The following is a 141,403-nucleotide window of genomic DNA, read 5'->3' as shown; positions in this document are numbered from 1 at the left end:
ACAACGGGAAGTTCTTTGCTTATGATGGTAGCATCGTTCCTTGGTAGACTGGGATATAAATCACAAGCAATCCATGTCAGAGCTGTCTATATTAGTGTCGTTATTCATTCAGCAATAAAAAGGCCGTATTAGCAATAGATCAATTACGCACATTCCTGGCGTTTTGACTTCATTTCAGATGATGATGATGATGATGATAACGGCATCGGGTTTGCGCCGCGGCGAAAAACACAGGGACTCGAAATATTACTGCGAGCAGCCACTGTTCAACTGAAAGGAAAGTCGTATCATGATGATGTAGTAGCTTTTATTTGAAACTAGATTCCAAATTTTTGCTCACACCACTCAAAGCTTAACCATCAACTTGCCCACATTCTTCCCCTTGAACAACATATCCAACCCAGCTGGCGCCTGGTCGAGCCCATTCAAAACAGTGTCTCGGGACACAATCTTGCCTTCTTTCAACCATTTGATGAGTTCGGCACGAGCAGCATCAAACTCTGGGGTATAGTCAGTTAAAATAAACCCTTCAGCTCGACCTCGTTGAATGATTAGATTCATGTGGTTTTTGAGGCCATATGGGACAGCTCCTCCTCCACCACCGTACCCTGAAGATATTCCACCGCATAGGACGATGGTTGCGTTTTGGGCGAGGTGGCCCAAGACTGTGTCGAGGATTTCACCTGATTGGAGAGGTTGAGGCTTCGTTACTGGGATTCGAAGGAGGCATTCAACAGCGACAAAACAAATACCTCCAACATTGTCAAAGTATTCATCGATATACTGGGGTGCAGCTTTAACCAACTGCTCCTTCCAGTTTGAGTCCTTGTAGTTAATTCCTACGTCAGCTCCAATAGATTTACACCAGTCTAGTTTGTCCTTGTCACCGGCTATAGCAATGACTCTGCAACCCTTCAGTTTGTATATTTGAAGAGCTACGCTGCCGGTGGCTCCTGCAGCTCCAGAAACTAGTTTTGCAAAAGAGTTGATGAATAAGGGTCGGTTGAGTTCTCCATGTTTGCAGATTTTCACGTTCATACCAACGACAGTCTTTCCAGCTTTTGCTCGTCCAATTCGCAAGACTCCAAAATATGCTGTTAGGCCAGTGATTCCAAGGAGACCCAGAGCATCTTGTAAGCTTACGCCGTCTCTAAATTCATACATTGTCTCGTCAATCTCTTATTTTCTGTTGCTTTCAGGCCTCTCTACGTATTCCATATCATAAACTCACGCGATCTTGGACAGTTGGTTTGCTAAGTCAAAGTATCGTAAGCCAAGGTGACTTTTATCAGGCTTTTGGTCTGTAATGGATTGTACCTGGGCCAGCCCAGAAGGTCGTCCAACCGAAGAACCCAAAAACACGGTCTCCTTTAGTGAATCCTGCAGCTTTGGATTCAACGACGACACCAGCAGCAGCTCCACGCATAACTTCACCGATGGCGACAGGGGGCATGTAGCTTCGTTCTGAAAAGGAATGCCGTATGAGTACAGAAAGCAATAGTTTCCATATATGGTAAGCAGTATAGTACCATCGTTAATCCATCCTCGAGCAGCAGGATCAAGTCCCAAGTAAGTGACTTGAATTACAACTCCACCGGCAGGACATGATGGTTTTGGGACCTTTTCGATCTTGAATGTTTCGTATGGTTTTGGGAGGCCTGCGACTGGACCTATGATGTACAAAAGAAGGTGAACTTGGGCGTGAGGAGAAACAACATCGTGTCACGACAAATTACAAGAGGAGAGCAACAAGTGAGAGAATGCATACCTGGTCTCTTGGCTAGTACTACTTGAGTGTTCATTCTTGCTTGTTCTGATAAGTTCGGCTTGCCTTGCTTAGAAATGCGTGTTGCGTTTGTGAGGTATCACGACAACACGGGATAATGCTATACATTGGCGCACTGTTATCTGTTGAAACTGGTCTGCAGAACGAATTTAAATATTGTAGTGATGTCTGTCGCGACTTCTACAGCTTTTTAAGCGTGTAGCGGGCCACTTTCCAAATGGCCGCAAATTGTGCTCTTGTCGAATTACACGCGATCTGGTCATGTAGTCATATCATCCATCAATCAACGACGCATAAAGCAACGCAATCTGATACTAGAAATGGTTGGGAACGGCCATCATCCTGCTCTCATCGCCAACAGTCACACCAAATTTGTGCAACAATTTTTGACCTCATTATAGCAGAACTGCCCTGAATCCCGTAATACATCTCGACTATTCTGTTACTGAAGCATCTCAATCTCTGACACAATGCCAGACCTCTTCTCTCCCATACTCTTGGGCGACTTGCAGCTTTCAAACAGAATAATCATGGCCCCTCTAACTCGAATGAGAGCTAAAGGCGGCCTGGCTGGTCCTCTCCACGTCCTACACTATGCTCAAAGATCGTCACCGGGCTCGCTACTGATTCAAGAAGCCACGGTAGTTAATGAAACTGGTGAACCATACAGATTCGTGCCGAAAATGTATACGCAGGAGCACTGTGACTCTTGGAAACCTGTTTGCCAGGCTGTTCATGAGAAGGGATCTTTCATATATCTGCAGCTGTGGCATGCTGGGAGGGTTTCGAGGAAACGGTTGCAGGTATATTCGAGTGCATTGTGTTTGGACTTGTTAGTTGGAGATTACGCTTTCTCAAATGACCGATTCACTCTTTTGTTAGCCCAATGGGCAAGCTCCGGTTAGTGCATCTGCTACAAGGGTCGGCGCTGGAGGTGATTTGGGTAAAGCTGGTGATGTCGCGAGAGCGCTTACAACACAAGAGGTCAAGCAGTATATACAGGATTACAGGCGGGCTGCTCGACTTGCTCGAGAAGCCGGCTTCGATGGTGTGAGTTTTACAACATTTGGAGTTGCAGTTTTTCCCGTGTCTTTGCTTTTGCGTAGTACCTGACACTTTGACATTCGCTAGGTTGAAATACATGGTGCTAATGGCTATTTACCTCGTATGTGGCTCGTTATTCGCCAAATGTGATTTAATACATTAACAATCCCATTGCTCATCTAGATCAATTCACTGAGTCATCAACAAACAAGCGAGATGACGAGTATGGAGGCTCTATAGAGAAGCGTGCTCGTTTCTTATTTGAAATCGTAGCTGAATGCAGTAAAGAGTTCCCACCTAGTCGTATTGGTGTGAGATTGTCGCCATTCGGATTCTTTAACGACATGTTTGATGAGAGTCCTATTGAGACGTATACATACATACTGAAGGAGATGAACAAGTACAAGATCGGGTTTGTTCACTTTAGTATGTTTGCTATTTGTGTCGACTTTCACTTCATCAACCAACGCCTTTGGTCACGTCATAAATAGTCGAGCCGAGGCTTGCCGGTGACGATTCGGAGGAAGCCAGAGCCGGATTCAGCGAAGGAGAAACCTCTAAAAGATACAACAAGGACATTGTATCTTTAAAATGCTTCCAAGGCCTTTACACGGCTGGAAAAACAATGATTGCTGGTGGCTATACACCAGCTTCTGGCAACCAAGTCATCAAGGACGGCACGTATGACATGGTTGCATATGGAAGGTGTGTCTTTCGAGCCTGAAATGTCGAATTGACTCATGAGCCAATAGAATAACAATCCCAACACCACTTTTCTAGACACTATATCAGCAACCCGGATATAGTATCACGTATGCAACGTGGACTGCCTCTAGCACATTACAACCGCAAGACATTTTACGGACCAAATGTACCGAATGACTTTAGTGTTGGATATGTTGATTATCCAACGTGGGAGGAAGATCAGGCTGCTCAAAAAGCCAAACTGTAAAACATTCGACTCTGAAATGCTCTGAATCCTGGCACACTGGTGCAAGTTGAATAAATATGATGGTCTTGCAAGACCCGTGCTGTGTTTTTATCACCTTCTTAGTTGGTCGGTTTCAATGTGGTTGACTTTGAAGGCACCGTACCGGTTTGATGCGAATTTCACAAATCAGGAAACGCGTAAAACACGTATAAAAATGCTTTCGTCGGTCCCTGCCGTGCGTTCCATGCCTGATGATGTCACTCTGCGTGCAAAACTACAGAACCACTTTGTTGAACAGTTTGCACTAACTCGACAAAACAAACAACACAAGATGCCGCCCAAGATGACCTTATTTTATGACTGCGTGTCTCCATGGAGCTGGATTCAGATGGAAGGTTGGACAACGCGTGCTTACAATCTCTGCCACTTTCACTAATGTGAATTGATGATTATTGGCTAACCCCACACTTGTTTGCACCACATCTTTTCTAGTATTGCTTCGATATGAGAAATTCTGGAATGTCGAACTTGTCTTGGAGCCCTTCTTCCTTGGCGGTGTAAACAACAAGACTGGAAATGTGCGTGACTAAAAAATGCTCACTCAGCAAACATTTGTTGATTTTGTTTTGACGATTTCGATAGTCCAGAGGCTCAATAATATTACCATCATTTAGGTACCTCCAGGCACAAATCCATTCAAGGGTGCTTACATGAACAAGGTGTGTTGCCGACTCTCTAAATATGTGCTTACATGAGACTGATGAAGACGCGCCTCTCCAGATCTTGGATGTTGCAAGAGGAATGTACGAGATGAAGCTCAAGGGACCAGCTTTCTTCCCTGCTGTTACTATGAAAGGTGAGATGTACTAAACATATCGTTCAAACCCAGACGCTGATCTATCATTAATGTAGAAATGAGAGCCCTACGAGTAATCAAGCATCGCTACACGCGTGATACTTTGGTTGAATGCTCACGAGAATGCTGGAGATGCTATTGGGAGGAGGGTCGTAACCCAGAGAAGGACGAAGATTTGATTATTCATGTAGGACTGCTTTTCGATGATTATGTATAAGTATTCGTAAATCTTATGGATTTTTCTTAGCTGGGTCGTGTTCTTGGCCAAGACACTGTGAAAAAGATATTGGCAGAAGATATCACAAAGGAAATCAAGGATGAGCTGATTGCCATCACCAACGAGGTAAAAAAAAAACCTATATTCGGACTCCGGATAACCATCGTCTAACACCACCGTCACTCACCAGGCTGTAGACACATATGGAGCCTTTGGTGCTCCTTGGACCGCCGCAGTGAACGATGAAGGAAAAACAATGTCCTTCTTTGGGTCTGACGTGATGGAACGACTTGCATTCCATATGAAGAAGGAGTACTTGGGTCCATTCCCTGAACGAGAAGCTGCAAGACGTAAAGCAGCTTCACCTCGATTATAAAACTCATAGTGATATATACTCAATAAAAACGATTTATATCTATAAATTAGAGAAGTTGTTTCTATACATCACCTCTTCTTGCCACCCCTTCCTCTGCCAGAAGACGAACCTCTTCCGGCACGCGAGCCACCTCGTCCACCTCCCCTGCTGCTACCAGACCCTCTACTACTGCCACCACCACGAATATCCCTCTCATTCAAATGCAGCACGCCATCCTTGAACTTCCCAATGGTAGGTTTCAGCCCCTTTTCAATCTTTCGTAACGGACGATGTCGTTTCGTCTTGCCCAACAATTCTAAATCATTAGAAAAGACATTCTTGATTGATTTGTGATACATGGATGTTTCTTTGGCGTCCTTAATACGTTTCTCGGCACGGTCTGTTGATGCTTTGTGCATGCCGAGACGGATATTTAGGGGGTGTCTGTCTTGTTTCTCGCCCTATTCATCAATCGAACGTGAGCTTTTTCTTGTTTCTTGCTGGTACGATCTTGAAAGGGCGAAGAGTACCTTGGCACCAAGTTCTAGCAGCTTCTTCTTCATATAATCTCGACGATCGCGACCTGTAAGTTCTCCAGAAGCTAGTTTACGGAAACGTGTCAGCAAAAAAAAATATCGTCACAGTCTCCAAAGATCAACTACTAACTGTATTGCTCCACAAGTTTTGTAGTCTTGAGCAAATCCATCAGTTCAGTGTCATGTAAATCGTCTTGACGATCTTGATCAGCCTCTTCTTTAGTTACAGGTTTCGCCTGTTTATCAGCTTTGCTTAATTTTGAGACGTCCGATGACTAGTAAAATGACTGTCAGCATCATTTCCAAACATGAAAATAATCGATCTTTACCATAAACTGCTTCCAAGCAGCCCTCGAATGTGGTGTTGATTTCGTACTTGATGCTTGTTGAAAAACAATCGTTTCTACTTCTGGGCGAGTATCTACTACCACATCGTCGTCTATCTCATCATCATAAGTGTCTTCCAGACTTGAATCTATGTCTTGATCTACGTCTTCTGTCTCCTCATTGTCGTCTTCACGTTTTCTTTTCTTGAGTGTTGGTGCAGCTGTCGGTATGGAATCAAAGTCAAACTGCGAGGAGAGAAGCTGTTCTAGTCGCTTTGTAGCCCAGTCATCGTCTGCAGATGGCATCTCCTTATAGGCGATTGCTAGTGAAGAAGTGGTTGGGGTGCTTTGTGTGTTGCGGAAAGACGCCTGTCGCAACTTGCAGCAACGTAATTCACAAAAAAACTCTACTGATTCTTTCAGAAGACCTGTAAACTGTAAACGCGAACAATTTCTAGGTCTTGTTATTGATCTATTATTAATGTATTTCTCGTCCAAATGAGTAGTTAAATAAATCCGGTATCCTAGGTGCTCTCATCAAAATCAGTCCTACTCAAACGACTACATTTCGTAACAGTCCTTTTCAAAGCTACATGCTTCAGGTCGGGTGCCATCATCACTTTTACTACAGGAGACGCTATAGGCGACATTGAACCAATAGACGACGATATAGAGGAAGATAGTGGTGAAGCGACAGGCACTATTGCCTCGTCACTTGATAGCAGTGAGTGAGGTCGAGATGATTCTGGAGTAGGTGTTTCATCAGTAGGTTGGAGGGTTGCTACAGGTCGATATCCAGCGGGAGTTGTGCTATACGAGGAGGGAGTAATGGGAGTAATTCGTGTCTCCGGTTGTCGTGATGGCTGGTGTGGTTGCTCATCATTGGGTTTAACTTTCAAACTTTCCTGACTAACTGCCTGCTGTGATAAACCCTTCAAGACAATATTTCCACGAGGGGTACGTGCAGCTGAATTTGGAGACACTGGCGACGACGGTGCAGACAGCGATGATGGTGTGGGCAGTGGCATAGCTGGAGGTGCTCCAATATCTGCATTTAAATCCACAGGAGCACACTTGCTTGCTTTACTCAGCGAGCGACTCGTATGGCGTTTTAGGATTATACGCGGACGTTCTTCAGGAACAGACGCTTTGGCTGGTGGTGTGGGTGGTGCATATGTCGGTGGAGATCCCGTTACGAGTGACAATCGGAACTTCTCATCCATAGTGATAGGCTTGTTGTTGGCATCCACGCCATTCATAGATTCCTTCAATGATGGATCAACAGCAGTTGTAGGAGTCATCTCATCTTGTTGTAGCGTGATACTAGCATTCGAGTCCTTGCTGTGGAATCCCTTGAATTCTTCGGTGACATTAGTTAACTTTGGGGGCAGTGTAGCCATTGATGGACGGTTGGATATTACAGGCATAGTATATATAGCATTCGAAAGTGCTGAAAGTTCTGCAATCCAAGATTCACGGATTTTCGTGCGAGTGGGTTCATCCTTGTCTGATAATACAGAAGCTGCGTTGAGTTGACCGTTGGGTTGAGGAAGCTGATGAGAGAGTAGCGATGCGCTCACACGACGAAGCTGATCTGCTGTCGGGGGGTTAAATAGGATGTCGTCGTTGGTGTCATCGGATTCTTCAGGTTTCCTATAATAAAGAAAAATACGTTAACAAAACTCTCATACGATAAATGACACATCGACCCAGTTGTCCTGCACTACTTCCAAACTCACTTTGCAAACAACGACAGAATCCTCCACGCCTTATCTATATTACTCCTCTTGGTCTTCTTGGTTGCATCAACAGCAATTCCATTAGCAGCCTTTTGCAGCACAGCATCCGGCACACTACCAAGCAAAGACGCCAATTTGTGAGCCGTAGCAACATTATGACGTGTTGCTGCAGGCATAGTAAGACTTGAACGTCTGCGGGCCATGATATCAACACGACGTTCGATTTCGTTGATGATGGACGCGTTCCGTGATTGTGCTGAAGCGATATGGATGACGGAGGGAGTCTGAAGTTGCTCAGTGGGTGATGATACTGTAAATTCAAGTGAGAGTGCAGGTTGGTTTTGGTGCGGGGATTCAGGAGTCTCCAAAATGGTTGTTGCACCACTTGACGTGTTGGTGTCTTGTGCTTCGGCAAGTGCAGACTGCTCCACATCATCTGCAATTTCATCGTACGTGGAGAGTATCCATATCGTTGCTGATATATCTTCTAACAAGAGGTCGAACGGATTGCTCTCTTGTGGTTGTTGTGATCCACTCATGGTGAAAACTAGAAGGTTTTGGTCAGATTGAAATTCAATGGTGAAATTAATATGGATAACGAATAAAGAACGCGTGTCCCACGTGTGGAATGTACGGAAGAACTCCATTGTTGACGAAAGCGTCAACCCACATTTTAAAGTTGCGTCCAAACCTTTTTGGACGTACAAATCGGAAGTCATGTTCGAGCTTGGTGAATAAAGCGTAATCGAGGCTGAGACGGAAGTATAACGTGTCTTCTGACATATACTAATATATGGAATGGTGAAGCCCAAAAAAAGCAGTTACACTGTTTGCTCAAATTGCGAAACAACTTTTGTTTGTGAGGCACTGAAATCAAATTCTATAGATGTGAATATTTACAAAAGATGAATGACAAACAGAAAAATACCATGACTAAGAGCGATTTAAAAAGAATCCAGAGATATCAATGTCTCAGCCAAACTCAGCGCCGTTGTGAAGAAGCCTCATTCAGGTACAAAACCACCTTCTTATCGCCTCCCATTTCCGTCAAAGCGATATTCCAGTCCTCTTCATCCTTAACAAGCACTCTATGCTGATCAGAATCCACCCATGACAGGTTTCCAGAATGTTTGAGAGGCAGTCTTCCCAGCGTCTCCAGCTTTTTATCAGCCCGCTTATAGACATCAGCTAATGTAGCATCTTCAGGGACCCGGACAACCACGATATCATGAGGCCCTAGTACGATTTTAACTCCAATGCTAGATCGATTGTGTTGGTAGTGTTGGCTGCTATCTGATTCAGTACGGTTCACTGATACAGCGTTTTGTAGTAATCGGGGTGGAGATGTCGGTGGTGATCTATTACTATTGCTGGGTAGATTCGGTAATTGCTTTTCACGTGGTCGTCCACGACGTCCATTGTCGGTATCTACTCCTGGTGTAGTCGTCGACACTATAAACATTTCATCCCGAGTTTCATCAAATGAGAATTTACCAGTAGGGGATGATTCTCGTGGTCGTGAATCTGCTGATGCTTGACGTCGTCCTAATGAATTATTATTATTAAGACCAGAAGATACTGGATTCCACGGTGGATGAGGCAAACCACCCTCCTTCTTGTCTCGGCGAGACAAACTGCGTAATAGTGTAGGTCGTTTCTTTGTAGATGAGGCGACAGTCTGAGGGAGATCGTCTGGTTCAGCAGCTAGTGAGACTGGTGCTTGATTTAGCAGTAGTTCTGAATTATTATTCTTATATTCTGATTGGCGTGGTGGTCGTTGACTGTCACCGCCAGCGGGACTTGAAAACGACTTCTGAAGGGATGGTGGTGATAGGTCCCGTCTTCGTGACAAACTACCCATGTTTGTTGGTTTGGCACTTGCACCAGCACTACTAATACTATTATTACCCATCATGAATCGTAGCAAAGTGTTTACAGCTTGATTTTTCTGTGTTGCTGCCACAGTTTTGGTTTCTGCTTGAGGCGGTATTGATGTCGATCTGGGGTTTGCATAGTAGGATAACAAATCCTCATCACTATAATTGTCCCGTCTCAATTGCTGCATTTCGCCAGCTGATCGTGACCGTGCCAACGATACACTAGACATACGACGAGTCGACTGAGTATCAGATTGCAAGTATGATCCTGTATCAGCATCCATATATTTCGTGGGTGTGCTTCGATCCGGGAAATTTCCAGAGACTTCAGAAGTTGATGCTGATAAGGGTAGATCGTCATCTATAAACTCGTCATATCGTCCTCTGTCAACGTCTACGGCCAGATTATGATGTGCTCGTTGGTTTCTCTCAATGGTAGACCTCAATCGTTCGTTCAGTGGAGGTTTCGGATACCTCTCCAGAGTTTGAGGTCTTCGAGCAACATCTTGTCGATTTGCTACATTGTATTTGTCTGGTACTGGTTCGTTTCTAGTTCGTGCTCTTTCAAGCGTGTTGGTATCGAACTTGGCTCTAGCTGCTGACGTGTTGCGATCCAGACTTTTCGTTTGGCCTCGACTAATGTTGTTTAGTCCCAGAGAATTTGCTAGAGATTCCTGTTGCAGGAATGAGAGTGACCTAAAAACAGGGAGCAATCAGCAAAACAACCGTTGCAGATATCGAGTCACACTCACCCAGAGTCAATTCCTTTCTGTCTATCATACGATGGCGGGACCGTCCTCGGAAACGTACTGACACCTCGATGCACACTATCATCAATATTTCTCGTTGTAGCTGGTTGTTTACTCGATGCAGATCGTTTAGGCCTTGACTCACTAGGTGGCATAGGCGGTAATTTACGTCTAGGGGTAGAAGACGGAGTAACATTTCTAGATACATTCTTTGATTCAGGAGGTGTTGTCGTCCCCTGACTTGTCTCTACTTCTTCTACAGAACCCAACAAAGGATCCGAGTTACTGCCAGATCCGCTACCAGATCCGGAACCACTATTACCGTCTCTGACAAACGTGCTTAGAAATGCTTTGGCGGTTGACGATGGGGAAGAGATATCATCTGCTGAGCGTGTTGGTGATGGCGTGGCACGACGTCCAGATCTGGATCGGGTTCCTGACCTTCCAGGAGATCTATTTTCGTTTGCAGGTTTTATTTCATTAGTTTTCATAGTAGGATGCCTTGCCATCAACTGTTCAGCCATCTGACTTGGCAGTGGGCCTGAAATATTCCATATGGTAGGTCCCGTAGGACTCTGTTGTCTCGGTTGCTGCTCAACTGGTCTGGATCTATGAGGTCTTGATGCCGAATTATGGTATTCTACAGCCTCATATGGAGGTGGAGGCGGTCGTGGCATCGAAGTGCTTGATGCTTGTTTATTATTAGGCATGGATTGTTTTATGCCATGTTGATCCACCTCGAAAAAGTTCTGTATGATTTGGGGTGATCGTAATTGATTTGATAATCTGACTAGAGCCTGACAATAGTCTGATAAGACCTGAATGCGTTCTTCTGCAACAGCTTTCGTTACAAAGAGCTGATAATTAGGTTAGATATTGGTGAGACTCGGGACATTCATGCATAGGGAAAGCAATATCTATATCAATAGCAGCAAAACGCACTTTTCTTTTCGGTAGGATTGGCACCAAATCAAGTTCGCTGGGTTGTTGATGCCTGACCACATCGATGATATCCGAGTGCGTATCAACAAAATCTTCATATTTGCGTAATACATTGTAGTTGGCACCCTTTGACATAGGAATAAACGCCATATCGTTCCTGCCATCATCACTCCTGAGCTGCACTTGAATAACATACCTACATTCCAAATGTTTGGCTGTGAGTTCTCTGACCAACGAAAAGAAAGTTCCAGAGTAGATCTCAACTTCAACGAAAAACATGCGGTTTACATACCAGTATCTACCGTCATCTCTCTTTTCTACATCAACAACTCTTGCAGAATGGAGCATTGAATAGCTCGTCGTTTGCGAGGCCCAGGTCTGTTGAGTACGAGGCAAACTTAGCATGGTATGAGGCGGTGAATATATCCGTTGTAATGGTTCAAATGGATCCCTTGCGGTTCCCGAAACGCATTTGACATGAGTGTGCAACAATTTGCTTGTTTATCGAGAGTGCCAAGGCATTGACCGCACCTGCCAAAAATTCCGAAACAATTGGCCCTTTTGAAACTGTTTGCATCTAATGCGTTCTTATCAATAAAATTCTTATCTACAAAATCTCTCGCTGGTGGTTTAGTTTGAAACACTTTCAAAGTCGTTTTGGATTTCAGTTTGACCATCAACAATAGTACCGTGAGGCGCTGACTAGATCAATAATGCACGAATATAGAAGGAATATCCTCTAAATTGTACAAAACTATCAGGAACTGTGAGAACGCTTTCCAAACAGGCGCTTTGTTCGTGTCCTTGACATATTTTACACAAACTTTCCAGAAGCCCATTGTCATCATAAAACCCCAGCGATCGCTCTATGCAAGGAGCAGACTATAGCTCTACCTGAAGATTGAAGAACTCTAATTTGCTAGGTGGAAACCGGCAGTTTCATCCAAGGTCACAACCCACATCCTGATAACTTTCCAGATAAGAATAGACTCAAGACCACAAGATCTCGAAATCTTTTCCTCTCAAATCTTCACGACTACAGTTGGGTGCTTTAAGGTTACATTCCGCTTACGACGAAAGCTCCCCAACTATAGTCAAACACCAGGTGCTAAATATCGAGTAAACCGAGAGAAATGTCACAACTACAACATTCAAGATCAGACGCCTCTCTCAACAAAAGAAAGATGTCATACTCCTCCTCAGCACCCGACTTGACTAACTACGACGACGACATGGACGTATCTACATCCACCACATCTTCATATCAAAACAGATCACCTAGCAAACGAATCCAATCCGACACCCACAACCCGATAATGAATGAGCTCACCCACGTATTCCAAGTAGCCCAGCAACAGTCCAACCAGATGAACGTGCTCAACGAACTTACCGAACGACTAGGTGGAATCGTAATAGATACCAAACCGGCTTCGTCTAAATCCATCTTCCAGGCTATATCCATCCAGAATAGCACCACCGTTAATGATAGTATGATGGTAGATGTAGCAGCACAGAGATTCGAACAGGCGTGTTTGGCATTCCAAGCTGGGAAAAGTCATTCTCAAGTCAACTTGTATAATGAGGCCGTGCCGAGGTTTGAGAAGAGCAGGCTTGATAAATATCCGTTTAGTGCTTCAGCTTCAAACCTTATGATTGTTAAACCGATGGCTGTCGCCTATTGGGTTGGGCTTGAGAACTTGCCGTCACCAGCTGAGAGTGTTTGTCCCCAAATGATGGATGTCTGTTAACCGTATGATAGTAAACCAAGTCTTTAGGTATCTAGAGGTGTTAAAACTGCCTGCTAAATTCGTAAGAAACCATATCACATAAACCCCGTAAATAAAAATGTGTCCAGAAATGCTTTGAAAGGGTTTTTGTTGTTGATGTGATGGAATATATTTAACTATGAGACATTGTGTGGGTGTTTTAGTGTCGTGAAAGTGTACAGTATGGTACAAGAATGATTGGCCTCCATAGAAACAACTAGGCATTGGCGAGTACGGCCTTATTCAAACTTGAATTGTTCTTCCAAGAGAGATACGAGTTCCAGCCCGTAGATACTACACTGACTGCCATAGAACGATACAATGGCGGCACGACGTAAAAGTTGAACTAGTGAAATTAACGTGTTTAGCTTAACCATGTCTGTAACGCGTACGACACCAGAGCACCACAAGAATTTACCGCTTGGAAAGCAGGCCAAGTCTGCCAGTTTGCAAGTAGAGCATCCTTGTAACCAAACTTTAGCTTGCTTTTGATTTCTTCGAATGATCGTTGCTCCAAGATGCCCGTTCCGGTAAAAAAGACAGCAATGAATGGAGGAGCAAATAGAAGCTGATCGGCAGCGACACGAGTTAAGGTGGCTGTTGACAATATGTGTTTAGGTTCAGAGTGGCAAAAATCCTAACATCTTAAACTGACAGGTCATATACCTTGAATGGCACTCTGAATGTGACTAGTTCTAGCAAACAAATATCGATACCAAACGGCAACGGCAGGTCCCTACATGATCAACTTGTCGTACTGAGCTTCCCAACCCAAAAAGACGCGAACTTAGATACATGAGATCTTACAGCAATAACAGAACCGTAAAAGGTCATTCTGGCCGTACGACCGAAATCATGTTTACTTTGATGCTCTACTAGATGTTGAGCAACTACGTCACCGAGAGCAAAGAAGCCACCTAGTTTTGCAAGTTGTTGAGTGTGGTGATTTTGACAATTTGATCGGCATGACACGCTACAGACCAGTAGTTAAAGATTGCACCAGGATGGGGTATTTGTTCAAGATCAAATCGTACTGCTTCATAAACCTGGCCATAGCTCTGTACTTGATTCTGTCTCTCTGATTGTAAAGTTTGGATGTCGAAAGTTTCGATGAACTTTAGTTTTACTCCACCACGTGAAGGTGTGATTTACGTGAATTTCTGGCTTTGGATTTGATTCTGCTTCTCGTTATACGCGTGGCGAAATTGTTGGAGTCGTCCAATTGAGACTGTTCCTCGATTCGCCAAGTCACTTACAGGACCCAACCATTTTCACGTGAATGATAGCAATTATGATAACGGCGCATCTTTATGATGGGTTTCACCAAGTTTCATCACGTTAGTTCGTCTTGAAGCTTCATCTGTCATCGCCAGATCAAAATCATCATCGCAGAGCACTTTAGCCAAATTACGAGGCGAGTAGAGGAAGAACTATTATTGTAAAAATGGAAGAAGCTTTGGATCTACGTAATTATAACGATGACGACGCCGCTCGTATGTTATCATTGCCTGTTCATTCGCAATCACGTACAGCGACCTGACTTTGCTTCTACTTTTAGCACAAGAACCACCCAATGACGATCTCGCTATGGAAGGCAAATGATTACATCCATTTCCAAGCATTATCAATGCCTTAACTTTTGTCCTTTTCCACGTTATAGAGCTTCTGCATCACAATTTACAGAAACATCATTCCCAAATGAAACATTCCAGCGAAGCAGATGGACAAGCTTCAGACGACTTGTTTGATCAATACTATTCTGCATCTGCTGTGAAATTGGGCAAACGGGGACTAGACAATTGCGATCGTCATGATGACAATGAGGAGCAACAAGCTACTGTTGAAAGTCGCAGTAAACGTGTCAGAACATCCAGTCACCCAGATCAACCCACTCCACCATTGTCTACAAGTGGCGATGATATAATAGATCGAAATAATGAAACTCGGGAACTCGCTGATGATGATTTGGAATCGACTATACGAAACGAAACACATCATATGAACGTAGATGATAGACAGGAGGAGTTACCGACTGCATCGAGACCAAGACTACAGTTCAATGATGATGATATGCAGGAGGAGCTACCAACTGCATCGAAACCTAGACTTCAGTTTACCGATGATGATGAAGAGGATGATGTAAAGATGCAAGTACAGTTCGATCAGAAGATACCGAAACAAGGAGCATTGATACACAATAGCAGCAGACTACAATATCATGAAGACGAAGATGAAGAGCCCATACCTCGGCGTCAGAATATAAGAAGTATAGTGCCAGAAGATGAACCACCAGACTTTGATATGGACGGATTCAATGAAGAAGATCTCGACGAACCTGCTCCTCCTCCTCCTCCAAAACGCCCACGGGTCATCCAAGAGGAATATGACGATGAGCTACTCGGTATCCCCGATGAACCAACTGCTCAAAAACCTGCAGCACTACAACGACTCCCAACCAGACTCACGAAATCAAAATATAAACCAAAGACAACTACACTACCTGTCGCTTCTACAAAGTCGAATACTATTAATACGATATTACGTAAAGACTATACATATTTACCAGCTAATATTGTATCATATGTGGGTGGTAACGCTACATCAGGACGACGATTATACTTTCCACGAAAGACGATGTCTGAAGCCTTGGCGTATTCGACCACAACAACTACTACAGCACACAATGTTGGTCCTAGTAAAACAGGCGGTCGTGTGGGACCATTACTGTCATCCAATATATATCGTCTTATGGATGAGATTGAGGCAGAACAAAAGGCTCAAGCTTTGGAAGAATCGTTGCAACTGCCTGTGGTTGTAAAGAAGCCTCCACTCAAACCGGATGCGGGAACGTTGTGGGTGGATAAGTATGCACCAAAGAAGTATATAGACCTTGTTGGTGACGAGGTAAGCACTATTGCAAAGACAATACACTGTTTCAATAGGGCCTATTTTGTGGATTCTCATCATCCGTGTTTTCAAATTAGCGTGCTAATCGAGAAGTGTTGATGTGGGTCAAGGATTGGGAGTTTTGTGTGTTTGGTAAACCTGTACGAAATCGAGATGCAGCAAAGGATGGCAACAAGTTTGGTGGACGCTCTGCTGCTCAGTTTCAAAAGTTTGAGGAAGTGAGTGCTTTGTGCTGAAGTCAGACGTTTATCAAATGCTTTAAGAATATCTATTCTTACTTTTGCCATAGCCTCCAGATCGACTCAAACGACCACGTAAAAAGGTACTGGGTCTTCGCGCTTGCGTATCGTTTGCATGGTTAAACAACTTCTCCCCGCTGATAGATTTTGCTGTTATCGGGACCTCCTGGTCTAGGCAAAACCACATTGGCTCATGTGGTTGCAGAGCATTGTGGGTATCGATGTGTGGAGATCAATGCCAGGTAAAATAGAAGATACATTTCTTCTCGAATATGGAGACTTCTGTGCTTCTTCGAAGATCCGAGAAGGTGCTCACGATCTATATAATAGTGATACTCGAACTGAAGGTGCTTTGAGAAATAAACTGCTACATTCGATTGACTCACAATCTGTTATGGGAGACCGCAGACCTAATTTGGTTGTTATTGATGAGATTGATGGAGCTAGTCAAGCTAGTGCTGGCGATGCGGTACGTTGTTATTGCATTTGACTCTTTTTTTTGTCCATGTCATAGAGTCAGAAGGCATAACATCGATATTAAATTAGACTTTCATGTCGTTCCTGACTGATCTGGTTACTTCGACGGAAGGTCCCAAAAAGCAAGGTACCCGCAGCTGTAAACGAAATTTGGTTGGGTTTTCTGTCGTTGATCAAATTTTCGTCTTAGCATTCAAGAAGAAGAAGAGTGCGAAGCCCTGGGTACTGCAGCGACCAATAATTTGTATCTGCAATGATATGTACGCGGAATAGGGGTTAGAATCAGTCCATTTTTGCAGTTTGTTGACGCTAGAATTTGCTAGGTTTTCGGCAGTCTTGAGACCATTACGAATGATTGCTCATATGGTTATGCTACCTGTACCACCAGTCAAACCCATCGCACGTCGATTGACAGATATCTGTCGGTGGGAAATCATCAAGATTGATACACGAGCCCTGAATTTACTCGTTGATACATCAGAAGGAGATATTAGATCATGTCTTCATACTCTACAATTCTTGCAATATCAAAAACTAGCTCAGCAAGAACAACATAACAAAGACAAGATTACTGTTATGGATATTCAAGGATTAGATGTCGGTCATAAAGATATTCGGAAGGGACTCTTCCAAGTCTGGGATGAAGTCTTTTGCAAGAATGTTGGTAAACAAAAGCTTGGAGGAGGACGTTCTAAAACTACTGGGCATGATTTGGGAATGACAATGAGGGAAGAAGGAGTTGGTGCTGAGGGTGTGTCGAATACTGCCAGTAAGTCACGCATTGTTTTGTAAATTAGGAGGGCCTTTTCGCTGACTCTGTTAATGTGCATTAGATTTGATTGACAGTCAGCAGACACATCATCTCATCGCAAATATTCGGTCTAACGGCGATTATGACAAGATAATGGAGGGTAAATAAAATCATTTCATTTTCAAGTTCAAAAGCAGCGTGCAGAGTTGCTGACTATTTCCTTCACACAATTTTAGGAATCTTTGAGAATTATTTACGAACACGTATTCTCGATACCACATCATCAGCAGATACTGTTGGAGCTCCGCGATCCAAGATTGAAGAAGCTCTCGAATGGATGTCCTTTTACGATACAATGGAGCACCGTGTTAATAGAAGGCAACAATGGGAATTATCTGCATATCTACCGTATCCAGCTGTGATGTTTCATCGACTGTTTGCAAATGCACGAGGATTGGAACTCACGTTTCCCAAACGTGATTATGATGTGAGTTACTATGAGAAAGTGTTGAATGGCTATGGTCGAGGCTATGGTTTGGTTTTTGCTAACACTCGCTTTGATATAGAACTATATCGCACGCAGAACCCATACAGACATTATCAGAGCGTTTGAAGGTGCTCTACCTCCAAATTTTAGACAAATGTGGCACTCTACACATGATATTGCACTATTGCTGCGACCAATGCTCACGTCCATCTTAAATATTGGTGACAAGAATGGTATTCCTCGTGTGGCTGATATTTGTGCTTCATTTGGGTTGAGGTTTGCTGCCGAGAAACTGGATGATCATGGTGGTCTCGTGAATCGATTGGAACCGTAAGTTTGTCATAATCTCGAAAGAAGTTGCATTTTTGGTGTGTTGCTAAATATGGGCTACCTTTTGTTTTTAGGCCTATAGACATTTTGGCTTTACCCTCACATGACTCACAAAGAGCTGTTGCTAATGACTCTAGCAAACGATTGCTAACTGGATCTTCGGCTATGCGTACCCTTGCAAATATTGAGGTAGTGGCTTTTGGCAAACATCCTTAAAATTTCCTGAATAATTTTTGTTTCCCCCATCACTTAGATTGAAAAGGCACTTGTGAGGTTACGAGCTCCTCAACCTGGATTCTCTCCTCAAGCGGGCTTGCCACCTGTGCTTCCAAAGACATATTCCAGGCAGAGGAAGGAAGCCACTTTGGCTGCTGCCGCAGCTATTGCGCCGGTAAGTAACGAGCTTGGGTTGGTTCAAATCGGAAATTCTTCAGTACATTGAACGGCTTTTTTTGGTCGTTTGGCAGACCACAGACTTTTTCGGTCGTGTACTTATCTCGTTACCAATGGATCGTAAGTTGGCAGAGTTCTTTAGAATAACAACAATATCAAGTTCTAATTCTCATCATTCATATAGTGGACAACATGATGGATGATGCACCTATGGAAGTGATGAAAGTTCGATTCAGATATAATGAGGGTGTCTCGAATGCTGTACGTAAAGTGGTGAAGGTCAGGGACTTTCATTGAAGTAGATATGTTTATTGAATAAAGATACGTGGAGATCATTATTGTACCAATGCAGCCTGGTTTATTCGATATTTGCAATTATATCGTGGTTTAAGGGAGTTCTGGAAAAATTAAAAGTGTAGTGACTCCCAGATACATTCCGATACATATGAAGCCTATGTTGGACCTGTATTTGCGTCACCTAGACCTCCAACCAATGCCGACCGCAACAGAACTCACAAAAGCACGCAAACTCGGGCAACCGAAAGGGAGGGGTTTGCAGCATACATGAAGTCAAGATAAAATGAATTTATTGACAAGTAAGCATCTGCTTGAATACACCGACTGGGGAAGAAACTTTCGAGCTGCTGGCAGCAGTGATAGCAAAACTCACTCATACTGTTAAAAGACGATTGGCATAGTCGTTTCTCATGGTCTATACATCAGCGCCCATCAAGAACAGGATTTGTTCCTTCTTCCCTTGCTTGAAAGCAGAGAATCAAAGTCGCAAAAACTCGCTTGATGCTGGAACGGATTCAATAGAATCGGCTGGTCGTCCTTCGGTTGTTGGTACGAGCTTGGCTATTGGTTCTGTCGGAATACATATTGAGGGAACCACTCGCAGAGAATCCATCGGCATAGCTTGTAGAGAAATGGTTGTTGTGACAGAAGAGGTGAACACAGATGTGTAGATATTCATAATTCGCAATAATAATGCTTGCGCAGGTCGAATGCTCTTACTGCAAATCTTGAACATCTATACTCTTGTTTGTCTATACATATAATGTTTTACTCTACAAGATAAATATAATTACAAAGTGTCCCTTCAATCTTCTGCCCACTCTGATCCAGCAGATGCGTTTTCTTCTTCTTCTCCTTCAGTGTCATCGTCATCACGACCAGTGGTATCTTCTTGTACGGACACATCCAAAGGTTGATGAGTTTGTCCGTCGTTTTCCTCACTATTATAGTTCCTTCCAAAGTCCCACAACTCTTTAACATTACGAGCATATTGCTCTGGTGCAGCACGTTTAGCAGCTTCGAGTTCTGTTGCGATTCTCTTGCATAAGCCTTGCACGGGGACGTTTGACGTATCGTTCAAGTGACGGACACTAACATCGACCTGAACACAAGTATAGTATAAGCTACGAGTAGGACACCAGTACACTTAAACAAATAAACTTTACCAATGAAGCGACAAATGAGATTGATGGTATTGAATACGTGTCCATCCTCCATCGTATTGGTATATCGTCTGAAAAGACAATTGCGAGAGCTCGTCCGAGAACTTGAGAAGAAAACCTCTGCATTGAGAAAACCAGAGGAATGTTGGTTATGCATCGCACTCAGACAGCTTTTTTTAGCAACAAGAAAAATATGTGTCCAAATTTTGCACTCACTTGGTCGTCTGAATGATGCAGATGTCTATCATTTACCACAAGTTGCCTACAGGTCTCCTCCAGAGAATGGCCAGCGGGTAAGTTGACAATCTCGGCGATATTGGCGTGAACAAACTTTCGAAGAAAGTGTCTATAGCCTTTGACATGTTGCTTCACCTGAGGAATCCACGGGAAAAGATCATAGGAATGAGGAAATGACTTTTTCTGATAACGACTTATTCATTAAACTCACAGTAGAAAGAGAAAAGAGCTTCTTGTATTGTTGTCTGTTCCCAAACGCTTCAAGCGAAGCTTCTTCATACGTGACAATGTCCTGGAGATAAGATTTTATTCAAGATGAGCGTCAGGGGGCCGGAATCAATGATGCTATTCGAGATGCTTCCCATAGAGCATATCTATAATCAAATCACTCACCGTCTCTAAATAATAACCATGTGTAGCCATTTGTTTCCACAATGCTTCTCGCCACTTCAAACTTTCAGTGTTTGTTCTAGTCAAAGTCACGCTTCTTGGCGATTGTTGTATTGCGTCCGATTCGATGTAGTGATCAGTAATCTCATCGGAAGTTTCCATGCGTTGACGTCGCTTCCTCTTCCTCTTGCCAGGACGTTCTGTCAATGAAAATGGTGATTCTTCTCTTTTAATCATTGCATGCTGAGGTATATTGGGTCCTTGTTGTCGTTCTTCTTCTTGTTGTTGCTGCTGTCGCTCTTGTTGCAGTAGTTGTTGTTCCTTCAGTTGTTGAATTTGCTGCTCATCCATAAAGAGTGGACCATTTTCAGATATTGCAGTCTGCAATGAATGGACTCGACGTCTCAGATCGTCTATTTGCTTGAACCTTTGATGGGATGGTTAAAAAGAAGGAAGTTGTGACCTGTCACCCAGCAGTCACTTACGAATTGTTTGCATACAGATCGACTTTGGTAGATAGGAGGTTCAACGCATTAAGTAATGGATCGTCGGGATCCTTCTTGTTGGTTGTTGTTGTTTCGACTAGTTCGGTGCTTGTATCCGTTGTTGAGGGTGTTGATGTGATTTGTGCCTCAGGCTCTTCAGCACTAACAAGAGTCTAAAGGAACGAGACGAATTAGTGATTTTTATATCAATTCACTTGGTTGAATTAATAAAACGACTTGTTTTTTGCTCACATCTGTCTGAGTTCCTGTAGTCGATAACTTCAGTTTTTTCAACCAGCGTCGACCAAGAGCAGGTTTAGACGATGAGGAAGGCTTGCTATCTGTTTCAGATGTTTCAATCCTATCCTCTGCCGTCAACATTGTAAAATTCAAATTTTCTCAAGAGCCGTACACCCACAACCAGCAACACAGCAACCTCGAAATATGCTACAGTGCTTTCGTCGACGATGCTAGTTTCTATATTTTTAAAGCTTTTTATACAAGATATGCTAGAATTCCTCCGTCCTCCTACGTCCTATCTCCTTATTCACCAAAGCTATCAAAGACTACCCTACAAGTCCAGCACCAAGTCAAGCCGATTCAACACTTATATGCTTTCTACTTCTCGTTGCCCGATGATGGAAGGTCGTCTGCAGCTGCTCGTAAGACGCTCCAAAGTCAAACAACCAGTGCATTGCCTGATTGAACTGTTCAGGATTGGAAACCTGGTAGTTCTCAAGCTCCGTTTTAGCTGTTTGGTAACGTTCTTGGGCTTCATTGTCCTCGATGTCTTTCGAATCTGGCTTCTCCATACAAAAGTCGAGCTAACAAACCAATGGGAACCATATACAGTTAGTATGTCAATTTTCGTGCTAAAGTCAGTATTTCAAGTTTCGTGCTAAAGGTGGTTGGAACCATCGAAAGCAGAGCTTACCACACCAATCACAAAAGAAACAACGGCGAGGCCGTAACTTGTCATATTCCAAGAAGTTGCAAGTCCACCCACACCACGGAAAAGAAGAGACAGCGCTCGTTCAAGGACTGGAGACTGATACTTCTACAGAATAAATTGTTTGTTATAATCACTTTGTTCGTTTTCGTTTGTCGCTCTCTCGCACTCTTTTTCTTGGCATACCTTTCCGTCATCGTCGAGATGAAATCGATTTGCTCTCAATTGTTTGCACACCAACTCCAAGGAGCCCTTGAGAGCTATTCCCAAAATCTGACGGAAGTTGTCTATTACAAAACGGGCAATATGTGTTCGTAATTTGATGATCGTCTTTTCGAGCTATTGCACGAAGAGAGAAGAAGGATGGTTTAGTTTGAAATCCAAGCCTTTTGTGAACTTTCTCCACGTCAAAACTCTGCGATATTCTTACATTTAAAGTCTTGTATGATTTCCAATATCTCTCTGCATTTCCAAACACAGTCACAGAAGCTTGCTCATACAATGTATTTGTGTTTGGGTATAGTTCAGTCTCACAAGCCAGCTTCAGCAAGGCATCTGAGAAGCATAGATAATTTGACGGGTCGGGGGTAACTGAGTCCTGATCGTCATGGATGAGATGTTTATCTTCATTCTCGTCAACCAACGTTGGTTCATCATCGTCGATTATTATCGTGGTGATTTGTTTTGGTGATATCTCGATAGTATCGTACACATCATCGTCTGAAGCACTGCTCGAAGACTCTTCATCTCGTATAGGAGCAAAAGCTACACATATACGATTCAGCTTTGCCTCCCTACAGAGAACCGTTCAGTGTAAGTAAGTTGATTGGAAGCACTCTGAGAATGTCACTCTACATGTCTGAACACCACTGGCCCACTTCCTTTTGCATGCCTTTGACTCTCTTTAAGCTTTCAAGTAGCTTGTCGTTGTCCTGGTTTCTGGGGATGTTGATCTTGCGCTATAGCGACGTGTAGAAGAAGATAACTCGGACATCAGAAATATATGAATACTTTAAATTAAATACGAGGAATGGAAATTTAGTATGATCCTACCCGGTCTCTATTGGTATTGAATTTGTTCGATCGAGTCGGTGATGGAGTAAGAGCTCCTGGCAACCTGGCATCGGGTGTGGCAAATGGTGGAGTACGTTCTACTATACGCACTGTCTGCACGTCGTCATCATCGTCATCCAGCTGGTGCTTGCTCTCGTTCATTTTGCTTTGCAAGATATTTCTTGTTTGGAGTCGATGATGTTAACAACTGAAGGTAACTAAGGGTAACTGTCAGTATGGACAGACTGAATTTTTCTATTCGGCTTATTTTTAGTCTCTACCGTTCTGATACGTTTGACATCCGTCAATTCACAACGTTTTGTCACCAAACATGCACAATGTAAACAATGAACGGTTAAAAGTTTCAAATGAAGAGAATTAACAATTCGTTCCTCCGTTTATACCATTAGACACGAAATTGTTGACAGATGTATCGTCCAAATGTGACTACAATCTTCGCTGATCAAGAAATGGACTCAATTGAAGAGATCGCCTCCTGGCGAGGGAAATAAGAGCTGAAATCACGCTGAATGTCTCTTTATAAGCGCTTCGAAACTTCGGACAGAAGGACGAGGAGCGACCGTGTAAGTGAACTTGGTGTTATGTGCAGAATGAACATTAATCCACGGGGTTTCTTATTTCTTACCACCCTGTCTATGCGTCAAGAACTCATGACAGGCTGTCCAATGCAGTCGCCTACGATAAAAAGTCTAATTGAATTCCATATGACTACGGTGGTATTGCGTATTAAGTGTGGCGGCCATGTCAAAGTCATTTCACACAAGTGATAGTGTCGATTTTCCATCAGGACCGGTATACGTCAGGCTGTTCTCATAGCAGTAAATCATCTAAATCTATCGAGTGTCTAGCCAAAAGCACGTTGTAAGACTCGAAACAGGCACCTTTCTTCTATGTTTCAAACAGTTGACATTTTTTACAATATTCAAGCAAAACACGAATCACGATGGCAAAACCTCATTTTCCTGTGTTAAATTTAGAGACACAATGTCGGAGCCGCCGCCTTGCTACCGTCGTCCAAGCGAACTGAGTGACGACACTCTACCTCCGTTCAGTCCATCACATGCATCGCTATCACGCCGTTGGATTTTACGACAAGATTCCGCCGCTGATTCATCATCAGAGCCAGCACCAAGCTACCATCCACCGCTAGCAACTGATCTAGTTGCAGATCGAGTGCCATCTGTGACAAAACCCAGTGCACATGTCAACTGGTCGGCTGAACCAGATTTGATTGAAGAGAATCCTCCTATTCCTGTGGGGTTTATATCTCTACGCGTTAAAACAGGTGATTTTGAAAAGGCAGGTAGTGGTGGTGGTGGGTCTGGAGCTAGTGCTTGGGATGTAGAAGATGACAATTCTGAGGATCCAAACACCTTGAAACCAACCATGGGATGGCTGTCAGGCGCCAATCAATGTATTGGGCTGATGGTTGGATCGGGCATCTTTGCAACGTAAGTACACTTTTAGTACTTTGAGACCTTTCAACATTATGGATTTGGTGGGTGTTTTAATAGTTTATTTACGATTTCAGCCTCGTCGTAGACCAGGAAAAGTAGTTCGATATACTGGAAGCCCTGCTATGGCTCTCGTCGTCTGGGCGTTTGGTGGCATAGTTAGCCTGTTTGGAGCTATGTACGAACAGTTGTCTTTTACTTGCAAGCTGAATAATACAGAGAATAGATTTAACTTCATACTCTAGGTTGTATATTGAACTCGGTTGCATGCTTCCACAATCAGGTGGTGAACAAGCGTATCTGGATGTTCAATACAGGAAGCCAAGAGCTTTGGTGTCTTTCATTTTCTGGTATATGCGTCAATTTATCCTTCCCAATTTTAGCAAGTTGAGTCAAATACTTTCCAATCACATCAGTTGGGGCATGATCTTACTGAATCGACCTGGTGGAGAATCTCTTGACTGTATGATGTTTGGTCAATACTTGCTGTTCCCAGCCTACGGTTCCATGGAACTTGTTCCTCGATTGCTAAAATTGGCATTGGCTATCACTGTTATTACAATTATCACCGTTTTGAATATCCTTTCAGCAAAATGGGCTATTCGAATTCACGATTGTTTGACTTTTGTCAAGGTATTGCTGAGATTCGGTTTTGTCTCTCGAAGGCTTGTAATTCTCATTTTGTAATTCCTGATAGATTGGAATGTTGTTGGCTGTAATATTTGCCGGTATTGTTGTCGCTACTGGATTGACCTCAGTTCCAGTAGCTAAAGATAATTGGGAAAGGTTTTTCACTCCTGGTGACTTCATAACGCCCCAGTCTCTTGCTCTTGCACTCTTCAAAACTCTTTGGACATTTGATGGCTGTACATCCGTTCGTTCATCCAGCATTGTAGCTGAATGCATGCTAACGTAACTCGTCACGCAGGGAACAATCTCAACTATTCATTGGGCGAGTTGAAAGATCCAGTCAAGAATCTGCCCAGAGCTACAACTTTTGGAGTGTCAATGGTAGTCATTCTCTACATGTGTAAGGGCTTTCGAAATTTCGGCTGATCGAACGGTTTCATTCTCAATTGACGCACTATGTCATTCTCTAGTTGCAAACACATCGTATTTGCTTGTCTTGCCACAGGCGGACATGATTGCAGCCGAAGAGCTCGTAGGTGGTGTCTTCTTCAAACGCATAGCCGGTAACATGTAAGAGTCAAAGAGTACAAACCTGATGTTCAAAGCAGCGAGACCGTATAATACTAATCTCAACATCAAACTCGTAGTGCTGGGGGTATAGTGTTTCCAATTCTAGTGGCTTTCTCTGCCTTTGGAGGCGTCTGTGCCATGGTAACCTCGTGACCGATTGCAAAGAGGAACTTTGACAGCCAACACCAACATTTTCTTCAGGTGTACTCTGCATCCCGAGTTATACAGGCTGCTGGTGTTGCTGGAGTTCTCCCGTTTTCTCGGTTCTTGAAACGAGTACATCCAGTGACCAAGACACCCGTCAATGCCTTGATATTCAATTGGTTTGTGGTGTGTATTGTATCCTTCAATTTTCGAATATGCTGTCCGTTGGCACTGACGTTTTCGTTGTTAAAATATCGTTAGACTTGTATCATGATCTTAGCTCCACCACCTGGAGCAGCGTACAAGTAATGAGTAGTACACGAGTTTTACCTTTCAATCCAATCCTGACCGGGGATCATATTTGTAGCTTTGTGGTTGATGCTGTCAGCTACCCGACTTGGGTAAACGAAAGCACAGCCGCTTCTTTCATTTGTATTCATCGAAAGACAAGCTTTGAATTTCTCTCACACGTATACTTGTCACATCCACCATGTAGATATTTTATGGTCTTACCGTACTGGGATTGCTAATATTGAGAAAACGCGGAACTTTTCCTCGTCCGTTTAAAGCATCGACCATTATGGCTTATATCTTCCTTGCAGGTAACAAAGTGTTATCTCGAAACAAGTATTGTAACCCCTTCTTTCCGAAATGACGAACTTAACTTGATTCCGTCAACCCCCATAGTGTGCATTTTCTTGGTAAAAACATCAACATTCCTCCAAAATCAACTTGACATACAATTGTTCAAAAAAGAAAACTGACCAGGCTTTCAAATCTTGCAGACCGTCTTTCCTTGGTTGCCAGCAGAAGAGCCGTATCCCTACTGGCTTCCACCATTTCTTGGCGTAATACTGACGTAAGATTATTCCATTTAAGCGTGCAGTAAGTTTGCTGTTCTGATATGCTTTTGTCTGTGATTCCTCTTCAGTCTGTCAGGAGTACCTGTTTGGTGGATGATTCGCAAAAATCTTTCTCCAACTGGACTAGACTTTGAGATGCGTTGAGCATCTGCCCTCGTCATCTCACTCATCGTAACATGTAACTTATAAAAGAGGATATAACATAATCGTTTGAGTGACTCCAGAAACTTCGGACTCCATAAGCAGTAGTGTTTGCGACGATATTTTCATATCGCATTTCGCAAGCCAACCTTAAAGGTATCTAAAAAGCGCAAAGGGAATATTGCTTCTTCGATGGCGGTTCACCTTGAACGATTTTCTGTTCGTCGTCACTTTCAAAGGTTCTTGAGGACAGGAAACTTTCAAATTGAGACAAGGTCTCTGTTTAATCTGACTGAGTTTTTCGTGGCAGATTACAAATATTCGACCAAGAGATCGGTGGAATGTGACGACACTGTTGTCTGATCTCAAAATGGACTCAACTGTGTAAATGGCTCCTCTATGGCACTTTTACAAGGCAAAAGGAGATCAAACCCTCTATTCAACGATGAAAAGCTATTTTCAACAAGAATTTTGAGCGACCGCATAAGCAAAATCGTGTGATAAATTCATTTGTGTCGCGTTGATTGCCACCATATTATGACATATTTGAGCTATCTTCTTACCTGTCAGAACTGGCCAGAGGCCTCTCGAAGCGACATATGGTCGATCTTTTTGTAAGTGAGGGATTTTCGCGCTATCGTGGATCGCGCCTGTCAAAGTCAAACAACCTGTCAAGATAACAGGAGTCAAGGTTGAATCCCCCGTGTCGCATCTCTTGCTCTTATATATCATCACGTCTTCAAAACATTTTATCTATTGAAATCACGGCGCATCACTCTGAAACACCTCTTAAAAACTTGGAACAGGTGTGTGTGCCTACCAGATTAGGTTTGAAACACGTCCTGCGTTTCCAAAACACGTGCACAGCAACCTCTGATACAAATTAATATCAATTTAAAGCTATTTTTTTGATTAGCACTATGTCAGAACTACCGCCCCGCTATCGTCGTCCAAGTGAAATGAGTGATGACACTCTGCCTCCATTCAGCCCAACAAATTCATCCCTGTCACGACGCTGGCTGTTACGACAAGATTCTGCTACGTCTGATGCTTCAGAAGCTCCAAGCTACCATCCAGCATCTCCATCGCATCCAGTTGCAGAGAGAGAGTCCTCGGTCTCGAAACCCAAGGGACATGTCAACTGGTCTGCTGAACCAGATTTGATTGAGGAGCATCCTCCTACTCCTGCTGAATTCATTCCTTTACGAGTTAAAACTGGTGATTTCGAAAAGGCGGGTAGGGGTGGCGGTGATGTTTCGGGAGGTAGTGATTGTGAAGTCGAGAATGACAATGCTGAAGACTCGAACACTTTGAAACCAACTATGGGATGGTTGTCAGGCGCCAATCAATGTATAGGATTGATGGTTGGATCAGGTATCTTTGCAACGTAAGTAGTCTCAGATGAGCGTGCCCCATAATGTAAAACTTGTGCTGATAAATTGCAAATCATCCTTTCAGACCAGGAAAAGTGGTAAAATATGCTGGAAGTCCTGCGATGGCTCTTCTCGTCTGGGCGTTTGGTGGAATGATCAGTTTGTTTGGTGCAATGTAAGCGTTTGCATTTTACTTTGCCTGTTTCTAGAACGAAGCCACTGAGTTTCAATCTATCTTGCTGTTTCCAGGTTATATATTGAGCTTGGTTGCATGCTGCCACAGTCAGGTGGTGAACAAGCATATTTAGATGTCCAATTCAGGAAGCCAAGAGCTTTGGTGTCTTTTCTTTTTTGGTAAATATTCCTCGATGTGTCCAGTCTACAAGGCAAATCAGATGACTCATCTCTTCCTTTTCAACTTTCTCATTAGTTGGTCAATGATCTTTCTGATTCGGCCTGCTGGAGAAGCTCTTGATTCTACCATCTTTGGTCAATATCTACTCTACCCAATTTATGGCTCTGTTGACCTTGTCCCACGATGGCCAAAAGCTGCTTTGGCAGTGAGTTGTATTAGTAGCATCACCATTTTAAATATCTTTTCAGCAAAATGGGCAGTCAGGATGCACGATGTTTTGTGCATGGTAAAGGTAGTGCATTTTGTTGGTGTGGTATTTTTTGTCCTCTGTGCCTTTTGACCATAAACTCTCAAATCATGACTTTCTAGGTTGGAATGCTTTTGGCTGTAGGAATATCAGGTATTGTGGTCGCTACTGGAGTGACTTCAGTTCCTTTAGCCAAAGAGAATTGGCAAAGCTTTTTCAGTACTACTGGTGATTCAATTACACCTGGATCTCTTGCTCTTGCACTCTTCAAAATCTTTTGGGCTTTCGATGGCTGTAAGTAAAGAGAGAAGTGGTTCAATATAGCTGGATCCTGAAAATCTTGATTTTTTGGCATTCTGATCTGAACCCATCTTTTTGACACTAGGGAACAATCTCAACTATTCGTTGGGTGAACTGAAGGATCCAGTAAAGACTCTTCCGAGAGCGACCTCTTTTGGTGTATCAACAGTGGTCATCCTCTATATGCGTGAGTGCCTTGCGAAATTTGAAATAGAAGCGAAAGATCCTGTTAACGTTTATCATGTCGAATCTAGTGGCGAATACGTCGTACCTGCTTGTACTTCCACAGGCTGAAATGATTGCCGCTGAAGAGCTCGTAGCTGGTGTATTCTTCAAACGGATTGCTGGTGACCTGTGAGTTGTCAAGCTGCTCAATATTTATGGCAATAAGATCTTCATTTTCAAAACTCATCTGTACCTCAAAAATCTAGTGCTGGTGGAATAGTCTTTCCCATTTTGGTCGCCTTTTCTGGATTTGGAGCTGTCTGTGCTATGGTAAACGTCGTGACAGATTAGTTTGAAAGGTTGACACTTCCGATAAATCGTAAGTTAAACTGAATGTTGCTTTCTTCAGGTCTATTCTGTATCACGGGTTATACAGGCTGGTGCTGTTGCTGGAATTCTACCCTTTTCTTTCCTCTTCAAACGAGTCCATCCAGTTACGAAAACACCCGTCAATGCCTTGATTTTGAACTGGGTTATGGTATGCCGTTTGACTTCTCGTAGGAGTTTATTCATTCTGTTAACGTTTCTCGTAACATAGGCTTGTATCTTGATCTTGGCACCACCTCCGGGAGCAGCTTACAACTTTTTGGTCGATGCATTAGGCTATCCAACTTGGGTAAGAAGAAGGCCCAACTCACCAGAAATCAAACTTGAATCGTCTAACGTCTTCTTGTCACATCCACTACTTAGGCATTTTATGGTCTTTCGGTAGTTGGTTTGTTAATGTTGAGGAAACGGGGAACGTATTCTCGTCCTTTCAAAGCTTGGACCATCATGGCCTGGATTTTCATTTTAGGTAAAGAGTTGAATATCAAAGAGTCAAAAAAAGAAACGTTCGTTCATACTTCAAAAAAACGATGCTAACTCTGTTCCATCAATCGCTTAGTTTCTATCTTCTTGGTAAAGAAACACCTCAAAATTCAAGTATTCGTTAAGCACTGAAAACTGACTTTCTCAACCCTTTCAAAACGTATAGTGTGTCTTCCCTTGGGTTCCAGCAGTCGAGCCGTACCCATACTGGCTCCCACCCTTCGTTGGTGTGATACTGACGTAAGTCTTGTCATTCCAATTTCAAAACACATTTCACTGCTCCAACATTCATCTCTCCTCTGCTAGTCTGTCGGGTTTACCCGTTTGGTGGTTCGTTCGAAAGAACCTCCCTCCGGCAGGATTGGATTTCGCGATGCATTGATGCATCGCAACCACATCAGCTGATAAAGCCATTGTACATTTCTAAAGAAGGTAAACGAGGAAAGCACAAAAAGAAGTAGAATTGTGATATACATGCACGTAGAGCGAAATTATATTTGGATTCATTTTCATAACATACATTTTTTCAAAAGTTTCCTGCGAGGATTCCTGGTAATATGGCCTTGGCATACACTGATATTGACCTACAATCACGAAAGAGCTTTTGATCAGCTCATATGCGTCTCGTATAAAATGAAATTAACGAGTTCGTACCTGTACACGGTCAACATATCCAAAGTGGACGAGAAACTGTCTGCCAATGCAAATCCTAACGTTGAAGGTATAACTCCTCTCGCATACTCAACCATGTATGTACCAGGTGTCCATTGCACGGCTGTTGCTTCCCATTTGGCATGAAAGACTGTAGTTCCAGGTTTATGAATAGTGGATTCAAAACCACCCTCACTCCATTGTCGAAACTCGCCGGTCAAGATTGTGTCCCATATATCTGCCTTCAAAATTGAGTTCAAATGAGTCATCTTGGTATTGTTGAGCAGGAGAAAAGTTGGTTGAGTTACCCAGTAACGACCAGAGTGGCCAGATGTGTTGATGGCCGTCCTGTTGATAAACGGAACCATAAGCCTTGGCATTTCAAGGCAAACTTTGAAAAATGCGTAGGAGTACCCAAAAATTAGCACGTATTCAGTTAGAGAAGCATGCAGCAACAAGAAAGCTCCCTAACGGAAAGTCAAGATTCAAAAATCCTGATTTAATGCAGCTCAGCAACATAGAAAGCCCACCATCCAAGAGCCAGCAGTAATAAAAACAAAATCCTTGTCAAAGTCAACCTCCAAAATCTTGCCAGGATGTCTGACCCTCAATTCCTCCGTCACATTGGTAAACATTGCTTTCAGATCCTTTGGATGTGCCACTGATTGTTGCAAGACATTAAATTACAAATTATAAAATACAAATGAATCCTCTTACATCTTGCATTGTTTGTAACGAATTCAATCTCTTCAGGTGTAAAGACATATTTCTTGTTAGCAATGTACGATTGCAAGCCGTAGAAGGCTAGCGTCGACAAGGCGAGCCCGAATAAGAGTAGTTTTAGTACATTCAACGACGATGATACCTTAAACCTGTCTCCTATCGGCATGTCTCGTTTGACGATTTTCCGAAGTGCAAAGGATTTCAAAAGAGTGGAAGGAGGTTTTGGACGCAAGTTTAAGAAACGAAGGAAAGAGGAAAACCTCGAATATGGCAACATGTAGTTTTTATATATGAGTGGCTTCTACAGCTTTACATGTGGGTCACATACAAGAGACCAATGACTATTTGTTTGACCTCTTGGTCCTCCTCAACATTTCAACCAAATCCTCGTCACCATCCTCATAATCCAACACCTCGTCTTGCCTCTTCTTGCCATGTGTTGGCATGGGAGCAGAATAATCCACGTTAACTCTTCCTTTTCCTTTCGCCTTCCCTCGCTCCTCACCATCATCTTCATCATTTGTATCATACTCCACATATACTACCTCCTTTCCCACCTCGTCTGCACCAGAATGTGGTGGCTTCTTGTCAAATCGAGTATTTCCATTCGACAAGTTGATGGCGGCTGTTGATAACCCTACTAAGCCATTGCCATTTAAAGTACTATATACTTCCTCCACAAACTCTCTCTGCGCCAACATACTTTTCTGGGCATTCATAAGAACTCCCAGAATCGTATGAGCTCGAGGAGGTCTTTGTGGCGGCAATCGGCCCTGTCGTTCATTTGAACTCATATACATATATTCTTGGTAGATACTTTCCTTGTGGTACCAAAAACCAACCATGGAAGTGAGCCGGTTGAAGGCACGGAAAAATTCCGCACGTACCATCCGATATGCGAATGCCGATTTTGCAATGTCGTTCTCCGAATCCTGAGGATCAACGACTGATATGCTTTCATTCCTATCATTCGTCCACTTCTGGCCTCGTTCGCGACGATTGAAGAGCCAGGCGCCATATTCAACATGGACACCAACTCCAACCTCGCTACTGACCAAGAAGCGACCGTAAAATTCAAAGAATTCAATCAGCAGCGCTCCAAGATTGTCCTCCGCCTTGATGGCTCGGGACGACACCTTTGGATGAAGCTAGACAAGAGAGTAAAGGGAGGGTGGTCAGCGAAATGTTCGATGAATTTTCAGAAATCATAGAATACAAACAGCAAAAAATGCGAAAACGTACGAATTCACATACCTTCAAGAATGCTGCAACCATAGTGATGAGAGCATAACTACCCAATCCGCCCATAAAGGGTTCATTGAGGTTTCTCTGCACCAAGAATTGCTTCAATATCAAGACCAGGGACTTTAAGGCACTGCCAATCTCTGGATCGTTGACAAATTCCTTCACTATTTCTGCACTAGCAAGTCCATTGGTACCATTGAAGGAGACGTCGACACTGAATCTGGTCAATTCGTCAACCACTTTGATAATGGGAACCTAGAAGCGAGAGTGTAATTGAGTACGATTCGGTTTCTGGAAATGATTAAACATGAAATTGAACAAACCTTGGCTTTGGCGACAACTGTAATCTTATTTGTGCCAGAGCGTCTGAGCTCGTCAGCCAACATGTGCAGACAACGTGGAGGGTTCGCATCTCTACACAACACTACCAAGTCCAAGTCACTAAAACACATTGAAGGTTACATTGGTATATATCATTTATAGCAAGCGTGGCAAAACGATGCAGAACATTGACAGGATATGGCACAGGACTGACTAAACTTACCTTGATGGCAGGTACAATTGAGTTTCATATGAGCCAAAAGCATGGACTTCAGCTTTAGGCCAAACCTTGACCACACACTCTCGAATACGTTCTATACATATTCGTCGCATTTCATGTTCTGCTCGTGAGGGTGACATGAATGCTGTAAAATCTTTGATTTCTTCCTTGAGAGCTTCCATAGGATGACGATGATAGACCTTTCCAGGAGGCACCCAAGCTGGAATTGCAACTGGCATCAATGGATCTTCAGACCGAACACTGTTATTATGAGAGCTTCGAGCTGGAGGCGCACTCCTTGATACAGGAATCAGAGGTTTAGCGCGAGGTGTATGGCCATTGCCTACGTGTTGGACGGCCTCGTCTTTGATAAGCCAGGGGTCGCGGCCCAAATCAAATGGTATGAAATCAACGTCTTCGGGACTTTGTTCTGGAAGCGGTGTCACATTTTCATTTGATTCTTGCATTCGACTCTTGCCACGAGATGTTTCATCTTCTCCCATATCTATCACAATTACAGCATCCAGATCGATTGGCTGTGGTTTCTTAAGATCGACTGGTAGTGGTTTCTTGAGATCGATTGGTTGTGGTTTCTTATGATTTGGACCCGAGACTACAGGCTCAGCATCGCCCATGTCATCGTCAGATTCGTAGTCAGAGTCATCACTATCCGAGTCTATGGGCCGGGCAACATTTACAACGTGACCTGCGGTTGCTGTTTGTGTAGGAGTAGGGTGTTCCTGTGTACTTTCCTTGATATTTTGTCGAGCTTCGCTAGCTGCAAACCGAGGAATTGCAGTTCGCGGTATACGTTGGGTTCTCGGACGTTCAAGCGAGTCATCAACGCTTACAGTCGGTTGTGGAGGGCTTCCTTGAGTATGTGTTGATCGAGTCGACAGTCCAGGTGCTGGCGCGAATGGCAAGAATCCTCCATGAGTAGTAGGGCCAATGTGACCTGTTGCTCCTTGTTGTTGCTGTTGCTGTTCTAGAGCTAGAGCCTCTCGCTTTAACCTTCGAGACGTTCTTTTTTGTAATCTAGCTAATCGTTTCCTAGCCCTCTTTGCCAATTCAGCTTCAGAGACTTGTCTGGAAGGCTGTGGTGGTTGTTTGAGCTTTTTCGATGATTGAAGTGATTTTTGTTGCTGCTGTTGTGTTTGTTTCGGTTGCTTCTTTTGCTGTCCCATCACCTGCTTCCTCAGCGCCGCCTTTGATAATCTAGGGGACTGAGGCCCACCACTGCCAAATTGCCTTGCGTCGACACTTCTCCCTTCTGAAGCCATATCTGAGCCTCCCTCGTCATCACTATATTTCCGTTTCCTATCTATGTTGTTGGGCTGAGCAGTAGATTGCCTTGCTGGAGGATGATAGCGGTCATGATCAAAGAGCATTTGCCTTTGATGAGGAGGCGGGTTTTGGATTGGTGGTGGCTGTATAAATGCATCATTATTTAATGACGGAGGAGGTGGCTGCTGGAAGGCAGGATGAAATCCAGGAACTGGTGGAGGAGGATACATATAGGGTTGATTCATCTGAGGCATATGAGGGACTGATGGAGGTTGGAATTGATATCCAGGAGGGGGTGGAAATTGATAGTTATTATACGGAGCAGATGGCGGTGGTGGCAATGATAAATTGTATTCTGGCGGAGGCCTGTTATGGTTGTTGTTATTTGTGTTTGAATACGACATTTTTGAGCAAAAAAACCAGAAGCACTCCTACAAATCGATATAGTAGTGAGATTGTACGGGTCAATGGCACAGAAAACAAATGAATTTTCATATCGTCATCAAAAGATACCCTGATAGGCTGTAATCAAAGTCTCGGGGTTGAAAAGAAATGGTCGAGTAAAACCGATCTTGACGATGAAACAACAAATAATTATAACTTACGACAAAGAAAAAATGAGATTCAAATGTGCCTTGTGAGATGTAGAGGATCTCCTAAACAATAGACGAGGCCGGGGAGGAAAGTTACCTAAACTCAGTTGGGTGTTCGCAAAGATGGAAATGCTTTCCTGGCAGAAGGATGGAAGGGGAAGCTTGTGTAGACGACCAGGGTAGACGAAAAGCTAGAGAATTCACCGGCCACCATATCGCTTCTAATATAACATCGCGATGACTTCATTGGGCTGAACTGCCGTTCTCGGTATCGTTGTTCATAGCTCCAACGCAACAAGGAGGCGTGAGTTCGTAAAAGACGAGTTCCAAATGTCCGAGTCGATTGTATACGTGCTTTCGAGTCGATATTACACGCTCAATTCAGCAGTAAGTAGCAGATTCCATATATACTTTGGAATAAACAGCGAAAAACACGTGGGCACAGGTTACCATGTTTCTACAAAAACCCAGGTATGAAGCAGGGCCTCAATAGACAGAATGTAGATATTAGACAATTTTATTGGTGTTCATCATTCCTTAATATATCATAAGTTTGAATTTCACACTCTTCACACACGTATATTAATGACATACCTTCCGCAACATTAATCAAGAATCTCTTGTTGCTTCTTGATTCCAATTTCAATTATGGTTGTTGGAATTTGCTGGAATTTTGGCTGTCGTAGGGCTGTCGTTGAAGTCAACCTTTGTTGACATTCGACTCAACTGTTTGCAAACGAACCCACAAGACTTCAAAAGGCCGATCAAGTAGATTTTTGAAGTCAGAACTATTGATATCTTCCTGAACTCTGGTAAACTTTCATAAAGTTCAAACGCCAAAGGAAAACAAACGTTCGTGTATCAACCAAGATCGAGAAGAGGGAAACGCAGGAGGCCACCCCGGAAGACTGGAATATAGATCATCCAAGTCATGATCTAACTGTGTGATATACTCCACTCGAGGATCTAACTTGGAACGACGAATTGTCTTCCCAACATTAACATTTGTTGTCACAATCACAACATTAGTCGTCCCAACAGTAAGACTTGTCACAAATGGCTTCACCTTCACCCACACAGTACTTCGAAGTGGGCGATTCTAGTGCGGACGGGGTCTGGCTGTGGTTTGGTGTGGCTGTGGGTATAGCTTTCGCAGTGGTGCTAGGTTTCGAGCTAATCAGAACGAGAAAATTCGCCCGTCGAGTACTATACACCAGATGCGAAACCGACACTCAAGCAGCGCCGGATATTCCAACTGGCTTTTTTGGATGGGTCGGTGTTGTTCTTTCAACGGACGAGAAATACATAATAGAGAACGTCGGTCTCGATGGAACCATGTAATTGTGGAGATCATCTCTTAAAATCGTCTGAAAGAGTCTAACGTTTTCACGCCATAGGCTCTTGAGATTTCTAAGAATGGCATTTATCGTATCAGCGATATTGACATTAACGATGGTGCCAATACTGGTGCCGTTATCATTCTACTCAGACCCTCAAGACATATCAAGCAACTCCACAACAGTCAACTCCTCAACCACTCAAATCAGCTTTCAGCCGTTGGTCATGGCTCAATTTTCGATATCCAATGTGCCGAATACTTCCAACGTATTGTTTGCATTTGCCGTGTATTGTTGGATTATGACGGGATTGACTTGCTTCCTGCTTTACAAGCAATATCAACAATACGCCATCCTTACCTGTGATGCTCTACGTGACGGAGGCGCACCAGATGCTGTGTATCGGTTACCACGATCTGAAGCGTTGAGATATAGGACCATTCTGGTGCAGCATGTTCCCAAGAGGTAGTATTTTGTTAACATAGTCATTACAGTAGTACTGACACCTTTCACTATATCATAGTTTGCGCTCTGATGAAGGATTAAGAGCCTACTTTACATCACTACATATCGGAGAAGTAGAAACTGCAATCATGGACAGAATCGCTGGTGCAAAACTAGCTAAGTTAGCCACTGAAAGAAGAACCTTGGTTCGGAAACTTGAATCGGCATATATGGAGTGGGTCATTGCAGTAGATAGTGAACGCTGGCGAAGAATGGGAAAACGGTCAAAGGCTGTCTTCCATACTCGCCGTGATTTGATTGATTTGCATACAGCACCAGCCGATTGGGATGAAAGCGGAATCGCGCCAGAAGTTCTGGAACGATTAAGACCTCGTATCCTGGATAACAAGCAGTTTCCTCCTAAATATGTTGATTCAATTGATCACTGGACGCAAAAGCTGGTATCGGCAACGTCTCAAATTCGACAACAACGGCTGTTGGTCAAATATCCAGGTACGCTTGAATCAAAAATTGTCTTGAGAAAGTCTTTTGCCGACGTAATACTTGATGCTTAGAAACCTCGATTTGTACATCATCTGGTTTCGTTACATTCAAGACACAGAGAGCTGCTCATATAGTATCACAAGTGCTTGTGCATGGCTCAGAAAATCCGTTCTCGTTGTCGGTAGCGCTGGCCCCTTCACCTCCGGACGTAGATTGGCACTCTGTTTCGATTCCTTGGTACCGACAGAGGGTACAATACTGGATTGTACAGGCTGCAGCATTTGCCATGTAAGAAATAAGCTGGACTGATTGGAAATTCCATTTTTGATTTCATATGTACCTCATCACAGGACCTTCTTTTTCTTCATTCCTTCGGCTGCTGTATCTTCGCTAAAAGACATTTCAACACTTGCAAAACTTCCTGGGTTTGCTGATTTGGCAGCATCTCTATCCCAAAGGCCCGAAACGCTTTTTCTTGTGCAGAACGTATTGCCACCTCTGCTCACCAAGATGCTAGGGTCGATGGTTCCTTACATTTTAGAGTGCAAGTTCTTGGACATTGCGATTATATTTAATTTTTGTTGCTTGTATAACTTTAATTGCTACTCTAGATCTGACTTCATATGAAGGTCTGCCATCGTACTCTGATCAGGAAACCAGTGTCTTAGCGAAATACTTCACACATTTGATGCTCAATGTGTTGTTCGTGTTTACGTTGACCACGGCTGTGTTCGAGTTGATTACTACCATCATAAACGTAAGAAGTCTCGCCACTTCTTATGTTTGAGAAAAGACTAACTATTACGGTGTTTAGTCGCCTGTCTCTATTCTCAATAATGTAGCAGCCACCTTACCGACCGGATCTACTTTCTTCATCAATTATACCATCCTCGGAATTATAGGTAAATGCTCAATATGATGGCGTTACTGAAACGTTTCCGCTAATTGCTTTTACGGGCGCTTGCTTTGTAGGTCTACAATTCGAACTGATCCGATTCTTCACATTTTTCTTCCACTTTATTCGCAAGATGATTGTCAGGACACCACGACAGGTCCATAACCGTTTCCAGTCTTTCTCTTATCCTGTTTATTGATCGTCTTCGTCGACACCACCACAGGTCCATGACCTCAATCTATTTACAAGTTATGTAGACTATGGGACCGTTTACCCTCCATTCCTGCTCAGTTTTGTGATTGTGCTTGTCTATGCAATCATTTCCCCTCTGATACTGGTAGTAGGGACAACTGTGAGTCTTTGTGACAAAACCGAAAGGCATGGGAATTCGCAATCTTACAGGATTTCTTCTCCTAGTATTTTGCAATAGCATATGTGTACATGAGGAACCAAGTGCTTTTCGTTTTCGTCAAGGTATTGTTGAGTCCAAGTGATGCTTCTCGCGGCTTCCTAACTTTCCGTTTTTGTCCAGAAATATGAAGCTAATGGTCGCCACTGGATTCTAGCCTTCAATCGCTGTATTTTTGGACTTTTAACTGCTCAAGTTACTCTGGTCGGAATGTTGTCACTCAAGAGGGCGGCAGCAGCCTCATCTATGTGTATCCCTCTCATTCCATTGACGATCATCTTCTACGTGTATTGCACAAGAACATTCGAAAGGAGAACGACGCATATTCCTCTAGATATGCATCATCCACCATCGGCTATAGCTCCATCTGACGCCGCACATCCACCACTAGATACTTTACTAGATCCTCAAATGGAACTACCGCCATCACCCGACATCAAATCACCAAAATCAAGGAAGAAGGTCGAACCAGGACCAAAGAATTTGAAATCTCCTGAAGGGCTAGTAAAGCTGAATAGAGGAGAAGCACCAGCAGCTAGTGATGACGCAGTATACAGTCACGAGCAACATAAACGAGATTCAAGAGCCTTGAGCTACGTCAATCCCATCCTTTCTCAGTCATTGCCACGTCCATGGCTACCACGTTGCGTAGCCGGTTTGGCAGGCAAAAATCATCGGCCAGTCATGTCAAGTAACTCGACGCCATTAGCATCACTCAATAATTTAGCAAATCTACCAACTTCTGATGGAGCTGAAGCTGAAGTAATCGTGTCGCCCCAAACTCCTGCTCCATTACATGATATTGAGCTTGAAATCAAGGATGAACGAGTGAACAATTTCCAAGATGAGATACAGATGAGTGAGTTTTTGGGAGGCAGTGAACGGCCGAGTGAGGCCAGTCTTGGAGGGGAAGTTTTTAATACTGGTGGAAGGGACTCGTCAATTGATGAGCTGGTGATTGTTCAATCGGGTCAGTGATTTCGAAAGATATATAGAGCACAAACAGAACTTGATTGTTGACCTTGTTCGACTCGTTTGTTGTGGAGGTGACGACGTGGTGTCCTGCTGAGTGTTATTACACGTGAAATTGTGGGTTTCGATGGAATTTACTTGTCTTATCTCGCGGACCAGGTGTTGGCATCCCAAAAGTTCAATTCCAAAGAGAATAGAAACAATTTTATCGCAAACATGGCTGTACCATTACAAACAGCCGAAAATATCGTTGCCCGCGCCGGTGTTGTCAACTTCACATGTATGAATGCGGGGGACACCACGCCGTCTGAAATTGCTGTCGCGCGAACCTTTGAAGGGAAGAAGGTCGTATTGTATGGTCTTCCAGGTAAGATCGGAAGACGGGATATAATTGACTTCGTTTTGTACTTTATGATAATGTGCTTGTTTTGGTAGTCGGAAAACAACAATGTCATTAAATGTGTCAAAATGACATTTCATCTACGTCTGTTTAGGTGCATTCACAAGTGTCTGTTCTCAAGTATGCATCATGATAAGCTATCACACCTTGCAGTAGTGATACTGACGCCTGCTTCAATTCTTTGCAGAAACAAGTACCTCAATACGTCGAAAAGTACACTGCACTTCGAGATTTGGGTGTTGACACGGTGGGCTGTACGAGCGTCAATGATCCATGGGTTGTGAGTTCTTTGAAGAAGCGTACGCTGTAGTTGTCCTTCCGACGCTTACCGTTTTTGGTCGACAGATGTCACAATGGGCAGAATGGCTGACGATTCCAACTACTCAACCCAGTATCTTGATGTTGGCTGATGGATATGGTACCTTCCACAAGACTTTGGGTACGGGAACGATGCAGTTTGATGATAGAAACTAGAGTCGAGTCACTAACGTCAAAGTCATATGTCGGATTGACGCAATTTGTGAAGGGTATGATAACGATGCAATCAAGTGGATCCACCAGGCACGAAATTGACGTCTCTACTTGCTTAGGTCTTGGTGAACGTGCATTGCGATACTCTTTGTTTGCTGACAATGGAGTGATCCAGGTCCTTAACATTGACGAACCTGGGCCAACGGTAATATCGAGTGAAACATCACTCAAAGAGGACATGAAAAGCTAACAAACCTCATTCGACTGTAGAACTACAAGGTTTCAGGACCAGAAAAGATGTTGAAAGATTTACAAGCATTGAAATCCAAGGCTGAAGAATGAGCGAAAAATGTACCCGTTTTGTGCTGGTCTTGACCCATTTGCAAGAAATAACAAATTATGTGAAAACTTGAATTACTTGAATCGACGAAGTTACGTCTTATACGCAAATGTGCTGTTTTTGTCGTTCTAAACGCAAAGAAACGTCAGCTCCTTTCCGTGCATCACGCCCTCTGAGACACGTCGAAAGATTCCAAATTATTTCTTACAATACAGAATGCGCGTCCTCGTCGTCTTCTGCTCCTAGCGAGTTCGTCATCAAAAAACTTGACCAACTCCGACATTTCGTTTCAAAACGACTCATCGCATAACAAAACTGGAAGGGGAGCTATTATACCTATCACATAGTTCACATTCAGTTCTGAATCGATTGGATTAGGTTGAGATGGTACGTACAACTGATTCTTTTGTCAGCTCGAGAGCTCTCGTTGTTGGCAACTTTTTTTCGCTCACTCCTTTTTCGTCATTCAGTGTGGAATCTTTGCTATATTCGGATATGGAGGTGATATCCAAACAATGCGACCATTGGCAGTAGCCTGCGCCAAGAGGTAATTGCTGGCTTGTAATCTTAAACACTGGTTGAACGTTGGCCAAAATTTTGTGGAGCTCGACATCAAGTTTGGAGCTCGAAGGATGAACGCGTTCCAACCTAAGCGGACGTTAGAGCTGTCAATACGATCTATTGGCTTCTTAGTTTTGCTACACAAGAGTTGAAAAATGCCTTGGAATCACATCGAGGTCTCGTGCATGTGCTAACAATGAGCTGACCAACTCATCTCATGAAATAGGGTCCGTCATCGAGGACCAGATTGGAGCGGTGTTGCCATATCTGAGAACAACATTCTATGTCATGAACGTCTGGCTATCGTTGGTGTTGGTACGTCAATACTGAGAGCTTTATTCGTTTTCTGTCGCCAACTCATCTCCAACTAAAATCTGATTCATACTAATGCAGACAGTGGAGCTCAACCACTTTCTAACGAAGATGGCACACTATTGTTGTCAGTCAACGGAGAAATATACAACCACGTCACATTACGAAAACTGTTGAAGAAGCCTCATACATTCAAAACACACTCTGACTGTGAAATCATTCTACATCTGGTAAGTGATCTCTCGTTGACATACAAATCACGCTTGCCTGTATCCACTCATCACTCTACTCTCCTCAACGAAACAGTACGAAGAGATGGGAGCTGACTTGGTGCCACATCTCGACGGCATGTTCTCCTTCATCTTATACGACACTGTGAAAAAGACATATTTATGTGCTCGTGATCACGTCGGTATTACAACATTATATCAAGGATGGCGCCATTCAGATAAATCGGTGTGGTTTGCCTCTGAGATGAAGTCATTGAGTGAAGACTGTGATCGAATCATTGCCTTCCCTCCTGGCCATTACTACACTTCATCAGATGCTGCCTTGCATCAATGGTATCACCCTAAATGGTATGATGATGTGAAAAACAATCTACCACCGCTAGCAGAAGAGCAAACAGTACAAACTGAAGAAGAAGATGCTGCCATGTATGTCGCCCTACGAGAAAAGCTAGAAAAGGCTGTAAAGAAACGATTGATGACGGAGGTGCCTTATGGTGTCTTGTTATCTGGTGGTCTGGATTCTAGTTTGATTGCCGCTATTGCTTCCCGTATTAAACGTAGTCAGGCTGAAGAAGATTTACGAGCTGAAAGGGGTGCTAGTGCTGGAAACGTTAACGATGATGATGATACTCGATGTAAGTGCCATATCATGAGGTTTTGTCGACGACACTTTCATGAGTAACTATCGTCGTCTTATTACTCATCACTTGAATTAACACCGTCATCTCAACGCAGCCGCTATCTCTCAATCGTCCGCATGGCCACGATTACACACCTTCTCCATTGGACTTCCCAACGCACCCGACCTTGTAGCTGCTCAACGTGTTGCCACATTTTTAAAGAGTGCCCATCACGAATTCACCTTTACTGTAGCTGAAGGTATCGATGCCATAGAAGACGTAATCTACCATCTAGAAACATATGATGTCACCACCGTCCGTGCTAGTACACCCATGTATTTGATGTCTCGAAAAATTAAGGCTATTGGTGTTAAGATGGTCTTGTCTGGTGAAGGTTCAGATGAAATCTTTGCTGGATACCTCTACTTCCATCAATCCCCATCAGCACAAGCTCTCCACCACGAATGTATCTCCCGTATTCAAAACTTGCATACTTCAGATTGTTTACGAGCCAACAAGGCAACGATGGCTTGGGGATTGGAAGCTCGTGTGCCCTTCTTGGATCGAGCCTTCTTGGATACATCCATGTTACAAGTACCCGCAAACCATAAACTATCTAAACGTGCACCATACAACCACTATATGGAAAAGTATGTAATTCGTAGGGCATTTGACATAAAGGAGGATCCATACCTGCCTCATGATATCTTGTGGCGACAAAAGGAACAATTCTCTGATGGTGTTGGATACACTTGGATTGACTCTCTAAAAGACCATGCTGAAAAGATGGTCACTGATGAGCAACTAGCTGCTGTTGCTGAACGCTTCCCTCATGATCCACCAACTACCAAGGAAGGATATTGGTATCGAGAGGTATTTGAAAAACACTTCCCATCCAAAGCTTGTTTGGAATCAGTAGTGCGCTGGATTCCACGTAAAGATTGGGGTAAGCTGATTTGAATTGATCTTGATCCAGTCAAATGACGGTTCACGAACAGTACGCTCAAAAGCTAAACTCTGCTTTGTTTATATCATAGGTTGTGCTGAAGATCCATCTGGTCGTGCTCAGAAAGTGCATGAGTTCGCATACGATAAGAATGCCGCAGAAAACGGTATTGCTGCTACTGGAAATGGAGCTGCTCCTGCTGGAAACGGTGTTGCCAAACGCCCAACTTCAGATCCAGCTGAATCGCCCAAGTCTAAAAAGGCGAAGGGTAAAAAAAAGTAAACACCAGTAATACACACACAATAGTATTTTGAAGTTTTGAAGTTCGAAACAATAGATTCGCCAAATGTCATCCAGTATGTCCCAGCCAGAGTATGTCTCATACGTTTTCCACTTGGTCTTCCGTCTGCGCTGGTTGTTTCTGTGCAATCGTTTTGTTTGTAAAATAATCTGAAGCTCTGGAGTTTCGAAACCACTTATACCTAGCTTCAACGATGGATGGAGCAACTTCAAGTCACGGTGAGGCACCAGAATATCCAGTTCGTAACCTTGGAAGAGGTTGGCTTCTTCGAGGACAGCAGAAACGAACATCACTATCATCTTGTGAGATATTGACTCCAGTTTCAAGTCGTTCGACTTCTGAACAGGTATGTAAGATGCAATAATATATTGTTCTGCCTTTTTTTCTTTGAAATGTACATATTTTGACTGATTTCCTTCAACTCCGTATTTCATTCAGGAAAGCTTCGATCAACATCAAGGATACCAAACAGCTGTTGGCAAACTATGACAGGAATTTGATGCTTACGTTCGCTCGTCACAACAAAAGATTAGAGCTTTGGAAATTGAACATGCTGAATTGTCAAAATCGTCATCACACAAGTTGGTTGCGTTAGAAGCTTGGATGGAACAGTTGGAGAAGGGTGGTGGATTGAAGAGAGTCAAGCGCAAGTGGCGATACAAGACGCTACAAGAAGAGTTTAATTTTGCCGATCGCTGCTTCCGTTTCCTACGTTGCCCAAGACTGCTCGTGATGAAGAAGAAGATCATCCCAAAATTGAACGACCAGTGAAACGGAGAAGAAACGTTGATGCCACTCGATATACAAATGTTATTCGTGGGATGATTTGTGAGAGGGTTTTTAATCCGAAGGACAATGTAAGTTATCAAAGACTCGGTCAGCCAGCAAGTAACGTGTTTGTCCCTTGCATCCTGCCTGTTAGTCAAATATCTTTGATGATGCTTCGATGCAAGTGTTTGGAACCGCAGACTATTACAAAACAGCATTTACTGGTCAATACGTAAGTTCGCGACGCCCTTCCTTTTCATTCCCCTCACTCATTTCTGCGCCTCTGGCTATCCCCTTAGTCAATTTACACTTGTAACAACCTTTGCAACAACGTTCTCGATAAAGGAGTGAAGACAGACACCCGGACGTTGTATTTGGAGCTCGAACTGCACGCCATTGTGCTATTATTCTGTATCTAAGAGTCTACGAGGTGCTACAATCCAGTTAAATGGTCAAAATCCAAACTTGCCGCATATCTAAATTATGGGATTCTGTACGTTTCGTCACTAACCGCGTCCTATGTGAAATAGCCATGTACAGCACTCGCTGGCAAGGGCGTTCTCTGGACTGGACTCTCACTGGACTGGGCGGCTTAAGACTGCATTTCGACATCAGATGCACTTGGCAGCATTTCGGTTTTGTGTGCGTTGACGGAGAAAGGAGGCGGATGATCAAGGAGCCTACCTGTCATCAATCGAATGGTATATTTCTTTTTAACAAACATACTGACTCAAAGATCTTATCTCCTCATATGTAGAACAAGACCCCAAGATTCTCACATCAAGTTATGGCAACTACCCACTTTCAAGAACGATATTAGACCCCCGTTGATCGCTCGCGGATCTGCCCACTCGAGAAATCCAGTGGGTGGGTAAAGTAGAGACGCTCGATCCCGAAGCGCTACGCAATCGGATGCCCTCTAGCAGGTGTAATAGCGGCTTCGCTACAATGCTGATAGGTCTTTGGTCGGACACACTGTCGCCAGTTCTCACGAAACTCCACCCCCGCCTGCCGGGACTGTAGCAATGCAGACATAGCAAAGGCCTTGGGTAAAAAGGCGGTGCTTGTGAGAGAAGCACTACAGATCCTGCTCGCACTAGCTGACTCTCCTCGGACGTTGATGTGCAGCATACCTCAAATGCACCTCACTGTGTGTGGTATACACGGGTCTTCAAGTACGTCGTTCTTAGGTTTGGATATTGCAGGGGTGACTCCCTGGTACGTGAAAACGTCTTTTAGATTGGTTTGGCTGTTTGAGTTGGACCTTGTAGTTGCCTTTCTGTTGTTCTTCTAAACTTGGTCCTCATGAAGATGCATCTTACATCATTCACCTGTTAATTGTAGATCTCTCTTGGACAAGACCATGCAGATACTGCAAGAGTACGACTCCAACCGGAACAATGTCTGTTCCAAAACACTCGTTTTAAAAGTCGCCATACACCAGTTATAAGCTTGGGGAAGAGACTAGTGGAGAGACGTGTTTCTAATCATAAAAAACATCTTTGTTTATCATCAAAGATTCAAATATGACCTCCGGGTTGGTCGAGCCGCAGTGCTAATGGTCAACTAGTGTGCTAGAAATTACTTGACTCAAAGATCAAGTAGTCGCGTAATTCTTACAGAACTCGTCAAAGAATTTTGGTTTGAGCGCGAAACATACAGTTTACAGTTCCATGAAGACAAGCTGAAACCCCAACAATAGTCTTCGGTTTCAGCGTCCAACCAAATTTGGGGAAATGACGTGTCAATCACTTCTTTCGTGTTCTTCGAAGATGATTATAAGGACAGGCAGGATCTCCCTGCATGCAGGACTACCGCCTCCTATAACTTTGCATGGACAATCACAGATAAATCGACTAGCAGTTTTTTCGACGCAGAATCGTTTGTTTTCCGCAACCAAGGAAATCCATACGACGAAGTCATGGATAACATCAAGGAAGGACCCATTACCGCATCATATGCTGAATCCACGCCTGACAGTCTCGTTAAATTCAACTCAGCGGCGCTCTAATTCGACATCAACAACAACCTCGTCAAAATCACAAACACTTACATCGACCACACCCATAATAAAGAAAGAACCATTAATAACGCATCAGCTCGTGTCTCAACCTGTCGAAAAAGAAGGAAACACGTCAAAGGAGGCAAAGGTCCCGGCTGTCAAGGTATAACCGCGTGTAATAGTTTGCGAGAGATTTTACTACCAGAAGCTCTTACCTTTATTCAATTTTCAGGAAGTCTCTCGGCTCGCTGCTCTTGCTAGACCTGAATACGCAATGCTGGCCGGTGCCATTGTCTTGCTCATTATCAGCTCAGCTGTGACGATGAGCGTTCCCTTCTCGATGGGAAGGATACTAGATATAGTTATGGCATCTCTAGGGGCAAAAACAGGCACTACTGAATCTGCTTCCGCAATGTCTTCTCTTGGAGCTGGCCTGCCGTTGTCTGCCATCTTTGCCATACTTATTGGAGTTTTCTCGCTTGGAGCTTTAGCTAATACTGGACGTGTTATACTGATACGGATTGCTGGAGAGCGTATTGTCACTCGGTTGAGAAATTCTCTGTTTGCGAATTTCATGAGACAAGGTGAGAAAACTACAGCAATCTATCGTGTTGCGAGAAACTCATACCGACACCTATTAAGATGTCAAATTCTTTGATATGAACCGGACGGGAGATCTTGTCTCCCGCCTTTCGTCAGATACTCAAATTGTCGGAAAGACAATAACCAATAATGTGTCGGACGGCCTTCGATCTTTGGCCATGTCAGGGGTCGGCGTATCAATGATGCTGTATATGAATCAGCAGTTGACTTTAATTATGCTCTCTATCGTGCCACCATTAGCGATTGGAGCTGTAATATACGGGAGAATGGTCAGAGACTTGTCAACCAGAACCCAGGATGCTGTTTCGGAAACCACCAAAGTCGCTGAAGAGAAACTCGGCAATCTAAGAACGGTTCGAGCCTTTGCTCAAGAAAGCAAAGAAATTACTAGGTACGCCCAACGGGCTCAATCGATTCTGGATCTGGCCAAGAAAGAGGCGTATGCGTCTGGTGTGTTTTTTGGAGGAGCTGGCCTCTCTGGAAACATCGTTATTCTCGCCCTTTTGTACTATGGAGGCGCGATGGTGACAGCTGGGTCGATTACCATTGGAGAGCTGACGTCCTTCTTTTTGTAAGTTTGACAACAATGCGCCGCTCGTAGTGTGACAAAGAGGCGCCGCTCTTAGTCTCGGAGCGTTGTTTCTCACTTATTCTACAACCACAACAGATACACTGCCTATGTTGGATCAAGTTTAGTGGGCATGAGCAGTTTTTACAGCGAACTCATGAAAGGTCTTGGAGCATCTAGTAGACTATTTGCATTTTTGGATTCCAAGGCTGTAATTGAAAGCAAACGTAAAGCATACAGAAGATACCGTGGTCTTATGTTCCATGATCTGACACGGTTTTTTGTGGTAGAGGGAGCGACATTACCGTCTGCACAAGGACGTATAGAGTTTAAAGAGGTTCACTTTAAGTATCCTACCAGAACAGATGTCAATATTTTTAATGGTTTAACATTCACAGTCCCATCTGGTGGTCATGTTGCAATTGTGGGTAGAAGTGGATCAGGGAAAAGTAGTGTGGCCCAGCTGTTACTGAGGTTTTATGATCCTGATCAAGGTTCTGTTTACCTTGATGGTGTTGATATGAAGACCTTGAATCCCACATGGTTGCGAGAGAATGTAGTTGGTTTAGTTTCGCAAGAGGTTCGTTTCAACTTTCTTCATTTCATTGATTGGGAAACCTCCTCATCGGCTGACTTCTTCGCTTTTTTGATTTACAGCCTGTCTTGTTTGCCGCTACAATAGGCGAAAATATTGCATATGGAAGTCCTAATGCTACTGAAGCAGAAATTCGGGACGCAGCGGCTCAAGCTAATGCGTTGGATTTCATCGAAGACATTGGAGGTTTCGATGTGTTTGTTGGTGAAAAGGGAGCTGCTATCAGTGGAGGACAGGTATAGGAGTTTCATTGTGCAGTTTTGCAGTGTTGACATTATTAACGTGTTTTTTCTTCTCATCATTAGAAACAAGTAAGATTTTCAAATTCAGATGCTCCACATCTAACGTCCTCACGCACTAAACAAATTTTGTGATTCGTGAACTTAGAGAATAGCTATAGCTCGCGCGCTTTTGAAGAATCCAAAATTGCTCATCTTGGATGAAGCCACGAGTAAGAAATTGTTTGTATTGGTCGGTTTGCGCTTGCACAACTAACGCCAAGTTTTCTTAGGTGCTCTTGATGGTAGAATCAGTACAAGTCAATGGATCCCGTTTGTGTACACCTTTACTTACATACTCTTCTTAACTCACATTATTAGCTGCCTCTGAGCATCTAGTACAAGATGCGCTGGATAAATTGGTGCATGGCAGAACTGTTGTGACTATCGCTCATGTAGGTCACCCGTTCAAACTGTGAACTTTGTGTTGGTCTCACACGTGGTTTCCAAAACTCTAGCGCCTCTCAACAATCTCAAAATCAGACTGGGTCATTATGATTGAGGATGGAATTGTAGCTGAACAAGGCACTTTTGTCGATTTAATCAACAACACCAAGAACGGACGTTTCAGGGCTTTGGTAGAGCAGCAACTGGGTGGACTAGACACGTCTCTAGGAGATGAAGAAACCGGAACCGAGAGAAGGACAGAGTAGAAAAGGCTATCTCGGCCAAACGACAGCACTTGTATTTTAACTTAATACATTACATGCATGATACGCATTGCCATCATTTTGGGTCTCAATTCAACTCTATATTGGACAAAGGAACATCTGGCTGACTTGTTCTGTCGCCGCCATGTTTCTTCCATTTAGCAAGTGGAAGAAAATCTCGCAGTTTACCCAAACACCACCAAAACAACCAAGAAATCAAGAACAAGCCACAGACACCCAGGTAGATCAGCCATGACAAGTGACTTTGCCAGACCGCAAATGGGTATATCCAGATTTGAGTCTTGGCCCAGTAGATCCACATGAAGAACATGTAGAGTAGGGTAAAGATCGAAGTCCAGACTCTGAAACAAAAGCCGAATCTCTGAGTGAAAAATGGCAAAGTCCTACTCGTTTGACATGGGTTACATGTTGAAGAAAACTATGGGGATCAGACCAAGTAGGACCTCCAAAATCATCTGGTGAGAAGAGTGAAAGTAATCAGACAACACTGGATAACCTACTACCACAAAAGGATCAAAAACAATCACTATAGAGGCAATACCTGAATTGTGTTGACCCCATGCACTTGAACACCCGAATACGTTATTGTATGACCATCCATCCACTCGGAGTCTACCCAAAGAACAATCGACATAGTTTCTTTTTGACGTCTTGTTCAGAACTTACATCTTGGTAGCACAAACCATGCAGTAAGATCTAAGAATAAGGCATTCTGCATTGCTATGCTAAACAAAATCCATACAAGAAAACTAGGCTTTCCACAATGCCGTGCCAAGTCCTCAGTGCGAGGTTCGAACGAGAATTGTTGATCCAACATCATTCTTCTTCGATTCGACTTCCAAATGAAATGGATTGACTTGAGCGTTATGGTCTAAATAGATAAAGTAAAAGCATCTGCTAATTGTCATCTCATGTACTTCTCACACGTACCCCAAAGTAAATTACTAAGATTAGATAAGACAGGTTCGTGTGGTAAGTGTAATACGTGCCATTGCTCCATTCCACAATATCTAATAAGCTGATCGTTCAGTTTTACGCGCACTGGATTAGACCGAACGCACATCTTTACCTCTCCAAATAAAAAAATAAAACACTTAAACAGTAGCCAAAGCAAACAACCCGATAGAGGAATAGCAAATAAGTCGGAATGAATTTACTTGATATGAAATGACCCTCTATTAGCCTGTCGTAACTACTAAGACACGCAAACAAGGTTCTTTGTGGCATGCTGTTGTCAAAAGTCTGAGATACGCAATTGACACTTTGAGTCGACAAGATGACCGCAGGTAAAAGGAGAGGAGCGTTTGGCGATTTTCCCAATGAATTTGTGTTATTAGCGTGCTACATGAAGCTGCAAATTCAGTGCAATCTTGTGATTTTTTTGATGCATTGGTGTTTCGTTCTCGCTCTTTCAGACTGCTTGAATTGATGCCAATGATAATTCGAATCAAAGTTATTTATAAGGAAGCTATATGGAGTACGCGTTTGTTGTTGAATCAACTGTTCGAAGTCCTGCGCATGGTGCTAATGCATGGTGGTTACAACATTACACCTCTAGTAAACTATCAACATCCAAATATGATTTTTAGTAATTATTTATTGGTAGCAAGTATGGTAGCTCCTACCGGAACTCTAAGCCAACTTTGGTGGTGGAAACATAACTTTTCTCCTTTCTCGCTCACACCAACACAGATCAGTTGTTTCTGGAGGCTGTCAATTGGACAATCCGACAGTGGAAAGGGATCATTTTGGCTGACCGGTGAGTAGAAGTTGCCATTTATACGGACCGGACCTTGTTTGCATCTGTTGTGTTCGAAGTCCATAACAAACCACACGGTTCGTTTCGAAAACTTACACATCTCTAGTTCTCTTGATAAGAGGCCAGCAAGATGGATCCGCCAAACAGAGAGTTCAAGGAGTTCCTCGGTATGCCCGTATCGTTCCGTGCCTGATTCCAAGCACAACATTTACAGCTTTTGTGATCTTTGGGTTTGTAGATGAACTTGGCATTACGGATGAGCTTTGGAAAGAACTGCCTAAAGACACACAGGCTCTACTCATTACAGGTGCTGACGCACATATCTCGTCTTTCTTTCCCTACGGAGGGTTGTTTGGCTGCCTACTGGCCGAAAATCACAAAGCACACCGAACTAAAACCACCACACCACTGTTTACCGCTCAGATCATTACAAGCCACGCAACGAGAAGCAGCAGCCACAAAAAACGGTTACAAAGGGATCGCCCGTGTTGTCTTCTCCGCAGCCCGCAGTAGGAAGTCCAGGAAACGCGCCAGTCACACCCAATTCTTCGTCGACTGAGGTGATTAAGAACCCAAACGGAACTATTACGTTCAAGGTATTGGTAGCTATGCCTAGTGGGTTTGATATCCTTGAATCTAAGATCCTGTTTTATAGACAACAAGGGTGGTGGTTGAAAACGAACTCCCCACTCGAACTACATCAGTAGCTGCACCTGAACGTACGCCAGCTCCGTCTGTAGCAGTAGAACGTTCTGCAGCTCCCTCCATAGCCACGAAATCACCTGAACGCTCGCCAACTCCAGGGATCGAGGTCGGTCTATGGCAGGGGAACAAAGTACACGTTCAAGTGTTACGAACTTCAGAACTTCTTCGAGATCGTGTGCGCCGAGAATATGATGCAGCATTCCCTGGTTGTGTAGATTGGACAAAGATGGGATTAGAATATCAGAACGACGCATTTGAATGGGTGCCTCTTGGAGGTAAAAATAAAAACTCGAGATCAGTCTTTCCTAATACTTCCTTGCTAATGAACTTTTTGCGGATCAATTCAGATGGAATAGATGCTATGAAGCAATCGGTGAGATCAACCAACCGTGGTAAAGTGACTGTATATAGAACTTCGAGCAGAGTTCCACCAGAGGTGAAGCGATTTTTTCTCGTTTTCTTTTGTCTAAAACTCTTGGCTGACCTGTCCTTCAAACAGATACCGCGCAACGTTACCCCAGTGGCCGTTCTGCCAGTCCAACAACCCGTAATTAGCTCGTCTACATTTAACTCGTCGACACCGCTTATGAAACAGGATTCAGCAGTAGCTCTTGAAACTAGTGTTCGCAGAGATAGAGGTTCAGTAACTCCACCATCTGAACCTACCAATGCTGCTGCTTTAAGCACAACGCCTCCCGCCAAAACTGTGGCATCAGTTTTGACATCATGGATTACGAGAGGTGGCAAGAAGGATGGCAGTATGGAATTGTCTGATAAATCAGGTTCGACATCCCCGAATCTGAATAGTAGTGTATCAACACCTGCTGCTTCACCGCCATCAAAAATTATCGCCAACACTCCAACCGAACCTGCTGAAGTTAATTTAAATGATGTACTAGCCTTCGTAAAGCCCCTTCAGTCACGTAGTGTGGATTTAAGAAAACCTGTATTTACGAATAGTAGTGGTGCTTCGGCTAGAGATATAATTGCTGCTACTCCTCCTGTAACATATGCACCTCATGAACCTGCTGAAGTCAGTCTCAGCTCGGTTCAACATCTCTTGAAGCCCCATGAATCTCGCAGTGCAAACTTGCGGCAACCAAACTTTGTAGACCCTCTTATTGCAGCTCGACTTGCTACCGAACGTGATGCAAAATCTCGATTAGAAAAGGAAGAAGCTTCACGTCTTGAGCTAGAGAGACAAGCTGCCGAGCATCGTAGTATAAGGATAGCTCGTGAGTATCGTGAAAAACAGCTCAAGGAGGAACAGAGTGCTCGTGAAGCACTTAACGCTCAACGAGAGCTGGAATCTAGACAGGCTGAAGCTCAACGTCTTGAAGCAGAACGACTAGCTAAACTAGAGAAGGAACGATTAGCTAGATTAGAGCAAAATCGACTTGCAAAGCTTGAGCAGGAACGACTTGCTAAGCTCGAGCAGGAACGACTCGTAAAGGCTGAGCAAGAAAGACTTGCAAAGCTTCAAGAAGAACGAGTAGAAAAGCTTCGGCTCGATGAATTAGAGCGTCAACGTAAATTGGCTGAAGAAGCAGAACGTAAAAAGCAGCTCGATCTAGCAGAGAAGGCCAGACGAGAAGCACAAGAAGCCGAGCGAGTCAGGCAGCAGGAATTAGCTGAGAAGGCTAGAAAACAAGCTGATGAAGCAGGTCGTGGTCTTCAAAAGCCTCGTGAATTGGATCTTGTTGCCAGAGCTAAAACCGATGAAGAAGAACGACAAGCCCGGATAGCAGCTACTCGACGTAGATTAGAAGAAGAAGCACGAGTAAAATATGAAGCTGAACGACGTCGTCTTGCAGAGGAGGCTCGGATGAAGGCCGAATTAGAACGTCAATTAGCTGACCAACGTCGTCGAGCCAAGGAAGAAGCTGATGCTAAAGCAGAAGCTGAACGATTAGCCATTATAGAAGCCGAACGCAGAGCAGCTAGAGAAGAAGTCAATCGATTGGAGAGAATAGAAAATGAACGTCTTGCTAAATTAAGTGCAGAACGTCAAGCTCGAGAGGCCAAGCTTGAAGCTGAACGTCTAGCCAAGTTGGAAGCTGACCGTATTGCTAAAGCAGAAGCCGATCGTTTAGCTAGATTAGAATCCGACCGTCTGGCTAAACTAGAGGCAGAACGTCTAGCTATTGCCGCTGCACTCAAATCTAAACAGGAAGCAGAATTTAAAGCTCAAGAAGAAGCCCGCCTAGCAGAGTCACGTCGTTTACAAGAACTCGAAACTGCTCGACGACAGTTACGGGATCTGAAAGCTAGCTCGGAAAGTGATGCTAGTGAAAAGTTACGACGTCAAGAGCAAATGAGACGTGTCATGGCTGTCGCAGTCCAACGAGATAAGGAAGAAAAGGCCCGTGCTCTATCTGTCAACTCGGAAGAGCAACGTATCAAGAATGACTCTGATGCTCATGATCGAGCAGAACGAACTCGAATGGAACGTATTCGTAGAGACGTTCAATCTAAAAGGGCTGCTGATCGTGCCGCTCGAGATGCTACTATATCTCTAAGATCCGTGGCTCCTCCTCCATCTCAACCACTATCGTCTTCTAGTAATAAATCTGTATCTCCGGCTGTATCTCTAGGCTCGGCCATAAGCAGTTGGTTTGCAGGCAAACCACAGATTGATAGCTCCAGAGATATCAGAATGTCTCAAGCTCTCCCTCCTGTGCCAACAACTCCTAGCGCTTCATTGCCAGTACTGCCTTCCGATCCTGCTCCTGCTATGGACGTAAGGGAGGTCACGAAGTTGCATTCTGCAACCGCTGGCAATGTGAGTGTCGACTCGGCATATGGATTCCTTGTTGACGTTTATTGACTAATTTTCGCTTACCATTGTTTAGAGTCCCGGTGACAACCGTCGTTGGTTTGCCCCTGACTCCGCTGTGGACCGTACTGAAGCTGCTAGACTCGCGAGGAGATCAGCGTCTGTTCCGGTTGCTCCTAGAGCTGCTACTGTTGAACGATTGCCTACCAATCGTAGTATGGCTAGAAATTCATTGGAATCCGTCGCTGCATTGAATAGTCGCAAACTCCATAGCGCTACTGCTGGTAACTTTGTCTTGGAAGGTGAATCGAAACCAGATGATGACGTAGATCGTCTCCATTATGTCTCACTTGCCAATGTGACGGAAGGTGTTATCGCCAAGTCCAAACTCCATCGTAAAGCGTTAGATTCGGAACGGGAAGTTAAAGCATCAGATTTAGAACAGGTTGCTGCTGCTAACGCAGAGGGTCGTCAACGAAACGTTGTCGCAACAACGACACCAGTTGTAGCCACTGCATCTCCTGTACCTGATGCTGTTACACGAGGCTCCTACTTGCCAATTCCTATTCCATCGCCTGATCACGCTATGATGATGGCTGCACCCACACGGTCTGTTGTAGCTGTGCCTAACGCAGCTCCTCGTGCTGTCATTCGTAATGTCACTGTCCACTCTAGATCGGTGCTTCCTACTCCAGCAATAATTCCGAATGTAACAGTCAACTCTAGCTCGCTACCTCGTATTCCAGCAGTAATCCGTAATGTCACTACTGTGCACTCTAGTTCTCTACCGCCAATTCCAGTAGAGCAGCCTGTGGTAAAAATGAGGTCTATTCCAACAGAACAACCAGTCTTACAACAAGGCGTGGTGGAAGTTCCATCTGCAGAACACTCTAGCTTGCTACCTCGTATTCCGGGAATAATTCGTAATGTCACTACTACACACTCTAGTGCTCTACCGCCTATTCCAGTAGAGCAACCTGTAGTGGATATGAGGTCCATTCCAACGGAGGAGCCAGTCGTCCAACGAGAAGTGGTCGAGGTTCCATCTGCCGATGGCTCCTCTAGAATTCGTAAACGTATTATTACCACCACCACGACAACCACCACTCATCGACCTAACAGTATGGCTGAAGATGAATCCGTAGTCTCTGAGCCTTCCGACGTAGCTCCAGTCAGAGCAGACCGATCTCTTCCACCGGCGCCCGTAGTGTTTGCTCCTCCTCTACCACCACGAACAGCATTAGTACATCAAGCGACGCAAATGTCCTTGATGGTTGAAACGGGCATTCAAGTTGATACACCAGTAGCAATAGACCATAGCACTCAAGTAGATCTGCCAGTCCCAGTCGATCATAGTACTCAAGTTGATCTGCTGACAATCGATCATAGTATTCAAACCGAACCGCAGTCTCCACCACCTCCTCCTCCAGAGCCACAAGTCATTATCAGAGAAATAATCAAAGAAGTGCATGTGCCTGCGCCTGCTCCAGTTATAGCACCAGTAGTCGCAGAAAGGGACGATGCGTCAAGGTCTGTAAATGATAGCGATGTATCGGAAGCTGATCCCGTTACACAGAGACGTCAGATTCGGGCTAAGCGTATTGCTGAATTTGAAAGAAAACGACGTCTTGCAGAACAGGAAGCTAATTTGTCGCGGGAGAGAGATATCGCTGAAGCTGCCAGACTCAAATTCCTCGCTGATGAAAAGATGTCGCGAGAGCGAGAAGCCTCTGAAGCAGCTGGCAGAGCCAAGGCACTTGCTGATCAGCAGCAAGCTGAAAGGCAGCGCCTTGCGGGTCTACAGGAAGCTGAAAGGCAGCGACAAGAATTGCTACGTCAACAGCAAAGACAGCAACAATCGTTTATGCAACAGCAGCAGCAATATTTGATGCAACAGCAACAGCAATATTTGATGCAACCGCAGCAGCAATATGAACCACAACAATCATATCAACAGCAGTATCAACCACAACAGCAGCAACGGCAGATGCAAGCCATGTCAATGGGCTCGCCGCCGCCTCGTCAGGCTAAACCTGTAACAACGCCCATTATAACCCAACAACCAGCAGTCATGAATAATCCAGAACCACCCGTTGTAGTCACAACTCCAGTTATGGCCCGACAAGAACCTGCAGATGCTGCTGAACGAGCATCTAGAGCTTTAATTGGAACTGAAGACGAAACCATCTTAGCCAACACGTCTCGAGGCCTACGTAAGAAGGGCAATAAACTGTCCAAGAAGGAAGAGGCAGAAGTCGCCAGTGAGCTCAGACTAGCTCAAATACGTGAAGCAGAAAAGAAGGCCGAGTCTGAATCCCAGTCGATACAAACTGCTAGTCCAACTGGATTTGTTCAGATACCAGAACCCACGTCACCGGTGGCTGCTACCTCTCCGGCTGCAGCTGCATATATGGGTCCTCGTGCACATGACGAGGATACCACCTTCTACTTTACAGAACCCGTGTCACATTCTCGTAGTCGAGATGTTGCGCCAACCGAGCTCCGTAAAGTATCGAAAGAACGTAAAAGTCGTAGGGATGGTCAAAGTAGAGAACAGCCCAGAGAACAACCAGCCGAGGTGGTTGTCGAAGACGAAAACAGAGGACGTAGTCGTAGTACAGGTGCATTTGAACGTCGTGTCGACCCTCATCGTCGTTTGAGCAAGGAGAAACTTCGTCATCGAGCTGCGGACGAAGAGATTGCTCATCATATTGAAGCCGGTACTGTACCAGACCCAATGCCAGTGCGAGTTCTCAACTCTAGATTACATCCATTGACAGAAGCTGAGGTATGTTGCAAGAATGAGTATTCGGTTGTCATCGTTTTAATTCAATACCCTTTCTCCAATAGAAGCAAGAATGGTTTGCTAGTCAACAGGCATTGAGGGCCTCACATCAAGCCAACCGCACCGCTACACCCGAAAGCGATGGTCTTCGTAGATTCTCAGACATATGGAATCGTAAACCCACCTCTAACCCATCTCAAAATGTCGGCCATGATGCTGCTACTGCAAGCATAACAACAGGCTCCGAAGACCATCAAAACCGGCTAAACTTTGGTCAACGAATGTTAAACACATTATCTTTGGGATCGTATGAAAAGAAATTGACCAGGTCCGAAGCATTAGCTGAAGCACAACACCGCGCTTCTCAAATACGACAAATCCGCTCGGACGCCGACATGACGCCACGAGTTTCCAACGAGTTAAGGAATGTAAAGAGCGTGTCAGACATGGCACCACCAAGCACTCAGGCATCAAATAGTAATGCTACATTGACCTTACCTTATAACTCTAAAGCATCGAATATGGGTCCTACTGTAGTTGTCAGGCCTCGTGAAGCCGTGCTACCACCAGCCATCGTCTCTGAAAATGCCATGCAGCAAGAGACAGGATTACCACCACTAGCGCCTGAAGTAGTGCCCTTCGTACATCCAATTCCACCCAGAAGAAACAGAGGAGGATCAAACATGGATAAATTCTACTACAATGTCACGCACTCGTCTCCGGCCACTGAAGCTGCAGCTGCCAACAAGGGCTCCAGCTTGTCACCGGATTCTCTTGAATCACCCGTTATTCCACCACCACGAGAGCCCACACCTGATCTTGTTTTGGTAAGCGGCATTTTGAAGAAATCGGTGTGGTTTCGAAGACCTAACATGTTTGATCCCGCTTTTGTCACAGATTGTACCTGCCAGCAAGATTGCTCCGTCTGCCGCGTAAAGCACCTCTATGCTGCTACTATATCTCTGCGTCAATTTATTATTTGCACCTTTGTTTTAAAACCACTGTCTCTATTAAAGTATTATAAGAACGTCCAGGCATCTAAATAGATTGAAAGCCTTTGTCGTTCGATTAGTTTTGCACTGTAGTGAAGACTACAACTCCAAATTGTTCAGCGTGCATCTGTCAGCTTGTTTCATCTGTCAGGCTATGTGTTTATTGGGAAATGGTCCTATTACAAAGGTCAAACGTTAAAAGTAAACACAACCTCTAGATTCAGCAATATAAATCACTCTTCGAGCACGACGACATTTATAACGGACCACTTGACGGAAAGACGCACCAATAGTAACACCCGCGAGAGTTAACAATTCCAATAGCCAAAAGAGTGCTATTGGCTGGCCCCACTGCTTGGATTGCCGGTCGCTTTGCCTGAACTGACACGCGCAAGCACTTACTGAGAGTTTTGACGTAAGCTCGAATGTTGCATGAGACGAACACTCATTTGAGAATCAAACGCACTTCCATAAAACTAACCAACTGTCGTAGAGTAGATTCCTTGGCAACAAGAAAGTAACTCACCATCTGGTGAGCGAGCATCGACCTTGTCATTCTTCCAAAATCACGGTGGACCGAGGGTTCGCACGAACGGTCAGGGCATAGACCTTCAAGGATACATATTTGATATTTGAAGAACTTGCGAGTATGTTGAGGGCGCCGGTCTTTGAAGGTGGTTTAGGTTTACGAAAACGCGACACAATCCGGTTTGATGTTGCAGTTCCGCGATGATAACGAGACCAAACAGGATGGGGCGGGCGAAAACTTGCCATGGGGTGATTCAGAATATTAGTTCCATACTTTTAAAAGGCTCCTTGAGCGATAATGGTAGGTTGCGGCCAGAAAGCTGGAGTGCACGTCGTCCTTTCCCTCCATTGAATCTAAACAGGTGGGAACTACGTGTTAGTTCTTTATTTTAGAATTGCATTCTCGTGAGAGAGGTCAAAATGTTCGTCCTGAACTCTGATCTCCTCGTCAGCGTTTACGAAAGATGGCGAAGCGAATAAAATCAGAAGCCTTAGACGATGATGAAGTTCATGACTTTAGATTGCATCGCTCGGCTGCCCCACAGAAGGCAAACGTTGTTTGACCTATCTTTTCAATGTCTGGAGCTGACATTTTGTTATTTAGACTGATGTATCTCCAAATACCTCGCTGACTACAGAACAAGTCATATCCAAGCTTAACGGTCTACAGAGCCAGTTTGAAGTCTTTGCCATGACATCGCAAGTGATACAGTTTGACATCAATCTCATTCGCATGTTTATGAACTGACTCGACCTTGCTATTAGGTTAGCCCAGATCGAGGAACTCACTACTACTGTAAACACCCTGCAAACTCAGGTATCGGACTATCAGCGTGGACATCCCCTACCACCAGCAACAGCATCATCCACTCAAGTCACTCTAGAACCTCGCCCAGTTAAACCAGAACCTAGTCGTAAAGCAGCTAAAACTACAAAAGTTTCCACTCCCTCGTCATTGTCTTCCTCGTCACAAGGGGCAGCTCTCAAAATATCCACCGTTCCCATCCAGTCCTCTCGTCACTCTGAACTGGACGATGAAAAGTTTGGGCTACCAGACTTCATCAAGAGGCAAACTAGCTCGCCTTCAACTTCCACTGGCGAGTCGCTACTCCATAAGCAGCAGAAGATTATTGATCATGGCAAGAAATTGCGTGTCAACTTGTTCAAGGACCACCTCCATAGGCATCTTTGCGAGCATGGCTTCTTTCCAAACAATGTAAGTTTCGAATTGAACATGACTGCGTAAATGTCTGAGCCTGAGTCTTGTTCCATCGCTTCTTAGAACGATATATTCGCTGAATCCAGTCTCGGTGCTTTTGGAGACAGCGACGAGTACCAAAATGTTACGACTCTCACAGCTGTAAGTGATTGGTTGGAGGAGTTTCATACCTCTATCTGTTTCCGAAGCTTGCACTTATTGTCACTTATAGGCTAGAGGGTTTGTCGCTGATTATCGCGCATTTTGGAAGACATACCTGTTTTCAATGCTTACCAAAGTTGTCAATTTGCAACATGGAGCTTCTATCGAGGCTGAATGCGAAAAGTTGCTGGCCTCCAACTCTCACTTGCACGTCGGGAACACGGTGATCATTCACATTATTCCATCCTGATCTTGAGGTTACTGAGTCTTATAACCATTTAGTATTATACTTCTCTTGTTCTTGGAAGGGCTCTAGCCTGCTTTTTCTCAGACGGCATCCCAGAACGCTGGAATATGGCGCAATATAGTCTGCCAACAATCGCTTTTACATCTGCTCTGGTAATCAACTTTACATCGGTCTTGGAATCCAATCCCTGTCACTAACAAGTCTACACTCTGCCCGTTCAGCTGGAACATTGTCTTAGGAATCCATTCTTCCAGACAGCACAGTTTGACGGCAAGAAAAAGACATCCAAGGCAGTTGCTGCGTTAGAGGACTTTAGATATGCACACCCAGAACAATATGAGCATGCATCTCAGACTCTGTGGACGCTGGGTAAGAGGTCAAGACTTTTTGCCAACTGAAAAAAGGAAGTGAAATCGGATGTGTAAAACGTGAATTCATGTCGTGTAAATCTTTGTTCAAATGTGTAAAGTTAAAATAAATAATTTGTAAACCAAGGAATCGCGTAGTCATACCGTTACGATCCAGGGTACGATCCAGGGTACGATTGTTGTGTTTGAAGAGCCGTGTAAGCTTGCTGCTCGTGTTGTTACAGCAATTAATTTAAAGACACCAGGACAAGGATGAGCGGGACTTCGTCGTCTAAGCGAGCAATAGAAGACGACGATGATGTCGAAGAATTCAGAAAGTTTAAAAAGACCAAGCAGACCAAACCAAGTGACAGTACACCATCAGCTTCCAAATCACAACCGTTGCCATCTGTGGTGAAAGCAAGTCCATCTTCTCAACGTCGACGGCTTGAAGAGGTACTTTACTTTGTATTTATCATGAAAATCACCGTTCTAGCTTTTTTATTTACATGGTTGCTCCTGATTTTAGGAGACATCAGCCGAAGAAGATGTGCCTGCAGACCACCCGTTGATGAAGTTGCTGAAACGAGTAAAGACAATGCAGAAAGGTTTGGACAAGTTTATTACTGATAGGTAAAAGATGTCGTCACTTTGCGTTGTGGTTGGTGTTATCTCAAAGCGGTCACCCTCGACGTTTTAACTCCAACATATCTTACATCCTTCATTAGTACTCCACGACTGACGAAACTAGAAAAGAAATACGTCAAACTCGCTGGACAGTCAATGGAAAAATGGGTTCCTCCACCACAAGCAGGCACCAGACAACAGTCAATCGACAACTCAGCTGAACCACGCGTATTGTCATCTGCATCAACTAATGGTAACGGCAGTGGAGCCAATAGTAAAGAATCAACACCGCTTCGTGTTACTGGCAGCACCAGCGGTAGTAGTAAAGATGCGCATCCTACGAGACAAGCGCCACTTGGTCCAACTGCATCAAAGAATGTGCCGTTGGATGCGTCGTTTATTGATGTCGTTTGTCGCGATGCGTGTGATATGTCCTTCTTCCCGGAGGTGAGTATTTCAAGATCTTCTGAATGATGTTTTTTGGGGTTGGCTACCAGCTTCTGACGTATACTCGGTCTTTCTTCAGGGGATTGATCTGTATCAACAAGCATCAGCTATAGTTTATAACAATCCCAATGGCTATGCAAACGCTCTTCCTATCAATACGGCAAGTTTGTAGCTCTTGCTGACAGTAGCGTTGTACTAGAATTCCCCCCCTTTCTGTGTTGTTGACTAACATCTATCCGCCTGCCTTATAGATCGTTCACATCATTCCCAAGTTCCGTTCAGTCTTGATAAAAGCCATTATGGACAATTTGGGCGAGTTATTGGAAAACCCAATTGACGTGAACGAAGCAGCTCAAGACTTGCTCGCAACCCAAAACCATATACACGATACCAATGAATACTCGAGTCCTGTGCTAGCTCGAGCATTGGGGATTGCTTTTCGAGGCAATGGCGGTCCAGCAGAGAAGTGGGAGATGACGAGCTATTCTGTGCCTGTTGTTGCCTTTGTCATTGCAGCCGTGAGTTGGTGTGGTTGTTATGCATTGCATCGCATATGACTACTCTACTTACAGATTCTTGACTTGTGTAAAACAGTTGACTCTCTGCCTTCAAAACCCTGGTGTGAACGGACTAGATATCACTCTAGAACAGTATAACGAAGTGCTTGCGGATTTGACCACTTACAAAGCAGAACATCCAGAAAAATATTCAACCGCCGTTGACAAGTTGTACAAGGCTGGTGGAGATGAATACGATGACTTCCCCTGTAACTTTAACATTCAACACGTCGTGAATGCTTTGATTGAGTAGTATAGTCTTGATTAGGTGGTAAACACGATAGTAAATCCTTATTGTATAGAATTGTAGGAATTCCGAAGTATGAGATTGGGGCGTGTTTTAGTATAAATATACAATCGAAGGGTGTTTGTGACCGGCATGCGCAAGCGCTCTCCAACCAACGGAAAACATGATGGAATGTTGAGAAGAGGATGAATTTATGTTCTATGTACGATAATACCCAAAAACAAGGTTGTTGAATACTATGATTTACGCTTATATGAAGCCAAAGCGACCTTTAGGTTTGGCTGGTGGCTGTGGTTGAGCTGGGGGCGATGACGCTAGAGGAGTGGCTCCTTCTCCTTGTCCAGCAGATGCATTATTCAGCCAAGCATCCTGTTTGTCTGCGTCACTGCTCGCTTTACTATTACTACTACTATGTGCGACTCCATCAGCATAAGGCGACAATGGCGCAGTTGGAGCAACAGCAGGCAAATCCGGGATAATAGGAGCAACAGGCTTAAACGCTCCAGCACTAGCTCTCCCAATAGCAATCCCAATCCCCTCCATCAACGCCAACAAGACGCCTCCTACAACAGCACTCATAGCAGCGGCACGTGGCCCCGCTCTGGCAGACAATACAGCACCAGCAGCCGCTCCACTAGCTATAGAATTCCACGGGTCTTCCTTTTGACGGATTGCAGCGATTGTGCAATCAAATGTTGAGAAGAGACCACCCCAGACAGCAAAGTTACCACCTAGGACGGGAGCACGGGCTTTTATAGCTGTGATTGCACCTGAGAAGCGTTCTCCGCGAGGCGAGTTGCGGTAGCCTTTGAAGGAGTGCCAAAGAGCACCTCCTATGCTGCCCATGGCAAAGGCTCCTCCACAGTCGTTTATGATTACGTAGGGACATGGATCTCGATCGTGGCCTTGTGACATCCTATCTATGGGGTGTGCCTAGCTAGAATGTAGTGGGTTTGTTCTGGTAATAAGATGCAACGTTTCTGCAAAAAAAAGTTGAGTTTTTTGTAAACACTGCGACAGGGCACGTTCCAGCATAGTTTCGCGTCAGCATCAGTGTTTAAATGAATTTGGTTGCGTATTCATACTCTTGAAACGTGTCCATCAAATTTTTCACGTACAGACGTTTTGAAATTTCAGAGTTGACGAGTACACATCGAACATCGACGATGAGAATGGGATCACGTCGATTTTCTATGTGATATGAATACCAGAAAATATATCCTCTCAGTGAGCTTCATACTGGGTCAGGTGACGTGTCGCAATTGGCGTCATTCGCTCCAAGTCTCAGCTACTACGGCTTCTGGCTTGAATCAGCAACGCATAGGATCCTCTCATAGCTTTTGGCATCAGATTTGAGCATATGCAGTCAAATGGACAGTGAAGGAATCATCGGGTCAACGCGAATGTTTGACCAGTAGCAATTGCAACGTTTGGAACAAAGACGACACGAACGGAACATTTCCGCAGATCCCGACGCGTCCATCTGGTAGTACTGTCAAGGCGTTCTTGTCTGTAGCAGTGGCGCCTGATACATGTTGCCTTGTGTCAAAAAGTAAAACAGACGTGTCACATGTGAATGATGATGTTCAAAACCTCATAGAGTAGCAATACAGCTGAAAGGATTATTTATTTTTACACATGTCGGCAGTCAAGGTAAAGCAGAGCATTGAATCCAGATCAATGACATCGTGAAAATTCAACGAAAGTTTTGAAATTTCAATTCCAGGTTGTGCTTCGAGCCAGACCATTATCGCTCAAGGAAGAACAGAAACGTGCTCGCATTATCCTGGACTTTCCAGATAAGACCCATGCGCTACTAGCAAGACCATATCAGTCTCTGTTGTCATCATCAACATCACATTCGGGAATCCAGTCCCCCTCAGCTTCGGATCCCAGCCTCAACGACGATCCATTGCAGCGCACGTTTACATTCGATCACTGTCTTTGGAGCACTGCTCAGGATCGTCCTCATTACGCATCGCAACAGCACGTTTATGATGTTGTGGGGAAGGAGTTGGTTGATCATGTACTTCAAGGTATGTCCTCGATTGGTTCTGGCGCATCATAGTTTGTAACACGTTTTACCTCTAGGATATAATGTATGTGTACTTGCATATGGTCAGACTGGTGCTGGAAAGACGTATACCATGATGGGAAACAATACGGAAACGGGACTGGTAGGACTTATGTGTGAAGCTATACTGGGCGCAGAAGAAGAGTCAAGTTGGAGGAGAGAGGTATACGTCTCGTTCTGTTCGATATCAAGTTTGATCCATTCTTACCACATTTGGCTCATACTAGTTTGAAGTATCATACATGGAAATCTATAATGAAAAAGTACGAGACTTGCTGAATCCCAACAATCGTGGCAATCTTCGAGTACGAGAACATCCGTCACTTGGCCCATACGTCGAAGACCTATCGAAATCCGTCGTGTCATCCCATTCAGAAACACTGTCGTTACTTCTAGCAGGCAACAAGTCACGAACAGTAGCTGCTACCAACATGAATGACACATCATCACGATCTCATGCTGTGTTTGTCCTTACCATAACTCAGAAACACGTAGATCCCACCACGCAAATGACGACTGAAAAGTTGTCTCGAGCGTGTTTTGTGGATCTCGCGGGATCTGAGCGAGCTGACGTGTCGGGGACATCGGGAGTGAGACTCAAAGAAGGTTCTCAGATCAATAAGAGTCTGACAAGTTTGTGTAAAGTTATATCACTATTGGCTGAAAGGAGTACAAAGGCTAATAATTCGAGTTTGCATATTCCGTATCGTGACTCGGTAAGTGCACTGCTGCTCGGCAAATCCAACATGCTACCGTTCTTAGTTTTTTTTATATAGGTTTTGACGTGGTTGCTAAAGGATTGTCTTGGAGGCAACTCTAAAACAACACTACTGGCTCTAGTATCACCAACCGATAGCTGCCATAACGAAACTTTATCAACACTCAGGTCTGAACGAAATCCATTCGTTGCTGATCACTATCTCATAACGAAATAAAGCAATTGACTTGATTTTTATATATCAACATTTTAGGTTCGCAGAACGAGCCAAAAAGGTTATCAACACGCCTGTCGTGAACGAGGACGCCAATGGCAGGTTTATTCGAGAGTTACAAGAAGAAGTGGAACGGTTGAGAAGTCAGCTAGATTCGTACTCTTCTTCCAAGACTGTACGAGGCATGGTGGATTTGACGATGGGTGGAGAGGAGGCTATACAGGGTGTTCAGGATGAGTTGCTAGCTAGTAAGAAATTGTTGGATGAAATGATGGAAAGTTATGAAGATAAGCTTAGGAAGACTGAGACCATTCAACATGATAGAGATCGAGGTATGACTTTTACGTGCACTATCTTTTTTCTTTCTTTACGACTAACTACTTAAACCTGGTAGCTTTGGAAGAACTTGGTATTGTATTGGATGTTACATCGCCTAATGGTGTAGGAGGTGTCTATACTCCCAAAACCATCCCTCATCTGGTCAATCTAAACGAAGACCCATTCATGTCAGAGTGCCTCATCTACAAAATTTCACCTTTAATCACCAGAGTCGGGCGAGCAGGAACACATCCATCACCAGATATCGGTTTAACAGGAGATAACATACTACCAGATCATTGTCATTTCGCCACTGATGATGATGGATCAGTGACGGTTACTCCATCTGATAATGAACGTGCTGTTGTACTGGTAAACGGGAGGAGAATTGATGGCAAGAAGGTGAGTGCATCTGTTATTGAATCATATTTTTTGTTGGCTCGCTGCTTACCTTTCCTTTTCTCACTAGCGACTTAAATCAGCATATAGAATCATTATTGGTGATCATATTTTCCGCTTCAATCATCCTCAAGAACTTCAACGTGATCGGAATCACCAACAACTTATACGGACAGCATCGCCAGACCCTCGGAGACCTTCACTAGACTCGTCAGCTGGTTCTCGAAATGCTTCACCAGAGCCTCCCCTGTCTTCCTCTGTAGTGGACTGGTCTTTCGCTGTGAAAGAGCGTGAACAATGGGATGCCCAAACTGCCAGCTCCATATATAGCAGCGGCTCGGACATAACCATGGAACCGTTCAAGAAACCTGCTTCCGTCAAACCAACACAAAAGGATAGAATCAAGAAGGAAGAATGGGACGATCAGGCCCAAAAGATTGCCGAATTGGAGCAAGAGATCAGTCTCGCCAGAACGCATATTGCTGATATGGAAGCTGGCATGAATATAGGATCAGATCACTCGTATGGTCGAAGTCCTTCATCAAACAAATCATCGCCTAGACAGAACGTGTCCGTCATAACTGTAGGAGGTCTACAGATCACAGTCGGTGGGTCTGCTATAGCAAGAATGGAGAAGGAAGTCGCTCGAGAGAGTGAACGATTGAAAACTCTAGAACGTAAACTCGAGTCTGAACGATCAGCTTTATATCGCAAGATCTCTGGTGACTCGTTACGTGCTGCTTATAACAATGCCAATAATATAAATGGTAGTAACGTCAATGCACTATCAGAGCAAGAACTGCAATTGATGACGAAAGCAGGGACGAAATGGCGCGGCAGACGATGGGTTTCCTTCTCCAAACAATTAGAAGGTTTGAAGAAGATCTTGAAGGAAGCTAATGTCATGTCAATTGAACTGGCTGCCGGTGTCGCCTACGCTCCATTCTGTGGACATTTATCACAAAAGACTAGTTTCTGGGAAGTCTCTGATGTCACTAGTCCCAGCTACGACGATGATAATGTGGATGAGGAAACTGGTGGATCGTCTCAAGTTGGGATTGGAGTGCTTGTGTTGGATGCTAAACATGAAAGGTGAGCAAGACGCCGTGCTTCCAGACGTCAGTAATATTTTTTTGTTATTCTGAGCCGCTACCAACATTCTTCACCCTGTGAGTATAGCGTTTATGTCTGGCCACTCTCGTATCTGAATGAACGCCTTCCATATATGCGTGCCATGTTTAATTACTATGAAGGTACTCTGAACTCACCCATCACACCGATAACCAAACCTACTGATGTAGATGCAGTCTTCGGTGGACGTCCAGGTAGCAAGTCTCGACCATGGTTTACACAGATAGGAACCACATATATATCAGCACGTAACTTGATTCGTCGTACAAGTAAAGAAGTAGTGTCGTCAGTATTTAGCAGTGAAGGTGATATTTTAGGTTGGCTCAAACTCAAGATTGAACCAGTTGGCTCGGTGTCGACACCCACTATGGGCAATCCAAGACTACTACCATTACAGACATCTCAATATTCCGATTTGGATGAGTTGGTCATTGGAACTGATTTAATATTCGAAGTCAGTATCACGCAGCTGTCTGGAATTAGTGAATCTGATTGGACGCAAGTGCATGCTCAGTTACGATTGAGTACGTTTAGCAACGGAGCCAGTGTAGAAAAGGATAAGATATATTCCACTGAACCCGCTATTGGATTTGGCCGTTATCCGATAACATGGAACTTTTCGCAAACCATCAGTCTCAAGGTCGATCAAAATGTAAAGCAGATCATAGAACGAGGGACAATTGAAATTGAAGTGTTCGGAAGAAGAAGGAAGGAAGTTTCTGAAGTTATTGCCGAAGTCTTTGGATTCCGCTCTGAGGTAGATGACATTTTGTCGAATGAAAGTCTTGACTCGTCACCTCGTTTGCCCGATGCTGAAAGACCCAGTGTAGTCAAGAGTCCTGAAGAGATTGAATCTGAATTAGCGGAGGCACAGTCAACAAGCATTGTTGCTACAATACGCAAACGAGCTGCTGAAATGAAGATTAAACAAGACCAAGAACGAATAACTAGTAGGTCTGGTAGTAGTGATGGTATTGGGCGGGGAAAGATTGTATATATGGGACACGGATCTAATGGCCATAATCGACAAGAGCTTCCCAACGTATGGAAGACTGTTGAAGTCATTGCTAGATCCATGCCGTTACCTGGTAATAGTACTAAAAACAGTGGAAGCTCTCTGAACTCTTCACGAACTCAAGTGGCGAACTTGAGACGTAGTTCCACATCAACCTTCCAATCCACAACAACAACTGCAGAAGGTAAAAAGACAAGACTTGATGCCATCTTGCAAACCCGAGTCTTGGAATTGAGCTCTGATGGTGAATTCCGAGATGTACCTATACAATGCACACTTCCTCAAACAACTACACCCATCTTCCAATTACGACAAGGATTACAACGACGTATTGCCCTTCGAATCCGCTATTCCTCCGATCCCAAATATATAACGTCTATGCGAATCACCAGCATATCAATCGGTGGTGCTTATATTGAATCTGCATATACACCGCGCAAATCATCAGCATCAGGTCCTAGTGCTCGTAATTCAGTAGTCCAAATGCATTCTACGCCATCATCTGCTCGATCATCCGTTGCCGGTCCCAATAATAGGAGCTCGGTAGTATCGCTTATACAAGGTCATATCTCGAATGTAAATAATGGTGTTAATAGTTTGAATGGAAGTGGTCGCACTGTGTATATCAGGCATGATGAGATTGCGAGACAAAAAGCTTCCAAGGATTTGAGTGCTGGAAAGGCTCAAGTCGATGTTGTATTTACTTGGGAATCTGGATCTCCTGAGACGGATCGAGAGACTGAGGATGGCAAGAAGGTCTTTGCTACGCTATCGGTTGAGGCTGTTGTTGATGGGTAAGGTTGCTGTAAGATGTTAGGTTGCGTCTTTACTCTCTTCAGTTGACAGTTTTTTTTCGCAGAGGGGCAGTTGATTCCACTCTTTCATTCTCAACATTAATCTCATTTGTGGTCTTGCCACGTATGCCACCAGCGCCTATATTATCCCCGGGTCGACTCTCCAACTTTATATCCTCATTGGTTGGTGGAACTCCTCCAACCCTAATAACACATGCTACCTCCTTATTCGAACTCTTGGTCAAACAACTCCCATCACGCACATCATATTGGAGAGCTCTTGATACAGGCAACGAATACGTCCGTGGTGAAGAAGTATTGAATGGATGGACACCGCGCGGACGTGAACTAGTAGCTAAATACATCCAGGACCATGAAAAATCCTTACTTCAACGAGATGTTGAAGTCTGGAGAGGTCGGTGGTTGGAAGCTAGCGAATGGGTCAATTCTCGTGGTAATATTGGGGCATGGAGTGCTGATGATTCGGGAGAAATTGAACGCCGAGTTGTGGAGTTATGGAAGGGATTGGTACGATCCTCTTCTAAGAAATATTATGATACACTGCTTGGCATCGAGTCTGGTGGCAGTGGAAGTGATGATGGTGATGAAGTGGGAGCCACGTGGGCTATGGAGGTCAAGGCTATTCCTCAACGGAAGTGAGTAGCCTTGCGTCTCACTGTTTTACCATCCGAATGTAGCTCTAATCGTCAATTTTCATAGTCCCGTGGTTACGCATAGAGGCTATCTTCATACGCCAGATGATGCCAAAGGAACTTTATCGTCGTCATCATCAGCGCCACTTGTATTCAACCCCAATGCTACATGGAATCGTCGGTATTTCGTCTTACAACGACCGTATCTATTTATGTATGTCGATGATTCTCTCAGGGACGAAATCAACATTATCACTGTCAGAGATGTACGCGTGCAATGGGATACTGATATTGAAGAACTTTTACACGTAAGTGCATTATGTGATGGCCTTTTTTGTCTGTCTTGACTTTGACACCTGTTTTTGTCGCAGCGTTCGAATACGTTTAGCATGTATTCGAATAGTCGAAGCTACCTTTTCCAAGCTGGCAATGAACAGGAGACTGCAGATTGGGTAGGAGCTCTGGACCCTTTGCAGTTCAGTTCTGTCATGTCTAGACAATCGCATACCAAATAATTACTTGCAAAATAATATTGTAAACATTTTCTGATGCACAGATACCCCACAACACAATATATAGAACATAGAATATGCATACTTGGATGCTTCAAGCGCGAGTGGGAAAAAAAATCTACGCGACTTGAAATTTGAAGCTCAAGCAAAACACAACTTGACGCAAGCCAAAATGGAGATGGATCTCGAAGAAGAAGTGAGGGAGGCGTATGAAAATGTGGCTCCACCACTACTGAAACTGGTATGCTCAAAAGACGTCTATGTTATATCAGCTCGTGTTTGCATCAGCAAGTTGCCAACATTTAAATTTCTCATGCTACCACAGGGCATATGCAAAGAAGGCACAGTCCGTACATCTCTTTTAGCATTGAATCGCTCATTACGAGGCCGACTGGCTCCATGGGGTGATTCCATCGCAGTGCATCCTGCTGCGAGATTGCCAATCGAACATCTCGACCAAACTTCCAGACAACGAGCACACGTAAAGCACGCACAGGACCAACAAGTAACTGTAGTAGCATTAAAACCATTCAACGAAACACGCAAACTGTTCGTGGAACGCACGTTTGAGATTTATGCCACGCTGCAAAATCCAACGATATTGGCTACCAACCCAACGAGAAGCAGCAATAATTCGCATTCTACGATGATGATGGATGTGGAAGACGATGATGATGCTAGTGGGTTGTATGGTGGGGTTGACGATAATGATGTGGCATATGCATCGAGAGTGACTGCCGAGCACATCGTCACTGTCAGCTCATTATACAGAACAGAGCTCAAACATCATATAAAATCACTAGATAGGGACACGCATGAATCCGAGGTCGAAGTATTCCAATCAATGCATTCTATATGGGAGTTGTGTGAAATCATATATATGAATCTGGACGATATGATACCTATATCCACAGTATTGCAATCATGGCTGAATACCAACTATCGAGGTCCATCTCCTAAAGTCGCTTCGGCATTGAATGATTTGCCTGGAGAAGCACTTGCAGCAAACAAGAGCTTTTGGCAATACGTGCATCAATGTACGCTACGAGGGATGCATACTATAGCTGTAGCGCTGCTGGAACGATTGCCATATTATAAGGACTCGCCAAAGGGGCCTGTGAATAGAGTGAAACAGATAGTACGACAAGTCACTAGTAAGATGTCGATTATCGAAGTAGACGAACGATTTGAAGCCATTCGAGAATCATGCTTGTCTGCTCTAGCTTCCAATGCACTTGTAGACAAACTAGGCACTCGAACACAGGATGTTGAAGGCTTTAAGGTACTCTTCAAAATATTGAGTGGTGATGAAAAGACTATTATAGAGAAGAGTGCTGATTGGCGAGAGGGTCTTGTGGCTCTAGCCATGTATTCTCGACCGTCAATTAAAGCTACCGAGCTCTCTGAGCTTCTATTCCCACTCAACTATATAATAGACAAGTCAGAACCACTGGATGCTGCACTGGTGGCATTCATTCATCAGGATATGATGGCTGCTAGACGCCATTGTGCACATATAGATTTCTGGCTCGTGACACATCTATTTGATGTGCTAGATCGATATGGCAAATCAATTAGAATAGGTGGTAGTAATAATGGTAATCGCACCTTCGGTGATTTGAGCAGTCGAGGTTTATTGGCTGAGTCTACGCTATCAACGTTATGGGAAGAAGACAAGGTAAGCGGGCTTTTGTGTTTAGACCCAATGTATGGATGTCTAACACGCTTACTTTCCTGCAGTTTGCTGCTGCTTCACAACGCTCAAATATGAGAGAATGGACGATACTCAACTATGCCGAGCAGCTGCTACCTCATCCAGAGTTGTTCGTCATGGGGGTCGAATACTTGTCGTATTGTCCAACTATCGGTCTACCATATATGATTGAAACCATCTTGCACCATTCACCATCATCATCACCAGCACAAGTAGAGAGGATATTAAAACTAGCCCATAAACATAAATTAGACTTGGTCGAGAAGGAAGTACATCGAATCATGGCCCAAGTTGAACTACACCGTGGACATCTAGTCCAAGCCTTGACTCATTACGCCCTCGCCGGAGAACCACACCGCGCTGCAGTTCTAGTCAACGCAGCCATGAGTGAATGTCATAAAACAGGAATACTGGTTGATGGACTTGTAACTGTAAAAACCGATATACCGGCCATAGAATTCTTCAACGCCTATCAACAAGTCCGAGAATGGTATAAAACAGGAGACCATTATAAAGCTGCATCAAAGATTATTTTATTGATGACTAGCGGGATTGCTCCTCATTCCTTTTGGGGTATGCTATTGCTAGATGCTTTGCCAATGCTGGAGGGCACGCAAGTTGTATTTGGAGTTGCTGATACTTATGAGCTCATGCGATGTTTGCAATATATTTGCACATCCCACAAGAGTGCCGAGTATCTGGGAATGTATGGCCAAGAAGGACATGCATATGGAGGGAAACGAGGATTGTCGTCGGCGAATTTGGATGTCATAAGAGCCGCTCTAGCCAGGAACCTTGCAAGGGCTATGGTCGTCGAGCTGGAGCGCTAGGACGCAGAGCATAGTTGAGTCAATTCAAAAACTCTAGTTTGTATAGGTGGTGTCGTGTATCATATAAACTGATTTCAGTACATAAAGATTTATTGAGCAGTTTCTATGTTCGATATGGATAGTCTCTCTCCGCGTTCAGTCTTTACTGCCGCCGCAGGCATTTCAGTAATGACGTGAAGATTCCAAATCTGGTCTGGAGCAATCACACCGGGTTCACCTCCTAAAGCACCTCTAACTACAATCTTGTACTTGGTATCACATGGTATTGGTGCCGTAAACGTTACTGTAGGTGGTTGCAAACTAGCAGCATTATCGGAATTCGCATCTACTTTAGCCTTGTCAGCAGCTCCCTTCTTTTTGCTAGGTGTAGGAGCACGTGATGGCTTGGTTGCAGCTGCAGCCGTCAGTGCATCGAGATTACTGTTACTACCAGGCCCGTCCATACGAAGAGTGATTATTATTTCCTTTTTAGATCCCTGATCAACACTACCAGACGTTGAATCGAAGGAGAAAACTGCTTTTTCGGGTGGGCTCGATGGCGATGATGGTCTTTCGGCTTCAATGGTATATTCGAGTGGTTTTGCGGGAGCAATCTTCTTTCCACTTGGCACTTGTCCTTCAAGTTTGACTTCATTGGGCTTGAGATTTAGAATGCTGATTACTTTGGATTGGATCTTCCATGTCGAGTCGCTTGTGTCTTGAATCCATGGTAGTCTTACAAGCATGGTTTTGCTGCTTGTTGTGGTGGTAGCTATTGGAAGGGGCGGATTACTAGTCTCGGCGGGAGTCTCGCCGGAGCCTACGAGTTCCGGCTGCTTGGTTTCTTCGACAACAACTTGACTTTCTACTCCTTGCAATGCACCGCTAGTAGACCATGCTCGTCCCCATACTTTAACAAGATAAGGTCGTTTCTGTCCCCACACATCCACAATCAATTCAGCACTACAGTCCTGATCACATCCACCAGTAGGAGCTTCAAACGCAACTACTACATCCATTTTCTTGGCAGGGGCTAAGAATGTGGGCTCAGAAGGTGTGATAAGAGTGAATGCTGGATTTACAAGGGGTTGACATTCTTGTTCTCGCTTTTCGGCCGGTTGTGCCATGGACAACTTGACCTTAGCAGCTACAGATCCAGTATTGCTGAGACTCAATACTGTAGCATTACACGAGTTTCCAATCATGGCGTCTCCAATGAATTTAGCATCATCGGTGATGCTTAGAGGTTCTAATTCTACACATGGGGATACACCAACTCCAACGAGGTGCACTAATAGTTGAGTGGTAGGTGTATGCAGACCGAATATAGCCCGATGAGTACCAAGGAAGGTGGGCTGATAGGTTAACGAAAGTTCTATAATCCCCGGTTTTGCCCACATATCTGCATCTGTGCTATTATCGGATGAATCCACTCCAAAACATCCATCACTCTTATCGAATCTATATCGTGGTTGTGCTGGTTGCAAGACTTGAACCGTCAGTTTCTTGCAAAGTGTCTCATTAACTGGCACCTCTCCAAAGTTGATTACTCCAGAAGTAGGTGCGAACAAGACAATATCAGGTCGGACGACGTGGACTTGAGTTGTAAGTAACAGGTCAGGTCGAATTTTACGACTAGGAGAATCAGCCAGCCTTTGTTTTGATACAGTAGCGGTAGCATTCATTCCAGCAATCAAGGCAGATAGCCTGGCTGATGGTGCAGCCGCTTCAGTGATACGGCAAGGAATCTCCCAGGTCATTCGAGATTCTTTGAAAACCGATAATCGTTTGATCCAATCCTTTTGTTCGGATACTTCTGGTGGATCTCCCAACGGATCTATTGCTGAGAGTGCCGGAGTGGCTGTTGCAGCTGATAACTGGTCCTTGCCTAGTGGTGCCTTTTTCTTTTTCGCTGATGGTGGCTTGTTACCATCTTCAGATTGAGGAGCTGCTGAAGCAATCCTACTATTCGGTCCTGACGAAGGATCCTCACCGCCACCACATAGAGGTAACGGCAGACCTGATATGGTGCTGGTTGTGGGTGTCGGTATACTCAAAACTACGTCTATATGTCGTTGATGTCCAGGTTTCAATATATTGTTTACTGGGTAGAATTGGAAAGGCGGAGGGAACCGTTCTAGCCATGTCCATGGTTGAACAATGCGACCTGATGATGGCCTAGCTATTGGTGAGATAGGGTCCTGTGATACGGTCTTGTCTTTACCAGCTGAAGATGGTTTAGCTTCTGGTGTGATGGGTGATACTGTTGTTGGCGTTTCCGAAGCTCCAGGGCTCGTTAAAGCCAAATTGCTGGTTGGAGAAGATGGCTCTGTAGGCACAGCAATATAACTATGGACACCCAACATCGACACCCACGTATCTGTCCCGACCTCATAAACTTCGAGATTGACGAGTTTAGGTGTTTCGAACTCGAACCGCACTTCGTCTTGGTCGTCATCATCGACCTGCCCAGGCCTGTTCGAAGTCTTGACCCATGGAAATCTAATGTCGTGGTCTTCGACGTCTAGTATTATATCCAGACTCTTGGTACATGAGCTACCTAGTGCAGTTGTAGGGTACAATATGCTTTCTTTGGATAGTCGGAGAGCAGGTTTTAATGGTGATGGTGCTGGTTGGGATCTCTTGGTAGCTGCAGCTGGATAGGATGACACTCGTCGTTTGTTCATAATGGCTTCTTCACGCATCAGTTTCTGCAAAATGGCCATTTTACGTTGTTCTGAAGTTGTTATATCTGTTTTCGGATTCGGCAATATGTTTGCTGTTGCATTTGGTGCGGGCAAAGTCAAGGAGGATGGTGATGTTTTCGAATTGACTTCAATGGCCTTTGTGAATTTTCTTATCTGCCGCATTTCTTGAGATATTTTCTTCAGAGCATCCTCTCGTTTCTTTGCAGCAAGAAGGGATTGCTGCTCCATTTCGGCTTTCGTCCTCTTAATCTAGTCAGACAATGAATGTTAGGACGAGAAACAAATGTTAGAAAAGGAGAAGAAGTTTACTCTGGTGACTGCGGCATTGCATCGTTCTCTTATGGCCTTGGCTCTTTGAGCCTCCATCTCTTGTTTTTCACTTTCCGACAGACTTGGTTTGCTAATCAGTTGCTTGCTAGCAAATCTTGCATCAATAGGTCGTGCGGTCTGCGAAGCTAGTGTAGCACGTTCTTCTCGTTCTCGAGTAATCTGGTCTCTATGAATCTTGTCTGAGGCATCAATAACCTTGGACAGGGACCTTAAATCTGTATTTTGAGCTTGTAGAGCGTCCATTCTTAATTGCACAGTTCCCAGAGTACCCTCTAATCTCTCAACAATGGAATCACAATCAGCTATAGTGTCGATGCATTTCTCGTATTCACTGCACGAAGCCTTGTACTTTTGGCGTGCAGTGACAATGGTAATCTTGTCTGCGTCTTTTTGGCGAGCTGAGGACGACGCTGATGCAAAGAGACGTTCCAGTTCTTGCTTGAGTTCAGACGTTTTATTTCGTAATGCTGGTATGGAGCGAACTTCTCGTTGCCGTAAGACCTAAGGGGTAAGAGTGTTATTCACAGAATGTCAAGTCAACCTTTCCAAACCAACTTCTGGGCAGTGATAAACCTCACCTTGACACACTTGATATCATAATTAATAGCCTCGATATCAGCGGCTGCTTCTAGAAGGGCATCAGCCGTCTTTGCAATATCCCTCTTCATGCTGTACTTGAGCTGTTTAGCTTTGCCTGTCCCGGATGTTGATACTAGCTCTATTGGCACTGAAACAGGCTCATTGGTATTAACCTTGTCTGTGGGAAAGCTCCACCCAGGAAATAGGTCAGATTCGTCAAAGGCTTCTGTTGGTTTGCTGGAGATGGCATCCAAAGTGTCAGCTTCCAGTTCAGCGACAGAGTACGCCTGGTCGTCATCGGGCTGATCTTGTATTTCGGATTGCTCAGCATAATCAGCCTCATGGCCTTCCTCCTCGTCAGGGCCTTCTAGCTCCACATCGTCAATCTCCACATCGTGTTGAATTTCTGGGAATGGCTCGAATTCTTGTTGGTCATTCTCGTCTATTGGCTCTTCAAACATCAGATTAGTGCCTTGAGGCCCTGAATCTAGTAGGTCTAGCTCCTCATTGGTTGGTTCCGCCATTAGGACGTATTGTACTCTATAACGAATCGTGTCAAAACTAGGACAGATCCGCGTAGTTCCTACATTTCATACCCACTTTTTTCACCAAAAGAGTCTACTTCCGCTTCGTTCCAGTCTTCCCCGTCACGCTCAGTTCTGCTAGCGACTTCACCGTTGAATTTATGCAAAGTTCTCGTGGCAGAGGGCAAACCACAATTACACTACAGAGTGGACTGAAGAGAACGGCCATTCATTTGTAAATTCATTTATGTAAGAAATCACCTACTCTCGACGATTTAAGTTTTACTAACAGATCTTGTATAGCCATTGAAAAGTTGAAATCTGTGTAAAGACAAGAACGGACATTGATTGATAGTTTGCTTACCATGGCAGACGTCATCAGCAAAGATCCTAGAATACAATGGATATGCAGGAAGGCTCTGTCCGGTCTAATGCTCGAGATCAACGATACATCAGACACATCAACCACTTTGATCAAATCCTGCTTGGAACGAGACAGTGGTCGTACTCTCGAGCACGTAATTAATTTCATTGACGACAAGCCTGATCAAGATGGTACAATCCCTTCTGTCATGCTCGTATGGGCTGAAGTCGTCCATACTCCAATAATACACCCAAAAATCGACGAGTCGAATGCACTCGGAATTCCGGCTACTATTGCAAATACAACAGCCACTTCGCAGCTGCTTGGAACCCCGTCTGCAACAGACAGCATTAAAACTTCCAAACCATCTACACCATCAAATCTACCAGCCCTGCCAAAGGCACCTTCAATGCAATCCGTACCCCCTGTTGCAGTACCACAAAATGTACCGACCGAGTCAGATAGTGGATCTGCCCCGAAGTTGGACGTGTCAGCTGCTGAAGATGTGACAAAAACGTCGAATATGGGTAATTCTGACTCAGAGAATGGTGCCAGCATATCTGAAGCTCGTCAGGTTTCGATATCTGGATCGGTAATTGCATTTGAAATTGTGTCCGAATTCGCGGCTACCGAGAACTTATCAAGAAACAACATAGATCATTATTTCATCAACCACAAACATTGCCATGAAGACGGAACATATAATACATGTCGGCTTCCAGAAACTACCCGAGGACATTGCTGATGTGGACGCCGTGTACTTTATGAGAGAAAAGCCCGGTGTTATACCTATGCCGCACCCTGGTCAAGGTATGCTCAATATCGACGCAATCATACCATTGATTCTCACTCCCGAATCACATTAGAATCAGAGCAAATGCTGGAATGGCTACAAGTCGGCTACATGTCAGGCCGAGCTCTCAACGCTTTGGAACGAATGCTATCAGAGGTGTATCTCCCACTCTTAACTGAAACCACCTCTGCATTTACATCTTCTCGAGCGGGTCAACCACCATCTACAGCTGCTGAATCCGCAGCAGTTACAGGACGTGCTGAATTGGCACTTTCTGTCCAAAAATTTGCTGCTCATGTAGCTCATACACATCAGCATCTAGCTGGAGAAAATAGGCTACGGATTCCAGAAAAGATTCGTATAACCGACGTATCGGAAGCTGCTCGTGACGCCTCCATGGTCCGAGAATTAGAACATTTAGCTGATGAATGGGTTGAAGCTATAGTCACCACTCTTGCCAAAGAATCAGAAAAGCAACCTGTTGGTGAGGGTGCTCTGGCTGAAATCGAATATTGGAGAACTCGATCAGTGAACTTATGTACCTTGTTTGAGCAGCTCTCGTCGCCTGAAGTCAGAGCTATTCAGCAAGTGTTGGTTAAAGCGGGAGTACCTGTACTCGGTGTACTTGAATTTCAATTGGGTGAATTGAACAAGAATTGTGCAGAGGCTAGAGATAATGTTCGCTTTTTGGGCACCCTGGAACGACACTTTAAGAATATTGTTGTCGGAAGTCTTCAAAGTGTTCAGGTAAGTGCGAGAAAAACGAAAAGTATACGTAGTTCCAATCGCTCACGACTAACACGACAGGAATCACTTCCTTCGCTCATGAATGCCATACGAATGGTTTGGATCATTTCTCGTCACTACAACCGTGACGAAAGAATGGTACCGTTGATGGCCCGTATTGCTTGGGAGCTTGCGCATAAAGTTGCTGGTGTAGTAGATGTGCGAACCATATTACGAGAGCCTCCAGCAGAAGCTCGTCGTAAGATATCAGAAGCTAAAAGTTTGCTTGAGATGTGGAGCAAGGTATTGTTTGCGTTCAGCGAATGAGGTTATTCTTGGTCGGTTTTTTTGCTGACGCAACTTACGGTAGTCCTACTTCCAAACTCGAGAACGTATTGAGGCCTCTGGGCGTGATCAACGTTGGGAATTTGATCGTCGTCGTCTCTTTGATCAGACAAATCTCATGGCATCTCGTTGTGCTGACTTGCAAGAAGTAGCAGAAGTCATGGAACAATTCCAATCCATATTTGGAGCTGAATTGAAAGCCGTCACAGGAGATCCAACTCAAATTGACGAGGTTGTTAAACGTGTAGAAGCTCTATCTGGGCCATTTGAGTCTATTACATTTGACATCTGGAATCGCAGGTATTTAGGAAGATGATTTTCCAGCATTTTTTGTTGTCACTCGACACTAACCCAAATCAATAGAAATCAATCATTCTGGGATTCTCTGATGCAACGATTCCGTGAACAAACGGCTCAGATCGAAGAAATGGCTAGATCATTTTTGGATGCATCCTTCAAAAAGCTGAGATCTGCTGAAGGTGCATTTGACTTGCTACAAAACGTACGATCCGTCAAGTCTCGAGAGAGCATCAACCGTCAACTCATGACCAAGTGGTATGAGATTCTGGATCAATATAGTCGAGAAGTGGACGCTATTGGAGAAATCTTCAGGAAGAATTGGTAAACCATACCACCTTTTTCTTTGTGCAATAGCGCATACGAGCTAATGTGAACCCTTTTTTGTAGTGATGATCCTCCTATTGCCAAGAATCAACCTCGTGTAGCTGGAGCTATTGCATGGTCACGTTCCTTGTTTGGGCGGATCAAAAAGACCATTGTTCGCTTCCAGTCTTTGCAAGGTACGAAAGCCTAAGAAAGTGACACATAATCGATATAGCACAATCTTACTGACTCCTGGCCTACCTCAGAAATGCTGACCAGTGAACAAGGTCAAGAGGCCACTCGCAATTACAAAATGGTGGCTAATGAGATGCGAGCCTATGAAAAAAGAGTACGGAATAAGACGAAAAAATGAGGGCTTGTACGATGTAATGCTGACGTATGCTTTTTCTAGCTCTACGCTGAATGGACTCAGAATGTTGAAACCATGTCATTACATTACCTCAAGTCTCACGTTCTTGCCAAAGTTGCACCACCCACCAGTGCTGCTATTCACGCATCAACGCCTCAAGACGGTGGACTCACAGAACACTTACGAGTCAATTTCCAACCCGAATTGCGCGAAATGATTCGTGAAACTAAGTGTTTAGATCGTATGGGCTTTGAGGTTCCGGAGGCTGCCATGAATGTAGCACTTCAGGTATTGTACTCGACGGTTGACCTTGTCATCCCATCCGATTCTGAAATCCTTTTTTTTGCTTTTGCTTATAACAGGAAGAGAAATATCACAACTATGTCGAGTCCTTGTCCGCTATGCTCACTGCCTACCACTCAGTTATTGATGTATTGGATACTGCTGAACGTCGATTGCTGCAAAATCACATTCAAGAATTGAAACGTGCATTGAATCCTGGCATGACCAGGTTGAATTGGAATTCGCTGGGCATTCCTGACTTTATCTCACGCTGCAGTGTGGTACGTAAAGTACTTGTGAGGACGATCTTTTTGCCGTGCTGATTCTAATACGTTTTTGAATATTTTGTTAGGAAATCAACAAGTTTTCATCGATTGTCAACCAAATTCGAAAGAATTCTGGTAACATATCGCAGATTGTAGATATGATTACCCACACAATGCTCGTTCGTGAACCACCTCCAGAAGATATTATGGATGCTCATGTATGGACTTGATAAATTCGTAAGTAATATCATGAATCAAGCTCAGCTTTTTTTTTCTCCCGTTCGATAGGAATTCTTTGATTTCGAGAATCGACATCGCACTACCTCTCTTACCACCATTGTCAACAAATATAAGAGCATTGGTCCTTTGCTTGTTAAAATGGAATCACTTGTCGCTGGTACCAACAGTGGAAGGAGTAAAGCTCTCAAAGACTATTATGCTTTTTGGGAGCGTCGAATCTTTGTGGCTCTCACTGCTGTAAGCACTGACGCCGTCTGCTGTTTTGCGCTTTTTGGCGATGATTTCACAAACGTTGTCTGTGTAGATGGTCTTCAACAACATTACGTACCTTCAGTCTATGTTGTGTCGAGAAGTCTCCAAGAAGATAGTCAAGGGCAAAGGCGCCTTTAGCACAGCACCAACCAAGAAGCCACCACTTTTCAAAGTCCAGGCATCTCTATCAGCGCCAGAAATTGTAGTTTCGCCACTCTCGGCCGAAATACATCGATCAGTGACAAGATTGGTTCGGTCGGTAATTGATGCCACACGACAATTTCACAGGTGGCAGAATGGAACATGCATATTGTGTCCTCCACAACAACTCGGTGAAGATGAAGACGCGGTCGTGTTTAGTTTCCATCCAGACGTGATGGCATCTACGCATATCGGGTATGCTGTAAACGGTCTCAACCAAGAAATCCAAAGGACTTTCGGAGGTCTGAGTAAATGGTTGGATAGTTGGCGTAAATATCGGCCTTTATGGAAGGTTGATAAGGTAAACGTGTCTTCCCCTTTTATTGTTGTTAATCGAATGCAATACCAATTTTTGGATTATTTAGGTGGTCACATTGGAAAAGTTTGCTCAAAAGAAGCCGTCCATTGTCAGCTTTGACGACAAGCTAGTCTTCTACTCAAGATTGGCAAAGGACTTGGAAGTTCAGCCTACGTTTAAAGATCTCGACTTTATTCGTATCATGTGTGTCCCACTCCAGCAGGCGATTCATAATGAAGCAACCACTTGGGTGTTTTCTATTGGTATGTAGAATTTGCAATCTCTTCATTTTTTTGACCAGCGCTTAACGTTTAAATTCGAAACTCTAGGAAAACATTTGAATATGATGGCGAAAGGGGGCTTAGATGATCTAGAAGGTTTGATATCTAAAGCAAATGAAGATTTGCAACGTAGGCCAACTACTCTTGATGATTTAACATTCGTGTTGAACGCCATCGCTGAGCTACGAAACGCTTCTGGTGATATTGAAGCTAAATACTCTGAAGTCACTGAAGCCTATCGAACTTTGGCCATGTATTCAATCCAAATAGATCCAGCAGAGCTAGAAGCTGTACAGACCTTCCCATCCAAATGGCAAGAAGCACTAAAGAGTGCAGCAGAGCTAGAGACTACCTTGGTTCCCATCAAGCAGCAATTCACTCAATCGACGGTTGCTGAAGTGACGGAATTCAGGCAAGAGATTCGTCGATACCGTGAAGAATTCCTTATATCTGGGCCAGGCACTATTGACAAAGACATGGAATCTGGTCTTAAATTGTTGGGTGAAGCCAAGACTGCTGTTGGTGCTTTGACTAGTAGACGTGAAGCTCTCGTACGAGCCGAAAAGCTCTTTGATCTTCCTATAACAGCATACCCTGAACTGTTTGAGCTTGACACCGAGTTGAAGGACTTGGACAAAGTCTACGACTTGTATGTGGAAGTACGAGATGCCATGAAGCAATGGTCGACTGGTCTATGGTCAGCCTTGGACGTGACGGTGTTGAATAAAGGGATTGATGTCTTCTCGACCCGTCTACGTAAAATGGCATCATCACTCAAACAGCTGCCACCATATAACGTAGTAGCCAATCAAATAATGACTTTTAAAGACTCGGTGCCGCTTTTGCAAGAATTGAAGAGTGAAGCTCTTCGAGAAAGACATTGGCGTAAACTGATGGAAGTCACTGGCCATCCATTTGATATGTCGGCTGATACATTCACTCTGGAAAAGCTGTTTGCTATGAATCTTGCTGCACATGCCGCTGAGATTGGTGAAATTGTATCTGGAGCTAATAAGGAACTTAGCATTGAGAACGGTAAACACTCTGCTTTTTTGTTTTTTTTTTTGTCCTTCGCGTTCCTTATTACTTTTTTGCAGGTCTTCGCGAGATAGAAAATATATGGCACGATACCAAATTCACCGTCGTCAAATATGCAAAAGGCACGGAAGATCGTGGTTGGATTCTTGGTGCTATTGATGAAATTCTCACGGCCTTGGATGATAATGCTATGGCACTACAATCTATGAGTGCTTCTCGATTCGTTACCGCCTTTTTAGATCAAGTCCAGCACTGGGAAAAGACACTTTCTGTAATTGGCGAAGTCTTGGAAGTTTGGATGGTAGTCCAACGTAAATGGATGTATCTCGAGTCCATTTTTATTGGGTCAGGAGATATTAGACAGCAACTTCCGGAAGAAGCTGCTCGCTTTGACCGTATAGATCGATCTTTTAAAAAGATTATGGTGGAGACTGCCAAGCACCCAGTAGTAGTTGAAGCTGCTTCTGCTGAAGGTCGTCTTCAAACACTACGTACTTTGGCCGGTGACTTGGAAGCTTGTCAGAAATCGCTATCTGATTATCTAGAAAGTAAACGAAATGCCTTCCCTCGGTTCTTCTTCATATCTGATGAAGAATTGCTGTCTATTCTTGGTAGTCATGATCCAAAGAATGTGCAAGAACATATTATCAAAATGTTTGATAACGTGCTCAAATTGTCCTTTGGTACGGGTAAATTAGAAAAGGCAGTTATTGGTATGGCCTCTTCAGAAGGTGAACTTTTAGAATTCAGGACTCCCACTATGGTAGAAGGTCGAGTCGAAGAATGGATGGGAGCTGTCGAGCAGCAAATGAAAAAGACGAATCGAGCTATACATAAAGAAGCAGTCTTCAAATACCCAGAAATGGATCGTCTCGCTTGGTTGGCTAATTACCAAGGGATGGTGTCTCTGGCCTCCTCTCAAGTTTGGTGGACTTGGGAAGTAGAAGATGTCTTTCGTAAAATAAAACAGGGAGACAAACTGGCCATGAAAAGATATTCCAAGATGCTCGGTGACCAACTTGTTCGCCTTGTAGTCGAAGTGCGCTCAGATCTATCAACGAATGAGCGTAAGAAGGTCAACACACAAATCATCGTGGATGTCCATGCTCGTGACATCATTGACCGATTCGTACGAGACTCTATAACGGATGAGGGTGAATTCGAATGGGAATCACAGTTACGATTTTATTGGGATCGTGTCACTGATGAATTAATAGTCAAACAATGTAATGGTGTCTTTGATTATGGATACGAGTATATGGGTCTGAACGGTCGTCTAGTCATAACGCCTTTAACGGATCGATGTTATCTCACCCTGACTCAAGCGCTCTCAATGAAGCTTGGTGGTGCTCCTGCAGGTCCCGCTGGAACAGGCAAAACCGAGACAGTGAAGGACTTGGCCAAAGCTTTGGGTCTGTTATGTATGGTAACGAATTGTGGTGAGGGTATGGACTATCAGGCCATGGGCAAGATATTCTCTGGTCTAGTACAAACGGGAGCATGGGGTTGTTTCGATGAATTCAACCGTATCGACCTTCCTGTATTGTCTGTCATCTCTGCTCAAATTCGTACCATTCAAAACGCCATGATAATGGGTCTAAAACGCTTCCAGTTTGACGGAGCTGAAATTAGTCTGGATCGTAAAATGGGTATCTTTATTACCATGAATCCTGGATATGCTGGACGTACCGAACTTCCTGATAATTTAAAGGCACTCTTCCGACCAGTGGTTATGGCTGTCCCTGATTTAGAATTGATTTGTGAAATCATGCTGTTTTCTGAAGGGTTTACAGCTGCCAAGTCTTTGGCGAAGAAGATGGTGGTCTTGTACAAATTGGCTCGTGGTCAATTGTCAAAGCAATATCACTACGATTTTGGTCTTAGGTAAGGTTGACTTTGTGTTAACCTTTTTCTCAGCATTTGCGTCTCACACGCAAACAATGTAGGGCTTTGAAGTCTGTGTTGGTCATGGCTGGAAGCTTGAAACGAGGAGCACCAGATCTCAACGAAGACGTGGTGCTCATGCGTGCTCTACGAGACATGAACTTGCCAAAGTTCGTGTTTGAGGATGTACCGCTCTTCCTTGGTTTAATATCGGACTTATTCCCCGGACTTGATTGTCCACGTGTACGATACCCCAACTTTAATGATGCCGTCGAGAATGTGTTGCAAGAGTTAGAATTCGTTAGTCTTCCTGATCAGGTATGCAAAAAAGAAGAGTTCAGGCAATGCATAGAATTTGCTCACAGTCTTATTTGTTTCAAACAGGTTGACAAGGTCGTCCAATTGTACGAGACCATGTTGACACGACACACGACGATGGTAGTTGGTCCTACTGGTGGTGGAAAGACTGTCGTCATTGATACATTATCAAGAGCTCAGACCAAGCTTGGCTTGACTACACGTCTATTCGTACTGAATCCCAAGGCCGTGACAGTATCCGAGCTATATGGATTGTTGGATCCTGTTACTCGTGACTGGACTGATGGTCTCTTGTCAAACATCTTCCGTGAACTCAATCGCCCATCTGATAAAAAGGAGCGTAAATATATCGTTTTCGATGGAGATGTTGATGCTGTTTGGGTTGAGAACATGAACTCTGTCATGGATGATAACAGGCTGCTCACTTTGCCCAACGGTGAACGTATACGATTACAAAAACATGTTGCACTGCTGTTTGAGGTATGAGTCTATGGTTTCTGAGGCGTTGAAAAAAGGTCTAAAGATATCTATATAATGCATAGGTTGGTGATTTGCAATACGCATCTCCCGCTACCGTCTCACGTTGTGGTATGGTGTATATGGATCCCAAAAATCTTGGATTCCAACCATTCTATCAAAAATGGTGCAATACCAAACATGCTGGACCAGATTCTTTAATCTTGCTCAAGTACTTTACAAAATATGTGACACCTCTGATCGAGATGGTGCTTGAGGGCTCATCACTTGGCAACCGTCTGACTCAAGTAAGAGATTTGATATCTGTGTCAGATACATAGTCGAGTCGAGGTTGGTCTCATTTTTTCTTTTCGCCCAACAGGTCATTCGTATCAATGCTCTGGGCATGGTTTCGCAATTAGCAAATTTGGTTGATTGCCAACTGCCCGAGAATGATGCCAAGCAGCCTGCCACACCAGAAAACTTGATGGAAGCTGTATTCATTCAGAGTGTCATCTGGTCGATTGGTGCCACTATTTTGGAATCAGATCGCCCAGCATTTTCTGAAGTAGTGAAGAAGCTATCAGAGTCGAATGTCCAAGCAGGGGAGACTGTCCTAGTTGGCGGTCTACCATCTGATGGGAACCTATATGAATGGTTTTTTGATGCCACCCAAAAGCAGTGGTCTCCATGGAAGAAGTTTGTGCCCAAGTATGAGCATAGTAAAGCAATACCCTTCCATAAAATATTAGTCCCGACTATGGAGACAGTCCGTCACACTTGGCTTTTGGAGAAACTAGTCACTGCAAAGAAGCCAGTGCTGTTTGTGGGTGATGTAGGAACCTCCAAGACTGTCACTGCCCTAAACTATCTACGTCAACTACCAGCAGATCGCCATCTCCTTCTAAATATAAACTTCTCCAGTCGTACGAGCTCAATGACAGTCCAAAAGAATTTGGAAATCAACGTCGAGAAACGTACCAAGGATACGTATGGACCAACAGCAGGCAAGAGGCTTGTCGTGTTTGTGGATGACTTGAATATGCCATCCAAGGATACGTATGGTACTCAACAGCCCATCGCCCTTCTCAAATTGCTGATTGAGCGTGGTGGTCTATACGATCGTGGTAAAGAATTAAATTGGAAATATCTGAAGGACGTCCAATTCATTTCTGCCATGGGAACCCCCGGTGGTGGCCGTAATGACGTAGATCCACGATTCGTGGCATTGTTCAATGTATTCAATGTCACTTTCCCAACGGAGACGTCGCTACTGCAGATTTACTCCGGTATCCTCTTGGTAAGTTGCAGGTAATTAAATAGTTGACATTAAATTTGCTAACACTGGAAATCAAATAGGGACATACTTCCGCATTCGCTGATGCTGTTCGTACCACATCGGAGAAGCTCACGAAGTTGACGTTGAAGCTGTACACTGAGATTTCAAAGAATCTCCTACCGACTCCTTCTAAATTCCACTATATCTTTAATTTACGTGATATCTCACGTGTATACGAAGGCCTGTGTGCTGCAACACCAGATCACTTCGAAACTGGCCCTCAAATGGCTCGTTTGTGGAGAAATGAGGCTATGAGAGTGTTTTATGACCGTCTGGTCACTGATGCAGATCGCACATATGTAAAGAAGCTCATAGACGGATTGGTAGACCAGACCTTTAGTAGTGACGTAGCATACGTAAACAGAAACCCAATCTTGTTTGGTGATTTCCGACATGCCATGCAAGAAGATAGTGCAAAACTGTATGAGGATCTTCTCGACTTTACAGCAGTCAGGTCTATATATCAGGAAATTTTGGAAGAGTACAATGAGAAATTCAACCGTATGAACCTTGTACTCTTTGAAGATGCCCTAGACCATCTGACTCGTATCCAAAGGGTCATAAGAATGCCAAGAGGCCATGCACTTCTGATTGGTGTTGCTGGTAGTGGAAAACAGTCTTTGACCAAACTAGCAGCCTTTACAGCTGGGTACACAGTCTTTGAAATAACACTGACTCGAGGCTATGGCGAGCTGGAATTCCGAGAGTCACTCAAACTCTTGTATTCTCAGCTTGGCTCGGGCAAAAAGACTGTCTTCTTGTTTACTGATGCCCACGTCGCCAAGGAATCCTTCCTTGAATCCATAAATAATATGCTCACGACCGGTATGGTGCCCGCCTTGTATGAGGATGACGAGAAGGAAGTCATAATGAGCTCCATTCGAGATGAAGTCGCTGCTCACGGCATAGTGCAAAGTCGAGAAAATGTGTGGAACTTCTTTATAGAAAAGTGTTGTGATAATCTACACATTGTCCTTGCCATGTCTCCTCAAGGTGACAAGCTTCGAGACCGATGTAGAAGCTTCCCTGGTCTTGTAAACTGTACAATGATTGACTGGTTCCCTCCATGGCCCGAAGAGGCTTTGTTGTCTGTTTCTGAGGCGTTCCTAAAGGTATGCAATCGTGAGTGTTGATTCATTTCAAAGATCCTTGAAAACTGAAAATCATTACATATTAGGATGAGAACGTCGTTCCAGAACACAAGTCAAATATTGTCAGGCACATGGTCGGTGTGCATTTGTCTGTTGGTGACTTCAGCACACAATTCCAGCAGAAATACAGGCGTACAAATTATGTGACGCCCAAGAGTTACCTAGATTATATAGGCACGTACAATCGTCTGCTCCAAGAGAATCAGGAACTCAACGGAAGGCTCTGTACTCGTCTTGAGTCTGGTCTGTCCAAGTTGGAAGAATCTTCTGCTCAACTCGCTGTGTTGAATGTACAGCTAGCTGAACAAAACATCGCAGTCAAAAATAAAACAGAGGCTTGTAATAAATTGCTCGAAGTCATCGTAGCCAACACCAAGGAAGCTGAAGAGAAGAAAGAGCTAGCTGACAGGAAAGCTGGTGAACTTGAAACGCAAAATCTGCAGATCGCTCAAGATAAGGCTGAAGCTGAAATCGCCTTGTCAGAAGCACTTCCTGCTCTAGAAGCTGCTCGTCTAGCATTGGCCAACTTGTCGTCATCCGAAATCACAGAAATCAGATCGTTTGCTAAACCACCCAAGGAAGTTCAAAAGGTCTGTGAATGTGTCTGTGTTATTAAAGGCATCAAGGATGTTTCATGGAAGTCAGCAAAGACTATGATGTCTCAGATCGACTTTAAGGCATCACTTATGACACTTGATGTAGACGGTATCCGGCCAGCTCAAACTAAAGCCGTAAAGGATATCATAAAGGAAATGGACGTTACTGTAGACCGTATGAAGGAGATTTCTTCCGCTGGATCTGGTCTGCTGACCTTCGTCTTAGCTGTAGTTGGTTATTGTAACGTAGCCAAGACTATCGCACCTAAACGTGCCGCCGTCGCTCAACTAGAACGTGATTTGATGATGAGTAAAGCTGAATACGAACGGATTGTACAGGAGCTGTCTCGTCTGACAAAAGAATTGTCGACTCTCCAATCTAGTTTCCATCAAGCAAAGACTGAACAGCTTGAACTTAAAGAGATGGCTGAGATTATGCAAAGGCGTTTGGCTGCTGCCGATAAACTTATCAGTGGTCTCAGTTCAGAACGTGTCCGATGGGCCGAAGACTTGACGGGCTTAAAGGAGCAAAGAACTCAGTTATTGGGAGACTGTCTGTTGATATCCGCCTTTTTGAGTTATACTGGTGCATTCAATTGGGAACTTCGTAATGAGCTTATATATGAAAAGTGGCTCAAAGACTTGAGAAGCCGTGGAGTTCCCATATCGAAGAACTTTAAGGTCGAAAAGCTCTTGACCACCGACGTCGAAATGAGCAAATGGGCCCAAGAAGGTCTACCATCCGACGAATTGTCAATCCAGAACGGTATTCTAACGACAAAAGCCAGTCGTTTCCCACTGTGTATCGATCCACAAGAGCAGGCACTAGCATGGATTCGTAAACGTGAAGCTGCCAATAATTTGAAGGTGTCGTCATTCAACGATCCCGACTTCTTGAAGCATCTTGAAATGGCCATGACTTACGGCTTTCCCTTCCTCTTTGAGGATGTCGACGAATATATAGATCCAGTCATCGATGCCGTATTAGAAAAAAACTATAAAACTACAGGTTCTCGTAAATTTATCGTCCTTGGTGATAAGGAAGTAGACTTTGATCCCAACTTCCGATTATACCTCGTGTCACGACTAGCCAATCCTGTTTACACTCCCAAGGTGTTTGGTAGTGCTATGGTCATCAACTATAATGTCACCTTCAAAGGATTGAGTGACCAGTTGCTCAACTTTGTAGTCCGTCACGAACGAAAAGAGTTGGAGGAGATGAGAGAACGGCTTGTAATGGAAATGAGTCAGAACAAGACTCTTCTCAAGGATCTGGAAGACACTCTGCTACGAGAATTGGCATCATCAACAGGTCTAATGTTGGATAATGTTGAGCTAATTCGAACTTTGGAAGAGACGAAATCGAAGGCTACCGAAATCGCTCAAAAGCTTGTCTTGGCTAATCAAACATCCGAAGAAGTCGAAATTTCTCGTGATGGATATAGACCAGTTGCCAAATGTGGAGCCATCTTATACTTTGTCTTGTCTGAGCTCTCGGCCATTAACCCCATGTACGAATACTCCCTATCAGCCTTCTTGGAAGTTTTCTCTGCATCTCTGTCAAAGAGTAAGCCAGATCCTGTAGTAGCCAAACGATTAGTCAAAATCACGGACACATTAAAATATGCCGTATATAATTATGCATGTACTGGGCTGTTTGAACGTCACAAGCTGATGTTCTCATTCCAAATGACTATAAGGCTTATGGAAGGTGATGGGCTGATTGACCCAGCTGAGCTAAACTTCTTCCTCAAGGGTGATATAACGCTGGAGAATCCCAAGGAAGCAAAACCAGTAACATTCATAACGGATCAGGGATGGAAGGATTTAGTACGTCTATCTACATTGAATCCAATCTTTGCTGCCTTGCCAGATCAGCTACGAGGAGAAAAGACGAAGGCTAACTGGGCACAATGGTGTGCATTAGATGCCCCTGAAATGTCACCATCGCCATACGATGACTTGCAAAAGTTGAATGCGTTCCAACAATTGTGTTTGTTGAGATGCTTCCGAGTCGATCGTGTTTATAATGCAGTCACTAAGTATGTAATTGACCACATGGGTGAAAAGTATGTAATGCCGCCAGTCATCAACTTTGCCAATATCTTTGAACAGTCGTCACCCAACACCCCAGTCGTATTCGTATTGAGTCCCGGTGCTGATCCACAAACAGACCTACAGAAACTCGCGGAAACTCTTGGATATGGTGGTAATAGGTTGAAATTCTTGTCTCTTGGTCAAGGACAAGCACCAATAGCTTTGCAATTGCTAGAAACGGCAGTGGCGCGTGGACAGTGGCTCATGTTGCAGAATTGCCATTTGCTTGTAGCATGGCTTCGTACTCTAGAAAAGGTGCTGGAAAAGATTGATCGACCACATAAAGACTTTAGATTGTGGCTCACGACAGAACCAACGCCACAATTCCCTATCGGTATTCTGCAAAGATCACTCAAAGTAGTCACCGAACCGCCAAACGGTCTGAAACTCAATCTACGTAGCACGTATTACCATCTGACTGAAGAAAATCTCAAAGATTGCTCCCACGACCTCTTCCGTCCACTTGTATTCGCCTTAGCATTCTTCCACGCTGTAGTCCAGGAGCGAGGAAAATACGGCAAGATTGGATGGAATGTGAAGTATGACTTTAATGAGTCTGACTTTAGGGTATCCGCAATAATTCTACGCACCTACCTCAACAAGTCACTCGGTAATATTGAGAATAAAATACCATGGACCACTCTCCGATATCTTATTGGTGAAACTATATATGGTGGTCGTGTCACGGATGACTATGATCGTCGAGTCTTGATGACGTATCTTGATGAATATCTAGGCGAATTCTTATTCGACAACTTCCAGCCTTTCGCCTTCTTTGCCAATAACAAAGTGACGTATAATATACCACCAGGAACCAGTCGTGATACTTATCTTAATGCCATTGAGGAATTACCGTTGACCAACTCGCCCGAAGTATTTGGTCTTCATCCCGACGCAGAAATTGGCTATCTAATCGACTCGGTTCGAAGTATGTGGAGCCAACTGACCAGCTTACAGCCCCGTACAATGGATGGTGTCGGTGGTATTAGTCGTGAAGAATTTATTGGTGGTATTGCCAAAGATATACAGGCCAGACTTCCAATACCATACGATATCTCTAAAATTCAGAAGGAATTCAAGGTACCATCGCCAACGCAGGTCGTACTCTTACAGGAACTGGAACGTTGGAATAATCTCGTAGAATCTATGAAGCACTCGTTACGTGATTTGGCTTCAGCATTGAGGGGAGAAATCGGAATGAGTGCCAAACTTGACGACGTTGCTAATGCCTTGTTTAATGGTACAATTCCGGGTCTATGGCGTAATCTAGCACCTCAAACAGAAAAAAATCTAGGCAGTTGGATGCAGCACTTTGAACGTCGTTATGCTCAGTATACTTCTTGGGTAAAACAGGGAGAACCTATAGTAATGTGGTTGTCAGGGCTTCATGTCCCTGAGGCTTATATAACGGCTCTGGTCCAGACAACATGCAGAAAGAATGGCTGGCCTCTAGACAGATCAACATTATATACACAAGTGACTAGCTACGCCTCTGCGTCTGAAGTCACAGAACGACCACCTAGTGGGTGTTATGTACAGGGTCTATATCTTGAAGGAGCAGGCTGGGAAATGGAAAAGAGCTGTCTGCGTCGTCTGCCAACTGGTGTTGGTAATCTCATCACGAATCTTCCCATCCTCCGTATTATACCTATAGAAGCCAGTCGTCTCAAACTTCAAAACACCTTCCGAACCCCTGTATATACAACACAACAACGTCGCAATGCATCGGGAGTTGGATGGGTATTTGATGCCGATTTAAGCACGAATGAGCACTCTAGTCACTGGACTCTACAAGGAGTCTGCCTCTTGCTCAACACAAGCTTGTAATAATGTATATAAGTATATTAGCGTTGATTCTCACAACTGTATAATAATAAATATCATTGTCAAACTGGTACACTTGATCTTGGGCTTGCATGGTAATAATCTACAAACGACGGGTTTCTTCGTTGTTCACGAAATGAAGTTCGAGGGGAATGATATCCGAAGAAGGAAAGGATGACAGCTTTCAACGGAGACGATGTATAGATGACCAACAAACTTTCAATCACCAATTGACTGCATGTAATCACCGCACAGAATAGGTCAAACTCGGGGCTAATGGGCTGCACTGATACGACTTCGTAGCCAAGTCTGATTGCTACAGTAAAGTTCTTTGAGTTGCGTAGTGGCTTTACAACCAGCAAAAGCAAATACCGTTACCATTTGGACTTGAAGTCACAAAGGTGCATAGTGTGAGAAATCCAAGCTTGAAGCATATTGATACTTCAGTTTTCTGCATAGAGCGATGGCTGACACGCCTTATGCGTTCATGAGGTTCCATTGCATTCTTCACCGCAGATGTCCTCACAGTGACTTCCTTCTCAGACCCAGACTCACTGACGCTTGACAGAGCCCTGCTCATTCTGTTATGGGTTAAGTTGATGTATCTAATGATCGATAGGTAAAAGAAGCATATAGATCCAATGGACACAGAGATGACAATCAATTCTAGAGATGTTACAATCATGTCCGTCAGTTCCCTTGAATTCCACTTATTCACACAGTAGATGGGAATGGATTCATCTGGTGCCATGTGGCCAGCAATTACTGGTAGAGAAACACTGGTTTAGAGTGTCATCTGACGTTGCGACAATCTAAAACATACATATAGGTAAAGGGACACAAAAGCCGATAATCCAAGTGCAAGCGCAAAGTAACACCGCCTGCGTCATATTCGTGACCGTTTTCTGTGGAATAAGGCTGTTTGAGCTCTGGGAATTTCAATAACACAGTTCACAAAGTCGTCACTTACCCTGCATATGACCATATACCTATCAAATGCTAACGTCAGCAGTGCCAAAAGCCCCGCCGCTTCACCAGTCACTATAACAACTCCTTGCGCATCACAAAGTGTTTGACTTGAATGAATTTTTCCAATAATCACGGCGTCCAGTATAGGCGGAATCGAGCACCATATTAAAAAGAAGTGAACCAAAGGAAGATTTATAAGGAGCAGGAGATTTGGACTCCATATTCTGGTGGGTGATTCTCATCCGGGATCAGATTTCTGGTTGTAATTGTAAGTCTTGCTGCAAAAGGAGGAACATACCTTCTGCTACTGAAGAACGCTACAAGTAGTAGCGCATTCAAAACGCTTGCCACGCCCATGATGCACAAAAAGAGAATTGCTCCCACATAGTCTAGTTTTACCCATGGCACTATATCCATACCGGAAACCGCCCCCGACGACCCCAACTGTCTTCACTGACAGCAGTTTAGGATTTTGAAGTCATGGCTGCGTGTCGTTTCACTGTGAGCAGATTGATATTTTTTAACCACATAGGATTTGAGTATCTGCAACCTCCGCGTTTTAAAGACTTGAGTTCCTCGGTACCCACATCCGGAAAATTTTCAAAGATGTTTTGTCGCGATTCGGTAAGTCGCGAAAAATGACCAAGAGTGTTCAACATCGTTGTCGGAAATTAAAAGTTCCTTTGGTGAGCAATGACACCATCAAGAAAACACTGCAAAGGAGGCATTCGTTGAACTCCGGAAAGCATTGTTACAACAAATACTTTCGGTTTGTCGAAGAAATTTCAATGTTGGCCAAGAAGAAATGTTGACTATGTCGCCGATTCAACCCTTAAAGGCAATCTAATCTTTCAAGTATACAAGAGGTAAGCCCGCTGCTCCACACGACAAGCGGTTGCTTGAGGGTGAACATGAAGTCTGCAACTTCACCAGGCACTATGACAACAACTGGCGCGTTACAAAGTGTCTGACTCGGAACCCATCCATGAATATCGGTGTCCATGATGCGTGGCAAAGAGCTCCATTTGAGAAAGTGTCGAGCCAATAAAAGGATTATAAGCAGCACGAGATTTGGACACCAATTTCTGTAATGACAATCAGATCAAGCTTCTGGCTGTAAGATCGGACAACTTTATCAATGCTCTCACATGAGCTCCAAGTCGGTTTGTCTCATCAATGTTGGATGCCTTTTGTCGTAAAACTTGAGAAGCGCAAATGAATAAAACCGTTGATGAGGATCTCATCACTGAGAGAATATCACCGAAGCACTTCACGCAGACCGTTGGCATGGAAACTAAACTAAGGTATATTATTGGAGCGTGCTATTGAAGGTTTCTTGGATGTGCTACCGGCTTCTACGAAACTCCTGAGTAGTCCTGTACTGTTTTGAGTATAGCCACCATGAGAATGGTTTTCAGCGATTGAGGAGCTTCGAGCAACGCAAAGACTTGATGTGCTGAGCCCAATAAATCGAAATATTTTAACCCGTAGATGCGCACTGGTCCACATGATTAGAATCCCCTCGACCAATGGTTGCGTGTATAACATTCTATAAATGGTGTTGATTAATTAGTTAATGTTCAATTCGGGTATTTAAACGCTACACTGTTATACATAGCGCAGAAGGAATCGTATTCTTTGGGCACTGGTTGAAGCGTGGAAACTTCATAGATGATTTGAATCCCTAAACCGTTCTAATTTAGCACCAAGAAGCAAAAAGAGGAAACGATGACAGTGTCCTTGAAACAAAACCAGTACCTGTCGGAAGCCATATTATACAAGTTGCCAACGTCATCACACAGAGTTTGACAAATACTGCAGTTTCTGTTCTCTGCCAAGTGGAGCTCCTTTTGCTAGCTCGATGATTGCTGCCCCTCTCCGCAGACTCTGTTTGTTCTTTTCTTCCCATTACAATTCCTACATGATTGTACAAGTTGCAGTAGGCGGATCTGGAATGGTTCTTTTGCCATCATTAATACAAATTGTCAGCCACTAACCTTGCACAAGTGTACTCATTGATCTCTGTCTTTCTTCAATGTGCCGTATTATCAAACCATAAAAGAAAATGAGTCCCAATAACACCAGCCCGACAATAACGACCTCAAGAGATGTCATAAAAACTTGCACAGAGTCCCTCGTCGTCCAATTATTTACACCTGAAAGCATAGCATTAGTTTTCTCACGGACTGGAGGAGAAATGAAGACAGACTCAACCCACAGTACAAAAGATGTGGAGACATGTTGCCAAAGAGTACTATAAGGTTTATCGGGTGGGTATCAGAGGAAGAATTTGTACAGTAGGATTTGAAGACATACTAAATATGCCAGACGCCAGACAACTAAAGCCCCAAACACAGCAGCACAATATAGCTGCCTTTGTGCTACTTGTTGCCCGATTCTATACGACAATTACCAGTTAATGCGATGCATTCACCACTGTTGGATGTCCCATGCACTATTCTTAACCTTGCAAATAGTAACCCAACGATCGTACGCCAAGAGCAGCAAGGTAAGCATTCCAATACATGCACATGAGACCAAAATCCAGCCTTGAGCGTTGCAGAACACTTGAGATGGCAGTACAGATCCATAATTTATGGATCGAAGTAGGGCGATCATCGAAAACCATATGTAGACAAAATGGCTATTAGGTGTCAATGTTACTAACGAGTCGTTGAGGATATTGCCAACAATAAACCGATTCAGTGGCCATTTTCAGACTAAGCTGGACGCTGATTAATGTGGCATCTCGCGCAGACATTATGTCCATAGGCTTGATCTTGATTCAACGTGCCTCAAAGGTAAATTCACAATCAGAACCGTCTGTCCGCTGTGCCAATTCCTGAGCAGACAGTCGAGTCAGCAATCTTAGTAAATTGTATACTTCTTAAGCTCTAAGTCATACCTTTTGTCCGTGAAAAAGGCGACCAGAAGCAAAGCATTTATGACTGCCGCAGGAATCAATAACGACACAATGATGCCCGCAGAGACATATTCCAGAGTACCCCACGGGAGCACCTCCATGATGGAAATTAATGTGCTAAATACGCTCTCGATGGCGACCTTGTCTTGTCTAGTATTTTCGGAGACCTCAATAAGTGAATTTTCCTGAAGACTTGGATTTCTGACGGAAAATTCCCCGGTTGAGCAACCGGAGGCAAACCATAATAACCTCATCAGTGAAAGCATCCATGCGAAGCAAGGTTATCCACTTCCCCTCCCTTCTTGCCCTGGTATTCGTCCACGTCAATTCTTACTCTTGCGGGGGCTCAAGCTCGAATACGAGGAAAAAGAAATCTTTGTTTTAATCCTAAAATTCTGTGCGTATGATTACGGAGAAAACACCTCTCAAACCAACAGTTACAATTATACGTGATGTTGTGTATTGAAAAGTAGCAATGAGTATAAAAACACGAACGAGTGACATATAATACAAAATTTTAGCACATATTATTATTTCTTGGGCCCCCTGACAGTCCCTGTCTGGACATCATATTTGCCCTTTCGCACTGCAGCCAATTTCTTCCTAGCATTCTCCAGTTCCTTCTCCATCTTGAGAATCGATACTTGTGCTTCCATTTCAACCACTCTAGAGTTTGTAGCACCACCCTTCATGAGATCTGACGTTATTTGTTCAGCATCATCAAACATCATGGATTGATCAGCAGCCTTGCACAGTTGATCTGCAGCAGATGTGACGGCCTTTCCAGCAGCTTGGAGACGTATTTGTGACTGGGAGTTTGGATCTACACTTGTAGCGGCAGCCGATAATAACTGGGTGGTGGAAGCTGATACGTTACGAGCCGCGACTATTACACGTTCTCGATCCACGTTGCCCTTGACAGCTGCATCGGCTGCAGCACAGAGATCTCCAGTGGCAGCAGCCACGGCTTTAGCTGCAGATACAAGACCATCCGACCATGTTCCATCACTATAATACACTTTATCGGATTTCTTGGCATTGCCTTGTTGAGCTACGATTTCACGCTGAGCACCAGTTGCAGACTTGATGAGTGCAGCACAGGCTGAGGCAATAGCTTGAGTAGCTTCGAATATTTGTTCATCAAATCCTAGCTCTTCGTTGGCTTGACGTGGTCGTTCTGGTGGTTTCATTTGAGCGAGTTTACGTGCTGCAGCTTCTATAGATGAGGCAGCAGCCAATAATTCACGTTCGGCAATGACGTTCGGATCATTTGGATCTACATAACCACCTGGAATCAATGCACCACAAGATTGCATGACTGTGGCGACTGCTGCTGCGACTTCCTTGGCTGCATTTTGTACCTGTTGCTTGTGTTCGGGTGTAGGTGCTTCTTGTACACCTTTCACTGTACCAAGTAGCATCTTTGTAGATTCTCCAGCATGTATAACTGCCCGATGCATATCCTTTCTCTTTTCCGCAGGTGCCTTTTCAGTAGCAGCTTTACCAGCACGACTAAGATCTACAAATACATTCTTGACATGGTTGCAAGCAGCAACGACATCATCTTGTTTGGCACCATTACTAGCAGACACCAATCCAGCCGAAGCGGTAGCGAGTTGTTTGGCAATAGCAGCGACTTCTTCCGGAAGAGCAGTTCCTTGAGCTGGTGATTGTGATTCTAATACAGTTATAGCCTCATCAATTTCGGAAGCAGCCCCCTCAAGAGCTCGGATTCCACGAGATGCTTCGTCACCCAGCAATTTAGCTACTCTAATAAGTTCAGCAACAGCACCAAACTGCATCTTGACACTATCACCCAAGTCGTTCATAGATGGATCGTTTTCGGGTTGACCGCATGCAACACCGGCCGCAGTAACCAGACCTTGAAGGGATTCAGCTACAGCACGAACTGCAGCCAAGAGTTGTACTTGCATATTTTTATCAGCTGATGTTACGGCAGTTGCGCCAGCTTTAGAATGCTCCATTAAAGATGCCATGACTTGTACAGCAGCTCCTGCTACATCTGCTAGATCATTCTGAGTACCAGTAGCAGCTGCAATAAACCTCTTTGTCAATTCAATCAATTGACGGGCATTAGTGAGAATAGCATCCTTGTGACGACCAAAATTATCTTTGGAGTCCATTGGGTCAAGTTGTCCAGCTTGAGCAAAGATGGTCGTCGTTTCCATATCACCGATAAGGGACGACAGATTACTGTTGGCGTTTTCACATGCAATAATACCTTTGGATCCTTCACGCACAGCATTGAGGAGGTTGGAAGTAGATGAAGCGGTTTCTCGAGCTGCTGAGCTGAGTTTACTACGGTTTACATTATCGGTTCCTCGTGATGCTAATCGAGATGCATCCAAGAGACGCATCAAAGCTCCACCCAAATCTCGAACTGCTTCTGTAATCGATTGCTTGATACTCGGATCGTCAGATGCAGCAATAGCACAACCAGAAGATAGGATAATATCGTCAAAGACAGTGCTGACTCGGTTGGCGAGTGCAGCAAACTGTTCTCGAGTCTTGGCTTTTGAGATTGCTTCACCAATAGCTTCCAATAACTGTTTGCCTTGGGTATCAACTTGAGTTGCATATGCTTGGTATGTTTCGCCTACACGAGCTGGAATCTTAGATTTGAAGTTCTTCAATCCTGCTTCAATATGATCGGCAGCAGCTGTAAACTCGGCTGTCTCTTCTCCAGTGCCCTCGACAAAGGCCGTGACCTTCTTTATACTGGCTTGGAATAATTCACGTTGAGCATCTACTTGTTGCTGCTTGCCAATATCTAGACTGTTTCCACCATTGGCTTTGGCAGCGTGCAAGAAAGCAAGCATCAAATCTCCCACATCCTTGGCTGCTTCCAAAAGAGACTTTTGCTGATTTGCGTCCTTGAGACCAGCAGCACATGAACCGGCATATGAGGCGAACTAGAAAATGACGATTAAAATCAAAAATATCACAGATGCAAAAGCGCCTTGTTCGCGGTCGTGGTACTTCACCACAAGAGCAGGTGAATTACTTACTTGGGCAAACGTAGCTGGTAGTTGCAACACCGAAGCTCCCAATTCAGCACCGTTACTCTTGGCATTATCACCAATGACATCAGCAAGAGACACCAATGCACGACCAGTATCAACCAAATGAGAGGGATCTTGTCCAGGTTGAGCTTTTAATCGTCCAGCCATAGCATCGACAACAGCTCCATCTAAAGCAGCCACTGTATCAGTAATCTTTTCAAGAGCCTCATCACATTCTTGTTGTCCAGGAGCACCAGAAGCAATCGATGAAGTCAGACTTTGAATAGCATCAGTCAGAGATTTAACTTGTGATTGCAAGAGTTGAATAGCAGCACTATCTTTCGGAGTTGCACACAACATTCTCGATGTTTCGAATACTCCTTGTGCGGATCCAATAGCATTACGGTTGGAATCGACGAGTGGGCGTTGAGATGCTTGAGCCATAGGTGAGAATCTGGCAGGTTCACCAGCAAACTCGCCAGATCGAGTGTATTCCACCAATACATTGGCCTTCTCTAGTAAAGGTGCAAATGCAGCGACACATCTACTGCGAGTGACTTCAGATGGTTTGACCGCCAATACTTTAATGCTCTGGACTAGATCTTGAGTAATAGCTGCAATGTCTCGAGCTTCTTCGTTAAAGCGTTGGCGAGCCATTCCACTGACTGCTGGATCAGCACCTGCTTTCTTACAAGCATTACACAAGGCAGCAGTATGTTTTGCGACTTGAGCAGCATGTTCAACAACATCTTGTTGCTTGTTATTAGGATTTACCAGTTTATCAAAAGCAGCCCTCATATCAGCAGTGGTCTTAGAGAAGATGGTGGTATCTACCGCACCACTTGTAGCCGCTACGGAGGAAGGATCTGCCAATCCAATAAGACATACAGCTCTACAATTCGCTTCTGTAATACTCGAGATCAAATCACTGACATCGGTAACACCTGAAGCAAGCTTGTTGGCATCTCCTGATCGGGCAGCTGCCAGCATACTATTGAGCTGCGAAGACAGTTGTTTGACTTGACTGCTCACAATGGCCAATGACTCTGCGTAAGTATCGTTATTTGGTGTAGCATCGTTGACGGCATCCAGACGAGCATTAGCGATAGCAAGAGTTTGCAATGCCTTGTTACACTCTGACTGTCCGGGTGCAGAGACAGCGCATCCTTCCATAAGCTTGCTCAGAGATTCACCTACACTACGTACAGCATCCATGAGTCTGCTCTTCTCAATGCCGTTGGTCGGGTCTGCAGCAACGAGTTTGGTACTAGATAGTAGAGCTGCACTGGCAGTAAATACATCCGATAATAGAGCCTGAATCTTTTCAGCAGTTTCGGCATCTTTACCAGCAAAACTACCCGCTGCCTCAGCAAGTTTATTTATCGAGCTTTCAAAGCCCTTGACACCAATAATAAGTTCAGATGGAGTTCCTTTTGTAGCAGCTACTAGATTATTCATAGACAGTACAAGTGCATTGGTAGCAACTTCGAGTTTGTTTTGGGCAGTTTGAAAGGAATCTTTTCCATTTCCAAGTTGAGCCAATTTACCAGACGCGATTTGACTTTGAAGACGTTCTACAGTAACACGAACTCTATCTATATCACGTTGACCAGGCAAGCATTGTGCAATAGCAGTCACTGCTTCAGTAGCACTATGAGCCAAGTCTTTCAAAGCAGCTTCCGTAACAGCAGTACCATCACGACCGGCTTTAGCAGCTTCAAGCATTCTAGCAATCTCAGCAGCCAAGTTGGCAGCAGCTTCAAGGATCTGACTCTTGGTGTCGGGATCATTGCTGGTACCACATACAGCTTTAGCGGCAGCAGATAATGCTTGGACCAAATTGACAAGATCTGTAGCAGCGATTCCCATAAACTTCTCGTCTCCCTTCTCCATGGAAGCAGTCATTTGACCAATAGCACCAATCATAGATTTAGTGACACTTTGAATTTCAAGTTGAGACGATTCAACAGTTTGACCAGGTTGTGCTTTAACTTTACTAGGTGCACCACAAGCTTCGACCATATCGGCATGTACTTTTTGTACAACCTCGAGAGCAGATTCAAGTTGGAAGCCAGATTTGATACTCTCAGCCAACTCGAATGTTTTACTCAAAGCCTCCAAAGACGTAGAGTTTTGCTGGGCAGCTGAAATCAATCCAGCTTGAGCAGCTTGATCCCCTGTTGTGGGCGCTGCAGCTCTAGAAGCAGCATTGAGAGATTGGCCGGGTACAATTAGCTGTTTAGAAGCATTAACCAGACGCATTTGAGCGTTCGTGTCTTCTGGATCAGCATTATAAGCCTTGATTGCCGTAACCAATGTCGGAGTAACTTCGGCAACCCTTTTGGCAGCCAAGTTGAGTTGTTGTTGAGAGGCCTGGTTACGGTTAGAAGGTGCAGCATTCTTGGATGCTGTGATGATTTGGTTGGAGGACGAGACGGCGTCTTTAGCAGCTTTAGCCAATTTCTGGAAGGCCTTTTGTCGGACACGAGCTCCAATAGCTTCACCTGCTGCTTCTTGTAGTTCAGCCAAGGCATCCTTCAATCGGACTTGACGATCCATATCAGATGGATTACGCGCTGCATCTTTAGCAGCTGCTACCATTCGAGCAGTAGCTTCAGCAAGATTGTGGGCTGCGGAGGCTAGCCGTTTACGTTCATCAGCTTCTACACCACCACCAGAAGCTTTCAGTGCATTTATAAAGGTAGTAGCGGTAACGGTGAGATCTCTAGCGGCACCTACAATACCATCTCCAGACCCTAGATGCGACAACATCATATCCACGGAGTTGACGACACGGTCATATTGCAAGTCAAGTTCAGACACTTCTTCCTCCTTGATTGGATGTTTGGCTTTTTCTACTAGTTTAGCAATAGCGTCATTGATTTGCTGAGTAGAGTCTTGCAAGTCTCGCAGAGCTTTAGGTGCGTTACAGCCTTGAGCAGTCAGAGATGTAGTTTCGACACTGTCTTGGAGCAAGACAGATCCTTCTAATAGTTGATCGAGACATAACGGTGATAAGATCATGGGTGCCAAAACACCCGTACAAGCCAATAACTGAGATGCCAATTGTGTGACAGCGTTGGCGTCAAGCAGGACTTGATTGGCAGCTGTTTTGTCACGGATTCCGGCACTAGTACGCTGAGCATATTCGGCAAATCCACGAGAGGCATTTTCAACAGCCTTGGCTCGGACGACCAATTCCTTTTGATCATCTTCGGGCACTTCGACCTTTTTAAGCATGGCAAGCATTTGATTTGATGAGGCTGTAAGGTCTCTTATGGCTTGATACATGTGTTCACTCTTGGCCTCACCCAGTACGACGGGACGCGTAGCAGCTAATAGTCCGTTTAAAGAAGTTGCAAGACGACGAGCACAACTTAATAATTCGTTTCCTTCCTGTGCATTATCACATAGCGCCGCCAACATCTTGATTGCAGTAGACATTTGACCTAAACTAGAGCAAATAGTAGCCATATTGGCTGATATACGATCGTAGTCTTGATTTGCAACGTCTCCGGTAGCATGGATAACAAGAGATCCAGCAGCAGCTAGATACGAGGCGATTTGTGAAGCAATGTTTTCACCGTTGACATCACGGGTTTGTTCTCTCCATGCCATTGAGGCAGGATCAGATCCCATAGGGGGCAATTCCAAAGCAGACCCCAGTGATTGGAGTACATTGGCGATAGCTGCATGGCCATTTTGCATGTTTGTCAATAGAGTCTGCTGAGCTACTTGCAAATCACCATTTACATCTGCTCCATAGTCGGCATATTGCAGCGATATGGGTCCTTGACGTGCAAATTGCATACGTTGCATATCGACTTGTTGGACTTGACCGACATTTTGCACGTTACCGGCACGTTGAGCAGCTTGAGCCAAACCAACTGCTTGTGCACGTCCGGGACGGACATATTCTTCTACAGCTGCGTGCTCTTCTTCTTCATCTGGCACTTGTCTGTCGGCTGCCTTTTTCTTTTTGAGAATAATATCAATATAACCAGCAATCAGTTGGGATATTTGTTCTCCTTCAGTGGTCAACACACTGTAGTATGCATCGGCGTAATCACCAAAGTCCAAGGTAAAACTGGAAAAGATGTTAGAAACTATGGAACGCGGCTAGACAATTTTTTTTTTGGTTTGAACCACATACCTATTTGGTGAAGCTGCCCAACGACGCAGTTGAGTCAGACGCCATGTTTTGATAACGTCCTTGCTTTCAACGTCAAGACGAACCACAGACTCTTTCGTGACACCCAATAATACTTCTACAAGCTTGCTCTTCTTCTCAGCTCGTTCCTGTTGTGTTCATTGGTGTCAGCAACGTCATTTTTTGGTTATTTGGTTTGGTTTTAATTTTTTTTTTGTGACAATCTACAATTTACCTTGACCAAGAAGAAAGTGATACCATAAGTTTTAAGTGATCTGCTCAATTGCACGTATCTAAACTTGGCATTGAGTTCGTTCAAGCCCTGGAGCTTGGAGTGTTCGCTGTACATTTTCTTTTCAACGTCCTTGTTTTTCACGTATTCTGGAGGGACGAATTCCTTCATCCTAAAGCGTGCGAAAAAAGTTATACTTGCATCGAGACCTAATTCCGGGCATCAGTTTCAACCTACTTGACAAATCCTGGGCGATGCTTATCAGGTTCATGGTTTCCATACTGTGTTTGTAATTGAATAGCCCCAAAAAGACCGGCTTCATCTTTGGTACATGGATGTTTTCCTGATACAATCATTTCACGAGCTTGGTTGTAGAGTAGATTGAGTTGGACTGGATCGTTTCTGTCAATGTTTTGATCAGAAAAGAAGAACTTTTTCTTTAACAAGACACTGTCGTTTTCCGTAAATCCTTGTTCTCTGAGAGTCTTTTCGGCATTGAGCCATTTTGCTAATAAAAATAACGAATTTTTGGATGAAGAGCAAAACATCGACGCGTGTCTTGAACCAAATCGTTTACCCTCTTCTTCGATATGTGCCTTTCCCTTCTTTCGCATTGTTCCTCTTACAGTACCACCTTCATCAAACATGGGACCATCAGGTAAAAAGGAGTATTCTTCAGGATTGGCCACACCTAGTCGTGTGCAATGCGTTGTTGATTTTTTTTGCGTCAGTTAAATTTGTAACTCCAACATCGCCAACAAGAAAAGACCATAGCAAGCACATACCAATCCTCTCACAAACAGTAACAACGATAGCTTGAACAGGTAAACTCTCATCAATCAATACAGTTTTGACACTACCATCCATAGTACGGACACGTAATGGTCGGTGTTTCTTCTTGAATTCCACCTCATCACCAGAAGTAAGATCATAGAAATCCAAGACTTTGTTGTTGGCCAGCCATTTCGTTTGAGCAGGCCAGAATATACCGTGATCGGAACCACCTGCTTCAGCACCGAATTTCTCTCGAATTTCTTTACATGCCTCATACGCAGACATGTCACCGGTGAACTTGTTGAAGAACGGAGTAAGATATGAGTAACGCATACTGATTCAATGAAAAAATCTGATACGGGTGTGTGCATGCATCTTACATGTATGGTCTTGGTGGTGCCCAACTCCACCACCGTGACCTTTAACGAAAGATGCGACATGGTCGGGCGTGTTTTCCTTTGTGCAGGACCCTAAAGATCTGGTAGTTCTGGTTGTAAATCTACGTACTCAGTACACACTCGCTGCCTCTTTTGTATGCTAGTTCCCTCGTTCTTAGAAGGTTTACAGCTTTTGAGTTAAAATGGCGCGTATCTGCCAACATGAAAGGCAGGAGCGGATGCGAAGCAGTAGAAAACGCATTTCATCCCTTCATACGAGTTCGGATGATGGTTGATGCACGCCTACGTGATGTTCATAGTTAGACCTCCTTGCTACTAGTTGTCCAACTAGTTGAGTTTCTTTACAAGCAAGCAAGAAAAATCCAAAATTGTCCTAGCGGTCGCTCTAAGCAAGGTTCCGCAAATATATCAATTGATAATAGATGCTGACGATACAGGTCTTCTTATTGGCGCATGAGATGAAGGTTTTGGAGAAACGTCGTCCTCGCTACGAAGTTGCAGGTCCAACATTTTCACAAGGAACAGGAACGGGGATTTACATTGGATGAGAGTCAGCGACGAGGCACTGCACAGGACGCGTCGAGAGAGTTTCCGACTTTCCGTAGACGATCTAAATAGTAGGGAGACACATGCACGGAAATGTTTACCAAGCACAATTGAAGCTCCGCCAGTCCAGTCCATGCGTATATTTTCACCACAAAAACTTTAGCAAGAAGGCACGAAGAGAAAAGACCAATGAGAGCGGCCAGAACTACAGTCCTTCGTGACTTGCTGCTTCTATTTGTATCAGTGGTAAGACATTTGATTCGTCTTGGAATGCATCAAGTTTGAAAAAGCTTAAATGATCGAAAAACTGACCCCACCGGTAATCACAGCTCTTTACAGCCGTCAGTTTTGTAACCGCATTACCTCCATTACTGTCATCTCAACAATGCAATCTCTGGATTGTCGATGCGGTCAGGAATGACGTTGCATATCTATGTCAGGTTTACAGCATATCGACAACAGTATCGTTGCTTTCAACAGCCTCATGTCTAGTCCGACAATTCTTCTTGTTACGGCAAAACACGTACAGGAGTCGTCAGGAATCGATCTTCATGGTTGTGGTCACCATGATCCTCACGATTATCGGACTCTTCAACTTTTGGCTGGGTTAGTTTTTTTTCAAATTCGCGACTTTTCGTAACAATTGGAGCACGTTCGCTGCTCATCAACGTGCTTGGATGCGATCTAACCTCTCTCTTCTACTGTTTAGCAATGGGTGGCAGTTTGGCTACAATCCTCACAGGCACACATCGTGTAAACGTCCAAAATGGGATCTCTCGCGTCACGCCAGTCACATGGAGCACCTATATACCGACAATGGTTGGCGGTGGCGCTTCCTTCGTATCCGCTGGATGTTGCTTCCTGTTTGCACTATGGCATCTGACGGAACTCTCATCACATCCCACGACCGCAGAAAAGAGCAAAACATCTCTTAACGATGATAATCAACAGCAGCAAGGGTTACCACAACGTAGTTTCAGTTTTGCGCACTCGTATCGTGGATCTCCGCATACAGGTTTGACGACAGGATCATCATCAGACGAATCTTTTATACGGAACAATAAAGGCTCTGCAACAAACGATTCAACATCATCGTCACCATCAAACTCAAGTTTACTATCGCCATTAACAAGTGGTGCGACAATATCAACTATACAATCGATACAAGAGACGATTAGACGTAAAGCATATCATCGTACTGATAGTGGTAATGATTTATTAGCACTTCAACGGCACTCTACTGCTATAAGACACAATCACCAACAGCAGCAATTAGACAGCATAGACACGACACAATACAGTTCACGAATGGATTCACTAGCACATAGTACACGCCAGTCAGTCCAAAAACAAATCGACAACATTAACGGCCAGCCAAACCCAATAGAACCACCACCATCCTACCAACACGTACATTATTTAGTAGTTAGATCAAATCCAGCTCAATTAGAAGATGAGATATCGATCGAAGAGGGTGATATCGTCGTGGTTGCAAACACGTATACCGATGGATGGGCGCTGGTCTGGAAAGGAGGGCAGTGTGGATTTGCGCCTATGCAGTCTCTGATTCCGTATATAGAACCAGAGAAGTCCGGATCGCCTATATCCCCTCTTCCTCCATCGCTTACGGGATCAACAAATGGACTACTTCGGAATGTGGAAGATTCACCTACACTTCCTGCTCGTCACTCGACTTGGTCATCGGCATCTGGAAGTGTGGTTCGATCTGAGTCTCTTGTCTTGGCGGTATGTCATGTTGCATTTGCCCTTGAGATTATTTCGCAGCCAACTTTTTTCGCCTTAGGAACTGGTCAAACAAGGAAGCATCACGATGACGGAATATCTACGGGCCAAGCAATTGGAAGTGAAGCAAATGGAAATGGCCGTAGAACTCGAAAAGCTGTCTCATCCAACAAACTTTATGGGGGGATTTCAGTGACTGTTACATTTTGTTGAGTCGGACTAAATTACTTCCTGATACTCGTCTCTTTACCCTCATTATCTTCTCAGCCTCATAAAAGACTCATAAATAAGTTAAAAATGAAAATAAAACAAACATCTGTCAAATCGGGAGGAAATCAACTCCTGCGAAATTTGTACTTACACGATCAGACAGGGATTTCGCGGCTTCTAGACACCTTCAGCACCTGGAATCATCGCCTCAAATAAGGTTTTCGAGTAGATACGCCAGCGATCGATACACTTGTTCGTCGTTTTCGGTGAGTTGCACCAGACACAAAGCGACAAGCCATGACTCCACATACATCCAGACGCAACGATCGGAAGGCACCGATAGCATCGTAGCTTGTTTGTAAACTTGATAGAAATCTTCTAGGTACCTTCCAAGCTATCCAAACCTTCATAGTCTTAAATACATCCAACTTTCTTTTGCCTTCAACCACCTACTAAAAATTTCGAATCCCGCAAACACAACACTACGCAATTTATCGTTTGTGGTGCCGGGAGAGCCAAACAAAGCATCAATGGGATACCAACGGTTTAGGCTTTCCTTAGCATGCTTCTTGATTACAGCACTGGTATGCATCTATTATCCGCTTTGTCTTTTATCGGAGCACCATTGCCACTCTAGCCCAACAACCTTATGCATACATGAACTGACGTTCCACATTGATTTGAACATAGATATGCTGCTTTATAGCGTTCATCGCCAATGCATCCTCATTCCTGTCTGATACGTCCCGCTGCAATCTATGGATTATGGTCACAATCCAAAACGAAAATCTGGCTCCATGTTGGATACTGCTGGTACAATGTGCATTGGCACTCTTATCATGTAGTTGTTTGGTTGTGTGCTATATTGCGCAGAGGGTGGTAGCGGATTCGCAGAGGTACAAGATATTTGGTGCTTGGTCTGATCAGAAGAACAGACATGGACTCATATACGGTTTCTTCTATGATAATAGGTTATTTGAAATGCCAAAGAGGATATTTTCAAACACGACTTCGTTGCTGTTGCCTAGCATCTTCATCAGGCATGTTGTTTGCTTCGAGTCTGAGTGCAAAACCTTACATCCAACCTTATATCCAACCTTCTTTTTTGTCATAGCACTGTGGGAGGTTCTCTATCAACAATCACGAACGCACCACACCGAATCATTGAACCGGATAACACAACTCGATTTGTCGACGACAATTCGTCATACCACGTCGCAGCAATAATATCAGCAGTCTTTAGCATAATAGGTCTCGGCTGTCTCTGGATAACAGGCATAGAAAACAGAGTCCTCTCACAGGATATGGATGCAGACAATGACGAAGAAAAGAACCCGGCTCCCAGAAAGAAGGAATTCATTAGATCTCTATCTATGCTGTCCCCACACCGGGGATCGTTACTCAGACCCAAATCTAGTATATTCGGATCTAGGAGGCAGGCGTCGACGCTACGTAACGAGTTGATTATCGATACCAGGACAAATGCTACAAACAGCAGTAACAATACTCAGGATGACAGAACGTCGCAAACGTCCTCACAAAACTCGTACCGACAAACGACCCAGCCAATACTACAAGCGACACCACCATCACCACTCTCCCAAGAACAGGACCTCTTACAGCAAAACATACCCACCACGTTAACAAACCATAGAACAAGAACTGACAGATGGTCTATTCGAAGAACTCAATTGGACTCTTTGGGTTCGTCAACTGGTAGTAGATCATTACAGCGGGCTACGAAGCCAAGGACTCCCAAACGATCTGATTCGAGAAGTGATGTTAAAAGGTCACAGAGTAAGAGTGTGGTTTCTGGTGTACAACCGCTGCAGGTTGTGACGCCGTCAGAGTCACGGAATGAATGGGTTGTGCTCTTTAAATATAAACCTAGACATCCTGATGAGTTGGCGTTGGAAGTCGGTGATCTGTTAATTATCAAGTAGGTTTCACGTTAAATCTATGACGGTTGATATGGCTTGGTTTTGTTTTGCTCGTCTAAAGCGTCAATACCAATTTTTGCTTCTTCTCTTGTCTTGTAGTGAGGTATACCCAGACAGTTGGGGATTTGCAATCAACAAGCAGAAATCTAGTGAAGGATTTGTGCCAATGACATTCTTGATTCCGCAACACGAGTTTCAAAGGATTCGACAGAAAGTCGAGCTTCCACCGACACCAACAAGTCCCACGGATAGTAGCTTTGTAGAGTAACAGGTTGTACTGGCCAGTCTAGTGAAGTTTTTTTGGTACTTTGTGGTTGTTGTTTACGAAACGGTCTGTGTAAATAAGTAGTATGTCCCGCAATTTCATGGTGCTAAAAATCGTAATATAATTCATGTTTCATTCGTCAAGCATGAGACTGGGTTTCGAATGGGCTAAGTGTAAAGTAGAGAAGTAGCAATTCGACCCACAAATTATATAAAGGGTACCGACAGCATGGCGAACAACAGGTGCCAACACGACAGACGATCTCTTGAAAACGATATCTTAGTTTCAAACCCAATGGCAAAAGATGCCGAATTGCAGCTTATCAGATGCTTTCTTCAGGTCAACGTGAGTCTGCTCGTGCGTCTACTCAATACTAATATTGCTATCTCGGTATTCGACACGGCTTTTCTGGTACATAGCTGCCGTCGACAGCCAAACATTCCAATTCATGTTTGTCGAAAGGTATCATCTCTATACAGGTACCATCTTGTCACGCAGTGCAATGCCCTTCCAGGTACATACCACCTCCATATGCAACTACAGCAGCTTGAACAATTTGAGAGACTTGGTCGATGCGTTGGAGAGTCGACGACGTCGAATTGTCCGAGATTGTGATAGGACCATCTGGATTAACCATGGTCGTTCCAGATGGTCTCTATAACGATGTGTTGAGTGGGGCAGAGAGGCAGAGAAAAGCACTCGATGCAGAAAAAATACTTCCTGTAATCTCAACATCCAACCAGAGACATCCAACCAGAGAAGGATGCTTTACACTAACCTCGTGAGGAGCAATCCTCCTAATTCGTTCAAGCGCCAAATTAACCTCTGTTTTGCCTTGAATCAGTAGTGTTTCTCTCCTTCGAAAGAATAAGTGTTGGTGACTGGGTAGAGCATCGAAACCCCGCCAGCAACTACTCGTACTGATAACATTCACTCGTTTGAAAGACACATTTTCGATTTTGCTATTGTTACGAAGCCTCAAATGAGTGACGTTCCCATCCGTATCACGTTGATGCCAAAAGGTGGAGTTTAAAACCTATTTCATTTGTAAGATGTTCCCTTGTTTGGTATCAAATATAGGGCAGTGTATTTTGTGAGGATCATACAAATGCATGATATGATTTCAGAGTACCAGTGGGAGGAAGCCAAAATTATGACTTCCTGTCAATTAATGGTGGTGATGATCAGCATCACCATTCAACCCAGGCAGCACTTTACCAGGATTCATTATTCCATACGGATCAAGTGTTTCTTTCAGCTGCCACATGACTTTGAGTGTCTCTGCTCCAAGTTCTTTTGTGAGGTACTTCTTTTTACCTATACGGTTTGATGATAGAGAAAAGAATGTTAAAACGAAAAAAACACCCTTCAAAACGCCTAATATCACAATGATCGCTACACACCAATGCCTACATTCAAGCAACAAAGTTCATGTTAGTAAGTGATTAGAATGACGCTATAAGTAGACTGTTTAAAGCGTACCAACTCCATGTTCTCCAGTACACGATCCGCCAAGCTGCAGAGCTCGCCCAACCACATTGTTGTTGATTCGAGTAGCTTCTTCAACTTCTTTTGGAATTTTGGGGTCGAACATAACTAAAAAAAATACGTTTGATTGATAAGCTCTGAGTGTACATGACAGCTTTGGTTCCAAGTAAAGGTAAATGAACTCACTGATCAGATGGAAATTGCCATCGCCTAAAAACGAGCAAAAACCCGTTAAAGCCACAAAGATAATATGTTTTGACTCGACATACCAGCATGGCCCACCATGGGTGCCAATAAGAAGGATGTTCTATGCAAGACGGTGCAATTAGTTTGAAACCCAAAGACCCGAAAAGGAGATTTTTGTGCTCGCTGGATACTTCAAGTCAGCTTGGGTTTGCTCCATGAGTGTGGGGAGCTTGGACACTGGCACAACTACGTCGGTAGTCCAGACCGATCTTTCTGGCTGCATAGCTACTGTAGACCATAAGGCATTCTAAGATCGAGGTTGAATACGACGGTTTCAGCGCATCAATCCTTAATCGAGTACAGATGGTTCTTTGTTGAAGATCAGTGGCAAAAGACTGATCATCATATAAAGAGCTTCTCGTACCTTCCGGCCTTCCCAAAGATCAGCCTTCTCCTTCTCATTTTTAGCAAACCTGAATTTACCACCACTATATTTCTTAGCAATATCATTAACAAATTTGACATCATTGTCAACTTGTACTTTAGATTGTCCACTGAATTTGAAATACAACGTCGGCCGTTCCGGTTGGCTGATACGAGGGTTTGCATGGTTGATACATTTCATCATAACATCGTCAAGGATTTCAATGGCGCCAATTTGGAGACCTGAGCGAACGACATCTGCTACTACATTTGCAGCAGATCGAATATCTGGAAAGTCACAGACTGCTATGGAGGTTTCTTTAGGGAGAGCTGCGAGTTTCAGTGTTGCTTCCTGTTAAGTATAGACGAGGTTGTGTGAAGGTGCAAAAAAGACTCATCAATTACATAAAAAGGCACGTTACCACAATAACTCCTAATGTTCCTTCACTTCCGATCATGAGCTGATTTAGGTTATAACCAGCGCTGGTTTTCCTGACTCGTGGGCGAGTAACCACTATTGAACCATCAGGCATCACAACTGTCAATGACAAAACCCAGTCTCTGAGTAAAAGAGGATTAATTCAGTTTGAGAATAATGTGTCCATATTACAAGCAATGACCGCAGTGGAGCCTGTCGCAAATACCTGACTGTTCCATATCTGTTCAAAAGTGAGGGTCGTGTTAATTTTTTATGACCTAACAAGATCTAAGTCTCATGTGGGCACTAACCTCACTGCATTCGTTCCACTGCACCCAACAGCAATCTAACGCGGATTAACAGGCGTTTTGAGCGTGTAGAACGTGCGTGTCGTTCCATGAGTGGAAAAAAAACGGCAGCCGAATTCACAGAAGGAGATAGAACTCTTCAACAACATACCATTCCACCAATCTTGGCACCTGATTATTCGAGACAGAGTGTCAGTTTCTGAATCTTCACATCGTTATCATTTTGACTATCGCCATACCCGGACCAGGATCAGTGGGGAAAAACACCCCACTTGGTTTCAGCACCTCATTCAAGTACTCCCACCCAACACCAGGCCCAACAACAACATCCATATCCTCTTCATGTAACTCGATCTTGTCGAAATGCACCATGTCTAAACAGATACCGCCTTGTGGTGCAGTGTAATGGCCCTCTAGAGATGTACCGCCTCCGTATGGAATGACGGGTATCCTGTACTCGGACGCAATTTTAATAATCTGAGAGACTTGGTCGATTGTTGTTGGCGATACGACGACATCTGGTAATCCGAGATTGTGGTAGGACCATTTTGATTCGCCGTGGTCTTTTAGTTGGTGCTCGTCCAGGTCAATGTCTACAGGAATAGTATATAAATGGATGTTTGTGCGGTAAGTCACGTCATTTTGAAACAAGGGACGGATTTTTTACACCATACATACCATCATGAGGAACAATCTTCTTAATCTTCTCCAGCGCCGCATCAAACTCCCTTCTACCACCATAGACCTTTGGTTTGGAGAAATCAGCATTACTCTTCATTCCAGCGAATATAGTGTCACGGTTTTGGTAGAGTAGCAGTGAGCCACCAGCAGCACCTAATATTAGCGATAGTGTCATCTGTAGAATACTGATTCCAACATTTTGAGACGCTGGCGGCGGTGGTGGTTGCGTGTTGATGTTGGATCCTGTTGATGCATGTCTGTTTCGTGATGCCAAGCGTAATGCATGACCAGCGATGCTTGTTCGAGGCACGTATTTAGGCACGGACGCGCTGATTAGAAGCTGCGTAGCCCTCCTCATTATGGCTGTATAGATTGATTGTTAGCACTTAAGCTAGATTGCTCATTCTGGTGACAGCAAAGTCGTTCGAGCTTTGCAAACGGCTTTGTATATCAGTGAGAGGTTCATACAGTCAATTCTTACATCAATTCTAGATCGATTTCTCCGTTCTAATGCTCACTTTTGCTAGGAGCTCAAGACCGATCGCTATATAGCAAATGCTAAAACCAACAACAGCACTTTACTCGACATCAATCGCGTTAAACATACCATTGGGCGCTGTTCGTGAGAAATACACTGAAAGATATACGTGGCCATGGATGCTTGCTATCCACGCATCTGTGCCAATCCTCATCGCGATCAGACGACATTACAACATACCGAGAACAACAATACCAGTCAGTATCGCTGTAGCTATAGCTAGTCAATTGTTAGGTGGTAGACTACTATCAGGCGCTAGCCAACAGTCAGTATCAGAAAAGACGGGATGAACCATGTATACCTTGGGATAGGATGAACATATTGACACCCATGTAGCTCAGACCAGCTTGATTTGCACACTCTCTCTCTGCTATTAAGAGGTGGATCATATGCCGCTTGATATTTACATGCTAGGTGGGATGCTACAACGGTATGCCGCACGTCGCAGCGTGGGCGTTTGTTGCCATAAACTCATTCACGAATAAAACCTGATTATGTCAACGAAAAGGTGTGATGGGGCTGTATTGAGTTGAAAAAAGACTTTATTGAGAAAAGGGCAATCGTGTGCACTTAATCAAAGAGAGGCCAAAACGAAACGGAATCACCTGCTGGACGAGAACAATCTCTCAATCTTCACAAACGTTGCTGTTCCAGCTCCAGAATATTTTACTCGACCTTACTTGCATGCGGCATACTCAAAACTTAAGATTAGCTGACGCCAATCACACGTTTCAAGAGCTTCACTTTGTAGCGACAGGGCTAGACATAGGGCTTGGTTTCAAAGTGTCGAGCAACACCCCAAGGACATTCTTCGACTCCCAACAGTTGCAAGGGTTTCAAGCATCCGTTGGAGTTGCTTCCTAAATCCAGATGCTTTTATCGACTGATTCGTGTTGACTTGGAAAACCTTACAAAGAATGCATGAGCTGGGGCGACATGTTTTTTGCTTACAGACTTGAGACTAAAAAAACAACCAGAAAAAGTGGAGTAATACGTACTTGTCTTGGGAGATATCAGCACCTATTGGATCCAAATAGACGGTGCATTCCCTTTGAGAGATGTTAATTTGTATCATGGCACCCAGAAACTATGGGAAGTTTCGTGCATCTCTGATATAAGGAAACTTGACGAATGGTCCTTCGATGAGAAAGCGAATACTGCCACGACAAGGTTTGCCAGTACGCGAGTCACGTAGTTCCTGTCATGACGTGCGAGTTTCACTATCGAGAACTAAACTTAAGTCTTGACACATACCGAAAACATGGAAGAGAGGAAACGTTCGTGGAAAGTCGCAGTCCAACACCCGAAAGCAACTACACCGCAAGCTTCTGACCTTGCTCGCCCCATAATATCTCCAGATCGTGATAATTTTGACCACAATTTGAAGGATGTCGATAGCTGTTTTCAAATCGTGTATATGATGGGGGGAGAATACGTTTTACTCTCTTCGGTGGCGATGGAGGTGTGTCTGGGTTGATGAAACGCGTCTCCATTTCGATGCGTTCGATGCGCAATCACAAGTGAGAGGCAACAGCATAATCAAGACGTCCTCAACTTTCATTTGTCCCTTCCGAAGATCAAGCACATCTTTGCATAGACGGCCCAATCACCTGTATGGTGGCAGCAATATCCCAACGAATTTAGCACCGTTTCCTGCCACCGCCCCAGTTGAACAAAAATCCTCGTTGAATACGGATCCGTAGTTAAGAATGACACCGAAATGGAACCGTTTTGGTGTTGCTCCGATGAACCGAATGCTTGTTTCGACTGACTCCTCTTTACTCGAGACCTCCAAAAGGAATGACTATGCACAGTAGGCTTTCTTGTTTTTAATACAGAACTCAAAACTGCAAAAACAAAGACCCATTGGTGGCCGTAATGCTTACTTGTTTCTGAAACACCAGCATCTGTCATTTTACAATACACAGTCGTAATAGATTTCTCTTTGAAGGAAGCATTATTCATCATCTCCTGTTTGCTGGATGGTCTTTCGATTGGTAATTGAACAACCACCAAGACAATCTTCTACTGATAATAGAGTCCCGTAGATCATTTCAGGACTTGAAACTTTCACTATAGGTAATCAAAACGTGTCAACGAAGCAGTAAAACGAGAGAGAGAGAAAAAAACGGAGGATCCATGGCTAGCACAACTTGAAGCTACAGTCCAACAATCGAGACAACGACTCTGACCCCACACCCTTCAGTTGCTCTATATCTATACCTTCAATCTATTTCTATAACCTCCTTATCTACAATCCCTCCCTTTGTCGAACCAACAGAGACTCTAGACCAAGACGACGTAATCACAACATCATCGGCGTCATCGTCATCAATCGCAATTAACGCTTTTTCCTCCGTCTTGCTATTCACATTCTTGTTGTCGTTGCTGATAGTTGCCTTGTTTCGTTTCTTTGCAATATCCTTCATTATGAAATCACTCAACCCTGGTTTACGTTTGGCTGCCGATGTGGATGATTTCTTGTTGATACTTGGTGCTGTTGATGTTATTACCGGTGTAGTTTGTGATCGATTCAAACGTGATGGTGACAATAGCTGTGGTTTTTTCACACTTGCAGGTGGTGCTGCTGGTGAAGCTAATTCGGTTTGTGCGGTGTCCTTGATTACAATACTGCTATTCAATGGCATTGGTTCTATATTCGGCTTCCTTACAGATGACATAAACAAGATCTGATTACGGCCTGTGTGCGATACTCGAGGACTTATAACAGGTGTACTAGCAGATTTTACAAGTCGTGTAGGTGATTTCAAGACGGTAGGCTGTACTATTTTCCGTGGTGGTGGAGTTATAGGCCGTTTACGTGTAGGACGACGAAACGCGTCTTCATCTTGATCTTCATCATCATCGCTATCCGATACAGCAGGTGATAGTGACCTTGAATTAGGATCAATGTCTACGCGGTTACCACCATTTCCATCTCTAGCATGATCAGCAGCAGCTACCACTTCACCCTCCTCCTCCTCATCAGTGCTCCAATTAATCTCACTTTCCTCACTAACGATCGACGATATTGACAATCTACGTGACTCGACATTGCCAACATTAGTTTCTTGTAGACTCGAATGTCGAAGTGCTATAGCTGGAGGTTGCAAATCCTTGCTTTCTAAATAAACAACATTCTCATCCCCATCATCTGAGGTTAGAACCTCACCACGACCTTCATCAACAATCGTCTCCAAACTACTACCAGGAATATCGTCTCGTTTAGAATCGTCTTTCGGATTTAGTAAATATGGTTTAAAATGTCGAAGGATTTCCGCTCTGTTTGGAATCTCTTCGACAACGGTTGGATGTATACGTTCTGGTCTAATCCATTCAATGAACGACTTCAATTCATCCAGAGACGAATGCATTGAAAACAAAACTCTCTAGTTTGTTCATTTGAAAGTAGTTTGTTAAAACCATGTTTTGAAAACGCGCTCGGATTTCCAACTTACTGCAATTGTGTCAGAAGCAACAGCATAATCAAGACCTTGCCAGCTCTTATCCTTTCCTGCCCAAGAACGCACCCATCTTTGCGTAGACGGTCTAATCATCAGAACTTGTGTGGTGGCAGCTATAGCTCGACAATCACGACAACGTTTCCTGATACCGCCACAGTTGTGAAACCTGGTCGAATGCGGATCCGTGGTTAAATACGACGCAATGTCCAACTATGTACAAAGAAAACGATGGTTGGTTTACGAGAAAATGCCGTTCAGTGCTCCCAAGTTCTCTTCAGCCCAAAAAAGGACGGTAAACCCTCTATACCACGAACGGTTTTGCACCTCAGCATCTGTCATACTCACAGTTTCAAGATTAGCTGAATTCTGATCACAATTTCTGAGAGATTCAAACTTTCTATACCGATAAGGCTTGACGTAGATCTTGGTATTGAAATGTTTAGCAACACCCAACAAGACCTCTTCAACTCCCAACATTGTGAATTCCAAAAAGATTCGAGCGTCTTTTGGAGTTGATTTTATAATGTCTATGATTGTCTTGACTGATTCCTTTTTACTTGGAAATTCTACAAGGAATGCGTGAGGACACTTACTTTTTTTGTTGGTTGAATACAGACTCAACATGCAAAAAACACAAAAATTTATGCAAATCATACTCACTTGTCTTGGAAACATCAGCAAATGTCGTATCCAAATACACGGTCGTAATCGGCTTCTCCTTGAGTGATTGAGTAATGATTTTAGATTTCTTCATGACATCTAGAAACCATGGTTCATATCGTGCATCTCCGGTGTACAGAATATTGCCAAATGGTCCTTCGATTAGGAATTGGACACTGCCAAGACAATGATTTGCTGGTAGAAGAGTTACATAGACTGTTTCATGACTTGCCAGTTTAACTATCATGAGATTTCAGTTATAACGAATTACGATTAGAGACAAAGAAAATGAGATGCCAGAGGCATATGAGAACAAGATTGCTTACTCGGGTGTCGTATCTCAATCTCTAACGGCTTCAAGTAGTCTTTCAAATGATGATATCCCAAACGAATCATCAGCTGCATTGTAACAGAAGAGCAATAGATGGTATGACGCCATGTGTCCTCGCTGAGTCCGTGTATATGGTCTGGAATGTGAAGAAGCGTCAGTCACTAGGTTTGGAGCATAGATTGTTCGAGGCCGATGCACAACAGATCATGCTGTGATGATCATAAATTAGACGAAAATGATGAACGAATTCATACCTTTATGAGCATGAGACAAGAAACACGTTGGTTTAATGTTTCGAAATTTTTTCAATCGTAATGGCCTGAAATTGTCGATGAAGATGTTGGGATACTAAACGTATGATGATAATTAGATTCAAGTGTATTGAAAAGCATGATTTGAAAGACTAAACGAACATGTCTGGGCAAGAATCAGTCGCGATCAAATTACTGCGATTCGATCATTGCATGTCCAGATGCGAGACTTACTTCAAGGATTTGGCCTCCAAACGAGGTCAACGTCTTTCCGCCGCCAATCATCTTTGTTCTCCTTTCGTTCCTTCACTCTCCTTGCTTGTTTCAATCCATAATTTGGGATTTTAGAGACTGCGAGCTTGAAGTCTGAGTTAGAGGCTAATGCAGTAGAATACGCCCAATACGCTTATCATTTTACAAATTTTAGCTGCTCGTTTACTATCATGGTCGTGTAAGTTCACGTATACATCTATCTTCAAACCAAAGGTCTGAATCCAAACATTGTGATGAAAGCCAACACTCCTCCTTATTTCTCTACCTAGATACAACCTGTACATATTCGATCGACACTGTAACTGTGTCTTCTTCTCCACCTGGAATCGCAAGCCCACATCAAACACAGCAGCATCAACATCACGTACCAATCTGCTCCAAACAACGCCTGAACCTGGTATATCCGAAGACTCATCCGATCACAGACCAAACAGTGCACTGGCGGGTGCTGTGGGAATAGGAGGTGCTAGTGCTAGCGGAGGTGATATCTCGTTTGAGGAAGAATCGAAATTGGTGTATGGTGTTATATTGTCGTTGAGGAATATGGTGTCAAAGCTTACTGGCAAGTCATCGTAAGTTTCTGTGAGAGTATATGATTGTTTATTATCAAACAGTATCCGGTCAACACGATCAAACAATTGCAGGTGCACGAAAAACACTCAATAACAACACAATCACAACTGTAGGGAAGGATTCATAGCGTACAAGACATCAGCATATAAACTACACTACTTTGAAACACCGACGGGACTAAAGTTTGTGATGAATACAGACTCCAATATGGAATCATGTCGAGAAGCATTACGGCAAATCTATGCTCAAATCTATGTAGAGTATGTAGCCAAGAACCCATTGGTGAAATTCGATACGCCCATCACGAATGAATTGTTTAGAATCAGTTTGAACAAGTTTGTAAAGGGTATGGCTGGATTTGACTGAGGATGTAGCAATATGAGTTATTTTGTGATTCAATTGGCGCGACGATTTTTGCTGCTTCACTACAGGAAGACATTCATAAGAGATGAAAAGAGTGACAAGACGCATTTCGTTGAAACATTGACCTGATGATTAGTTCCTTGTCGTTCTCCTGTTCGGTAAATGTCGGTAACTGGAGCAGTCCTTAACTTTCTTGCACACAGGCCCTTCCGTTTCGCCTTTAAACACACTCATACTACGAATCAACAGCAAGTCTTCTCTGCGTTCTATATAGTTTGACCTCTATTTGACCAGCTCCTTGTCCTCATATTCCACTTTTAAAAACCTCGCAAACTTAATATCTTCGAGAACAATCACAAATGGTCGCCGAAAACAAACCATTGCCCTTGTTGCCTCCTGCAGACAAGCCGGCCATCAAGCTGGATTCAAACTGTGCCCTGATCGTAGTTGATCTCCAGGTATGCTGCAGTGAGCTATTCCAGCTGGATTTAGCAGTTGGGATTTGAATACTTGCACACGGGAGCTACTCGGAAAGGAACTTGCTACAAACTATATTGATTTCTACTGCGTTTTATTATCTCTCTCGACAATCTTTTATCTTTCCCTATGGCCCGGAATCTCTGTACTCCATAAATACCATCTGCTATTATCGGAGTTGGCTGACACCACTTTTGCTTTCCGCAGAACGATTTCCTACCAAACGGCGGCTCACTCGGCGCTCCATATGGCAACCGTATCATTCAACCATTGTTCAAGGAAATACGCGCCTTCAAGAGTAACGGATTGCCGGTATTTGCTACAAGAGATTGGCATCCTGCAAACCATTCGTCCTTTGCTATATTTGGTGGGCCATGGCCTGTACATTGTGTACAAGAATCCTGGGGGTCTCAATATGCTGTATGTGAGAGTTCTGACTACCTGCCTTCTGACAACTTCCAACTGAACCTTTTTCTGTTATGTAGGATGGATTCCCTGTCGATGCCATAGACGGCGAAGTTCGAAAAGGTACCAATTGACACGTTAGAGCATTTATTCTACTCTTGCTGACACCCAAACAAATTAGGTGTTGCTGTGGAGGGTGATGCATACTCTGGATTCGACAAGACAGACCTAGACACAAAACTGAAGAGCAAAAGCATTCAAAAAGTCTTTGTCACTGGAATTGCTACTGAATGTACGTCTAGCTAGTGTGTTTTGCTTTGTGCTTGGGCCAACACTCTCTTCTTCAATAGACTGTGTCAAAGCAACAGCAACAGATGCAAAGACCAATGGATATGAAGTGTATGTATTGGATGATATGATTGCAGGCGTCAATGCAGATGATGCAGTGAGGGCCAAGATTACCCTGCAAGAGATTGGATGCCATGTCATCCAGAGTGATCAACTCGTCTTCCCGACCTCAAACACTTTGTAGTAGTCTAGTTCCTGTCTAGTTTGTAGCTTTTCTTTATTTTCGGTCGTGGACAATGCTTGTTTTTGCAAGAGAAAGGTACGCGTGCGGTTCGTGTTTCGTGGTTTTTCATGACTCGATATTTCTAGTGACAGTGTGACCACATTGGCTCTACAGCAAACACAGACCATCATATTGTTCAACCAGCTACTATATTAATAATAATGCTGGCACGCCGTGTATTGAGTGGCGCATCCAAACGAGGAGCATCAGTAATAGGAGCCTCTCCCTTCATAGCATCAACATCATTGACAAAAAACATCAACCAATGGCACCACCACCAACCAGCCCATTCACGGACACTAGCAACAGCCCCATCATCGCAAGCCCCAATAAAATCCTCAAACCTACGCATCCAACTTTCCCAACAACCACATCCAGTCCCTGCAAACGAAACCCTCGTATTTGGACGTACATTTGCAGACCACATGCTCACCATCGACTGGGACGTATCTTCCGGCTGGCATCAGCCCAAAATCCAGCCATACGGGCCACTATCGCTAGACCCATCATGTACCGTCTTCCACTACGGCGTCGAGTGCTTTGAAGGGATGAAGGCATACAAGGATTCTAAAGGCAAGATTCGCTTGTTTAGACCTGATAAAAATATGGATCGCTTGTGGTTGAGCTGTGATAGGCTGTGTCTGCCCACGTTTGATAAAAAGGAGGTCTTGGAGTGTATCAAGAAGCTCGTCATTGTCGATCAGAAATGGATTCCGGGCGAGAGAGGGTACTCGCTGTATATACGGCCTACTGCTATTGCCACACAGCCGTCTCTGGGTATGTAGCGTTGGTTGCATTCAAGTTTGTTGTCTGATTGAACGATTTGGACTGGTTATCAAAGAGTCAATCTGGCATTTCAGCCTTGCTGGCTTTTTTGTCTTTTACCTCTCTTTGAGTGACGTCCATTCGGGCTCTCCTTTCAACTAAAACGACTACCACACATCACGAACAGTCATAAACTAAAACAAAATACTATTTTTATTCACAATTAGGTGTCGGAGCATCAAGCAACGCCCTGCTATTTGTAATCAGTTCTCCTGTGGGCCCATACTATCGAACTGGTTTCGCTCCTGTATCATTGTATGCCACAACAGAATATGTACGAGCTTGGCCAGGTGGAACTGGTGCTTCTAAATTAGGTGCCAACTATGCTCCTGGTATCAGACCTCAGTTGGCTGTTGCTGCTATGGGTCATCAACAAAACTTGTGGTTGTTTGGTCCTGAACATAATATTACTGAAGGTGAGTGCTTGTGGGTTGATGAGGGTTAACGACAGTTTTGCGCTTCGGTCTTGGCTTTGCTTGTTTTGCATCCAAGTCTGTTGCTTAGGGAGAAAAACTAAATCACGAGTCAATTACAAACATCATTTGTTCCTTTCAAATAGTCGGAACCATGAACTTCTTCGCCTTCCTTAAAGGCAAGGATGGACAACCCGAACTAGTAACACCACCACTAGACGGCACCATCCTCCCAGGTGTAACCCGAGACAGTATTCTATCTCTCGCTCGCACATGGGGCGAATTCAAAGTCTCTGAACGTCCCATCACCATGCCTGAGCTAGCAGGTGCACTAAAAGAAGGTCGAGTATTAGAATGCTTTGGAGCCGGAACAGCCGCTATCGTATCACCTATAAAAAATATTTCGTATTTGGGAAAGGATTTGAAGATTCCTCTGGATCCTAAAGATAGTAGTGCTGGTATTGGGCCATTGGCAAAACGAGTTGCTGATACTATAATGGGAATCCAGTACGGGGAGATACCTCATGAGTGGTCTGTTGTTGTGGAGCCATGAGGTGGAGGAGTGTGTACTTAGTCGATAGTTGGGTCAACTCGCCATCTTATTGAAGGACTGGTTATATTTTTCTGTTGACGAGTTTTATTAAACAAAAATATATAACATCGTAATTCATTGTCTATACAGCGTCGTAGTATGCTTATCAAGTTCTGTATCAAGTTTGTAAGTCCTTGATTCGACGGAAAAATGATAGGGGGTCATGTTCGACGCGACCAAAAAAAAACAAGTCAATAATTGACAGATAAAACATCATCGCAGCAACCATGCCCGTCGCATTCACCGAACAGACCTCATACGAGACTCTCCAAACACGTAAAACCCAGCTACAATCCTACAGCACTTCAGCCTACACGACACGACCAACAACAGCGGGCTCTATTGGATCATCGGGCGAGCCGCACTATTTCACACCAAGTGAAGTATCAGTACACAACAGTGGCCACGATTTGTGGATTTCGTTTCTGGGACGTGTTTATGATTTGACGAGCTTGTATCAAGAGTATAAAGGTAATTTGCGTCCTTTGTTTCGGAAGCGCAAAAAAGTGGGGATAGATGCAGTGATGAATGTTAATAGCCAATTTGAAATCAACGGTTCCTTATACGTATTTGTATTTGTTATAGCTGATCCAAGAGTGCTGCCATTACTCCGTAACGCTGGTCGTGACATCTCTCATTGGTTTAATCCACGGACTGGCGAGGTACGCTCTTTCGTTGTTACTGTAGTTGGTTATCCAAGCAAGCACAAAAAACGGAGACAATCTGTCCACATATGCATCCATCAATAGTATCAACACTCTCCATCCCTCACTAGTTCAAAACCCAAATCCACCCCTTATCCAACGTCCCCGTTCCATTCACACCAGAGGGCCTCGTCCCGCACATCCCACCAACCTTCCCATCCTCAAACTGGAATATCGAAGAAGCTGAAATGCCATGGTGGATGAACGACGAGCAGTACTGTGTGGGGAGACTAAGTTCGAAAACCCGCAAGATACGTATTGTAAACACGCTGACTGGAGATGAGGATGTCCTTGAGGTATATGTTGTTGTACATCCATTAGTGCGGGTGAATGATCTTGTTTGTCTTTATACCAACACCCACATAATTCATTAGGTCTGCGGCGAAGAATCGCTCAACGCAATCCAAGACCGGTATGAAGCACTAAACGCACATGCGCGTGGATACAAATGGAAGAGACTTGGTGCTATCCTGGATATGTCATTGACGTTAGAGGGGAACGGCATTGCGGATGAGTCTGCTAGATTTCAGAAACTGGATATGGATGATGAGCATTGGTTGCCTGCCATTCACTTGTACTTTGCAGATGATTTGACTGTTGCGTAAGGAGAGGTTTGGAAGGGGTGATGTATTTTATATTGCAATAGATCAGGGCAAAGAAATTGAAAGAACTCAGTGGATCACCGTTTCGTGGTTTGTATACGCGTTTATTAGTGATAAAATACGATGTATAGGATTATTTCAAACAAGTTGGTTGACTCTTCACCGTTTACTTGCACCAAAAAACACACAGAGTTACTATACGTCAAGCACTTTGCAGTTATGAGCTACTACTCCATGATGTTTTGGTGGTGGGATCTATGCGTCCGGTATCCTATAATCATGCTTCCTTACGCATTCATCGGGTAACGTTTGGCCTCAAAAGCTTGAAAATTTAACAAAACATCGCAGACTTGAGCTTGACGGCCTTCACTTTAGATACGTCGCGATATGGTCATATTTGATACCCATTCTAGCCCAAAACTACCTGTTATCGGACCAGGATTTGAAGAAACGTTATGGCGCTAAATGGGCTCTTGTCACAGGTATCAACCAACGTCTGACATTTGGAGCGTCGGAATTGGCTTTTTGTTGGACACGACAGCAGAAACTTTAACTTTCTCGGGAAATGCTCCACAAATCCACTAAACAATTACCGTCACGACTTAGGTGGTTCTTCGGGAATCGGGGCATGTATCGTCAAGAAGCTGGCTTCACAGGGAATCAATGTCGTCGTCGTTGCTCTAGACAACAATCTCCTACCTGAATTGATTCATCAGGTCAAGCAGACGTACCCAAATGTCGAGTTCCGATCTGTCGGTGCTGATTTGAGTGCTGAGAACTCGGATACGTATATGGAGAAGATTAAAGATGCGACTAAAGATATCGAGGTGCAGCTGGTCTTTAATAATGCAGGTGCGTGTGTGTGGCTTTTGTGTGGGTGTATGCCGTTACGCGCTTGGGATGTTGCATCTATGTTTGGTATTCAATAACTCGCCTAGTAGCTTTTTGAACTTTTTTTTCTTCCCCCTCTTGTGATTTGTTTAGGCTACATCATGCCTGGATTATTCGCTCTACTTCCTCTCGACACGGTCATGAAAAACTATCACACGAATGCTACATCATCAGTTTATATAACCCATCACTTTACTCGTCTCATGATTGAACGCAAACAGAAGGGCTTGGTTGAATTTACTTCATCTTCTGCGAGTTTCATGCCGTCACCAACGCAGACGATGTAAGGCGCTGGAAGAGCTCCGAGGATTCTTTCAATAGTCCTCTTTTCTCGCTCACACTATTTTATCATAATAGGTACGCACCTACAAAATCGTTCATCACAAACCTGGGAGCCAACCTTGCTGCTGAATTGAGGGAGGATGGTATTGATGGTAGGGGTTGTTGTTTGGGTTTGACTTTCAAGGATTGATACTTCAAATTGTTTAATATTTTTTTTTGCGCTCTTGAACGATTTTCTGACATATCTTTTTAACATGCCTAGTGGTCGTAATGCACCCATCACCAGTCAATACAAACTTTTTCGAGAACGCTAAAGGAGTAGCCGCCGTCTTGTTTTTCAAAAGGCATTCTTACGGTCCTGAAGTTATTTGCGATGCCATATTCGCATCTGCTGGACGTGTTATTATATATGATCAGGTAAATGAAGATGAATGGTGGAATGGCGTAGAAACATGGAATGGCATAGGAGGCAAAAAGCAGGGGCAGAATAAGGAATTGCTGTGACTAGGAGACCAAAAAAACCCCCACAAATATCCGGGAACAATTGTCGAGATTCTCAACATTTATCCCTCCCTCACACGTTACTTGCTTTCTGCTTTGCTGTAGGGCTACTTTTCAATATCCTTGAAGCTCTTGCTCAAGGCTCTCGACTGGAACTTGCTAGTTACGGTGTTTTCGTATGGGTTGGCTACGAATGGTGATTATAAGAATCTGAGAGCCAAAGGAATGGCTGGTCTGAAAAAGTAGTGGTGAGAGGGCGAGGAAAAATGTCGTTGACGATGGCAACATGGGTAGTTTTTTGGGATTGTGCACTTTTTTTTCATCATATTCAAACCCAAATACACAAAAATCTCTCATCGCTCCTCGTTTCGTGTTTGTCTGGTTTTTTTGATACGCCCCCGGCACTAATGTTCAATGTTTGAATGTGAATTAGCAAGAATCAGAATATTCCTAATTTGAAGATGAAGCGATTACAAGAGATCATCCCTGAAAGAGTAAACTGACAATGAATCCTGCCTCGTAAGAAGTATACTTCGGTCCTCGACACTAATGTGCCACAAAAGGCGAGCTCTTTTCTATTGGTTGGTTGCAACAAGCTAGAGGTGTGCTCTCGCGTTGGCAACAAGACAACTAGTAGTAGGACGTAAAAGGAGATTACCGATTATGCGATTGAGATTTCTCCAGGTCGCTTTATCTCTCGTCAAGAACACGTCTTTGGAGGAGATAACACTCCAAAATAGCGGAAACTCTTTCAATTACACTTCGATGCCACACTGCAGCCAAAGTAAACTTTGCTGGCTCTATTGTATTTAGATCTAGATCTACTAGTACCGTGAAGCTGGGCGCCAGTACAGTCACGGTGAGCTTTTTGAAATATCTGCCAAAACACGTGTCCACAGTTTACGGCGCTTCCGTATTAGAAGCAGCTACAATAGAAAATTTGCGGCAGTACATGCTTTTTGGGTTAATACATTTGTATTTAGAACTTTATAGATGCAGGCGGTTGATCATTCCTTTTGATTCCGCATCGCTACAGGCCCATTGTGTTCGACACGAACTAGCCTGTGTCAAATCGTGCATGTTTAGACCTTCTTCTTTTGCATAAAGGCCACGAACATGTCGATCTCGAAAAAGTCTCCTCCATTGTCTCTCATACTAGGACGACCAGCGTTTTCAGCTTGGTCACCATGTTGATGACCGTGATGATGTCCATTGCCATGGCCGTGATGATGCTCTTTAGCTTGGTGCTCGTCGTGGCCGTGTCCATGACCATGGTTTTCACCACTCGCCAGACTTTTGGGGATCTTGGCAATGCAAGCCCTATAAAGAAAGATGAGGGCCATCAGAACACTTTATTTCCAACAGCTTGTTTTCTCCCGGAGACGAGCTACAGACGGCAACCTACTTTGGTTGAAACATAAACACTTCTAAACCAGCAGCTTCGGCAAGAGTACGGATGTCTTGCTCCGTAAATCCCTCGGGATGAGGGAGACTGTGAGTTTTCGGTGCATCGGGTCCTTTAAAGGACTCGTTTTGAAAGTCTGCGACGACAAAGACACCATCAGGACTCAATACTGATGCTAGTCGACTGAAGACGTTTGGTAAATCCTAGTTTTAGGAGAGGAGGTTTTGAGTGTGAAACCTGATATACGGTAAAACATATTTCGCTTCTGCCCATTACATCAATGTGATGTACGACCATAGTAGTCTGGATGAGATCAAAGATCGGTCCATAAGACGACAATTGTTTGTACCCTTCCGATGTTGTAACGTCCACTCCTAGCAGTACGAAAACCAGGATGAGAACGTTTCAATCGAGTCTTTTATCTATAACAAATATTGAAAAGAGTGGAATCTAACCGGATGCACGAAATTTGGCAGAGTCAAGTCCTTTGGCCGACATGATCTCATTGAAGAGTCGTACGGCGTTAGCATCGGCGTCGACTCCCAAAGAGCTATTGATATCAGAAAGCAGAGCTAGTGTCCCGTTACCTGGTTGGTTAAGTCCACAGTTAGGAACTGGTTGCATTCGACTCAATAGTATCAACAACTTACCACTTCCGCAACCGAAATCTAAGAGTAAATGTTTGTGAGAGCAGTATAGATACGGATAAATTGAACCCCGTCTTGCCTAGCAGCGTTGTAGACTCCTTCTTGAGCTTTGTGGTTTCTCGAATGTAGGCACTGACCTCCTTTGCCACTGTAGTTGAAAGATCATCCCAGAGTGCCAGCTTGGCTTTATATTCTTCAAACGATTCCGAGGTGTGCATTGCTATTCGACTTGTTCTACTTTGAAATGATGGTTTTGCCAATTGTTAAATGACCCAATGTGCAAGTGAATTGCGATTTCGTCCTGACAGAGTCCTTTACGATCCGTGCTGGATGGTTTACCTATATTTGAAGCAAGGAGTCAACGAAATGAACGTATAACAAGGAACGATATGAATCAGCTGCAACGGGCTGTAACGAGGAGCATTTGGAGCACATTACCTGAATTATCACCTCGTAGGGCCGGCAGCTGAGTGAAATAGTAGAGCAGCGTGTTATTACGAGCTGGAAATGTCGCCTCTATGTGTCTTTGATCCCTTCTGACTGAAACCTGTGCTGGAGAAAGTTGCGCGAATAGCTGTAAGACTCCGAGGCCCGGCGAAAACAGACGTGTCAGGCACATAGACAACACAGCTGTGTTGCAGTAACATGGGCCTCCAGCCTCCAGCTTCTCGTGTCGCCTAGTCGCCTACTCTGCACGCTGCCTAAGTCTGCGGAGGAACGCGTCTTGTACGTGAACTAATCTCACTTTTGTGACTACAAACAGCACTGTCAGCAAGAGCTCCTGCAGCGATGACAGAAGGGATCAAGAGATCTGACATCAAATTACATGCAAGAACGTGGTCTCGCTGTGAACTGTTGGCGTCCCATGTCCTTTTTCAAAACCGCTCTTAGTTTCCTGAAAACGGTAAAATCAGCGATGAGCAAGTAAAGCAAGTGAGGAGAATAGATCACGCTCCGGGACGAATGCGAATAGATTATTCGTCTAACAAAAGAGGTAAGACACGGCCTGCAGCCGCATCACTGAACCTGCTAACTCCAAGATGAAGGTAATGCGGGTTAGAGCTCTTCTTTCGACCATCGCGGCACTGCTTCGGTCTCGAACTGTTCAAAATGTATTAAAAGGTATGACATTTCGTATCCATTAGCTGTTCGTGAATGATCCAGCTGACATCTATGGTTTTTTCAGGAACAATCAGTTTGCTACTGTGAGTGATTTTGTTTGTTTTCACAGCCTTGATCTGTTGGGCTTTTGATCAAGCTCGATCATCTTCTGAAGTGGAGATGATTTTAGTTTTGATCGGAATCATCCTTTTTTGATGCCTTGAATTTGTTGGGCTATGAGTCAAAGCTGACCTATCATTGACACATGTATGACATTTCTTTAGTGGATGTATCTTGATCTTTATAAGTGGAAGCAAGGATATCTTGAGGCCAACAGTGTGTTCCAATACTCTGATTGCCATCGTAATCAACACTTCGGGTTAGTATGACACTTTTTCGTTTACTCTTGGCATTCTGACTTTGAACTGACGTTGTCCATCAATTTTTAAAGCAACAACGGTCGGTGCATACCGAAATGGTGCTCTTCGAGCAACCCTGGGCATATTAGTTGGAGCTGTCTCCTGGACTTTGATTGGGTTAATGAATGGATCAACTTATGGTTATGGAGCCTTCGTATTCGTCACGATTTATTGTCTGAATTATATTCGGGCGGCGGATGCAAAGTATTATCCAGCAACGCTCATTGCGTCCATCATGTCCTTCCAAGGAGTCTATTATAGTTTTACAACAACAGCAGGCCAGTTTAATGCTGACAATCAGACACAGTTACTACATACGATGTGTGCTTTCGCATCTGGTGTTGCTATCAATTGGATTGTCAATCTCTTCATCCTGCCTGAATTCGCAGAGGTCAGTCTGAAGGAACTCATCGGAGCGAATCTTACTGGTGCTGCCATACTAGTGGATCTGACTACAAGAACGTAAGATTCTCAACGATTTTCAACTTTACAAAGGCTATAAAATTCTCCCATTTCTTGAATAGGTATCTGCTGACGACTACACTTGATGAGAACTCGACTCGCGAACGTGAAGTGAAACGAATACGAGAAACCCTAGACACGATTTCTGACAAGATCGTAAGTTGACCTTATATATGCCAATACATTGAGAGTCCAATCTAAAGGACACCATCAACCATCATCAGGCTGAAGCATCTGCAGAATCCTCCTATTCGCAACTCGGTATTGAAGAGTACTCTCAGATCAAAGATCATCTGAGAACGATAGGCCAGCATCTATCGGCAATTGATGCATCTTTGAAACTCCACTCCTTGATCACCTCACCAGGGTACGAGCAAACATTTGCTCTGCCACTCAAAGACGCTCTGAATACCCTCTCTGGAAGCATCCAAAAATCATTGATTGGTACACGCGACAGACTCATGGGTTTTGGACCAACTACGTCTCTTCAGCGACGAATATCCAAACGATCTGCGCAGTCTGTCTCGCTCCTTGAGCATGGAGACCATCATCAGATTCCGCTAGACGACCTTGATGCTGGTTATCGACGATTTGAAGACATACAATACCGAATCATGTATGGTCTGTTTGAGCCCACGAACAGCAATACCGATAATTTCCTGCCATCAGAAAGTGTATTGCTAGAAGTCAATTTTTTTATTTTTTCTCTTGAGGCGGTAGTTACTGAAACAACTAGGTTGAGTAAACTGATTTTTTTTCAAGAAAGGAAGAAGAAGTTTCGTTTTGTACGGTTGCAGTCCCAGTGTTTAGATGTGTATGTGCTCTCATCAGAAAATCTCACACTGCCTTTCCGTCCCCTTAGAGAACTTGCAGTTTCTTCTCTCCTTTTGCGAGACTCCGCCACTCTGATAACGACAGTGTCATCACATCATTTGGCGATGAGCCACAACAGCCAGCAGCATCCCGGAGCAAACGACATAAATCAGCTCTATCAAAGTACTTTCAAACAAAAACAGTAGAATTTCTCAAGCAGCTGAAGAGCTCAGAGTCTGTCTTTGGACTCAAAGTGGCGGTAGCAATATCGCTTTTATGCATAGTATTGTTCTCTCAAAGCCCTTTCTTTGAAACATGGAATTTGCCAATGTCAGGCACTGTTGGTGTGCTGGTAGCAATTTCTCCCAATGTTGGTCAGACGTATGCAACAGTCGTGGTCAATCTCACAGGTGGATTATACAACAATCGGATAGCTTTTCGTGCGGAACCTGAAACTGACTTTGGCCAATGCGATTCGGATTAGGAAACATTTTCGGTCTGCTTTGGGCACTTTTCAGTCTCACTATATGGACGGATAGTGACAATGTTTACAATCCATGTATGGTTTTCTCCGGCAGTTAGTTTTATTGCGCCAGCTCATGCAACCTTTTTTGTTTTCCTCAAGATGGGTTGGGATTCTTCACTGTACTCCTAGCCATACCATTCTCATATGTCGCCCAGAATTATAAGACTATCAAACCAGTCGGTGTGCTCGCTTTGTTTTCCTTCAGCAACGTAAGTTAATCCAAACATATGTTGTTGCGAATATATTCTAACGTTTTAGTGCATCTTGCCCCTCAACAGGCCATGACATTATCATATCTTTATCGATTCAATGGACCGGATGGACTGCCATATGCAGCACCTGCTGTACGATTCTACCACCAATTGGCCATTACATCCATGTCAATCGGGTTTGCTGGACTTTTATCGGTGGTTATTCTTCCCAATCTCGCTCGACGTGTGTTGAGGGAGGAGATATCAGCAATCATTGCTAGGATTGATCAAGTAAGTTCACCTGGGCTTTGCGAAGCTCGCAAAAACGACAGTTGTGTCCTCGCTTACGGTTCCTTTCATTATCAAACACCTCCTCTTTTAGTTTTATACAGAGCTGGTTTCTCTGACATATTTGGTTCTTCCTGGTCGAGTCGCCAAAGAGGTAGCCAATGAAACAGGTTTGAGAGAACAAATGTTGTCGAATGTTACAAGGATACAGGCATCGCTACCAGACATGTTTTCAAGACTAGCTACCTTACAAGAATACGCTAAGGTATCTAGTGAAAAACAAAGTGTGTTTGGCAGTTGGACTCACACGAGTCGTCTGCTGTCTTAGGTTGAACCGAGACTTGAAGGGCTGTTTGAATCCGAACAATATGCCGCCCTAATATCAACCCTATCGTCTATTGTGGATCGCTTGATATCAGCACGATGTGCATGTGGGGACAAGCCGTTTGTCGCCATGTCGTATACCTCTGCCGAGGTTCAAAAAGCTCGTTTTGATTTTCAATCAACAACCAGGTGTGTTTTGGTCTTTAAACTCAATGATACTACATGCAGCTGAATGCAACACTTTACTCTAGGCTCTTGCTCTATTTATTTGCATCTACATTGTCTTATAAGCAACCACTGCCACCGAGCTTGCCATCTTGCGAAAAATCTCGACATGCACTATTTGGGACCTTTATCAGAACAGCGCTCAGCAAAAGTGGACCTCAGAATCGTGAGATTCAAACCAGTCGCGACTTTATCAGGTATCTTGACAAATCCGAGTGTTGCAAATTGGCGGGTTGGACAAACAATAATGCAATATGCCGCTTATTCTCAACTAAACAAAACACCACGTCCCTAGATTCTACAGCTGGGCCATTTGCATGAAGAATGGTATGAAAAAGAGATAATGGCTACCACCAAGTTTGTCGTCGCAAGCCCCGTTGCATGACACTAGGCTGATTGTATCCAAGTGTCAATCAACCTTGATGCTACCGTTTCGTTCTTGTAGCAACCTGAATGCTTTACATCTGTGCTAACCTCTGAACTTTTTAGTGGCCAAGGAGATCGACTGTTTGGGGGTGATTCTGTCCGCATTGTTTGGAACAATGCCCGACGATTATTGTCATTTGCTGCTTAATGACAGTGCTGATTCTGACCTGGATGAAGATGCAGTTGAAACTGCTAAGGCGTATACAGCCATTGTTGATAACTCATATAGACCATGAAAAACACGTGCCGGCACAAACAGCAACAAAACCTATTTTTCCAAAATATATTTATAGTAGCACTCCCACATCACAGTCTTTATCTATCCGTCGCAGAAGAAATCATGTCTCAGAGTCTGCTCATGTGCGTTGGAGTGGAGGACTTGGTCAAAGGCCAAAGCTGGCAAGGGGGCCTTGTTTACACGACCCAGGTTGCTGACGTTGGGACCTTAACGGTCCATGCTCCCATTTTCGATGACGAATGCTTGAGCGCTCGTCCGGTCTTTTGCTTGTCCCCGTGAATGTTTGTCGTAGAGTCAAAGGGAACCAGATGACCAGCGATATTTTTCCATGATGCCGAGCAAGCTGCACTGAGGTGCATGACATCGCATTCATGCTCAATTTTTTTAAAGTTTCTCTGTCTCATTTCCATTATTTTAGATCTTACATCATCAACCTAGAGCGACGTCGTGAGTTTGGCTGAGTCGTCCGAACCGTGGTACAGATTAGAACATCGCTTACTTTCTCCACTTTATCCTCACACGAGTTGACTCAAGCGATCTATAACAGCGACGTAGACAGCTTGTAGCAGTAGCGCTGCAGGAGTCGAATGCCGGGACGAGGCCGACCTGCTTTCTAAGTGTAATTCTTCAATACGCACCCCTTCAAGTGCAACAACACACCGTGCTCCCTTTTAACATTTGCTACAGAAAAATGGTTTCAGGCGGAATCGAGATACTAGCTAATTGCAGTATACTTCTTGTATGGTTATCTAGTACTAGTCAACTAGATCAGAGTGCTATAAGTATATACGCCTTCCCTCCGGGAAAGCCAATCTCGGTCCCTGCTACAGTCGTTACCAATAATTATGCACAGATTCTCTACTCTGGTACATGGTTTTTTGGCATTGCTGTTTCAAAGAGAGCAGAAAGTTCTAACTGTTTTTTTCTATTGTATTTTCAGCCGTATATCAGGCTGATCCATCCATTCAGGAGTATGTGTTAGGTTACAATGTGGGAGGTCAACATCAACTGTTTCCAGACACTGGAGTTTTGACTTTGACCTCACCGTGCTCATCGGATAACTCATCCAGTATGTATTCATCACTATGCAAGTGTTCCTTCAGCCCAATATCCATTTTGTGTGTGTGTGTGTCTTTGCTTTCAAGAGTTGACATGTGTTTCGCCCCCCGGTTTTAGCCTCGCAACCAATTGGTACAGAGACCATTTTGGCTGCTGCAAGTGATATATTAATCACGATTGCATACTTTTCAATCCCCATCGAGCTCTTGTATTTTTTGATTCGGGCAAACGAGTTGTGAGTTTGACGTGTTTATCAGCATACAAGGTTTTTTCATTGTCAAACTGTATGATGGTCTAAACATTCATCCTGGACTCTAGCCCGTACCCTCAAATAACCTCATTATTTATACTATTCATATTCTGTTGCGGAATGACACATCTCAGTGCAGCTTGGATGCCATGGCACCCTTCTATACATTGGGTTTCAAGTAAATGATTTTGTCAGATATTTGCGTTCATTGCACATTTTTCCATACAGAACATCTAATATGAAGATCCTACCATTTTGTGGTATATAGCGGCGTTAAAGATTCTGACGGCTGTAGTTAGTTGTTTTACAGCCGTCGCCTTGTTTTTTGCAATACCTCATGCTGTTGCATATCCAAAGTATGTTATTGTAGTGGTTTTCTACAGTCGATTCGTGTTTCTAACAAATCTAATTATCAAAATTGACAGATATGTCAAGTCAGTCGAGACTCAAATAGTCCAAAGGCTTCGTGCTGAACGAATACTCCTTGGTGAATTCAACCATGTAAGGTAGCGAGCTGTTCATAGTACCAGAAGAAGACAAGCTCACTTTGCCACCTCATTCACACAGATGAAACTCTTTCGAGACATTGTGCACAATATCAGATATCACTTTTTAGTGCATACGCCACAGAAAAAGCAAGAAATCTTAAACACGGCCGTAAAAGAAATCGCCACAAAAGTAGAAGGTGCTAAAAGATGCATGATCTTCCAACCAAACCATGATAATGTACTCGAGTGCATTGCCGAGCACCTCGCAGAATCCTCCAATGACGTGGATTCGGAGGAGACTGATCTACAAACAATGGATGAAGATACCAGACTTATAATCCCACCGACTACAGTAGCGCCAGTTCTACTCGGCACTCTCGCACCACCCGAAATCAAAGATGTACAGCCGTCGTTTGATCGATTACTAAAACCTGTCACTATATGTGGTCGTAGCAAGACTCCCTTATCGACCTATTTTGGACTGTCGACGAGAGAAAAGGCTTTAATCGTGCCGACGAATCTGGGAGACGAGCAGAATGGATTGCTGGTGCTTGTCTGTAAAGATACTATTGATGAGCTAGAAACTGAGGAAGAATTTGGGACTGCTACATTGTTGCTGGATTTGGCTGAACAGGTGTCGATTGCCAGAGCGCAAGCAAATCTGATTTTGAAGGATCGATTCTTGATTGCTCAGTTAGAAGAGCAGAATCAGGCATTGACTGAGGCCAGGAAGGAAGTTAAATTCGCTCAAGCTGCCAAAGATTTTACCGCAGTGATGTCTCATGAGATGAGGTAAACGATTGTTTTGTGTCGTTTTTTTTGGTTGCACCAAACGAAGGTATTGATTCTGATTCCTTCTTTAAAAACAGAACACCATTATTCGCCATATCATCCCTTCTTGCCATGATCTCAGAAATGGAAGCTCTACATACACCCGCCGCGAAAGAAGTCCTCGACATGATGGACCTGGCACGAGGCAGTGCTCAAATGTTGGTTACAATAGTCAACAATATTCTCGACTTTGCTAAATACGAGGATGAACAATTCCATCTGGATCGTTCGCCGTTTGTGTTACGAGAAGCTCTTGAAATGGCTGCTGATGTTGTGGCAGTTCAAGATGGTGATGCCAAGTTCCCACAGATTATATTGATTGGTCCTAGTCATGATATACCATCAGTTGTTGTTGGAGATGTGGTAATTATGAGGTAATAGGGTGCTGAAATTTTCTGCTGATTCGCTGATTGTGTCTGCTCGGTCATTTAGACTCGATTCCGTCAAATCATCGTCAACTTGTTGGCTAATGGATGTAAATTTACTGAACCGTCTGGCACGGGTACGTTACTTTCGATGGTTTTTTTTGTCACCGACCACGAAAATGATGTGATGATGACAAAGAGGAAGATTCTGCTGATCTGATTCCACTTCTCGCATTCTAGTAACGGTACAAGTTAGATCGGCGATTCCCCCTAAAGGTCCTGGTAAAGTTAGCATTCATGTTACTGTAACCGATACCGGTATTGGTATACGTGCAGAGGATGTGTCCAGGCTCTTCCAAAAATTCTCACAAGCTGATGCAGTGAGTAATCGTGTCGCGTCGTTTGATTGCATTGTGTTTGAATGTGTGTGCGCGTTCGACTCTTGCATATTCGAGCTTGGAAATCAGGCGACTCAACATAGCAACCTCCCCGTAGAGTCATACCCGAAGATATGGTGGAACCGGACTTGGTCTGGCTATCGCAAAGACTCTTTGCCAGTATGTGCATTGGTGTTTGTCTTCTCGCATTTCTACCTTGTCAATCAACAATCAACTCTCTTGAATCAGGCATATGGGTGGCTCTATAGATGTTTGCCCAAATCCAGCCGAGCGTGGAACTCAATTCAATTTGGTGGTGCATCTAGACGAGTATCGAGAAGAGGAATGGGAGACGCCAGTCTCATTTGCGCTTGCCTCCCTACCTGATTTAAAGTATAATAGTACAAGAATTGGCATTGTGGACTCGAATCCAAACTCTCTACATGGTCTGAAGCAACTTGGTGAGTTCTATGCCTCTCGTGTCTCTTGCATTTTGGTCTGAGAAATCTAATCGCAATTATATCTTCTAGCACTACATTGCTCTTCGAGCATAGAGGCAAAACCATTTAATAATCTGCAAGAGCTCTTGGATGCTCGTATATATTTGCATGGCATAGTCATCAACATGCCAACGGTTCCGAGCACAAAGGATATAGAATTGCTGGAAAGCCTGACAGCAGTATATGGATCTCGCTTCCTGGTCTTGTACGGATTTGTGGCACACAAGTCACGACGCCCAAGTGTATTAACGCTTCCAGTCAGCAAGAGTGCACTAACAGCACAACGACCATTGAAGTTGGGTGAATTCGCACGATTTGTGGAAGTCATATGTAGCAAACCACCGATAACATTTGCTGTGCCGCTTCCTGGTGATGAGCTTCCTATGAGGTCAGAATCCGAGTGTCCCCCTTCGGTTGGTTCTCTGTCATCATCAATTGCATTCCCACAACAAAGATCGGCATCCGTTGACTTTAGCACGCTGCCAACGCCAAAAGCCACAAACGGGGAACGAAACCATTCAGCAATCACTATGCCTGTCCGGACAGTCTCGTCATCATCCATACACGGTGTACCACCGCTTCGAATCCTCATAGTAGAAGACAACAATGTAAATCAACTTGTAATCACCAAAATGCTGTCTCGACTGGGTCAACGGGTGTCGGATATAAGTATAGCAAACGATGGTATAGAAGGATTCGCCATGGTTGATGCAGACCCCAACAAGTATGAAGTGGTCTTGATGGATATTATGATGCCCAACATGGACGGGTATGAATGCACGAGAGCTATACGAGCCAAATATGGATTGGAACGACCGTGGATTGTGGGGTTGACTGCTAATGCATTTTGGGATGATCGTGTTAAATGTCATGAAGTTGGGATGCAGGATTTTGTGTCCAAGCCGGCTAGTGTGACTGATTTGAAGACGGCGTTGCTGAGGTACTGTGAACAGAGGCAACCGATAATAAGGCATTGACGGATAATTGAATGGACACAACTGGCTCGGAGGGTATAAGTTAAAGCACGAAACAAAAGAAAGTAAAACGCACTATCTGAAACGTATATTTGCTTGTGCTATTTGCATTTTCAACTGGTGGATCCAGTTTTTGTAACATAAGTTTACCTTTACATAATGGTATCGCCTTTTGCACATACATATATCATGAAATGCACAGTATTACGGGTCGAATGTGGTTTTTCTGGTAAAGGTATGCTCGATTCACAGTGATATTGGGATTAGCACCTCGAAACTGATCTGGAAATGCGGTTAAACGCGAAAATTAGGCGCTCTGATTTCAGGTATTGACAATCCTGAACAGTGGCGAAACACGATACCAATACAAGTTAGACGGGTCTTTTTTCAATATTTCAATCTTGAATTCAATATAGGGTGTTGGCCTTTCTGTCGCAAATCACGTTGAATCCGCAGTTCGTCCAATCCAAAAATCCAAACATCACCAAACATGTCCAAAAGACCGTTAGCAGAAGATGACTCATCAGCCTCGTCATCAAGCACTGGAAAGATAGCCAAGACTAGTGCAGTTCCTGGTCTTGGCAGAGGCTGGCTTACAAAAGTCAAGAAGATGGTTGACATTCAAACAGACAAGGTGTGAACAAAGGATGATTTTGATGGATTTATTTGAACTTATTATTAAAATATTTATCTAGTTGCTTACTTTTTCTTCACTTTGATCGTGTAGATTGACGAATCTGCCACCACAACATTTTTGTTGACGAGGCTGGATCAACTTGCTACTTTATTCGCTACTCGTGCAGAGGAATCGTGAGTGTTTTATATACCTCTTTGAATGCCATTCAAGATCACAGAATGAATTTCGCTGACCTTCAAAAAATCTATGAACCTAGTCATTCCAAGATCGAACACCTTGTTCACAAAGTGACATCTTTACAGGCTGAATTATCACAATTAGAAGCTGCAGAACGCGAAGATTTAGAGATGGTGGAAGAAAATACAATACTAGCTGCTTCAGGTGCTTCGACGAACGCTGAAGGTAGTCATGCAGAGACGAGGAAGAAGAGGACAAAAGCTGAGATGCAAAAGGAGGCTACCAAACGGCGCTTCAAAGATACTGTTCGTAAGAATATGTACAAGCACAGTTTTTCTCCAAAGGTATGTATTGTAAGAGTCAAAACGTGTTTCAACCCAACAGTTGGCGGACTGACCGCTTTAACATTTCTCTTCTAGACTGATGTTATTGAGCAGTCTTCGTTGGAAGAATTTGGTGATCGGACAAAGTATTTGGAGTATATCACTGAGATCATGGTAAAAACAAGACCATCAAGAGGCTCTGATGAAGTCACTTTTTTTGTGGCGGAAATCTGATACAAACTTTGTATAGGCGAAAAATATCTTTACCGATGCCTGCGCTTATCTCAGGAAGATATTTCGTGCTAAGCAAACACAATTCCTGAATGTTGACGCTGCAGACAGCCAAGCTCTCGAGATTGCTTGTAATGAACTGTTGGGGTCAGGAAAACACTTGCATTCGTCCGCAGATCAGGTAACAACAAAGATGTGCTTCAATCATATATTCGAATTGTGTTTCACACACAATTTTAGAAATACACGTCAGCTCTCCTCGGACAAGCACTGCTACTCTTCTTTCCTGGCAAAACCTTATCAAGATGGAGCGTGACCTCTTATACTCCCTGTGCTGTTGCCTTCGCCGCCGCAACAGTACGTCGTTTAGCTATCATAAGTTGACTTTCAACTACCGACGAATATCTGGCTACTTCTACTTTCAATTTCTACGTTAGGTCGACAGTGCTCTCAAGCTTCCTTTGTCGTCAAAGAAACGAGTCCGCACTTTTCCATTGTATCACTCAATCTTGGAAGAGCTTGAAAGAATAAAGGCAGATAATCCTCGCCATTACGAACAAATGATACAAACGTTGTGGGATTATAGAACAGTAGAAGGGGAAGAACCAGAAGGTGATTCGGGAGTAATGATTGCTCCAACAACCAGTAGTGGAACCAGCTATTCAGCTACTGATTTAAAACAAGAAGATGGTTCGGAGGCGGGAGATAATGAACAAGAGGGGAATGGTAGAGATGAAGACACACTCATGTTGAGTGAGATTGAACAGATTCTGTTCCAGATGTCTTAACTTTGGGCATGCTTCTGTGGTCCTTGTTGTTGATGATTGATGTCTATATAGAGTGGGGGCGAGACTAGTACTGTATCTTGTAACCATTTAAGCATCTGTATAGCAAATAAGCCAAAATAAATTACATCGCGGAATAATTGAATGGATGCAGATTCGAAGATCAGAGCTCCGTGTCGAAGAAATACCTCGTGCTTGAGCTTTAAGAGCGAAGTTCGTGTTTCTGCCTATCATCAAGAAGTTCCGACGCGTCCGACACGTCCACTATATGATTACATGCCTTTACCGCTACTAATCGTATTGTTCACCTCTTTTGGCTCGCAAAATCTTCCCTCGACCTCGACTCTTGTCGTGTCGTTGATAGCTGCTGTCTCTGCAAAACCTGGAACTGGACGGACGATCCGTCCTGGTTGCACAATTCTTGCCTGAATGGTCCGCGCTGACTGAATGAATCGCGTTGCCTCTGTTTCGTGTGTTGGCCGCTGTTGCCCTTGTTGCCGCTGTAACAAATGTGATTGGTGTAAACGGTGTAAACGGTGTGAACGGTGTGAACGGGGTGAACGATGTGAACGATGTGAACGGGGGATCGATGTCGATGGCGAATTTGCCAACGGAATAGCCATGTTATTCCGTTGTATCTATGGTTCAAGAAAATAAATTTGTTGGGTCATTGATT

General features: G+C 43.9%; 22 protein-coding genes across 22 annotated transcripts; 14 read left to right on the top strand and 8 right to left on the bottom strand.

Annotated features, from left to right (window-relative positions):
* Nucleotides 1-2,256: 2,256 nt before the first annotated feature.
* SmJEL517_g04815 (uncharacterized protein) lies at nt 2,257-3,782 on the top strand (the record flags this gene model as incomplete). Its single annotated transcript, XM_031170743.1, has 6 exons — nt 2,257-2,589; nt 2,669-2,836; nt 2,918-2,951; nt 3,014-3,256; nt 3,322-3,535; nt 3,611-3,782. 6 exons carry the CDS (start codon nt 2,257-2,259, stop codon nt 3,780-3,782), a joined length of 1,164 nt encoding a protein of 387 aa, XP_031023278.1.
* Nucleotides 3,783-4,092: 310 nt separating this feature from the next.
* On the top strand, nt 4,093-5,210 carry SmJEL517_g04814 (uncharacterized protein; the record flags this gene model as incomplete). Its single annotated transcript, XM_031170742.1, has 7 exons — nt 4,093-4,156; nt 4,254-4,339; nt 4,436-4,480; nt 4,542-4,617; nt 4,674-4,804; nt 4,865-4,960; nt 5,025-5,210. The coding sequence occupies 7 exons, from the start codon at nt 4,093-4,095 to the stop codon at nt 5,208-5,210; spliced, it is 684 nt and encodes a 227-aa protein (XP_031023277.1).
* A 68-nt stretch (nt 5,211-5,278) lies between these two features.
* On the bottom strand, nt 5,279-6,357 carry SmJEL517_g04813 (uncharacterized protein; the record flags this gene model as incomplete). The annotated part of the gene is made up of 4 exons (XM_031170741.1): nt 5,279-5,650; nt 5,720-5,790; nt 5,856-6,000; nt 6,055-6,357. 4 exons carry the CDS (start codon nt 6,355-6,357, stop codon nt 5,279-5,281), a joined length of 891 nt encoding a protein of 296 aa, XP_031023276.1.
* A 6,984-nt stretch (nt 6,358-13,341) lies between these two features.
* SmJEL517_g04812 (uncharacterized protein) lies at nt 13,342-14,178 on the bottom strand (the record flags this gene model as incomplete). Its single annotated transcript, XM_031170740.1, has 5 exons — nt 13,342-13,470; nt 13,543-13,721; nt 13,791-13,860; nt 13,932-14,041; nt 14,106-14,178. 5 exons carry the CDS (start codon nt 14,176-14,178, stop codon nt 13,342-13,344), a joined length of 561 nt encoding a protein of 186 aa, XP_031023275.1.
* A 644-nt stretch (nt 14,179-14,822) lies between these two features.
* Nucleotides 14,823-19,005, top strand: SmJEL517_g04811 (uncharacterized protein; the record flags this gene model as incomplete). The annotated part of the gene is made up of 15 exons (XM_031170739.1): nt 14,823-16,028; nt 16,109-16,249; nt 16,321-16,353; nt 16,415-16,512; nt 16,601-16,739; nt 16,817-16,874; nt 16,938-17,007; nt 17,071-17,516; nt 17,581-17,658; nt 17,735-17,985; nt 18,065-18,315; nt 18,390-18,504; nt 18,569-18,706; nt 18,783-18,828; nt 18,893-19,005. 15 exons carry the CDS (start codon nt 14,823-14,825, stop codon nt 19,003-19,005), a joined length of 3,183 nt encoding a protein of 1,060 aa, XP_031023274.1.
* A 5,282-nt stretch (nt 19,006-24,287) lies between these two features.
* Nucleotides 24,288-26,410, top strand: SmJEL517_g04810 (uncharacterized protein; the record flags this gene model as incomplete). The annotated part of the gene is made up of 10 exons (XM_031170738.1): nt 24,288-24,754; nt 24,846-24,935; nt 25,003-25,107; nt 25,174-25,390; nt 25,455-25,623; nt 25,686-25,787; nt 25,858-25,957; nt 26,035-26,098; nt 26,159-26,287; nt 26,363-26,410. 10 exons carry the CDS (start codon nt 24,288-24,290, stop codon nt 26,408-26,410), a joined length of 1,491 nt encoding a protein of 496 aa, XP_031023273.1.
* A 1,615-nt stretch (nt 26,411-28,025) lies between these two features.
* On the top strand, nt 28,026-30,659 carry SmJEL517_g04809 (uncharacterized protein; the record flags this gene model as incomplete). Its single annotated transcript, XM_031170737.1, has 12 exons — nt 28,026-28,492; nt 28,564-28,653; nt 28,909-29,038; nt 29,203-29,374; nt 29,466-29,567; nt 29,635-29,734; nt 29,812-29,875; nt 29,955-30,083; nt 30,144-30,221; nt 30,296-30,401; nt 30,492-30,505; nt 30,582-30,659. The coding sequence occupies 12 exons, from the start codon at nt 28,026-28,028 to the stop codon at nt 30,657-30,659; spliced, it is 1,530 nt and encodes a 509-aa protein (XP_031023285.1).
* A 1,471-nt stretch (nt 30,660-32,130) lies between these two features.
* SmJEL517_g04808 (uncharacterized protein) lies at nt 32,131-35,263 on the bottom strand (the record flags this gene model as incomplete). The annotated part of the gene is made up of 5 exons (XM_031170736.1): nt 32,131-32,562; nt 32,677-32,937; nt 33,044-33,289; nt 33,358-33,475; nt 33,579-35,263. 5 exons carry the CDS (start codon nt 35,261-35,263, stop codon nt 32,131-32,133), a joined length of 2,742 nt encoding a protein of 913 aa, XP_031023286.1.
* A 1,245-nt stretch (nt 35,264-36,508) lies between these two features.
* SmJEL517_g04807 (uncharacterized protein) lies at nt 36,509-40,019 on the top strand (the record flags this gene model as incomplete). The annotated part of the gene is made up of 11 exons (XM_031170735.1): nt 36,509-36,789; nt 36,850-37,254; nt 37,313-37,746; nt 37,809-38,025; nt 38,088-38,223; nt 38,279-38,494; nt 38,552-38,639; nt 38,710-38,789; nt 38,856-38,984; nt 39,050-39,106; nt 39,165-40,019. The coding sequence occupies 11 exons, from the start codon at nt 36,509-36,511 to the stop codon at nt 40,017-40,019; spliced, it is 2,898 nt and encodes a 965-aa protein (XP_031023270.1).
* A 1,589-nt stretch (nt 40,020-41,608) lies between these two features.
* SmJEL517_g04806 (asparagine synthase (glutamine-hydrolysing)) lies at nt 41,609-49,661 on the top strand (the record flags this gene model as incomplete). The annotated part of the gene is made up of 22 exons (XM_031170734.1): nt 41,609-41,611; nt 41,695-41,771; nt 42,012-42,100; nt 42,179-42,327; nt 42,404-42,962; nt 43,063-43,893; nt 43,985-44,161; nt 44,380-44,540; nt 44,687-44,833; nt 44,917-45,051; nt 45,117-45,194; nt 47,038-47,127; nt 47,197-47,548; nt 47,607-48,138; nt 48,235-48,362; nt 48,426-48,715; nt 48,793-48,966; nt 49,036-49,041; nt 49,118-49,181; nt 49,242-49,262; nt 49,330-49,403; nt 49,467-49,661. 22 exons carry the CDS (start codon nt 41,609-41,611, stop codon nt 49,659-49,661), a joined length of 4,332 nt encoding a protein of 1,443 aa, XP_031023291.1.
* A 13,644-nt stretch (nt 49,662-63,305) lies between these two features.
* Nucleotides 63,306-63,971, bottom strand: SmJEL517_g04805 (uncharacterized protein; the record flags this gene model as incomplete). Its single annotated transcript, XM_031170733.1, has 1 exon — nt 63,306-63,971. The coding sequence occupies one exon, from the start codon at nt 63,969-63,971 to the stop codon at nt 63,306-63,308; it is 666 nt and encodes a 221-aa protein (XP_031023292.1).
* A 723-nt stretch (nt 63,972-64,694) lies between these two features.
* Nucleotides 64,695-73,428, top strand: SmJEL517_g04804 (uncharacterized protein; the record flags this gene model as incomplete). Its single annotated transcript, XM_031170732.1, has 15 exons — nt 64,695-64,709; nt 64,783-65,092; nt 65,148-65,293; nt 65,358-65,846; nt 65,907-66,016; nt 66,102-66,394; nt 66,457-66,782; nt 66,850-67,871; nt 67,959-69,719; nt 69,785-70,375; nt 70,440-70,680; nt 70,744-70,824; nt 70,952-71,125; nt 71,210-72,562; nt 72,625-73,428. The coding sequence occupies 15 exons, from the start codon at nt 64,695-64,697 to the stop codon at nt 73,426-73,428; spliced, it is 7,716 nt and encodes a 2,571-aa protein (XP_031023293.1).
* An 89-nt stretch (nt 73,429-73,517) lies between these two features.
* Nucleotides 73,518-77,548, bottom strand: SmJEL517_g04803 (uncharacterized protein; the record flags this gene model as incomplete). Its single annotated transcript, XM_031170731.1, has 3 exons — nt 73,518-76,364; nt 76,425-76,946; nt 77,024-77,548. 3 exons carry the CDS (start codon nt 77,546-77,548, stop codon nt 73,518-73,520), a joined length of 3,894 nt encoding a protein of 1,297 aa, XP_031023287.1.
* Nucleotides 77,549-77,913: 365 nt separating this feature from the next.
* SmJEL517_g04802 (uncharacterized protein) lies at nt 77,914-93,275 on the top strand (the record flags this gene model as incomplete). The annotated part of the gene is made up of 22 exons (XM_031170730.1): nt 77,914-78,504; nt 78,569-78,722; nt 78,779-79,452; nt 79,513-79,734; nt 79,802-80,076; nt 80,140-80,397; nt 80,464-80,576; nt 80,646-80,728; nt 80,792-81,037; nt 81,112-81,312; nt 81,384-81,515; nt 81,586-81,774; nt 81,842-82,291; nt 82,356-82,551; nt 82,618-83,604; nt 83,667-85,491; nt 85,554-85,809; nt 85,876-86,289; nt 86,352-86,573; nt 86,648-87,565; nt 87,625-88,716; nt 88,782-93,275. The coding sequence occupies 22 exons, from the start codon at nt 77,914-77,916 to the stop codon at nt 93,273-93,275; spliced, it is 13,992 nt and encodes a 4,663-aa protein (XP_031023288.1).
* Nucleotides 93,276-97,694: 4,419 nt separating this feature from the next.
* SmJEL517_g04801 (uncharacterized protein) lies at nt 97,695-105,783 on the bottom strand (the record flags this gene model as incomplete). The annotated part of the gene is made up of 8 exons (XM_031170729.1): nt 97,695-100,097; nt 100,194-104,274; nt 104,341-104,486; nt 104,573-104,741; nt 104,807-105,077; nt 105,147-105,260; nt 105,355-105,640; nt 105,724-105,783. The coding sequence occupies 8 exons, from the start codon at nt 105,781-105,783 to the stop codon at nt 97,695-97,697; spliced, it is 7,530 nt and encodes a 2,509-aa protein (XP_031023289.1).
* Nucleotides 105,784-111,613: 5,830 nt separating this feature from the next.
* On the bottom strand, nt 111,614-114,307 carry SmJEL517_g04800 (uncharacterized protein; the record flags this gene model as incomplete). Its single annotated transcript, XM_031170728.1, has 13 exons — nt 111,614-111,762; nt 111,849-111,854; nt 111,928-112,041; nt 112,120-112,143; nt 112,203-112,240; nt 112,311-112,426; nt 112,544-112,894; nt 112,965-113,103; nt 113,187-113,201; nt 113,272-113,306; nt 113,420-113,439; nt 113,508-113,861; nt 113,947-114,307. 13 exons carry the CDS (start codon nt 114,305-114,307, stop codon nt 111,614-111,616), a joined length of 1,722 nt encoding a protein of 573 aa, XP_031023290.1.
* Nucleotides 114,308-116,712: 2,405 nt separating this feature from the next.
* SmJEL517_g04799 (uncharacterized protein) lies at nt 116,713-119,478 on the bottom strand (the record flags this gene model as incomplete). Its single annotated transcript, XM_031170727.1, has 7 exons — nt 116,713-117,876; nt 117,946-118,161; nt 118,297-118,517; nt 118,612-118,851; nt 118,938-119,078; nt 119,197-119,290; nt 119,428-119,478. 7 exons carry the CDS (start codon nt 119,476-119,478, stop codon nt 116,713-116,715), a joined length of 2,127 nt encoding a protein of 708 aa, XP_031023268.1.
* Nucleotides 119,479-119,636: 158 nt separating this feature from the next.
* On the top strand, nt 119,637-120,405 carry SmJEL517_g04798 (uncharacterized protein; the record flags this gene model as incomplete). The annotated part of the gene is made up of 3 exons (XM_031170726.1): nt 119,637-119,644; nt 119,736-120,038; nt 120,153-120,405. The coding sequence occupies 3 exons, from the start codon at nt 119,637-119,639 to the stop codon at nt 120,403-120,405; spliced, it is 564 nt and encodes a 187-aa protein (XP_031023269.1).
* A 356-nt stretch (nt 120,406-120,761) lies between these two features.
* On the top strand, nt 120,762-123,646 carry SmJEL517_g04797 (branched-chain-amino-acid transaminase; the record flags this gene model as incomplete). Its single annotated transcript, XM_031170725.1, has 8 exons — nt 120,762-120,860; nt 121,087-121,299; nt 121,365-121,407; nt 121,466-121,576; nt 121,635-121,778; nt 121,970-122,632; nt 122,848-123,096; nt 123,240-123,646. The coding sequence occupies 8 exons, from the start codon at nt 120,762-120,764 to the stop codon at nt 123,644-123,646; spliced, it is 1,929 nt and encodes a 642-aa protein (XP_031023264.1).
* Nucleotides 123,647-123,912: 266 nt separating this feature from the next.
* Nucleotides 123,913-126,911, top strand: SmJEL517_g04796 (uncharacterized protein; the record flags this gene model as incomplete). The annotated part of the gene is made up of 10 exons (XM_031170724.1): nt 123,913-124,156; nt 124,271-124,347; nt 124,461-124,685; nt 124,764-124,990; nt 125,367-125,473; nt 125,598-125,843; nt 125,976-126,165; nt 126,240-126,316; nt 126,427-126,581; nt 126,771-126,911. 10 exons carry the CDS (start codon nt 123,913-123,915, stop codon nt 126,909-126,911), a joined length of 1,689 nt encoding a protein of 562 aa, XP_031023265.1.
* A 2,846-nt stretch (nt 126,912-129,757) lies between these two features.
* SmJEL517_g04795 (uncharacterized protein) lies at nt 129,758-133,728 on the top strand (the record flags this gene model as incomplete). The annotated part of the gene is made up of 16 exons (XM_031170723.1): nt 129,758-129,839; nt 129,904-129,922; nt 130,103-130,197; nt 130,270-130,699; nt 130,762-130,855; nt 130,924-131,385; nt 131,466-131,513; nt 131,562-131,922; nt 131,997-132,071; nt 132,138-132,247; nt 132,317-132,520; nt 132,612-132,782; nt 132,846-133,030; nt 133,093-133,263; nt 133,362-133,393; nt 133,556-133,728. 16 exons carry the CDS (start codon nt 129,758-129,760, stop codon nt 133,726-133,728), a joined length of 2,712 nt encoding a protein of 903 aa, XP_031023266.1.
* A 693-nt stretch (nt 133,729-134,421) lies between these two features.
* SmJEL517_g04794 (uncharacterized protein) lies at nt 134,422-138,577 on the top strand (the record flags this gene model as incomplete). The annotated part of the gene is made up of 13 exons (XM_031170722.1): nt 134,422-134,596; nt 134,671-134,799; nt 134,907-135,024; nt 135,108-135,217; nt 135,308-135,395; nt 135,465-135,540; nt 135,607-136,319; nt 136,397-136,721; nt 136,791-136,860; nt 136,964-137,103; nt 137,219-137,280; nt 137,350-137,561; nt 137,631-138,577. 13 exons carry the CDS (start codon nt 134,422-134,424, stop codon nt 138,575-138,577), a joined length of 3,165 nt encoding a protein of 1,054 aa, XP_031023267.1.
* Between the last annotated feature and the right edge of the window lie 2,826 nt (nt 138,578-141,403).

This window comes from Synchytrium microbalum, assembly GCF_006535985.1.
Source record: "Synchytrium microbalum strain JEL517 chromosome Unknown SmJEL517_scf0036, whole genome shotgun sequence".
NCBI classification, from domain to species: Eukaryota; Fungi; Chytridiomycota; class Chytridiomycetes; order Synchytriales; family Synchytriaceae; genus Synchytrium; species Synchytrium microbalum.
This window is presented reverse-complemented; position numbering and strand designations above follow the sequence as displayed.